This window comes from Panthera onca, chromosome B1, assembly GCF_046562875.1.
Source record: "Panthera onca isolate mPanOnc1 chromosome B1, mPanOnc1 haplotype 2, whole genome shotgun sequence".
NCBI classification, from domain to species: Eukaryota; Metazoa; Chordata; class Mammalia; order Carnivora; family Felidae; genus Panthera; species Panthera onca.
The window spans coordinates 4,420,973-4,564,158 of NC_138342.1; the positions used below are offsets into that span (position 1 = coordinate 4,420,973).

The 143,186-nt window shown below is 51.0% G+C and overlaps 1 protein-coding gene and 1 long non-coding RNA gene across 21 annotated transcripts; one reads left to right on the forward strand and one right to left on the reverse strand.

The window, feature by feature from the left end:
• Nucleotides 1-8,231: 8,231 nt before the first annotated feature.
• KIAA0232 (KIAA0232 ortholog) lies at nucleotides 8,232-94,615 on the reverse strand. 19 transcript variants are annotated; one of them, XM_078446295.2, is made up of 13 exons: nucleotides 60,376-60,466; nucleotides 59,847-59,957; nucleotides 50,154-50,254; nucleotides 47,410-47,527; nucleotides 42,123-42,260; nucleotides 30,540-30,606; nucleotides 29,286-29,367; nucleotides 29,062-29,166; nucleotides 23,965-27,265; nucleotides 22,214-22,285; nucleotides 17,647-17,755; nucleotides 12,707-12,804; nucleotides 8,232-10,739 (listed from the first exon to the last, which is right to left on the reverse strand). In XM_078446295.2, exons 4-13 carry the CDS (start codon nucleotides 47,410-47,412, stop codon nucleotides 10,560-10,562), a joined length of 4,155 nt encoding a protein of 1,384 aa, XP_078302421.2. In that variant the 5' UTR covers nucleotides 47,413-47,527; nucleotides 50,154-50,254; nucleotides 59,847-59,957; nucleotides 60,376-60,466; the 3' UTR covers nucleotides 8,232-10,559. The 19 variants fall into 19 exon arrangements, 18 of the variants coding, with proteins under 18 accessions (XP_078302421.2, XP_081651614.1, XP_078302420.2 ...); XM_081795488.1 differs by having other exon boundaries at nucleotides 47,456-47,527; nucleotides 59,821-59,957; XM_078446294.2 differs by having other exon boundaries at nucleotides 59,821-59,957.
• Nucleotides 94,616-94,769: 154 nt separating this feature from the next.
• LOC145715435 (uncharacterized) lies at nucleotides 94,770-100,697 on the forward strand. Of its 2 annotated transcripts, none has more exons than XR_014137568.1 (3): nucleotides 94,770-95,649; nucleotides 96,663-97,001; nucleotides 98,791-100,697. It is a non-coding gene; the product is annotated as an uncharacterized LOC145715435 (long non-coding RNA). The 2 variants fall into 2 exon arrangements; XR_014137567.1 differs by having other exon boundaries at nucleotides 94,776-95,649; nucleotides 96,856-97,001.
• Nucleotides 100,698-143,186: the final 42,489 nt, after the last annotated feature.

Consider the following 143,186-nt stretch of genomic DNA (forward strand, 5'->3'; position numbering starts at 1 on the left):
GGTCTGCAGGCTCCAGGCTCCAAGCTGTGTCAGCCCAGAGCCCCACGCGGGGCTCGAACCCACCAACTGGGACATGCGAAGTCGGACGCTTAACCGCCTGAGCCAGCCAGGTGGCCCGGCAACGGTCCCTTCTGACCCCACCTGGACTCGTCAGAATTAGGCTCCACTGCTGAGCGAAAACCTCACTTTCCCCACTTCTGACTTACTTGTTTTCATCTTCAGAACCAGCGTAATTATGGGAGGTGTCAAATCTCTACCAAGGAGAGATCACGGTGCAGTGAAGCCCCAGGCCCGCAGCTCAACCCTGACCCTCCCCGCACACGGGGGTCTATTTTCCCCGCACTTTGAAGTGCATCTCAGGTCACAGCCTGGTCTATGCACATCCCCGGCAGCAGTCTTTTTCTTGTCCTTCTTCTGTGTTTCGATTCCTGTTTCGGAGAATGGTGGAGGCTGGTGAAGAAATACGGACCGTGTCAGGCCACGCCGGTCTCCTCCGTGTCGCCCAGTGTCGGTGGATGTGCTGCTCAAGTGGGCACAAAACTGTCAGCACACCTGATAAAATTAACAAGAATTCCTCAATATATCCCAGCGTCCCAATTATCTTTAAAAATGTCTTTTTATAGCAGCCAAATCAAGTTTCAAAGGCAACAAACTGCACTTGGTACATAGACCTCCTGCATCTCTTTTAATCTAAATAGTTCCCCCTTTGATGGGGCGCCTGGGGGGCTCAGCCGGTTAAGCGTCCGACTTCGGCTCAGCTCATGATTTCACCGTCTGTGAGTTTGAGCCCCGAGTCGGGCTCTGTGCTGACAGCTGGGAGCCTGGAGCCTGCTTCGGATTGTGTCTCCCTCTCTCTCTGCCCCTCCCCTGCTCATGTGTCTTTCTCTCTCAAAAAATAAATAAACATTAAAAAATTAAAAAAAAAAATAGTTCCCCCTTTGAAACAAAAGCAAAAATGAACTATTGGGACCTCATCAAGATAAAAAGCTTCTGCAGAGAGAAAGAAACAAGCAACAACACTAAAAGGCAGCTGATGGAAGGGAAGAAGATATTTGCAAATGACATATTGGATAAAGGGTTAACCGACTATAAAGAACTTATCCAAACTCAACACCCCCCAAAAATAATAATCCAGTGAAGAGATGGGCAAAAGACATGAATAGACACTTCTCCAAAGAAGACATCCAGATGGCCAACAGACACATGAAAAGATGCTCCACGTCGCTCATCATCAGGGAAATAGAAATCAAAACCACCGTGAGATGCCGCCTCGCACCTGTCAGAATGGCTAACATGAACAACTCAGGCAACAACAGACGTTGGCGAGGAAGCGGAGAGAGGGGAACCCTCTTGCGCCATCGGTGGGAGTGCAAACTGGTCCAGCCACTCTGGAGAACAGGGTGGAGGTCCCTCAGCAAGTTGAAAATAGAGCTACCCTAAGACCAGCAAGTGCACCACCAGTCGTATCAAGAATGAAATGTCGCCATTTGCAACGACATGGATGGTTCTAGAGTGTATTCCACTAAGCAAAATAAGTCAGAGAAAGACAAATACCATATGATTACTTTCCTACATGGAATTTAAGAAAGAAAACAGAGGAACATAGGGGACGGGTGGGAACAGAAGAGAGGGAAACTATAGGAGTCTCTCTTTTTTCAGGAGAATCTATTCATTTTTTTTTTAAAGTTTATTTTTATTTATTTTGAGAGAGAGAGAGAAAGCAAGCAAGGGAGGGGCAGAGAGAGAGAGAATCCCAAGCAGGCTCTGTGCTGTCAGTGCAGAGTTGGACGTGGGGTTTGAACTCATGAACCGTGAGATCATGACCTGAGCCGAAATCAAGAGTCGGATGCTTACCCGACAGACACACCCAGATGCCCCCAAATCATAAGGGACTCTTAATGATAGAGAAAAAACCGAGGGTTGATGGAGGGAGGTGGGGGGGGGGTGGGCTGGATGGGTGATGGGCATTAAGGAGGGCACTTGTGATGAATCACTAGATTCTATTCCTGAAACCAATCATTGCACTCTATGTTAACTAACTAGAATTTAAACAAAAATTTGAAAAGAAAGACAATAGTTCCTCCTTTGTTTCTCCTGTGCCATATATTTGTTGGTGACACGGGATCACGTATCTTGTGGAATTTTCCACATTGTGGATTTTGCCTAGTGGTGGCATTTAGCAAGCTCCTCTCCCCCCACCGTTTCCTACAAACTTAGACTTTCATCTCGAGCAGTGGTTCTCAGCCGAGGGCGATTTCGCCCCCAGAGGACATTTGGCCAAGTCCTCTGAAACGGGTCCCTTGGGAAGCTCTGATCTGGGGACAGAAGCAGGGACCCGTCTTGGGGTCACTCCGAGAGCCCAAATGTGTACTTCCTATATGTCCCATGAGGAGCCAGCGGCTCGCCTCACTTTGAGTGATGTCACCTTGGACTAGCGGGTCCCCATGCTGTCAGTGTCACCACCTGATGGGTTAGCATCATCTCGGTCTAACCACGAGGGCTGCAGAATATGGGGAGACCTGTTATTTTTAGCGTAATGCAGTTATGACTTTAATGCTCCCTCACACACAGTTTTCAAAGGGCTTTTCCATCCAGGACCAAATAGCCAAACTCACCGCTATGCTGGAGGCGGGCTGGATGATCTCCGAGTGATTTTCTCCAGACGAGGAGTCCGGTCAGAACAGGGACACGGCCTGTGTAAGACCCCGTAGGTCAGCAATAGCACCAGGCTAAGCCCAGACAGGTTCACCTGCCCAGAGCTCCATTCACAGGAGTCTCCTGAGCTCGCCCGACTGTAGGAAAGGGAGGAAATGCCACCGCGAGCCTCTTTTAAAAGCTGCAAAAGTTCTAGAAGATTCTCTCGTGTCAGCTGATTCTAAAATCTCTATCCATAGGTGGGGGGATGGGCTAAACGGGTGATGGGCATTAAGGAGGGAGGGCACCTGTGATGAGTGCTGGGTTTTATATGTAAGTGATGAATCACTCAACTTTACACCCGAAACCACTGTTACACTGTATGTTAAACTAGCTTGGATTTAAATAAAATTTAAAAATTATGTAAAAATAAAAATGCTCTTAAAAAATAAAAGAATCCCTATCCAACCTCGGAGACCACTGTTCCGCCCAGAACGAAATGGTGCCTTGTTCACACCCCTTCATGCTCCCTGTGACCTCTAGGATGAACCCTTCCCAAGAGGCATTCAAGGCCCCTCACAGACTGACCCCTCCCACCTCCCCACCTCCGTCTCTTCCCGAATCACCGTCCCCACCCCCGCCATCCCCACCTGGACGCTGCCGGTCGGACTCCCATCCACTCACAGAGATGCTGGTGTGGTTTGACCAGTTGACTCTGGCGGCCACTAGAGGGGAAATCGCACCTTCCCAGCTCCTATACGTGCTTTCCTCTAAACCTGGCATAGGTCTCCCCTTTCTGGTTTTACATAGGAGGAAACTGAGGCTGGAGAGTGTGAACGGCTTGCCAAGGGCCACATGGCTCGAGTTAGGACTAATGGCTGGAGGCGGTTGGCCCTGGGAAGGGAGGGTGGAGGCTCCTCGCTGCACACTCCATCCGGTTTCCTGGGCCCAGGGAGGCGAGGCTGTGCCCGAGCAGCGGTTTCCCCTGCTTTCCACGATCGGTGGCCAAAGCCGGAAAGCCAGACGCTGCCAAGAAGGAAACCACTCTGTCAGCTGCCCATCTGGACAGTGATGGCCGGAGACAGGGCCTCTCCAGATGAAACGGGTAACTCACTCTGGAGGAAGGGCCACGCTCCCTCCGACTGTGTAGAATCAGCGGTCGTGCCTCCCTCCTCCCCGTGCCCTGCCCAGAGATGCCACATGACCTTGGCGAGGCCGCCCGGCCGGTCAGGGCGGAGCTGGGCCTCACCACCAGCCTCACCGCGGGACTTCCCGTGGCTCCAGACGGGCTGCCAGGCAGGGAAATTCATGGGTAAGATAAGGAAGAGCCTTCTGATGTAGAGGGCTCCGGGACTTGGAGGGGTCCTCACCCCTGCCCTCAAACCCCTTTAGGAATGGTCGTGGCCCGGGTGGGCTGGAGAGACCCTCTGAAGGTTACGTAGGAGAGATGGAGAGGACGCTGTAGGACCTGCATCGCCAAAGAACTAGGGCTGCAGGAGGTTTACGGACTTAGAAAAATAAAACGTATTACCGGCACCAGCTTTAGGGCCTGGCGCACAGTAGGATCCTCATACAGATCTGTTGAACAAATGAATGTTTCCAAACCCTATTTGAGACCAAGGCCAGAGATCTCTGTTTCCTCCCAATTAGCAGCTTAATGCCAACATGAAGACACCCGGGCCCCCAAAAGACCCCAACTCGCGGTCCCCAAGGCTCACCAGCCTTGTCCGGGTAACAATGTCACCCGTGATGGCACTAAGCTTGGGAGAAGCGTATGTGAGTGGGGGTGACCCAGGTTCAGCGTGAGGAAGTCACCCAGAGATCAGCGTCTCTCCACTTCCTCCCCCCTCCCCCCTGCTCAGGAAGGGGCGGTGCAGGTGGGGGGTGGGCGTCTGGGCACACTGGAGGGGGGTGGTGGGGAGGAGCCCAGGACCACCAGACCGGCATCCTGTCGAGGCCCTTATGCGGTGAAGGGCAGGGGGGGCGCCGGGAGGGGGCTGCCAGGTGCCTGCAGGCTCCCCAGGGTGGGGCATCGAGGCCTTGCAGGTGGGGGGGTGGGGGGGGGGGTAGCGACCAGATCAGGAGCGCAGGGCAGCGAGGAGCCAAGGGCCAGGTCTGCCACTGACAGTTGGGGGTCCCGCACGTCTCTGAGCATTTCCCAAGTCCGTGATCACTGGGCCGGAGCGAGGCCTGAGAGCGGAGGCGCGTCAGGTGGCCTAGCAGGGAGCCAGGGCACCGGGCCGCCCTTCATCGCTGGCTGGCAGCGTGGGTTCGCAGGAGGATGCGGTGGACACGGTTGACATTTGTGACCAGCAGGAGTTGGGGCCCCTGGCCTGTGAGAGGAGCCGGAGTCAAGCCCGGAAGGGGGTCAGGACTTGGCGAGGCCCTCGATGACCCCCGGGGAGCCGTGGGGTGGAGCCTGGGGTTTAGGGCACCGGGGCCAGGCCTCCTTCAATGCCCTTTCCTCTTCAGCAAAGGGAGAAGGCAGCAAAGGAAGAAGCCGTCCCCTGGCTGGGCCAGCGGCCTCAGGCTCCCCCACCAGGCCAGGCCCGGCCCGCGGTGGGTCAGGTTCCCACGGGGGGGTCTCCCCTCCGCCTGGGGGTCTGAGGAGGGGCTGGGGCAGTGGAGGAGGGGCGGCCACAGGGGCGGGAAGGCGGGCCCCGGGCCCCAGACCCTGCGGCAGACTGCAAGCTCGGCACGGCACGGGCCTGGATGGCTGGGAAGGGCCCGGACGCCGGGGACGTGCTCTGGCTGAGGCAGGGGTCGGGTCAGAGCAGGAGCCCGGGGGTCGGCGGGGGAAGTGGGGCTGACTGGCCCACGACACAGGGGTGTGTGCGGAGCCGGACAGAAGCCTGCGGAGATGGATCTCCCCGGACCGTGCCACGAAGTGGCCCCGCGTCTCAGCTGCAGCCGCCCACGTGCCTGCCCCTTCACCCCAGACTCTGCTCTGACGGGCCCCCCGGCCCGGACACCACCCGGAGCAGGGGGGACAGTGGGACCTCACCCCTGAGGCCGGGGCTTTGCTCCCCCCGCCGTCGATGCAGCAGGGGAAGGAAGGGGCCGCCTGGGGACGGGAGCTCCTTCCGAGAGGTACCGACGGGGTGCGACAGCCTCCCGGGCGGCCGCCCCAGAACCGCGCCTCGCGGACTGTGTCCTCGCTGCCCGGCTGTGCCAGTTCCTCTTTACAACCGACTCCACGGGACGCGCGGTTATGGTCGCCACTTACACGCAGTTCGAATCTTGGCTCCACCTTTCAGCGGGTGCCAGACCTTAGCGAGTGCCTCGGTTTTGCCGCCTGTAACACGGGGCAAACGCACCCACCTCGCGGGGTTAACAGGGCAGGACACCTGGAAGAAGGCCACAGGCAGGCGGACGCCGTCCCGGTGTGAGGCGGTGGCATCCTCGCCAGTCACCGCTCGCTCAGTCGGGTGGGGCGACCGCTCCTGACCGCGTCTCTCCCACACCAGTGACGCGAGGCGGGTGGCGGGAAGCTGGGGGCGGCTGTGACGCGGCAGCTCCCTCCCCGGCCCCTGTGCCCGCAACAGAGCCCGCCCGTGATGCCATCCACCCGCCGGCTGGGCCCTTCTTTCCGTTCCTGGACTGCTGTGCAGACACAGGCCACCGGGCGCTGCACGGCCACTTACCCACGTGCCCAGACTCTGCCGGGGGTGGCGTCTGCGGTGACAGGAGCAGCAGCATCAATCACAAGAGCAGCGGCTGAACGCTTGGCGGACTTTGAGGGAGGGCTTTACGCCCTTGGCATGAGCAGCACTTGGCTGTGATGTCACAATCCCGGGGACAGAGCCCAAGCTCCGGGTGGTCGTGCGAGGAGCAGAGGCCCAGCCCTGCACCCCCACCCCACGCTGGCAGGTGCGGGCACCCGGGAAGCGAGTAAGCGGGCCACGGGGCGCAGCTTCCGGGGACGATCCGCGCACCTGCACAGGGGACCTCCCTGCTGCGCTAACATCCTCCAGTCCTGCCTCGGGCACTTCCGGGGAGCTCGCTGTCCGCGCCACCTCCCCGCCCGAGTGGGCACTGCCGCTCTACCGGTGAGGGCTCAGGTCACACCCCTGCAGTCATGATTAAGGTAGACAGATCCTGAGGGCGCCTGGGGGGGGGGGCTCAGTCGGTTAAGCGCCTGACTCCTCGTTTCGGCTCAGGTCGCGATCTCACGGTTTGGGAGTTCGAGTCCCGCGTCGGGCTTCACGCTGACGGTGCGGAGCCTGCTTGGGATTCTCTCTCTCCCTCTCTGCCCCTCCCCCTGCTCACTTTCTCTCTCAAAATAAATTTTGAAAACTTAAAAATAAATAAATAAAGAGGTGGATCCTGGAGGTCTCCTGAATCCCAGCGACCGGTCAGTCAGAAGCTAACACTGACTGTTAGGCAGGAGACCCCGTTGTAAGCATTTGACTTGCATCAGTTTACCCAATGTCACACAGCCAGCAGTTGGACCTAGGTTTCCACATTAAGAGGGCCCTTATCCAGGGGTCACTTCAGATATGGGGCGCAGGGTGGTGGGGGGGGGGGCCACGGGATAGGGGCTTTGTAACAAAAGGAGTTGGGGCAGCCGTCCAACTAGCTGGTAAAAAATGAGGCTGAATCCTTAAGCCTCGCTCCTGGTATAAAATACACACGCTTCAAGGATCAACTCTCCAGGGGCGCCTGGCTGGGCCAGTCGGTAGAGCACACGACTCTTGATCTCCGTCCAGGTCGTGAGTTCAAGCTCCACCACGGGGCGTGAAGCTTACTTAAGGGAAAAAAAAAAAAAAAAATTGATTCTACATAAATTGATTCTACACAGAAGCGTATTTTTATACTCTTTTAAAGGTGAGGAAAGCATTTAAAAAACATGCCTACACATCTCAGAAACCATAAAAAGAATGGATGAAACAAAATTTAAATGATTCTCCTCCGCCCCAGATTAAAGACAATGCACATAAAAGGAACGTTCTTAAATGCTGAGCGATGAGGAAAGTGTTGTATCTACAGGCTGGAATAACGCAGCTGTGAAAAGTTAACCAGGTCTACAATTCCTGCCACGAGAAGACATCGGAGTAAACGCCTATTTCCCACGTCACGGGGCAGTGTGCTTCCACCTTGTGCTGTAAGCTTCTCTCTGTATGTTCAAATATACGTTCAGCCGTCGAGAAAAGTGTTTTGCAGAAATGTTAGCAGCGACCATCTCACGGCGACGGAAGTAGAGTTTTCCCTTATACTTTTAAAAATACACTGATTTCTTTTTCTACGATAAACATCGACGTTTATATGTACTCCCCGCCCCGCCCCCTCCCCCCGGAACAAAAAGACGAAGTTTTGTCTACAGCTACAGACAGAAATCCGTGTTCTGTGCTAGATTCAGGGAGTAGTTGGGGGGGACGGGGGTGGGGTGGGGGGGGGAGGGATGGACCCATTTCTCAGCAGACCACCCCCCGCCCTCCGCAGCAAAGCAGCAGGCCAACACTCTGAGCGAGGCCCGTAAGAGCTGAGTCAGCTTCCTCTGCACGAGGTGAACGGGCCACTTGCCACCTGCCACCTCCCGCCGCACGGAGCTGAGACAGGCCGCGGCCGTTCGCTGTGATAAATGAAGACAGCCAAGCGTGTTTCAAATTTTTTATTCGGTGTTAACTCCACAAGAAAACAAAAAATCAGTTACTCTGGTGTACGTGAAATCAGAACAATACAACCACGGGAAACAATCTCGGCCCAGGAATGGAAAACGGGTACTTCAGTGCTACGGGTACGCAACGCGCTTCATACCACAGTGCGTTTCAGCGTTGTGCCAACTTTTTAAAAAATGCTTTTTCTTTGTGATCATCCATTCACAAAACTAAAAACCACACTTTCAACTCTGCTGCTGAAAGCCTCCAGGCTTCAGCCACTTAGCTATGAAAACAAATAAATACATAATCTGTTAATCCCCCTGCCCACTTATAATCCAACCCCATCCCCCCCCCCCGCCCCCCCCACGTGGAAGATGCAGGGTCTTCCTACCGGTGCGAAGGGAAGTCGGCACCTTTGCCACCTGGAGCCCTGTCTGGATAAAAAGCAGCTGTCCGAAATCAACTGAGCTAAAGGTTGTGTCTGAAATATATTTATTTGGTCTCTGCTACATTAAGCAACGATTTCTAGAATGATCGTCACCGTAGTGATTTTAGGAATTTACAACTTCCAATTCTTTTTTGCCTTTGCTGTTAAATTGTATTTCAGTGCAGATGCTAATCACTTTTTAGGAAGCTCCGGAAGAAAGAAAAATACATAAAACCTTATAAAGTCTGTAAATAAATAACAGCAACGTAAACCTTACACACGCGCGCGCACACGCACACACACGCACACACACCCACTTTAAAGTGTCAAAAGATGTGCTGTATAAAAACAAACCCTGCCGTGTGGCGAGATCCGAGCCAACCGTCCATCAGGTCTCTCACAGCGACGACACACACAACCGGGACGACCCCACAGCCTCGGGGTCGCTCGCCCGTGTCATCGACGACGAGAAGGGCAACACCACCCAGTGCTCGAAGCACATCAGGGATTCCTCGGCCACTTCGCCCCCAGCCGGTCACCGCACGCGCGTGCTGCCTGCCAAGGGCAGTGGTGACGCGGTCTCGTCTGTGTCACGCTTTTCTGCCATTCCTGACGATACAGACGTGCTAAACTGATGCTACAAATTAGGTTGTTTTGTTTTGTCTTTTTCGTAAGGAGTTAGTTTAAAAGGAAACGCAATCTGGTTTTACAAACACCGCTCCTCCCAGCTTCACCTGCTGCCCGGCGGCGTGAAAGCGCGAGGAAGTGGCCATCATGAGTGGACGGGACTGGTGTGAGACGGACTGACCCCTGGGTCCCCACGAGAGCGGAAAGCGAGTCCCATGAAGCAATCGCACAGGTATGGGAGAAACTGTTACTCCCCCCCGCCCCCAACCCACCACACAGAACTTGCCCAGAACATTCTCTCAAACACAAAATGAGATCTAAGCTCTACTAAAATCACAGCCACAACAGGAGCTAGCTGCAGCAGCCGAGGTTTCTTCGGGGTGACGAGGTGGCCTTTACTGCACGTCAAACGTTTATCATTTAGAGTTCTGGAGGCTTCGAGTCAACGGAGGTCACCAGCAAATCATAATTTGCAACTAAGATCCAAACCACAAACAACCCGGGAGGGGTGTTTTGGCGTAAACGTAACTGCAACGTAAGAACGGGCTGGGGGTACGCTCTTTACCCCGCTGGGCCTCGTACGCTACCCGACACCCCGAAGCCTTGGCTCCTTCAGCTAGCAAGAAATCACACACCATAGTATCTTCCATGATACTCGAGGGGGAAAATCCTAAGATAGAAAACACAGTATCGTGTAAGTCTCTAAAAGCACACCCTTGCGGTTCCTACTTCAAATGTACATGAGATCTGACTGAATGAAGACCGTGGATGAGTCACTCATGCTTCCCTCCTGCCTTCAGGAAGGCACCGATCCATTGCAGGGGAAGGTGTCTATGTCCCAGTTCTTAGAGAACAAAGCCTAAAGGTCCCAAAGCTCAAGTCTCTGGAGAGCGGAAGTGGTTGTGGACACCGCGGTGCTAAGGTAACAGTGACCGGGCTGCAGCCAGCAGGACAGTAGCTGCAGTCAAGGTGCGGAACGCAGGGCTACTCCTAGACAAGCACATGCACACCCATTCTGGATTTGACAACACAATCTAGTCTATTTCAAATAGCCAAGAATTTAACAGCTTGGAGGAAAAAAAAAAAAAAAATGTTCAACAGGATAGCTGTCCTCAACTCTAAAATAAGCAAGAAGAGAAAGATAATTACTGATCTGAATCAGTTAATTGAAGAAGAACCCTAAGTTGTTGTTTTAGATTAACAGGCCTCACAAAAGGGTAATTTGCCATCACAGATCGTTTTCAAAAATTAATTTGCACTACGCTGCAGGTTTAGAGATGAGTTCGAGAAAAGAGCTCCTCTTCGCCAGGGTCCGCCCACTCGCCCCCACCGTCCGAGCCGGAGCCTTCCGAGCCGGAGCTGGCGCTGGAGGAGATCTTTCTGTGGAAGCCGTTGGGTTTTGCTCTGGCATTTCTCTCTCCTGCACACCTTGCTTCATAAACAGAAGACACCTGCGATGAAAGGAACAGTTTCAACAGATCAAAAGCCAGGTTTTTTTCACAAGGGCTACGCGAAATACTCTTGACACAGAGATCAAGTAACAAGTCCATGGTTTTCTCGGGAGAGTTACACACACCATGAAGTTTTGCTGCTTCAAAGCAAAACCACCTCTCCTTCCTGATCCGTAAGGCGTCCAGAACCCTAACTCGGTATGTTCGGTCCCCGGGACAAAACGTTCTGTATGTCAGGGCTGCCCGGAAACAGCAGTCTAAGTGCCGACCACGGGTGGGGACGAGGCTGGGCGCGGGGACCCCCGCCCTGCCGTGTCTCCCTGCCACATGGGGAGAGCCCCCAGCAAGCAGACCAACCAACGCAACCACACGCTGCGGTGCAAACCAGGCGACGTGGCCAAAGGGGAAGGGGAGAAAGGACACACACACACACACGCTCCAGACAGGTGGGCAGGGAAAGAGCTCTTCCAAAGAGTCCTCACCTGAAGGTGGAAAAGTGAGCCCCGTAGGAGTAAGAGCCAGAGGTTGTCCGGGAGCCTGGCCTCAGACCTGCAGTCCTACAAACCCCGTCGTGTGGGACTGTCCCCCACCCCCCCCCCCACACCAGGTGGTCAGCACCTCTGTCCCCCAGGACACTAAATGCAAATGGCAGCCCTTCCCTAGTCACAGGAACGACCAGTGCCCACCCCCAACTCAGGCAGAGTGATAGCAACAGCACCCTCCCTCCACAGCAACTAGCGATGGTCCCCGACCCCCGAGGCGACTACCAAGGCCTCCTTCCCTCCCCCCACAGTAGCCAGCAACGTGCCACCCCCACCGGCCACTTCAAGCGACCAGCAGCACCGCCTGGGTCACCTTAATTAGCAACGTCCCCACCCCCATAGCAACCAGTTCGCCCCATCACGGCAACCAGCGGCACCCCCTCCCCCGGGCCACGGGAACTAGCAGCCCCCCGGTCATACTTATGACACCCCCATTTCCAGTTGGGCAGCGCCACCCCTGGTTGGGCCCCTGAGGCGGAAGCAGAAAGACAGCTGCGCGGAAGGAGGGAGAAGGGAGGGTGCGAGGCCAGAGGCACGCGAGGGCAGAGCGCAGTGACAAGAGGTCACCGTGGTTAGGAGCGTGAGTCGCAGAGTCCCAGCAGAGGCTACGGCTCAGGCCTGCACTTGCGGCCAGACACGCGGTCCCCAGTCTGTGCGGAACAGCACAGTGGCGGCACCGGTCGGGCATCGTGAGGGCCAGCGAGGGGACACCCGACCCGGACGGGGCACGGGAGACGAGGCAGAAAGAGGTGCAACAGCTGACGGGTGGGGCGGGACGGCGTGTGCAGGTGACAGAGGCCGGACAGCGGCGGCTGAGCTTGGGTGCGGCAGGGCGCCATTCGCTGAGGTGGGACAGACTGGTGGGGGGAGGCCCACAGGCCTGTGGGTGATTTGGGGGAAAGTCCTCGCAGGACCTGAGCTGACACAGAGAAGACAGACACGTTTCCTTCGGTTCATCGGCCTGCCTGCCGGGAGCTCGTAGAAACCCGACGCGGCCCGGTGCCGGGGCCTGAGACCAGAGCGCCACACCGGGCGTGTGGAGGGGACAGGAAGGCGGAGTCCGGCCACGGAGCCCAGCTCGAGGGCTCTGCAGTGGGGCCACCCAAGGGCTCGTTGGGGAGCGACAGGTCCAACTGGTGGGCAGAAATGCCCGGGGCGGCGCTGGGAAGGACAGGCCGGGGGAGCGAGGGAGAGGCTGTGGGAAGCCTTGGAGGTAAGCAGACGAGGAGGGAGGCGATGCAGACGTGGGCTGAGGGCCACGGGGAGGAAGAAGGTCACACCCACAGAGCTGGGTGACCCGGGACAGTGGGCAGGCGGGCGGGAGCTCCCAGGGCTCTCAGGCTGTAGCCTGAGTGGCAGAGAGGGGGGTGGGGTGGGGGGTGTGTGTGGCCGTTAGTAAGTTAGTAAGGAGGACAGTCCACTTACCCTATTAAAATCTAATGGACGCTCTTCGTTACTGGGCATGTCTTTACCATCTGGACACTCTTCTATACCATTCTCTCCCTTGGCATTTGTATAACATTCTTAATCATTTTGAATGGAGAAGGGAAAAGAGGGAGAGGGGGGGAAATTTCATTAAGACATGGTTATGAAACATACATTCCTGTGTCATTTTTTGCTGACAAGTCAGATCAGTTAGGCCTACCAGCCCTTCGGCGAGTTGGAGTCGTCACTAAAAGCAGACACGGTCACCACTGGCCAGCCAGGTGTGCACGAGCAAACCGCCACGCCCGTTTAGAAATTCTGATGAACTGTTTACCGAGTTTTTGAAAAACAGGCTGGCATAACACACACGCCTGTCATCCCACCGTGAGACACCCGTCCAGCAAATACTCGCACCCGTAATGTGACAGGCCCTGGGAACACAGGACGAAGACCAACAAGGCCAAGCTCTCCAGAGCGTATGGAGCGGGAAGGGACACCGACGATATACCGTGCGTGGTCACATGACAAGCAGACAGACAGGAGGAAGTGACGAGAGAGAGCGGCAGCCTCGTTTGCTCCCCCCGAGTCCACACCACGCTGAAGGACACCGTTACGGTATCTGGACAACAGGGAAGGGCAAGGCGGCTAGTGGTTTGGGTAGGTACGCGGCCCCCAGAAGGGGATGGATCTGGAGGCTACGATTAGAAGGAATCAGCAATCGTCCAGCGCAAAGCTTCTCAACGCTGGAGCTTTAAGCAGAGTCTGCCCAGGCCCCACGTGAAACCCCGACTGAGCCGCGCGCTGGGCCAGGGTCCAGGCAGCAGCTGTGACAAACCCCCCCGGGTGGTTCTGACGCCCTCCTGTCTTCGTCTAGACCAGCCCCCGCACCCCTGCACAGACACAGTGCCGGCCTGACACAGACCCTGGCTCTGAATCCCTGTGTCCAAGTCCCCTAATGCCCCCAACCGAGCATCCGTCTCCCGCCGCCTGCGGTCCAGCTACGGGGCGTTCAAAGGGATGGCGCGCTCCCCATGCGTGAGACCAGGGACGACAGGGTCGGCGCCCCAGGACCACTGTGCCCAAGGGACGGCCTTTCACCGAGGCCGCACCAGCCTCACCACGCTCCCCATGACCTCTAGCTCTCTCCGCTGTCTCAGGACCTCGAAATTACCAGCTCGGGCTCTGGGACTAGACGGACGTCACAGCGGATCTCCCGTTCTGCCACACACCTGTGACGGAACACGGCAGATCACTGTCCCTCTTTTGAGCCCCAGCTCCCGCATCTCTGACACGGGGTCCCCCCTCGCCCTCACGCGGTGCTGTGCAAGGTAAAGAGACGACGCGTGTGCAGCCCCAAATGTGGCCCCGGCACTCAGCGACCCCTTCTACCGCTGCTATGAACCCAGACCCCGGCTTACTCATCCCTTCTGGGCAGTCACCTGACCAAGTTCTCGAGGTCCCCACGCCCCACCCAGTTCGTTACCACGTGAACCAGGTGAGCGAGCGTATGAGGGAAGGTGACTAGTTCCTGGACTAGGAGACGCGCCCAGACAGCTGCACCCAACCCCACCGCGATCCTTCCCGTCCTGCTTTAGGAATTCTGTACGTCCAAAAGGAGTCTGTGCTGAGTGCGGACGACGTTCCTCACGATCCTCATGTGGACGGTCCCCACGTTCTAGGCCAGGACCACGCACCAGTCCCAGGCCATGCGCGCCGCTCCTCTTAAGTATCCCCTCAGGGAGGCACGATCTGCAGCCTCCTTGTACAAACGATGGAGACACAGAAGGCCCGGTCACGGCCCAAAGGTCTGGCAATGGAAGCACTGGAGTCCAGCCCCGTTTTGTCCCCACGGGGTCCCCGCACGGCCTTCTCTGTTAAGACTAAATAATACCCACACTTACAATGAGCCTTCCAAACATCTCAACTCCAGTGTGGGAGAGCTCTAGAGACCCCCATCCGGGAAGACCTGTCAGGGCAGAGTGTGCAGGGCCCCGGTGCTCCGGCTCCTTGCTTCTGGCCGACCCCGTCCCCCACCGCACCCTCACACGGTTCCCCCTTGGCCGGGCCCCCCAGGCTATGCCGAATGCATCCAGCTCCCGCACCAGCCAGGGCTTCTCACGGGGCACCTCTCCCCGCAGGTAGCCCCAACCGTCACACGGCTCGTGTCCCTGCCCTCTCCGGTCTCTGCACAGACATCCCCGCAATCAGGAGAGCAGGAAGGAGGGCCGTCTGCCTCTGCGTTCCCAGTGCCCGGCACGAGGGCACGTAAGACATGCTTGCCGCGTGGCCGCGCGTGCGAATGCACGGCAAGGCCGGCAGGAGGCAGGGTGCGGGGCGTGGGCCTCCAGGCCAGACGGGCGCCCCCGCCACAGGGCACATGGTGCTGCCCTACTGTCAAAGGGCACGGCCCCCGCTGCTTCCCAGCGAGGCCGAAAGCTTCCAGGTCAGCCCCTTAGAGCAGCACACGCTCGTTATCAATCATCAGCCACGCTGGAAGCTTCAGGGGCAGAGGGGAAGGCGGAGGCTGCCTGGTTTTCTGGCTGACCCGCTCCTGAGACCGCACGCCCCCGCCCCCACCCCCACAGGCCGACAGAAGGCGGCTGTGGCGCCACCATCAGCACAAGGCAACTGTGCAGGGATTTAATGCAGTTGTGAGTGGAAGGTCGTTCAAAAGCCTGGTGAACGTTCCTCATCCACTGAGAATTTCTGTATTTGCCACCTCACAATTAAAAAAGCGTCACGCACTGACCATCGCTTACGGCACCTACCTGGGACTGTACTGGTCACCAAGGACCCACAGCTGAGAGTCGGGACGGACTCCTTACTAACACACGAAACTAGACTAAGGCTGTGCAGACGGCCCTTGACACACTAACAAAAGCACGAACTCAGTGTCTGAAAATCACGCTAACTCCCACAGGGATTGGTCTTCCTAGACCCCTGGCCCTGCCTGCTGCCACATCCCTCTCTCCCTCTGGCACTTTCTGGGTGGTCCTCTCGCTGCCCTACTCTGGGCACTCAGCCTCCCTTACCTGTATTCCTGTTAACTCGTCTCTGACTTAACACTCACCCGGTGCAGCACGATGGACATACGCCAAGGCCAGATTTGTGCTCCCATCACCCCGGTGCCCCCCTGGGCACCGAGTACAGACAGCTACTACAGAGAACGAAGCCTCTGGACCACAGGAAGACAGCCTGGACGCAAGCCTGAGCTCGATGGCTAATATGCATGATTCGGACAAAGTACCAAACCTGAATCTTAGAGCTTCCTCATCTGAAAACTTCGGCTGACATCTCACAAGGCTATTGTGGGGCCTATGTACAGAAAAGATCAAGAGCACCTGGTAAATAATAAAAGGGGACCCAGATGTTAGCTGATGCTAAGGCAACAGGCCTTTAATAAATGCGGTTAGGTAAACAAGGCTGCTGAAGCTGAAGCCCTCGCCCGACACTTTGGGACCCAGCGAGCCTCTGGCAAGGAGGGAGGCGAGCTTCGGGGGAGGCGATCTGGGGCTCACAGAATAGAGAGAAGCAACCACCCCGCCTCCCGCCTCCCGCCTCCCGCCTCCCGCCCGGGCGGAGAGGCCGAGCTGCAAAGGGAGGCCAGCGCAGGCGTTCCGAGCGCCGGAGTGCGCGAGGCCTGGTGGCCAGTGAGGGGTGTCGCTGGCTCCGCGTTCGTTACAAAACAACCGGAGACGTGACAGACCCGCGGACGTATAAATGCTAACAGACGGTGCGCGTGCTCCTTCCAGCTCTAACAGGGGAGACCAGACGCTGCAGCCGACAGGGGCCCCCGACACAGGGGCCCGGAGTCTGCCTCGCCCACCCCCTGGAGCGAGCCCCTGGCCTTCACAGTCCTCACCTCGCCCCGGACTTCAGGTCAGGGCTTTCTACAGCTTCCGGGCATGCTCACCCGAGAGGCCCACAGACCAAATGTGCTGCTGCCCCACGTCCCCCACCGCCAGCCCCCTCCGGCCCCACCCTGCTACTCAGCCCTCACAGACTCACTTCAGCGAGCCCCGGCCTCCTCTCCGAAACCTCTCCTCGCCGCTCCCGCATCTACTCCCCCAGCAGCGCCCGAGGCCAGGCACGGACCCCGTCACTCGCAGACCCCTGCAGGAGCCTAGAGCCCCAGTCGGTACCTTCGGCTTTTCAACTGCTCCTCAATTCCCTCTCCGCTCTGATAGAATTGTTGTAAAACACACACCTGGGGGCACCTGGGGGACTCACTCGGTTAAGTGGCAGACTCTCGGTTTCGGCTCAGCCCATGATCTCACGGTTTTGTGAGTTCAAGCCGTGCATCGGGCTCCGTGCTGACGGTGCGGAGCCTGCTTGGGTCTCTCTTTCTCTGCGTCCCTCCCCCACTCCCTCAAAATTAATAAATCAAAAAAAAATTTTTTTAAATAATAAAACACACCTCTGCCGAGATACCCTCCAATTCGCAATCTTTTAAACAACCTTCCCTTCCTGCAGGTTAAACCTGACCTAATTCGGCAGAGCTCCCAAACCTCCCGATGGGCTCCTTCCCTGTCTGCCTCTCCAGCCTCAGCTTACAACCCAGCTGGGTCCCTGTTCCCTCCACCTGCCAGAGATCCTCTTGCCCCAGTACAGGCTGTTCTCTTTCACGGGCTCTGCCCTTGCCCGGCTTCCCCATCTGGGCGTCTTCCTGAAGATCCCCCCCATAGCTGATGATTTCTGCCCCACGATTCACTGGGATCCTGCCCAGATGCGGTCAAAGGTCGGTCCTGCTTTTAGGTATCCGAAGGCCTTTCCCCACATCAAGCTAAGGGCAGGATGTAGTTCTCATCTCTGTGTCTCCAGTGTCTCACAAACGCTGGCTACACGAAAGCCTCTTGGTAAATGTTTTCTGGACTGATACTCATAGTGGAAGAATTGCTCGTAACGAATTAGAAATCTGAACGAAAGAATCAATGACCTACCTTCACACTCTGACGCAGGAAAAAGAGGAGAGTACAAGGCTTTTTCCCACCAAGTCTGTTTTTCTTGACTTCTATTCACTCCTTGAACATCAGTGTTCAATACAGGAAACTGTTGAGGTTAAACGAACACAGAAAAAAGTTTACAAGCTTTCAGGATAAAAGAGAAAATTCAAGCATTATTAACTATGAACTATAAATCCAGGGTTTTTAAATGATGACTATTTTTTTTTTGAAGTAGCCTTCATGCGTCTGACTTCAGCTCAGGTCATGATCTCTCGCTCCATGAGTTCGAGCCCCGCGTCGGGCTCTGTGCTCACAGCTCAGAGCCTGGAGCCTGTTTCAGATTCTGTGTCTCCCTCTCTCTGACCCTCCCCCGTTCATGCTCTGTCTCTGTCTCTCTCTCTCTCTCAAAAATAAATAAATGTTAAAAAAAAAAAAAAATTTAAAGTAGGCTTCATGCCCAGCACAGAGCACAATGTGGAGCCTGAACTCACGACCCTGAGATCGAGACCTGAGCTGAGATCAAGAGTTGGACGCTTATACGACTTGAGCCACCCAGACACCCCAAACTGACAATTATTTGTTTTTGTGTTTTTAATACTATTCTAGACAAGGTGAATTTATTTACTTTAAAGATTCTATTTTTAAGTAATCTCTACACCCATTGTGGGTCTTGAACCCAAGCGCCCCAACAAGGTGAATTTGAAAAGCCAAAGTGTCCGTAGCACATAAAAGAAGTTTTTCTTAAGAAGCATTTATATTGGAAGTGGAATGAAAATCTTTTTAGAGACACAACAAAAACTCTTACGAGGCAGAATATTCCCCATAAACATCCCCAGGTAAGGCAAATTTCTCTATTTTGGAAATGCAGAGAAGTAACAGGGCGGTCCCAAGTCTCCACTGGTGTGCAGTGCTCTGGAGAAAAGGGAGGACCCTCCTCTTCACGTGCACAGGCAGGAGGGAGTCGAAGACGATGCGGGACAGAAAGAAATGGTACAGGCAGAGTTACCAACCTAAACGTCTTTGTAACTCAAGCATCTGCTTTGCTGAGACCAGAGGACGGTGAAACTAAATCCAAATAAAGGACTGTGAATACTGCACGCGTCTTTAGTGTTTTAGAGAACGTTTTGTTATTATGTGTTCAAGGTTGAAACCTGAGCTATTTTAGCAACCAGTGACCATCAATCCTGACAGGATTCTGTTACTCTCTTACACATAAGTTGTTTTATGGGTCTAAGACTTTTTGATTCAATAATGGATTTTTTATTATTTAACTAACAGGAAACACCGCCAAGTCTCATTTTTCGCTTAACCTCGCGGAAACACTCTTAAATGAGAAACTGAAGAACCCAGCGAGGCCAGCGAACCTTCACTAAGTTCTCCCCCAGCTTACTCCAACGCTAGCGGTCAGTACGACTACTTACTAGGCAGAACTCACAGGGGCAGCCTCACGCACATGAAGCCAGCAACAGCCAAGGTCTACAGCGTTCAAGGTAATTAACTGTGTCCAGCACATTAATTCACAGAACCCTAAGATCTTTCTGGAAGGGCCTTGCCTTCGCTCCAAGGCACACCTACTCTATGCCAGATGGCAGCTCACTGCTACCTGGGAGCGACACAGTCGCCCTCACCCCCAGAGCACCACTGAAAGCAGACAGATTTGGAGGCAACAAGTTCCTACCTGCAAAAGAAAACGTCCCAGGCAGCTGTGGAGGGATCGGTGTTGATTCGCACAAGGGCAGCTGTATGGCTCACCGTGAAACCCTGTCTCGAGACCGCGGGGGTGGGGGCCAGGTTAAGAAAGGGAGAAGGAACTCATCGCGGACGGTGGGAGGCGGCTGGAGAGCAAGCCGGAGGGGCCGGCATGAATGGAGAGGAGGCTGGACTAGACTGGAGCAGGACAGGCAGTGAGCTTCTTACGGGCAGGGCCCGTGTCTCATGGATCTGTGCACCTCCGGGCACAAGGCCCACTCAAAGCGGACACTCGATGCCTGCTGGCCTGAAGAAAAGGCGCCACCTGCATGCAGGTCCCTGATCATCTGGTGTGCCATCCTCTGCCTCCCCACCCCGCCCCCCTCTCAGGCTGAAACCACTGTTAAAGTCACCCCAGTTTCTGCTATGCTTTTAGGGTGTTTTCTGCCTCCTCCCCTGAATGTCGATCGAAGGCACAGACTTCTTTGTGCTGTTCCATATGCTACAGCGAACACACATCTGATGAACCTGCGCTATCTTACGACCTCTTTGCACTCCGCTGTCTACAGCTTCTGGGTTGGTCAGCAAAGACGACCATGCTTTGCATAAATAACGTCCACCGTATGCACGGACTCAACTTCTGGTTGGCGGAGAACGGACGAAGGGAAAGTAAGCGAGAACACAGCTGGGCCGGGCCGGGCACCTGTGCCTTAGCTCCGCTCTGCCTCTCCCCCAGACGGCTTCTCATCTGCAAGCCTGTCTTCAAATCACACCTTGGCCGAGAGCCGGCCCCGAGCACCTACTTCTTGGCAAGTCCTCCGGGCACCCCGACGTGCCCTCTCCCTGGCGCAGGCACACCAGTGAACACTATAATCAGTCACATGCTGTCGGTGAATGTCACCGGCAAGGGCAGGGCTCCGTGCGTGTCCCCAGCACCCAGCCCGGCGCCTGGACAGAGTGGGCTCCCGAGAAATATTCAATGAATGAGTGAAACAGTGCAAAAACAGAGAAGACATGTATTTGGGCCAGAAAGCCTGACCAGAAACGTTTCTGGCACCAGATGGGACACTCAAATTCCACTCTTTAGGAGCCGGAAGCTGGGTAGAGGCCCCACCCAGAACTCTCACTGAGCTCCTGGGTCTGGGAGAACAAAGGTGACTGGTGGTCCTGAGGCTACTCCGGGAGGGGTACTGAAAAGTGCCCCCCAGCCACAGTCAGCCCTCAGGTATCCGGGTCACGAGAGGAAAGGAAAGCGAATATAAACGGAGGGACGCAGAGTGTGCACAGAGGACGGGTTCTCCTTTACTGACAGCAAGTGGCAGGCAGCAGGAACCACTCAGGCCCTGTCCCGGACACTGGGGTCAGGGGCACAGGTGGGCCGGGTGCCATGCCCCAAGGGCCAAGGACGCCCCCCCCCCCCCCGTTCATCAGAGCCTCTGACCGCCAGGCGTCCTCTCCTGGCCGGACCACAAACTCCTGGAGACGGCTCGACCCTCTGCTGTTTCTCCGCGCTGCAAAGAGCACGGCACCAAGTTGGCGACCGAGTAAACAACAAGGAGAACATTCGCGCCACAAACTTAGGCACAAACGGACACCCAAGGCACGCTCCGCTGCTCCTCACCTCCGTTCTGTACTTGAGAAGCCACGAACTCACTGCTGGCAGGTGCTCTACGCACGCGAGAAACTCCAAGCCCTTTCGCCTTTGCTCGCGCTGTCCGTTCTGCCCCGAGCGCCCTGCTCCTTTCCCTTCTGCCCGGGGACCCTCGCTGCCGGGAGGGCTCTGCTCTGGGCTCCCACGGCATCCTGTGCTCACCTCCGCCACACCACCCACCGTGTGACCTACGATTACTTTCGCCCAAATGCCCTAAAAGATAAGGAACCGGCTACGCAAATCACAGCACATCTGTCCACACACTGGAACCGAAAAGGAAAGGCGATTATAGTAAAATGCCATTTCTGTGAAAAGAAAAAAAGAAAGAAAAAATCTGTGCGAATGTGTCTTTGCTTCTACGTGCCTAAATATCCTGGAAGAACGTACCAGAACACATGCTCATGGCTGCTGGGGAGGGACCTGTTCACTGTGTGTATCCACCCTCCTGTACCTTCGGAGTTTGAGCCCTATGACTAAAGTGCCTATTTCAATTAAAATAATCTGCTTACAAACTGGTCTTCGTAACAAGACTGAATTCTTCAAGGGCAAGGATGATGTCCTGTTCATCCAGGACATCTACCTCAGCGATAAGCAGGTAACAGGTATTCAAAACATGTTTGCTGAAATTGACTGAACTTTTGAAAAGAATCCACGCTCCTGGGCACCAATGCTATCAGAATTTCTACATTTTAAGTTTTTTGTTTTATTTTGTCATTTCCAAGGAAACTCTGCACCCAACCCAAGGGGCTTGAACTCACCATCACCACCCTGAGATCAAAAGTCGATACTTTGCCACTGAACAAGCCAGGTACCCCTAGAATTCCTACACGTTAGTCCACCCGCTCTGAAAAGGTGGCCTTTGGACAGTGACCTTTACAACGGGGCTCCCAGACTGCCCCCTCTCGGGAAAGGGGGGAAGACGACCCTCGTAGGGACTCCCCTAGACTGACCAGGCAGTGTGACGGTGGAAAGGTATACACTCTGCTCCAAGCCTGGCCCCGTGCTGTCCTGTCAGACCCTCTCCCAACCTCCCCATACCTCAGATCAATCTATGACGGGAGCTCTGACCCCGCTCTACACCCCAGCACCTCCGCCCAGAGGCCGGGCCGAGAGCCGCGGCTACAGGGAGACCAGCAGGCAACCCCGCAAGGCCCTCTGAGGACTTGACTAGAGGCCTTCCAAGACAACCCAGAATGCGGATAACACGTAAATCCATCAACATACTAGAAAGCGAAGGAATATGGCAGTGGTATGATGTAGAATCTCGCTTCTTCCCTCTTTTTCTTTCTTCCCAATCTGGAACCAGGTGAAATACAAAGTACATAAAGGAAAATTCGAGGATAAAAAGCGGGGCAATAAACAGACAGATAAAGGCTGACAACGTTATTGGTTTTCTTTCTTAGCAGCTCGGATTTCAACGTTTCAATGGGATTCAGTTCACACCTACAGGTCTCTGGGCAAGCTAACCAGAGCAGTGACTCTCTGTGGGGCTTCCTCCCATCACGAGCACCCGCGTCCCACCTAGGCACTGACCCCGCAAGGGAGGAAGGCAGAATCTATATCCGTAAGGAGCTCATAACCTAACAAGAAAAAGTACATACATGACTCACGGAAAATGGGAAATGTGGGGCGCCTGGGTGGCTCAGTCGGTTAACTGTCCAACTCGGGGTCAGGTCACGATCTCGTGGCTCGGGAGTCGAGCCCCGCGCTGGGCTCCGTGTTGACGGCCCAGAGCCTGGAGCCTGCTTCCGATTCTGTGTCTTCTCTTGCTCTGCCCCTCCCCTGCTCACACTCTCTCTGTCTCTCTCTCAAAAATAAGCAAGCATTAAAAAAAAAGAAAAGAAAAAAAAAAAAAAAAAAGGAAAATGCAGTAGAAAAAGAGGCACAGGGTGCATGAGAAGTAAGAGAAGGGAGAAATTACTTCCGATGCTGGTGGGGGTGGAGAAGGAGAGAGGGAAGGAATCAGGGAGCGGGTCAAAAGGCGGTGGGGTCTGGAGAGCCTCTTGGTACAGGGGGTACAGGTAGGATTTCGACATAGGAGAGGTGGGTGGAGCGGGCACGGGGACAGATGGCAGGTAGGACATCTAGTGGCTCTCTGGCCACTCGCGGCACGACTTGTAAACACCTCCAACTATCTTTTTAATAAGCTGCTCCTGGAAAAAGGCCAGGCACGGCCAAATAACGGTTGGGAAACAGGCAGATCACTGTGCTTTTTGTGAAACAGGTTATTACCTCAAGTGTGATTTCTAGCGCACTCAATTTAACCTCGAACCACTTCTCAGGAACAAAGGGGATCGTGACTCCCATTCACAAAACGACTACTACTAATGAACCTCGTCTGACAGACTCAACACGCAATCCACACAGCTCGAGGAGTATGTACTTGGTACAAAGCAAGGAACGTCATCGTAGTTCTGCAGAAGCCCTTCTGCCACATCTGGACCGTGGGCTAGTTTTCACGCGTATACCACAATCCACGCGAGAGCACTCGACATAGATGTGGTTTATTTTACATGTGAAACTAAGTTTCAAACTGATCGGCCTCTCGGAGGCCCCTCGGGTGGGCTCGCTCGCTCGCTACTTAAAGAAACCGTCCGCTTCGGCTTCCAAAGAGCAAAGAGCCTTCTGCAGAGTTCGGAGCCACTCCCGATCCGTCGCCTTCCCAGTCTGGAACGCTTGAGGATGAGGTTCTGCCTGACGCACGGTACGTGCACATCAAGACAACACTCGAGAAGCTCCTATCCTGTGATTTAAAAATGTCTTTCCTCTGCAGAAGACGTCTCCTGTCTGGCTCAAATTTATAAACATCAAATCCACTTTAAGTCCTTATGTAAAGTCATGAGAACATAAGTTTTAAGACATTTAAGCCGATTTCCCAATAACTGAACCCTATCCTTCACTGCCCGATACGGCTGTCCTCACATTCAAGTCCGAGCCACAGCTTTCATCACGTACCAACACACGCACACACCTACCTCTTCCAGCTGTCCCGAAGAAACTGGATTATCTTCATAAGCAGGAAACTGACAACCTGCTTTGCAACTGCAAAAATTATTAATTTCTTCCTCGCATTGTGCCATTATTTTACAATTTGCTTCTGAGCTTTCTAAAGCAATTTCCGGAGATTCATTCATGCTACACTCCAAACACTGATTCCGCTTCCCCGCTGGCAGAATCCCGGCTGATTCCTCCTGAGAATCCAGTGATGTCTGAGCGCTCTTTTCCATGCCAGACTTTTTTAACCTGGGAAGGAATTTTCCAGACTCGAGCTCTGATTTTCCATAGTAATGGCCTTCTTTCTCCGCATCTTCTTCCAGTGGCTGGAGATCTGCCTGTGGATCTTCAAACGCATCGGCTTGAGAAGGAATGGGCAGATTTGCTTCCTCTTTCTCAGATTCAAATTCCGACTCACTTCCTCCTCCCGGGGACAGCTCAGATGCAGAAATGGGGCGGAAGTGAGTCCTCGGAGAGATCCGAATAGCCCTGTACTGTGTTCTGTCGACGCCACATATCCTGGGGTGAAACACTTCGCCGTCCGAATCAGAGCACAGGATGGATTTCGGTTTAAAACTCGGGCTGAAAGAGGCAATCCCTTCGGGTTCGAATGAACACTCCACGTGAAGAACTTGTGAGAACGGATTGCTTAAGTCAAAGGAAGAGAAGGAATATTCAAGCCCGGGATCCTCAACCTGAAAGTTACCACAAGCTCCTAGTAAGTCTTCATGGAAGATAAAAGAAAATCCCTTATTTAATCCATTTTCCCCACTCCTCGGCGAATCGTTCTGCTCAAACGACACGAAGGGTTTCCACAACTGCCTGTGACCGGGAGCGAAACTGTTTCCCGGGGTCATGAAGACATCCGTACCTGCTATGGTCACCACGTCAGAAGCTGCACACTGCAGCAGGCTTCCCTTCGTGGGACCGGGCGGGACGACCGCCCACTCCCCGTCACTGCTGAAGGTCTTGAGTTCTCCGTAAACTCCTCCGAGAATGAAAGTGTTCTCTTTGTCCTGGGCCGCGTCCCAAGGTTTCGAGGGCGTAGTGTAGTCGCCACCGTCCACCTTCGACAGCTCCCCAGACACAAAAGCTCTCTTGTCCGGGCTCTCCTTCTGGCCCTCCCACAGACGGTACTCCGACCTCTGCACGGCCTTGCTGGGCTCCCGGAGGGTCTCGGCCTCGGCCTCGGCGTCCCGGCAGCAGCAGCAGTTGGTGACGTCGGTCGGGAACAACTCCTCGTCCGTTCGCTCTACGTCCGCCGCAGCGACAGAACCCCCGTCTGCCATCTTTGTCCAAATGTCTTTAATGACCCCTGAGCTGTAACCGCCTCCACGTGGACCGCTCTCGCCACACCCTCGCGCAGTTTCCAAGGTTTTGGGTTCCGTTTTTTGTTCTAGCTGAATACCGCAGACAGATTCTAGCTTCGATGTTTGTTTGAAGACTAAGGTGGGAATTTCTCCCAACGTTCTACTGTTTTGCTGGCAAGTTTCGTCTTGCAAGAAATCTAGAAGTTCTTCATCTACATAATTTGACGAGACTCTAGGAACCACATAATTCATATCTTCTGCGTTAAACTGCGTGGACTCTTCAAACTGAATATTTAACGTCTCGTTGTCTGAACGCGTCTCTTCCGAATGGGACCATGGGCTACAAGTTCTTGTTGAGAGATTAGAACAGTGTTCGTTTTCTTCAAAGGCACTATTTTTGGTCCATATTAGCAATCTAGACTGTGTTTTCCCAAGCATATTAGCACTAGAATCTGTATTTTCATTCCCCAAGTTGAGTGTTTCAAAAGAAAACGGTAAAACAGAATTACTGCATTGCACTTCAAACACTGAAAAACAAGAGTTTATACCAGATCCTTCATTAATATCTGAAAAGAGCTCCTGATTGCCAGCAAGCAAATGTGGATTGAGCGCCGTGCTGTCCAAGATCGGGGAGAGTCTGATTGGAGAATCCCCCCCAAAACTCTCCCCGTCGGCATCGCCCGAGCTGGATGAACAGCACTCCCAGAACTGAGCCAGATTGCCGAGGTCTTGCAGGAATAAGCCCTCGGCGCCCACGGAGCTGGTAGAATCTGTCCATATTGCACGTTCCCCTTGCAACTCCATTCCATCTAACACTATGCAACATTCTGCCTCAAAATCGGTTTTCTCTTTGCTTTTTTGTCGAATCATATTCAAAATCCGACTTTCTCCTTGCGTGGTTTCTGAGGCACCAGGATCCAACATGGATTGATCAATGTCCACTTCATAGAAGTGTGTTAATTCTGACAGATGAATACCATCCAGATATTTGTTGTCCTCCGGGAGAGGACAGAACGAGGTCCCAGTGAGGTCAACATCCTCATTGATGACCGCAGGCATTTCTACAAAATGACCATCGATGAAAGTACCTGCTGCGAGGTATGTTTTATGCATATTATTGTTGCTGATACAAAGACCGCGCACGGACTCTGACAACTCGTCCGCCGCCTCCGACGGCAGGTCGCTCGCATCCGGTCTGTTTCGGTAGGTGGTCTCTAGCTTGCTTTTCCTGCTCAGAGGAACGAAATACTCGGCAATCGGCTCCGTGTACCACAGCGGCTCCTCCTTGTACTCCCTGTCGTTTCTGCTCTCCAGGGACAGGTCTCTTCCTTCGGCGCTCCCGGGGTCTCTCCTCCCCGGGTCCTTCAGGGGCCTCTTCCCGCGCCGGCACAGCGGCTTGACGGAGCCGCCGCCGCCGCCGCCGCTGCCGCTGCTGCTGCTGCCGGCGGCGTGGACGGCCCGCTCGGCCTTGTCGCCGGGCTTCAGCGACAGCCTGCCCGGCCCGTTCCGCCCTTTCTTGTTCCGAACTTCTCGCGTCTTGTGTCGGACTTTCACGCACTTCACGGAGGCTTTTAGTTCTCCCCGAGGACCGCTCGAACTTGAGCCCGCTTCACTCGAGCCGGAGGACCACGAGCGAGGGCGAATCCGTCCCTCAGGTTTGTGTCGGACCTGCTTTTTGTACAGGGCGGGCTTCTCTTCCGTGGCGCCGTGCCCGAACCTGTCCTCCTTCTCGCTTCTGCTCTTGCTCTGGGCTCTCTCGTGTGCAGTGGTGCCCGCCTCGCGGCTTCTCTCCTTGCTCGCTTCACCTTCGCTGTTGCAGTCTTTGGGGGAGGACGTGTCTGTGCTGGCGGGGGGCGCCGTGGACGACGACGAAGAGCTGGAGTAAGAACAGACTTTAGACCTGTTCCACACGGTCATGATCTCCTGCAGGCAGACCGGCTTCTCGGACAGCGGTGGGAACGCTTCGTAGTACCTGAAACACAGAGGGAAGGCTTCAAGGCGGGCACTCAGACACAGCAGGCGACATCGCCTCCCGTTTTAACAGCCACCACTGACGTCACCCACGAACCATGAACTTTAAAGCCAAAAACGAGCGACACAGCGAAACACGCCTTACGTTTAGTCCCGGGTCTTGAGCAACTTTATGTTCAGCACAGACACGAGCCCTCGAAGGATATTTAGAATATTGGGAAGAGGACGGTTTTCGTCCTTAAGGTCTTAACTGAGAAGTCACAAAGGACAAATACAATGCAGTGGCAAGCAAGTCATCTCTTGGTAAGAAAGAGCTGCATCTGAGTCTCCGCCCACGTGACTTACTATGCTGGTGACTTGAAGCTCATTATCTGCGGTCCGTCCCGTCCGCATTGTCAGCCGTACAAGGGCGGCCACGGGACTTCTCTCCCGAGGCCCTTTGGAGCACGGGGAGGGGAGGAATTTGAAAGCTGGAGCGCACGAGCTCTGAAGCCACGCTCCCCGACTGGGAACCTTGACGCTGCCCTGACTAGCTGTGTGACCTCAGGCATGTGACGGAACGTCTCCGCGGCCTAGGAAACACACGTAATACTTTTACCTGCCTCACAGAGCTGTGAGGAGCAAAGGAATTAATGTACGAGAGGAGCGGGAATATTATGGGACTGTTGTCACCGTTACATTTTCTCAGGAGCCATGCCCGGCATTAAGTCAGACACGGCACGGATGAGGAAGGGTACTCGGGTGTTTGGGAAAGAGGATGCTGGTGCGGCCCAGAACCATTAGGAAAAGTGGGCCACAGCAGAGCCCTGACGTTCCAGAAACGTCGCAGTCTGGGGAGTACCACTTGTGAGGCACAGGAACCTGTGTGCACACGAAACCCGAGGAGGCCAGCGACTACTGGAAATGCAGGGTAGGAAGAGCCACGGAGCCTGCTTCTACAGGGCCTGAAAACAAGGAAGATGACTTTCCAATCTGCCAAGAAGCCGGTAGTCCCGGCAAATCTCAGAGCAAGACGGACTGCCAAAGCAAGAATCTAGAGTCGGGTTGCCTACCAAGGGCACCGTACTCTGGAGGCAACAGTCAAGGTCACTTGTGAGGTGACAAAAGGCCATGTTTTCGAAGGGCCTATGTTTGATTCTCCTTTCCAGTCTCTACCAGAGCTGTCTAATGGGAATACATCGTGAACCTCACAGAGAATTTTTAACCTCCTCGGAGTCACATTAAAAGTGCAAGAAAACACAGGTGAAAGGGAATCCAATGATGTAGTTTAACCAAATATATCCACAACATCATCCTTGCAACATATAATTGGTATTTTAAAATATTAATGTAATATTTTACATTCCTTTTTATACCAAATTTTGAAATCTCGTGAGAGTTCTACATTTACAGCACATCTCAATTTGAAGTGGCCACATTTCAAGTGCTAAACAGCCACACGTGACTTACGGCGGCCACACTGGACAGCAAGCACCTGTCCACATCAACCAATAAAAGCTATTTTCACCTGAAGTTCTAGAAGTTCGTAAGATTCAAATAAACTGTACAATAAGCAAGTTCTGCTTATAAAGCAGCTGACTTTACCAGCCATCTACAAACAAAGGACTCAGAGCACCTTCAGGAAACAAGCTTGACAAGGTCAATGACTTGCCCACACTTCTTTGTACGCAGCAGTGGAACCCCGCTTTCCCTGCGTGCGGAACAAGGGCGAGCCCACTTTCTCACAGCCGTCTCCGGGGACTGGTGTGACAGCACACTGGGTGGACAGTCAGTAACAACCGTGTTTCTTTCGCTCACCCAGTTCCCAAATCCTGATTCAGTACGTACGACAAGGACAGGACCGTCTCATTCACCTCTGACTCCTCAGTGTCACGCACACAAGAAGTGCTCAACACATGTTTCCTGGATTATAAAATGGGAGACTGAATACAAGGCAACGAACAAAACCGGTAAAGCACACAGCAGTTATTAGTCGGATTTTTAACCATGCACATTTTGTTAATGAATACAATCTTACATACATTTCCACTTGATCCTTTGCTGTAGGGGATAATTCTGCCTCTGGAGAGGGAGACCCCTCTAACTTTTTGTGAATCTTCTCTTCTGTTATGAAACAAAAATTCAGAAAGATTGGTCTTGTATCTAGTTAACAAATGATTTTTTTTTTTTTTTTTTTAAGTTTCTCAAGGAACTTTAGTCGGAAATCATATAGGCTTAGTGGCTTGAAAAGAACTCTATACGCCATTTGTCTTCTTATGCAATAAAGATCTACTTCTTCACAGCACCAGAGGGAATTCTCTAGCTTCACCATACTGATGGGGGGCTGAGGGGTGAGAGCTGTTCGCCTCATCACTGACAGAGGGCTCTAGAGGCACCTGACTGACAGACTGACATCCCCTATTAATTACAGCAGAAGGAGAGAGACCATGTTTAATTCCAGAAATTATTTTCTCGCTCAATTCCCCACTCATGGACTTTGTACTGACTCCTCTCAACCGATACGAATCTGTTAAGAAAATCCATTACGATCAGCTCTCTTACAACATCTCTGAGCAAGGGCTGTGTTTCAATAAAACTGAAGCAAAGGGCTATACTCTCAGCTTAGCTCATGGTACCTACTGCCTTAGGTTAAAAACAAATAAACTGTGCCCTTGGAAGGAAGGCTCAAGGGTCACTGGGCGGCAAAATGGCCATGAAGAGGGCAAGAAAAACAAAGACCCTTAACTTTAACACATAGCTTTCACTCCAAGGGCTTGCAGAAAAGTTGGCCCGAGAAGCCGTGAGGATTCACGAGTCGAAAAGACTTTAACGAGCTTCAAAGACTGCCCTTCCAAAAAACCTCCAAGAGTCAAGGCAGAAATTCCCGTCAAATCTGAAATAATCAGTGTCAACACCCTCGGAGGCCTTGATGTCAACGGGCAGATATTCACGGGGGACAAGGATGGGAAGGAGGAAATATCGCTCCCGATCCCGAGCCCTGGGTTTTGATGTGAACATGACACCAAACATCCCCCCCATCGTGAGGGTGCCCGTGGATTAAGTGACTCCTCTGAGAGCAGGGACCTATCGACCAGGGACCGCTAAGGGTGACCCAGAAGCCACTAAGAGCCGAAGACACAGCATGACGCTGCCATGGAGACGCGATGAACACAAAGACTTTCCTCTTCTTGTCTGTCTCTGGCCGATCCTAGGGTGTCCCCAACCATCTCCCTTGGCGCCCGCGGCCCTGGTGCGAACGGCCTACTGTGTGCAGGTCCTCCAGGGGCTACGCTCACCTTGCTTACTCTGCAGGTCTTTCAGTCTGGAGCAGAGCTCCTCCACCAGAGTCTCGATACCAGAGCTCTGCGTGAGAACAAAACACACATTAGTTTACTGCCAGGTATATAAAAAATCAGGTATCTGTACACCCTTGCTTTAACATAAAGGTCTTACAAATCTTCCACGTTCCAAATGAAATGCGTTATCAATACGTAAACAACACAAGAGTTGAAAAGCTACAGGTTTGCTGATCCAATTTAGTACACATATTTTACTAGTAAAGTATACTCAACGGCACCTGCTGATAAAATGTGAAAGTATGAATGTACCGCCCAGAATGGCTGGTCTTCCCAGGGCTATGGCATGTCACCCACGGTGCAGCCTACGGACCTAAACACTCATCCTACGGCCAACGGTCACCATCAAAAACAATATTCGATATCTGCGTGAGGAAATCTTGTACCGGACTCAGTACAAAGAGAAGGGGAAAAGTCACAAACATCGCGTGCAGCTCCTCTGGGAGCTCACGGTCTAGAGAAAACAAGGCAATTGTGTTCTTTTCTCCAGTGAACACTGACGACTGAAACAAGAAAGCACTCAGAGCCACGGCCCTGAGCGAGTGTGAGAGCTTTGTCTTCTCTTAAAGGTCACGAGTAGGGCACAGAAGAGCCTGAAACTGGGAGGGTGACAAGAAGAGCCAAAGCTCCCGGAGGGACAGATGCTGGAAACACGCACAAACAAATAATCGTTTGCTACAAAGACTTTGAAACTTGAAAGTTTTTCTGTTTCTCACAGGAAGAAAGAAAAGTCCTTCACAGAGTACGAAAAGGGAAGACGAATTTCCAAGGACCTTTACTCAGTGGTCGGAGGTCCTATTTAAACCGGAACGGAGTCTCTCTCCGGTGGGCGCGATCCGGACAGGTGCACAGGACTCCGCTCCACCCGCCGCCCTCATGGGGCCTTGAGGGGCTAAAAATAGAACTGTTCCCCATTCACTGAACTCAAAATGACTCAGCACAAGTATTACAGACATCCTAAACAAGAAACCACACAGTTCCAGTCTGAACAGCAGGAAACGGCGCAGTGAAAATGGTTAATTGTAGACGCTGCCAGTTACACTCTACCCCTGACATATCACCACTTTTAGTAGGGACGCAGGACAGAGGGCGACAGGCAATGGGCCACAGAAGGGCTGTCCCTCCCTTAAAAACACCCCTAAGACCCGTGGCAAATGTTAGTCACAAACACTGCTCTGACCACATAATTCCATCAGGAAGACTCTGCTTACCATAACGTTCAAGGTGTGATGAATATGGCTGTTTTAGTCCATTTCCTCCAGACCACGAACCTAACACCGGTGTCAGCTGACCCGCTGCTCGCTGCACGCTGTTCTCTACAGCGAGCTATGTCACTGTGTTTCTAAACCTAGCGCCAGTCTCCAGTGCCGAGGGCCGAGCCTCTCGGGATCACCATTCAACTTCGCTCAGGTCCCTGCGACGGCCGGCCATTTAATATTCTACACGGAACGATCATCCTCACTAGTGACTACACGGTATTTCTTTTTTATGCTTTGTTTTGGAAATTACCTCCACACATCTGTGAAGTTTACTCGCTCTGGACAGCAAGGCAGCTTGAAGTATACGCATCTGCTCTCCTAGCCACGTGGCAACGAAACGGGGAGCTTACTCCCGAACGCGGCTACGAGCACGCTCCACCCCCCAGGCTCTGTCCTCTTTCCCCGACTACTGCGGCATCCCACTTAGGTGAAAAATAATCATCAGATCGCTGGGCTAGGCCTGAAAACTGAGGAACAGAAAGGGCCACCAAAAGCAGCCTCGTCCCCGGTCGTCTCCCGGCAGGTACTGTTCAGCGTTCACCTGGAGCCGGTGGCGAGAAATTCTGCGTACTTTCCCGACGATGATATGAGCTGTCAGATGTTTTACCAGTACACCACGTCCACGAGGGCACTCAAGGGTACTTGAGAGCCTGTGGTGTCCGAAGAAATAAAGTAAACGAGACCGGTCTTAGTGACGGCTGTAAGGGAGAACACGCTGTAGGTGCCCAAGGTGCCACCGTTCCCACCGAGCTCACACACTGCTGTTCCTAACTGCACTGCCTACAGGGATGGCCCAGGATCCCAGGAGCGTGTTTGAAAAGGCCCCCCCGCACAGTGAGGGCAGCTAAAATTCAAGTACCGGAACTCCAAATCTGGAAACTGGTGATGCCCACGTGGGGACTGGCAAGTTTCTGAATGCACGACCATTCACTGCTTTATCACTGGCTCAGCCAACGGTCACGAGCAGGGTCGGTCGTGAGCACACCTGGGCTGGGCGTGACCCACGGACAGGCAGGACCCTGTCCTCTGAGGGTGTACACTGTAGTAACGCCTACTTCTAAGAAACGGGCTCCCACGTCCCACCGGCCTGGGTCTGAATTCGCACCCCGCCACACGCGCACCGGGCAGCAGGGCCCATGTGCTGCTTTACCTGTGACCCTGAGACCACACTTTCCCCCTCAAGAGGCTCGAGGCCCAACGAGGATGACATACACCTGAGGCCCCATCGGAATGCCCGTCACATCAGTCATCTAAACGTCAATGCCACTTCTAGATTTTGTTGATGTTTTTCATTATCCAGAATCTCCCTATTGGATTCCCAATTTCTAAAATGCCTTTAAATTCTGCTCTGGGGGCACCTGGGTGGCTCAGTAGGTTAACTGTCCGACTTCGGCTCAGATCGTGATCTCACGATGCATGAGTCTGAGCCCCGCATCGGACTCTGTGCTGACAGTTCGCAGCCTAGAGCCTGCTTCCGATTCTGCGTCTCCCTCTCTCTCTCTGTCCCTCCCCTGCTTGTGCTCTCTCAAAAATAAACAAACATTAATAAATAAATAAATTTTGCTCTGATTGGAGTTTGAGGTTGGAGGAGTAAGAAAGATAATTAACCTGACCCAGAGAACCCCAAGTCCTCTGGATTCTGCCCGGGCAGGGGGCCCCCACATGGCCATGCCCTCTCACAGAAGCTCGGGGTAAAGCTAAAGGCCCGGGCTTTCCATGGAGACCCAGCCTCGGTCAGACTCCGCAGCTACTGTCCCGCTGCTTCCGGCAAATTCTCTCGTTGGTTCCCATCTTCAGGACGTCTCCGCCCTCTCCACGCCAGCCATCCTCCTCATCACCAACATAAAGGAAACACAGTCAATCGCACACACTCCCCCACCCCGTTCTCTCTCCTCTCCACGTCCAGAGGTTTCTGTCGCCATTCTAACCAACTCAAAGGTTCACCTTTTATGGACAGATGGTTTGAACTGGGAATTTCCTAACTGCTGGACAGACACTCCCACCCCAGGCCTGCGGTCACTAACCAATATGACACTCGGGGACCTCGAGCTGCCCGGTCCGCTCACGGTGATGTGAGAGTCAAAACAGGTCTGGGTTTGAACACCATCCCAGGGCTCGCCCCGGGACGCTCCCTAAATCGTTCACCCACCACAGACTCGCTTTCCACACCCGGAAAATGGTGTGGAAAATTCCGCGGGGGATTTCCTCCGCTCCACCTTCCAACCCTTGTGCTATCACATTCAGAACGTGAGGAGGTCATCCAGTCCCCTGAACGTCTCTTCCTCATCCTCAAGGCTGCGGCAGCTGGACGGCGATTCGGACAATGCGCCGGCTTTCATTCACTCCTGCGTCTCCATTAAGGTATCTCACACCCTCCCTCCCGGGAGCCCGGTGTCCCCGCCTGCCTCCATCCCCACCAGGATGGAAAAGTGTAGCACTCTGTGCCCCCAGGAACCGTGTCTGCAGGCACGCAGCCCCAGCGCCGGCCCCACCCACGGTGGGGCGCCAGCCGGGGCCCCCCCACCCCTACCCTCTTGGAATGCTAACTCCTGGCCCCCTGCACGTACAGACCTACGCTGGCCGTGCGGCCGTCACAGCCAGCCTCCCCGCCGAGAGGCCAGACAAGCGAGGAGAGCAGCCTGGATCTTCCGCTCCCAGGGCCACTGGACTGCAGCAGCGTGAGACCCCACACGAGACCAGCCACGGAAGAACCTCCCAGCTGAGCCCTGGCGCACCCACACGACTGGGAGGAAGCCAGACGGCTAGTGTAAGTCACCCAGCTGTGGGGTATTTTGTCAGGCGGAAGCAACCCAGGTACAGACGGCCGACGCTCCTCCGCTCAGACCCACCCTGCATGGGCACGGAGCTCTTTTACAATTTTTCAGATCTCGGGTTTTAATTTCTAAAGCAGAGTTGGAAGATTCGTGGGAGGAAACCCAACTAGATACCGAGGCAGGATTACTGGTGACGATTCACTGTGAAGGACCACTTTCATTTTAAAAACCTTTTTAAAATTTAGAACTAAGTTCACGTTAAGCCAGTAAACAAAAGAGCACCAGGGGAGACCAGGGAGAACGCACACCAGCGTTCACGAGCTCACGCCTTTGGCAGCCAGGGAAGTTAGAGGAACAGGTGAGGCGGTCGGGCACAGCACAACAGGAAGTGGTGGGTGAGGCGTGGGCTGTGCGGAACAAACATCCCTGGCCTACGGCCGAAGATTTGAAAAACATTAAAAACCCAAACAAATGAAAAGCTGTTTCTGCCACGGCACCTGCATGAGGGCCGTGATTCCCGCCCTCGAGCACAGGAAGAGCTACAAAAATCTACCCGCTGGCTGCCTCCAGCTCTCACGTCCCATCTGCTCTCTAGAATACGATGTGAGAGAAGAGAGACAGCCACTGGATAAATATCGTCACATACCCGTCACGTGCCAGGGAGGACAAGATCTACATCTTCTTAGAACGACGGGCAAAAGACAGTTCTTTGTCAGAAAGTAGAGAATGTCAGCCTCTGTTGAGAGTAACGATCAAACAGATTAATCGAGCCTTAGAAAGAAGTTCACTGTGCTCTGTATCATCTTTAGCGGGGCAACGGGACGCCAGGAGTGCGTGATCCGGGTGCGTCAGGCGCGCCGTCCCGTGTCAACGCCAGACAAGTCATTGGACTTCTCTGGGCCCCCATCTCACTGTCTACGAAGCAAGAACGCTTCAGCTGGAGCAAAGCTCTTCAGCCCTCCTGTTCCATCGCCACACCTCGTTTGCTTAGGCAGACCCTGTGCGTAGCAAAATGTTCTGTTGCTTACTTTCCTTTGGAAACGGCAGTTTCTTTTCCCTTCAGACACCCACGCTCCTCCGGTAGCAACTAGACTTGCTGAAGGAAATTCAGGCACAGAGGCTTGTTGGGCTCTGGGTCAAATGTCCAGATACGCCATTCCTCACACCTCACGGTTCAATTAACAAGAGTAGCCCAGTTCCTCAACACAGAATTTAACAGTTATTTTTAATCCAGAAAGCACGATCTCTTAAAGAAGCCAAGAGTGGGCACATAAGGAAAGAATGCACGTAACAACAGGTTAGTGTATCTTTCTGGTTAGTCCCGTAGCTTTCACCAAATAAAAGCCCGTGATGGTAAAACAGTTAAAACACCCTGACTCTAATCCAGCAATCTGACATCCACATATCAACTCCAGAAAAGCCCTGTGTGCGCATGAGGGCACACGTACGCAGAGTGCTCCCCGGACAAGCCTTGCGTGTGCACAAGGACACGTGTACAGAGTGCTCCCCGGACGGCCTCTAGAAAAGCCCTGCGTGTGCAGGAGGACATGTGTACAGAGTGCTCCCTACTGTACTCTTTATTAACAGTCAAAAATGGGACAGAATCGAAAGGTCCGTTGCCAGAAGAATAAACAGCTATATGGTCTTACAATGGGCAACTGTTTAGCAGTGAAAAGGAGTTAATCGCATTATCAAACACAGATAAAACTTCAAAAATGTTGACTAAAAGAAGTTGCAAAATATGTGGAGTGGTTCCGCTCTCATAAAGTTAACATGTGAAAGTCTCCCACTGGTGTGCTCCCGAAGCAGTGTTTAGTGAAAGTATACAGATATGCACGGGAAGGACAAGTCCACGTTCAGGACAGCGGGAGCACCTGAGAGAGACGGACTAACGCGCCATCGGGAAAGAGCGCAGCGGGGGGAGGGGGGGCTTTGCTTGTAAGAACTTACTTCTGAAGCCAGGCACACGGCTATTCAACGCTCCGTATTCTCTGTACCTTCCCCCGTCTGCCTCCGCACCCTCGCGCACTCGGTCCTTTTTACGTCCCACGCCACAGCACCTCACATGCCTCTGTTTTGCCCTCTCACTCCCCTCAGCCACAGATTTTATAGCAGCTGTTCCCCCTTTCTTGCCTTTCTCTTCCCCTTACTTCTTGACATTTAAAAGTCAGGAATTTCCTGCAGAAACCATAATTTCCCACCTTTCCTAAAGCGAGCTCAGAAGTTCTGGCCCCATCAGGACCACATCTGCCATGGCCGCAACCAGCTAGTGCGGGGCTGGGCCGGTGCCCCACAGGCCTCACCGCACCTTACTGTCTTCCTTATGCAACTTCCCACCTGGCCCCAGAGACAGGAGCACGCCAGGTCTGGGCGAGATACACACACAAGCCAACAGTCTATTGTCCGGCCTCCTCCAGAACCACCCGGCCGCCTTCCGGAGTCTCCACTTGGCCCTCTCCCTGGGAGCTCACATTCAAAGCTCTATTCACACCCTCACCCACCCACCCACCCACGGATTAGTGTTTCTTCCCTGATTTCCTTTCCTCAGACATGAAAATTCCATTCTTGCAGCTGCTCAGACCAGAAACCTTGGCTATCCCTCACTGGGTTCCTCCCTCTTCTCCACTCCAAATGGGGCCGTCAGCTCTACCTTCAAAATATATCTAGAATCCAACTAGCGCTCACGGTCCTCTACCTTCCAGACCACCGCTTTCTCAGTCTTCCCCTGCCCCCCCGCACCACCCCCAGCCCAGCGGCCCATGGGGCCCTATCAGTGTCAAAGTCGGGTTACACTAGCTTCTGCTCCAGACCCTCCAGCCCTCTGCCACCTCCCCGAGGAAGAGCCAAAACCCTCCCAACGGCCTCCAGGTGCCCCTGAATGCCCCTCCCTCCACCTAGAGTGAGGAGATAAGGCCAAGGCTTCTTCGGCAGGGCTGGCTGTGACCACACAGCCACCTTGAGCCTTCTCAGCTTTAGCCACGGGCTTCTCAGGGGTCTGGCCTATAGGGGGAGCACAGCCTCACCTCTTGCATGGCTCAGAATCTCATACGTTTTAAGTGCTCCAAAAATGTTAGTTACCATTGTTCTGATCCTTGTTTTATTATCCAGAACGAGTTAAGTTCAGAAGTCAGTGTGCAAATATGTCGTCAAAATTAACTTTAACAGTAAACTGCCAGGAAACATGTAACATGGTTTTTGTATCTTGCATATCCAACCCGGCACAGCCTACGAACAACACATATGCAAATACTACGATGGAGTATTGCTCTTACTGGAGGATTTCGGTCAGTATGAGAACATGAGCAACTGAAGAAGGGCCCCGCTGTAGCCGGGGCATCAATCCTCTGCGAGGCTCTTCGATGGGGTGGGTGGGGCAGGGCGACACCTAAAACCTAAAGCTATGCTGCCTCTGAGCCTCGCTTGCGGCCCCCCCACGGCCGGGCGCAGAGCTCCTCATCTTCCAAGGACGCCCCCAGATGGACGGCGAACTACCACCTTTAGTGCAGTTTTCAGAAGCTCCATTAAAACAAGCAGAAATAGAACTACTTATTATGAAAACAAAACTAAAACAATATAAAAAGCCTTAACTCTGGGGACAGAGAAGGCAGAGCCAACGAAACTTGAGGACTGTAAATAACGATAGCTGACAAACCTCAATGCTCTTTTATGTTTTTTAAAACGGGGCAAGGGATCTGGATATATTCAACCTCAGGCACATGCCACGTCCACTGACAACAGAGACAGAGAGCTCAGGAAAGCGTCACTTAATAAAAGCACATTTGGGGGACGTGTGAGCTGCACCAGCCCCATTACGGGCCCTGTTACAACTGCAGCCACAGCAGGTGCAAAACATGCTACAGAAAATGAACAGCCAAGGGCTGGGGGAAGGTGGGGGGGGGGGGGGGGCGGGGATTCAGTCGGGTGAGCGTCCGACTCTAGGTTTCGGCTCAGCTCATGTCACGGTTTGTGGGTTCAAGCCCCGCGTCGGGCTCCATGCCGACAGCACAGAGCCTGCTTGGGATCCTCTCTTTCTCCCCTTCTGTCTGCCCCTCCCTGCTCACACACACTCTCTCAAAAATAGGCATTCAAAAAAAAAAAAAGAAAATGGATGGCCAGAGAACTGTGTGTTATTTGCACGTGCAAGCAAAGGGAACTGGCAGAGGCAGTTTCAGCAGAACCTAACAAACAGCAAGGCCCGTGAGGGTCATGATCTCCTGGAGGAATAAACACTCACCAACCGCCCAAATTCTTTGCTGAATTTTAACAACGTGTACAGTTAAGTTTGACCTAACTGTGTTTCGTGCTGTTTCGGCGATGCCTCTGTGACAAAACCTTGAGGTAAGCAGGTCAAAGCTGTGATGTGGGGCACAACTTGTCGCAGGGACAAAGCGGAAGGAGACACAGAGTCCCATCACGAGCATGGAGAAGCACAGTCCGGGAAGTCAGCCTCTCCACGGCAACCATGACGCACTGGAGTCTGACGCTACGGCTGCTTTCACAGCAACGACTAACGCCGTACCTGTAATCGTCACACAGGCACGCGTGGAAGTCACGAGAAAAGAACTCCTCTCCCAGGTGACGCTTAACCTCACCTCTACCGGCCTACCCAACAGAACGACAGCAGCACTCAGGTTACCCTCGCGGTTACAGCACAAGCATTTTCGTCAGACTGTGAACAGTCTAGCGGCTTTTGATTCCTATCAGCTGGCAGTGGCTGGGTGGGAAAGCGCGGAACCACGTGCGTCACCTTCCTCGGTACTAGGAAACGAACATCACACCCGTAGGCCAACACTCACTGCGGCCCAAACAGAGAACAAAACGTTTGCGTTCTAATTTCCTAGGAAGGACCTCTTTGTGCCTTTAGTTTCACTGCAGCCAGCAGGCAGAGTCTAGAAAGAAAAGCCTGGGGACATATAGCCTATAGTTTATGAACATGCACAGTGCTTCCCTTCTGTTGTTGCAGGCCACAAAGAAAGAGGATTTTTTTCCCCCCAGGTTCCTTCCACTGACTCCCCAAAAGCCAGGAGAGCCCGCCTGAGGACGCTGTGCTGATGCACACACATCACAGCGGGCGGTCCGAAAAAGGCAGGCGGGGCTTGAGAACTTCCTTCTTCTGCTTCCTTCGTTCCCTAAGCCCGTACCCAGCTCCTGGCACATGCCTGGCGGGTTCATTTCCTCAGCTGATTTTCAGTTGATAGGATTAAAAACAATCATTAGGAAAAAGTAATGCAACAATTATTTTACAAAATAAGAAGAAACTGGACAAGTATACTTCACTGGGTTTGTAAACAAAACTCCCAGCTTTGGCTTCCCAGCAAAGAAAAGCATTTCTGCAAAGCAACAATGTCAAGAACCGCCCTCCTCTGTCTGCGCCGCACCGAGTCTGTCCACCTCGCACCAAGGGGCCGCCAGCACTTGCCACGCCCGGCCAGCATCAACCGGCCGAGAGCTCAGCAGGCCGGGGAGCAGGGGCCCACACTCCTCATTCTTCGACCGTTCGCTCCGGGCACCCTTGTTTTCCACTCAGCTTCCCTCCGCCATGAGTCAAGGCAAGAGTCATTTCACGGCAACTCTGGTCCAAAGCAGAAATAAGATCCCTTCCCAGACTGAAACCCTCAACTCGCATTCTCCTCCCAACCATGACTCAGCAGCTTCTTTGGAATTTGCTCAAAGAATTTACCTGAACTAACCTCTCCTTTAAAAAGGCACCTGCATTTTAAACTCCAAATTACTTTCCCTTCTGGGTCGGGTAGAAAATGGCTTTTGAGCAAGCATCCGACCACCCCCTTTTCTCTGTGTGAGCACTGCCCCTGCTCAAGGACGGGACCCCCCAGGCAACTCTGCCCCCTCCTTGCCACGCATCCAAACCGGCGGACTCCCGGCCACTTGTATTTCTCCCTAGGCGACAGGTGCTGGGTCCCAGCTTCCACCAGCCTTCAGACGAGAGGGAATGACCCAGAAGCAGAGAGAGAAGCGAAGGAGAGATTGTGGCTCATTAGAAAAAATGACTCTGGCTGTCCATCATTTTACTGGCCGTTCAGGCCGCTTCTCCGGCCCTGCGTCTCCAGCACTCAGCGTCGCAAGTCCCCTGTGTGCTGCAGGTGTATTCCCACCCCTTAGACCAGGCTCATTACGTCCCACTTGCCATAACGAAGCGGTACCTGATCAAGACGACCCATGAGCGGTCACTTCCAAAGTCCTATCCCACAGTCTACGAGGCAGCAGTTTCGAGAGATCAGAGGTTAACAAATCAAAGGGGTGGGGAAGGGAGAGGAGAACAGAGGGAGAGGACAAGGGCAGGACGACAAGGAACACTCCTTAAACACCTGAGCATTCAACTCCGTTCAAGAGAAATTCGGTACCGCCAGTGATCGTACTCGCTCAGTTAGGTACCAGGACATGAACACACGGGCAGGTCACAGCCTCAGTCCCGGAGGAGCACAGTGAGCGCGGTGACGAAGGGGAGCCAGAATGAACACCCGCAGTGGAGGACGTGAGGCAGCACGAGGCAGCGGGAGCCCACGCCAGGGGCCTGGGCTCTCACAGACGATTCTGAGCAGGAGAACACACTGCCGGGAAGCACTGAACAAACCTCAAGAGGCATGCGTGGTGGGCGGCAGCCAGAAAGAACACACCTCTGTAGATGATCAGATGTAGCAAACCTGGTTACGCCAACGTCAGCCTTTAGAGGACTCAGCTCAGGAGGAAGTTTCGGTAACTCGTATGAATCCTCCCAATTCAACTCTGCTTTACAAAGGTACCTTTTGAACCGCACCGTCGCAAACAGTGGTGAAAGCTAAATAATTTCCCAAGTGGTTATGATCTCAGAGAGTACGTCTTATCCTGAGTAATAAGAACTGCATAGTATTAATCTAAATGGGTGATTTTACTCTAAAACTATTTTGTTCTGTCAGCATGAAGGACAGGAGGAATATTTTACGTGAAGTATATTAGAAGATGGATAAAAATAATCTTAGAGGGGGCACCTGGCTGGCTCAGTCAGAAGAACATGGGACCCTTGATCTTGGGAGTCAGGAGTCTGAACGTAGAGATAACTCCCCAAAAAAACAAAACAAGACAAAACAAAACAAAACAAAAAAAAAACAAAACACCAACTAAGTAAATAGCCAGTAATAAAGAGTATATTATATTGCTGTTGGAATATTGCTTGAGGAAATATAACTTAGCCACCAAAAAGAATGAAGATAATGTAAGAAGACAGAACATGTTAAATCGGAAAACAAGGACATAAAATTTTGTGTATACTCTAATAGCACTTGTTAAAGAATGTACTTTATAAAACTCAACTTATGAAGAAAAATGCCAAAAAGGAAAAAAGGGCCGTGTTCACATCACAGTGGTAAGACAACGAATAGTTTATTTTTCTAAGTTGTTTTGGTCAAGATGCTGCATTTGTGTACCTTTAGCCCCACCCCCCGCCCCGCCTCTTTCTTCTTCTCGTAAGTATTAGAAACAAAATGCAAACCTACTTCATCAGAAGCAGAACGAAGACACTGGACAGCAGCCTGTTTTTTCATTTCTTCTAGAGTTAGATCTGAGCACTTTTTCTTACTCTTCCCCCATTTCTTATAAGCTCCTTTTTCCCAGCCCAGGAAGATGTCATTCTCCTAAAATGAGATTAGACAGAGTTCAATGAACAAGATGAAATAACAAGTTTCATACTCTGTTATTTCCCACACGCTCACACATACATTCCCTACCAGGTATGTTCATCACAGAATGGCACACGCTAATAAGAGACCACAGAACACTGTCAATCAGAGCACTTTACGAGAATCCATTCATTTGGCATCTATTATTGAGATTATCATTACATTATTTATGATCTTGATGAACCTGACCCACTGACATTCAAAGTAAATGCTAATGAACTCAGACATTTTTAAGTAAATGCAAGTATTGTATATCTAAGTTTCAGTATAAATTCCAAATCATATTCACAATTAAATGTCTTCTCTTCTGTGCTTCCCACTCTTTTGATAGTGTTCATATAACTACCAGATTTTAACAGTTAACAGTTAAACGGTTCAGTCCCTATTTCTTCACCTTATCGTCTAAAAAGCAACACACAGAAAATATTTTATGCTGGCATTTTAATTTTATGTTTCCCCTTGGTTACATATGCCCGTTATAAAAATCTGAAGAAAAACTGAAGAGCAGGAAGGAGGCAAAATTATCCGTGAGCCTACCATTCAGTGAAAACTAGAATAATCTGGACTGCTTCATTTGGTCTTTTCTGTATGCTTTAAAAAGCAGAGATTTGAACTCACGCTATTTGTAGAATATTGCAATTGTACTTAACTTACTGATCTGTAAACATTACCCCCATGTTACCACAAATTCTTTGGCTATATAATATTCCAAGATGTAAGTTTATAGCTCTTTCCCTCAACTGGGACTTTAAGTAGTATCTTTAATTGCTTTGCTACTTTGTTTTGCCTTTTAAAAAGGTTTCCATTTAACAAATTATGATTAAAACCAGTGGACAATAAGGGAAAAAAGATCAGAATGACAGACAAAGGCAACATTTTAAAAATTACTTAGAGGACATGGCCTACAGTGGGTCGTCAGGAAACAGATATGAATATATGAATAAGATGAAAAAAGAAGGAAAAGCATAATAATAATGAACTCAAAAGATTTTAAAAGATGTAGGGCGCCCAGGTGGCTCAGTCGGTTAAGCGCCAACTTCAGCTCAGGTCATGATCTCACGGTTGATGAGTTTGAGCCCAGCATTGGGCTCTGTGCTGACAGCTCAGAGCCTGGAGCCTGCTTCGGATTCTGTGTCTTTCTCTCTTTCTCTCTCTCTCTCTCTCTCTCTCTCTCTCTCTCTCTCTGTGTGTGTGTGTGTGTGTGTGGGTGTGTGCCTCCCCTGCTCACACTCTGTCTCTCTCAAAAATAAAAACATTTTAAAAAATTAAAAAATAAATAAATAAAAGATCAAATCACACGCCATCTAACCCAATTTTTACTTTGATCCAATGCACAGAAATCACTTTTATGCCACCAGATAAGAGCGGGAGAACAATCCCTCCATCTACGCCCATCATAATTAGCACCCTTCTACTTAATTTCTTGGGCATGTCTGCAGATCTCATGAACCTGCAAACCAGATTTTTCTGGCTGAGTGGTGTCAATTCCAATTTTCCAAAGGAAAATGTGTTTGATGGCCAAGTAAGTACTATCAGTAGATTTCCATTATCTAATGTGTTTGGCTGGACTACACCTGAAACCGGACATTCCTCATCAGTGGTATCTTCCAGAGACAGGGCTTGTCCTCTGACAGGGAGAGTGGACAGAACCATAACAATGCAGACTTGAAGCTTCCAAAGGCAGAGAGAAATGTCATTTGCTCTACTGTTCATAGTATTTAGAGCAAAGAAGGCAGAAACGTTATTTAATTATGGAAAAAGGGACTCCTTGTTGTTTGAGCTGCTGGGATTGGCTCTTTCTCCTTCTTGAGCAATACGAACATCTCTCTACCCAGCAGAGGTAACACCTTCAAAGATCCCAATCAAGTTTTATTAGGCAGACAGAAGGCACTTTCAAACTTCACATGGACAGGTGCTCTTTCTGAAGGGCAGTCTGACAACACGTGTCCAACTTTTCAAACATGGGCATGCACTTTCAATCTAATAATTCTACCTCTGAGAATTTATCCTAACCAAATAACCGCCCTCGTGTGCACGGATTTAGCTACTGCAATGCTGATCAGACAGCGGTCAATCAAGGCAAACCAGCAGAAACAACTGAAATGCCAAATAAGGAGGACTTGGTTAAATAAGTTACGATTCATCCAGGTGATGAGATATTATAGCCATTACGGAAATTATGAAGCATATTTATTGACACACAAAGCCATTCACAGTGTACGTAAGAGAAACAGTTTATACAAAAGGACGATCTCATTTTTTTATTAACGCACTTGCACATATGCACACACTGATGTGCATTAAAATGTCTCAGAAATGATGGGGCGCCTGGGTGGCTCAGTCGGTTAAGCAGCCGACTTCAGCTCAGGTCACGATCTCGTGGTCTGTGAGTTCGAGCCCCGCGTCGGGCTCTGTGCTGACAGCTCAGAGCCTGGAGCCTGTTTCAGATTCTGTGTCTCCCTCTCTCTGACCCTCCCCTGTTCATGCTCTGTCTCTCCCTGTCTCAAAAATAAATCAAACGTTAAAAAATTAAAAAAAAAAAAAAAAAAGTCTCAGAAATGAACTAAGAGGTCACTAAGGAGCTTATCTCTTGGTGAGTAGGAGGAGGACACTAATTTTATTTTCTGATTTTTCTTGTAATTAGGCCATACTTCCTTAATAGTCAAAGCTATATTGGGGGAGGGGGGGGGGGGCGCGCCGCGCCTGGGTGGCTCAGTTGGTTAAGCGTCTGACTTTGGCTCAGGTCGTGATCTCACAGTTTGTGGTTTGAGCCACATGTCAGTCCCTGTGCTGACAGCTCAGAGCCTGGAGCCTGCTCCAGATTCTGTGTCTCCCTCTCTCTGCCCCTCCCCCTGCCTCTCTCTCTCAAAAACAAATAAACATTAAAAAAAATTTTTTTGGGGGTGCCTGGGTGGCTCAGTCGGTTGAGTGTCCGACTTCATCTGGGGTCATGATCTCGTGGTTCGTGAGTTCGGGCCCCCCGTCGGGCTCTGTGCTGACAGCTGGGAGCCTGGAGCCTGGAGCCTGGAGCCTGCTTCGGATTCTGTGTCTCCCTCTGTCTCTGTCCCTCCCCTGCTCATGCTGTATCTCCTTCTCTCTCAAAAATAAATAAACATTAAAAAATTTTTTTAAAATTTTTTTCTTAAAGCTGCATATTTTTTTTCATAGAAAACGTATTAGGTCAAGAATACGGAGAAATGAGAAGAGCTCCTGTAGCTCTTCACTTACAACGGGAATCTGGCATTAGCTTCATGTTTCCCGTTTGGCATCCCGAGGTTTATACACGAATGTGGATTCACCCCTTCATCCAGTAACGACTGAAGTGTCTTCTTTAGGCACTAGGGATTATAAGAATGAACGCAGCAGAGTCCCTGCTTGCCAGACGTGCACAGTCTGGTGCGAAATACAGACACAGAAGCAAATGACTGGGGTATGGCTGTTGCGATTAGAAATGGTTCAAGAAGCACTTAGGAAGCTCACTTTGCTGCTAAGCAGAGGCTTCCTACGGAAGGAAAGGTGGCTGAAGTGGAGCCTTGCAAGAGCGAAGACAAGTTTGGACTAGAGAAGGGGAGATGCCAGGCAGAAGAAACAAGGTGCTAGAGCAAGGGACCAAGGAACAGCAAACGTTTTCTGTAGAGAGCCAGACAATATTTTCAACTTGGCAGGCCGAGAGGATCACCAAGGATATAATTATAGGTACTTTTACAAAAAGCAGAGAAAGTCTCACAATGTTTTTATTGATGGAATTCAAACTCTAATTCAGTACGATTTTCTGTTCTCAGCCCTACTAATGAGAAGGACAAAACTCTTGGGGAGGAGAGGAGATAAAACATTTGCTTCTCTGGGGAACATAGTTAATGTTCTCTACCATCAAAATCAAATACAAATGTTCATCTGTTAATGCTAATTTTTTACAATAACAGTTGTATTCACATACCACAAAATTTACTCTTCTAAAGTGTGCAATTCAGTGGTTTTCAATATAATTCAGTGGTGATTAGGCAACCATCACCACTATCTTTTTGGGGGTTTTGGTTTTTTTAAGCAGGATCCACACCCAACATGGAGCCCAACGCGGGGCCTGAACTCACGACCCTGAGATCAAGACCTGATCTGAAATCAAGAGTCAGGCGCTTACCCGACAGAGCCACCCAAGCACCCTTCCCCTATCTCATTTTAAAACCTACTCATCTGGGAACGCAAGCTGGTGCAGCCACTCTGGAAAACAGTATGGAGGTTCCTCAAAAAAAAACTAAAAATAGAACTACCCGACGACCCAGCAATTGCACCACTAGGCATTTATCCACGGGATACAGGTGTGCTGTTTCAAAGGGACACATGCACCCCAATGTTTATAGCAGCACTATCGACAGGAGCCTAACTACGGAAAGAGCCCAAATGTCCGTCAATGGATGAATGGATAAAGAAGATGTGGTATGTATATACATACACACACACACACACACACACACACACACACACACACACACACACCAGAGTGTTACTCGGCAATCAAAAAGAATGAAATCTTGCCATTTGCAACTACGTGCATGGAACTGGAGGTATTATGCTAAGTGAAGTTAGAGAAAGACAAAAATCATATGACTTCACTCATAAGGACTTTAAGAGACAAAACAGATGAACATAAGGGAAGGGAAACAAAAATAACATAAAAACAGGGAGGGGGACAAAGCGTAAGAGACTCCTAAATATGGAGAACTGAGGATTGCTGGAGGGGGTGTGGGAGAGGGGATGGGCTAAATGGGGAAGGGACACTAAGGAATCTACTCCTGAAATCATTGTTGCACTAGATGCTAACTAGTTTGGATGTAAATAAAAAAATAAGACACTAAATAAAAAAACCAAAAAAACCCTACTCACCGCCTCCAATGAAACCCTGTGCTATTAGCAGGCTAACTGCTGACCCACTGTCTCTGCAGGTTGGCCTATTCTGGACCTTTCCTACAAACGGGAAGGATACGATGTATCTCCTTCTGAGTCTGGCTGCTTTCAGTACAATGTTCTGAAGGCTCATCCACGCTGCGACACGTGTCAGCACCCCACCCCTTTTAGGGCTGAATATTGTTCCACTGCAATCACATACCATATTCTGTCCACTAATTTGTTGACGGGCACTTGGACTGCTTTACCTTTTGGCTACTATGAGCACTCACACACAAGCTTTTGATGGGCGTATGTCTTCTCTTCTTCCGATTACAGACCTAGGAGTGGAGTTGCTGGGTCACAGGCATCTCTGTGTTCCACCTTCCGAAGAACCGACAATTTTCAAAGCAGGTTTATATCCCCACGACACCGGCAGCGTTTCAGGGCCCCACTTCCTCCACATCCCCACCAACGCTCGTCACCGTCTGGGGTTTTCTTTTAGTTACCCCAATGGGTGTGAAGTGATGTCTCACCACGGTTTGCATTTCCCTAATGACTAGGGAGCATCTTTCATGTGCTTACTGGCCACTTGTGCATATTCTCTGGACAAATGTCTGTTCAAATACTGGCCCATTTTATAAGTATCTCTTCTGAACACACATCCCATCGGATACAGGATTTGCAAACATTTTCTCCAATTCCAGGTTTGTTTTTTGTTTCACTTTCTTGATGATGTCCCTTGAGGCACAAAAGTCTTTCACTGTGAGACAGTCTAATCTATTGAGGTCTCCTTTGGCTGCTTGTTTTGGTGTCAGATCTTAGAAATCACTGCCTACTCCAAGTCATGGAGCCTTACTCCTACGTTTTCTTCCAAGAGCTTTACAGTTTTAGCTCCTTTCACTTAGGTCTAGAAACCGGCTGGAGTTCATACTTGCGTGTGCGTGAAGCAGGAGTCCGACCTCCTTCTCCCACACATGGCTGCTCTGTTGTCTCGGCACCTCTCGCTGAAAAGACTATCCTTCCCGCACAGCACGGTGCCGTTCAAACACACGGAACACAGCGAATCCTGTTTCGTTTCATACAGCTGCACGCGTGCTGCCTTGTAGGAAGTTCTGGGGTCAGAAGTGCGAGTCCTCCAACTCTGTTCTCCTCTTCCAAGATTTTTTGGGCTATTCTGAGCCCACATGTCTATATGGACTTTAGGATCAGCTTGCCAATTTCTGCAGCACAGGCAGCTGGGACTGGGACAGGGCTGCCCTGAGGGTGCACATCAGCGCGCGGGGCTTCGCGGTCTTACGAACGTGGGCTCTGCTGGTCATGAACACGGGAGGTCTCGCCACTTACAAGGGTCTCCTTTCATTTCTCTCAATGACGTTTCCGGCTGACAAGACTTACTCCTAAGCACTTTGCCCTTTCTGATGCTACTGTAGATGGAATTTTCTTCACTCCATTCCCTAGGATTGCCTATACACAAGATCGTTTCAAGCATGAAACATACGGGTTTCGTTCTTCCTCTCCAATCTGGATGTCTTTTCTTTTCTTACCTAACTGCCCTGTTAATTGCTGATCTAGAGGAAGACTTAACGTACTTCATCTTTGAAAAGGTCTTTTCACACAGATACTGCCAAATGCTGGCATTAACCCACAGGCGTGCGTTTAACACGTTAACTGTCCAGAAAGCATTTATAAAAGTGTTAGATTCTCCTCTTGTGTGCCTCTCAGCACATGATTACAGTGCAGATGAGTCTCGTCTACGTGAAAGGCAGGCAGAAGCCTCGCGACTGAACAGTCACACAGACGTTTCCTTTGCCCGGCGTCAAGCGGGAAACCGCGGCTGGATCTGCAGTGTGACCTCGGACAACACTCTGCGGCAAAGCCGGCCGGAATGGGGAGTCTGCGGGCTTTTACTTCCGACAGAATGAAAACGCACAAAGCAGCTTGCCATTATTTGTGACCCGAACAGTGTTGTTATTAGTTAGCTGTTAGAATGGCCTCACTGCATTATAAATTGTGCAGATAAACGCTGTTTCGCCTTATAATTTTAGGTTGACTTCATTAAGAAACATCAAGTCTGTAGCAAAAGGTACACAGCAGCAGAGTGGGTACACTTTTCTTTTTTTCTTATTTTTTAACGTTTATTTTTAAGAGACAGTGTTGAGTGGGGGAGGGGCAGAGAGAGAGGGAGACACAGAATCCGAAGCAGGCTCCAGGCTCCCAGCTGTCAGCACGGAGCCCGACGCGGGGCTCGAACCCACGAACCGTGAGATCGTGACCCGAGCCCAAGTCGGACACTCAAACGACTGAGCCACCCAGGTGCCCCATAGGTACAGTTTTCTGCATTCTGTTTTTTCCACTTATATTTGAGAGCTCCCTTACTCCATTTTTTCCCTGGCTTCATGTACTGAGTGAATGTATTGTTCAAACAATAGCACTGAATAATCAGCTTTTAAAAGAACACAGTATAAAAAAACAGGTCAAGACATTTCTATCTTGTTTACGGTTGTGTTTTTAGTCTCCTATGCTACACTCATTACAAGTCCACTTAGAGGCAAACGTACAGTACTGGACATGTGCCAAATATTTACTCAATAAACTCAGTAAAATCAAGCACGATTTTTCAAAGGCATAGTCTTAAAGACAGCACACAATCACCGAGTACCAGAAGAAGAGATGGCTGAAGAACTTTCTCAGCATGAAAACCTATTACCGAGTACTTTTCCAGACACTACTGTGAGGTGACATAAGGCCAGAGTTTTGATTGACTTCCTCTTGCTGCCTTCTGTCAAAAAGGAAACTGGGAGCGGGAGGAAGGAAAGGAACACACGCCACCCTGAAGTACAGCTGGGATAGTGACGTCTGCCGGGAGCTGCCAGCATCCACCCCTGCCACCCACACCTTCCGGCCGGCAGCGCCCTGAAAAACCCAAAGCACCAAGTGTTTGAATGAGACTGGTGCCACCCCCACCTTCAGGCCCCAATTGGCTTCATACAAATCAGCGTCGTTTCATCCCTTCGGTCACAGAGATTGGCTCAGACACAGGCATGGGACCAATCAGAAATGGGCACCTGAAAGTGAGCAGAAAACAAAGTGGGGGCGGGGGGGGGAATGCATCCTCCGGATGCCAGAACCACGCTCCCTGCGACTGGCCCCCCACCTCCCTGGAAGCTGGCTGCAAAACCCAGCCGACAGAGGGGGGCAGAAGACAGGCAGGGCGGGAGTCCCGGGGACACTGTCAAAGCTCTGAATCGAACAGGCTGGGGCCTCCCCTATTAGTTACGGGAGACCTTTTTCCCCCGGAAGCCAGTTTAGGTTAAAATTTTGGTTGCCTGCCAAGGAAAGATATAGCTAGAATGGGAGGAAGGGCCTTAGTAACGAATCCACTTCTCACTGCTCAAAAGAACGGCGACTTGCCTCTAAAAACCAGCATCGTTTCAGGTTAACGACATCTGTTTTTCTACCTGGGTCCTCCACCAACAGTGACCACTCCTCGCTGGCCTCCCTGCCCTCAGGTGCCCACGCAGCTTACCCAGCAGCTCACAGGCCACCCTGCGATGCTGGCTGTCGAGAGCCAAGGGTCTTTCTGTCTTGGGGACTGACGCGCAGCCCCCAACGCGGCACATCAGGTTCGTCAGGGTCCGTCTGCTCACCCTGCCCGTCTCATCGCCCGCTCGCACCCCTGCCCTGCTCTTCTCTGGCCTCGTGACATCAGGCCCTTCCTGTTTCTGTGACCTCGCGTGCACTCTCCCTTCCTTCTCCCTCCACCTGCCCAAACGGTCTCTCCTCCGCCATTCCCCCTGCCCCCACCCCCGCACGCGGTGTCCCAAGCTCTGCACAGCCAGAGTGTCTCACAGATCCCGCACCTGCCTGGACCATCCCTAGTCAGCTCTGTATGCCTGGTGCCTGCCACAGCGTCTGGCATGTCACGGGCATCCACAAAAAGCAGAAATGCACGTGGTAAAAATGCAATTACTTATATTCAAAACCATTTCTCTATTCCATGAAAAGATTTTACCCCCCAAAAATACATTTTATTATGATATCTTAGGAAGTCTGTAGACATGAATTTGTGTATCCATCATCGGTGCTAGCTCCCACTCTGACTTTATTTTCGTGTTCCCTATGTGTAAGGTGTATTTAATCAATGTGTATGGAGTAAATGTACGTTGCAATACAGCCTATGCGGTGAGACACCTGAGGAAGCCGGGGCGGGTCAGCTGCAGCAGTACTGTTAAGGAGGACAGCACTCTCACAGGGCACACTGGGATGCGAGCTCTCCCCCGGGCAGAGAAATGCTAACCTACTGCTGGCAGGCTGCGAGAGCACGTCACTAGTGGCCCCAAGAATAAAGAAGTCATCAGCCCTACTCAGTAGTCAGTACTGGGATTATTCTTTCTTAACCTCTGGAAAACAGAGATAATGCAATAATACAGCTACGTTTCTAGAATGACGGGCTCTGAGCTAGAAAATACACCTCAGTTAGGAGATTTAAAAGGAGCTGCAACAAAGCTACAGTAACCAAAGCAGCGTGGTGCTGGCATAAAGACAAAGACGAGACCAAAGGAACAGAACAGAGAAACCGGAAATAGACACTCGCAAAAATGAGCAAGTGATTTTCAACAAGGGTCCCATGACTATTCGATGGGGAAAGGACGATCTTTTCAACAAATGGTGCTGGGAAAACTGGGCTCCCACTTACAAAAGAAGGGCAGTGGACCCCTACCTCACACCATACACAAAAGTTAACTAGAAATGGATCAAAGGCCTAAACATAAGAGTTAAATCTGTAAAACTCTTAGAAGAAACATACGGAAAGCTTCACAACATTAGTTTTGGCAGTGATCTCTCGGACAGGACACCAAAGGCACAGGTAACAAAAGAAAAAATAAATAGGACTTCATAAAAATTTTTAAATCAAAAGACACTGTCACAGAGTGAAAAGGCAACCCATGGGATGGGAGAAAAGATTTGCAAACTGTGTACCCGATGGGGGTTAACACTAAGACATATGGAGAACTCCTAACATTCAACAACAGCAAGAAACAACCCGATTCAAAAACGGGCAAAGGACTTGGACAGACAGTTCTCCACAGCAGATACCCAGATGGCCAATAAGCACATGAAAGGATGTGCAACATCACTAAACATTAGGGAAAACGGGAATCAAAACCCCAATGAGATACCACCTCACACCCATCAGGATGGCTACTATAAAAATAAGCGATAAAAATAAATAACAAAAGTGTTAGTGATTTTGCGGAGAAACTGGACCCCGGGCAGTGTTGGAGGAATGTAAAATGGTACAGCTGCTGGGAGTTCCTCAAAACATTTGAAACAGAATTAACAGAATTACCGTATTTACCCAGCAATTCCACTTCTTGGTTATACACCTCCCCCCCAAAATTGAGAGCAGTGTCTCAAAGAGAGACTGTTTCTTGTTCACAGCAGTGGTATTCACAATAGCTAAAACATGGAAGAAACTCAAGTGTCCGCTGAGGGATGGAAAAGCAAAATGTGGCATTTTCATACAATGGAATATTACTCAGCCTTAAAAAAGGAGGAAATTCTGGGGCACCTGGGTGGCTCAGTCATTTGAGTGTCTGACTTCGGCTCGGGTCATGATCTCATGGTTCATGGGTTCCAGCCCCGCGTCAGGCTCTGGGCTGACAGCTCAGAGCCTGGAGCCTGCTTCAGATTCTGTGTCTCCCTCTCTCTGCCCCTCCCCTGTTCACGCTCCCTTTCTCAAAAATAAATAAGCATTAAAAAAATTTTTTTAAAAGGAGGAAATTCTGACACACCCTATACCAGGAATGAGGGCTTTCAGTACCTAAACAGACAGACAAAACTGTGGTTTACCCAGATGATGGAATACCATTCAACATTAAAAAGAAATGAGCTATCAGACTACAAAAGGACCTAGGGGAGCTCAAATGCTCATCACTAAGTGAAAGAAGCCAATCTGAAAAGTCCACACGTTGTGCGATTCCAACCAGATGACACTGTGGAAAAGGCAAAACTATGGAGGCCACGAGGAGACCCATGGATGTCGGGGCCTGGGAGAGAGGGGGATGAGCAGGTGGAGCACAGAGGACGTCTGGGGTAGTGAAAGTCCCCTGTAGGACACTGTGGTGACGGATACAGGTCAGTCCCCATGCACCTGTCCAAACCCAGGCAGTGTCCAACACAGAGAGCGAATCCTAACACAAGCTATGGAATTCGGGTGATTACACAATGCAGGCTCAGTACCGAACGTACCTCTCGGGTGGGAGAGGGGGACGGTGGAGTAGCTCTGCACGTGAGATGGGCATGTACAGGAAACGTCTGTGCCTTCCTCTCAATTTTACTGTGAACCTACAACTGCTCTAAAGAAGTCTTTAAAAAAAAAAAAAGTGGGGCACCTGGTGGCTCAGTCAGTGAAGCGTCTGACTCTTGATGTCGGCTCAGGTCACGATCTCACAATTCGTGAGATCCAGCCCCACACTGGGCTCTGTGCTGACAGCGTGGAGCCTGCTTGGGATTCTCTCTCTGCTCCTCCCCCACTCATACTCTCCCCCCCCCCGCCAAATAAATAAACATTAATAAAAAAGGGACTGGCAGCAGACCAGTTACTATTTAATAATAGTCTATATTACAGACTACTTAATAAGGTCTCCTGCCCAGACTAACCAGAAAAGCCAGGTAAAGTATGCAACCAAGCCAGCATACAAACCTGTGCTGAAGCATATGGACCTGTTGAAGCATCCAGGCCTTGAGAAGACCGGGGGGCGGGGGGAGACAGCTGTGCCAGGCAAGGGCAGCCTACGGCAAGCACGGGAGCACTGGCATCTGAGCCTGCTTTCTCCTTCAGGAAATGGGCCCCTTCTAGGCCCAGGGCAAGACGTGGAGGAAGATGGCGGCCCTGCGAGAGACAGAGAGACCAGGAGAGCCAGGGGTGGCCTCTCAGGGCAGGACAGAGAGGCAAAGTGCCAGGAGGAAGGGGTGGGAAACAGGCCACACTACTGGGTTCTCCTCTGGACACGCGATGCAGGTTGAGGCTGGGCAGGGCACACGGGGACTTGTGTTGATGGTAATGTTCTATTTATCTACCTGAGTGTCATTACATAGATATGATCTTCATGAAAATTCGCCCATCACTACCCTGGTCGGGATGTACTTTATGCCCCAAGGAAAAAAAAAAAAAAAAAGCTTAAGGAAAAACCCTCTTGTATTTTTGTGCAGAATCGATGGATGCCCCCCATCTGGAGCCTAAAAAGACCTAACATTGTAAGAACACCTAAAGCAATCACACAGACTGAGGGATGAGCACGAAAGGACAATCTTGGAGGAGGTGGACAAAGATAAAACTCCTCAAAGAAAGAAACAAAGAGAACAAATCCCGAAGAGTGGGTAACACAGCAAGCAGTTTGTTTCAAACACAAATCTCAGAGTGTAGTACAGCCAGGGACACTTGCCCAAACTTGAGCAGCATTTTAGAAGAACGTGCTACTGGGCGCCTGGGGGGCTCGGTCGGGCAAACATCCGACTCTTGATTTCAGCTCACGTCATGATCTCACGGTCCGTGAGATCGGGCCCCACATCAGGTTCTGCGCTGCTGGAGTGAGGCCCACTTGGGATCCTCTCTCCCTCCCTCTCTCCTCCTCCCCTGCTTGTCGCTCTCTCATTCTCTCGCTCTCAAAATAAATAAATCAACTTAAAAAAAAAATAGATGAAAGTGTACTTTGCATGCAGGTACTCTGAGAGGGCTTCTTTTTGGTGGCTCGGCTGCCTAATCACTCCAGACTTCCTCCGGGGCACCTCCTCTCCAATTCTTAGTCCCTACGCTTCCAGGTGCTTGTAGCCCAGCCAGCAAAGTCCCCTCATCCTAGGAGCTGGGGTCAGGATGGGGCCGTGATCAAGTTGGCCTACCAGGACGAAACCCTGCTCTTCCTGCTGGACTCTTACAAATGAGGGTGGGAGGGGCGCCCGGGGGGCTCGGTCAGTTGAGCGTCCGACTTCGGCTCAGGTCGTGATCTCACTCTGTGGGTTCGAGCCCCGTGTCAGGCTCTGTGCTGATGGCTCAGGGCCTGGAGCCTGCTTCAGATTCTGTGTCTCCCTCTCTCTGACCTTCCCCAACTTGCGCTCTGTCTCTGTCTCTCAGAAATAAATGTAAACAAAAATTTTTAAATGAAGGTGGATCTGGGCTTGCAGCGGGGAGGGGACGGTGAAGCTTGAGAAGGAAAGCAATAGAGAAGGCAAGCTTCATGGTGGGGGCTGATTCCACGGAAGGCCCTGTATCCAGCTGCCACTGAGGCCAGCCCCAGCCTCTGGACATTAACAAGGGATCCCAAGTTGACTAGCTGTGTGACCCTGGGCAAGTAACTTAGCCACTGTCTCTAAGCACCTCCACCCCTGGGGCCGGGAGCCCTGGGCCTGAGTGCTCTGACGCGTGGCCGTACGCAGGGTATGTGTGCTCATTGTGAGCACTGCTTCCTTTGAAGCCAGACCGAGCTGGGCTTTCTGTCATCATCACGGGCTGCTGATAGAGCCTTCACAACACTGAGAACATTAAAATATAAAGACCAGAAAAAACGCTGTAATAAATTCTCGGATGATGGTTTTCATTTAATGATGAGGGAAGATTAAGAATGTGGGGTTCTACGAATGACATAGCGAAAAGCTGTCCTATCTTCCTCAGACGACTCTTCCTACTCGTGACAGATTACAGGGAACCTGGTGTTGACCATCAGCCCAGCACAAGCCCAGGCAGGAAAAGTAAAGTCCCACCTTTAAATTATGGCTTCACTACAGCTTCCCTTTGAGCCAATCGTAAGACTGTAAAATATTTTTTAATAATTTAACTCCAGTCTATTTTAAGAGTTAGAGACGTGATGCCCCAAGCTTCCCCGCAGCACACGCTGCCATGGCACTCGCTTTCACCCTAGGGGGACTCCACTCAAACTTCAACTGTGAACTAACAATGGCCTTCCCCCCACTTCTACAAACCACAAGTGCATTAAAAGACAATAAATCCACTCCACATAGTTTCTAAAGCCTGCCTTTGCAACAGAGTGTTCTTACATTGTTCATTCAATAACTATTTGTTATGTATGAAAACAAAAACAGCAAAACTCTCTAATATAAAAGTAGGCACACGTTGGATCTGACAGACAGGAGTTTAAATCCCAACTCACTGCTGTGTGGCCTCAGGCAGATCCCCTAACCTCTCTGAATGTGCACTGCTACACCAGTGGAGACAGAGAAAATACTACTTCCCTCCACGATGTGGTACGGAGGCCAAATAAGGCAGGCCTACATGAGAAATGTCCGGCACCGCCCTTGGCACGCTGTGGTGTTCTCTACGTGACCGGGCTACTGATTTGAGAAGGTAAAGGCATTACGGGAGAATGGCCGCTACAAAATGCAGCGGGATAACGGAGTTAGAAAAATCACCACTTTGCAACCATCAAAGTTAACAGGTGATTCAGGTGGAATCCTCTACGGGTGAGAAAACTGCCAGTCTCTCCAAACGGGTCGCCTGATGATTACACAGAAAAGAGCGTCCAGCTTCCCACGGGAGAAACCTGGCAGACGTCCCCAGACCAGAGCCAGCACTGCCACGATGCAACAGACGGACGTCGTGTGCATCTGCCATGACGCATGACGAAGAAGGCAACTTGGTGGCTTACGGGAGGTCACTGCCATAAACACGTAAGCGATCTCTACACAGAAGCAAGCATCAGGCAAACCCAGAGTTAAAGGATATTCTGCTAAGCAACTCTCCCGTTAGCTTCAAAAATGTGGATGTGGGGAGACACAAAGGAAAGCTATGAACTACTCCTGATTAGAGGAGTAAAGAGGTGCCACCGGGAACGTAGGCGCAGTCGCAACCTGGATCCTGGGTGGGGGCAAGTTACGATGAAGGGCATCACTGGACAGCTGATACGAGGGGAAAACCGGCAGGATATCATGATGTGCCCATGTTACCCTCCCTGAGTCTTCTAACTGTATCCACGTGGCGAGGAGAAAGCCCCATCTCAAGAAACACACGCTGATTTATTTAGGGTAAGAGAGTACCAAAAGGAGGGGAGAGAAATAAAGCAAAAGCAGGAAAATATGATCAACGGGTGACTAAGAATACACGAGAGTTCCCCGTCATGTTCTCATTATTCCCATGTTCGAAATTATTTCACAAGAAAGCAAACATTTTTCAAAAATGAGTATCAGATTTCTGCCCTCCAGGACCTTCTAATCTACCGGGAAAGAGAATACATTCTAATAACCAGAACGAAGAGATCGCCAGTGAAAACATCACGTTTGGAAGCAGACGGCGCGGTCTCATCAGGAGCGAGAAGGACCCGCGGGCGGTGGCGGCTGGGCCCGAGCCCGGGTCAGGACAGTGGTGTACATTTCCATCTGGAGACAACACCGGTGAGCTCCGGATGGCGAGAGCGGGCATCTTCCAGAGTTTGGCGGCCACGACCAAAAGAAGAAAGACACGAAGAGCAAAGAGAAAGAAGAACGTGTAGAAACGAGGTGACTGTGGCGCCCCCAGGGCACCCGCGGGTCGGGAGGTGCTGCTCGCTGGGGCCGCTGCATTAGGATCTGCTCAAATCACAGGCTGGCGCTGAACTGCTCGTCCTTCCGGCTCAATCAAGACCTCGGTCTGATCAGCCTCACTTCCCACCCAATCATCCTGTGCAGCTGAGGCCAAAGTCACGTGCAAAACCTTCCTGAGAACTCAAGAGCTCTTCGTGGGTGTGTTTTAACCAAGATTAGGAAAACTGAGGGATTAGACATGGCAGATAAGGCTAGAAGCTGCAGCAACGGCCTTAAAACTGGCTGGCCGTCTTCGAGTCAAGGTTAGACGTATTCACGAACTGAGGGTAAGATGGGAGGAAACAAACACCCAAAGGTGGAGTCGTTTGGCCCCCCAAATGAGGAGCTGGGCCACCACACGTCTGACCCAGACATCAGGGACTACACCTGGCCAGGGAGCAGGGCTGCGAGCTGGCATCTGAATCACAGAAGGTGGGCAAGGCCCCCCCTCCCCCCACTCCCCTACCAGGGAGACTGCCCTCGGCTCCGCACTTGGACTCCCTTTCGGGGGTACCGTGAGCGCGACCTCCCCTTGAGTCATGAAAAGTAACATCAGGTCTACCCGATCTCCTAGGTCACCTATTAAAAACAAGTATCATTTGCAACTTGACCTTCCCCATCAGCATGGCACTTGGCACTGGGCCGAGGGGAGGGGTATTTTAAAAGCCCCGATTTCCCTTGGATTCTCCTTGTAACTGCACACAGGTTCTGTTTTCACCAGCCCTCATCCTCCCGCTCCCTACAGATGAAGCAGAACTCTGGAAGGTGGATCCAACAGTTGGGCACAGATAGGTGCCCTGCCCCGGCCCCCCAAGCCCTACTAAGAAAGGAACCAGAGGAATCACAAACACATCTCCTCAGAGAGGTGTTCAACTATAAGCTTAATCCCTGTGCTACAGCACGCTGGACATAAATACTTCGTGCTAATAAACTTACTAACATTGACAAAATATTCTAGGCGGATACTGTTAGCACACAACCCTAAGAGTACATGATTTTTGAGTTAAGAGAAATATCGTCCTCATTTCCGGAAACAAAAATTCTTCCAGGGGCACCTGGGTGGCTCAGTCGGTTAAGCTGCTGACTCGATTTCACCTCACGACCTCACAGTTTGTGAGTTCGAGCCCCATGCTGGGCTCTGCACTAACAGTGTGGAGCCTACTTGGGATTCTCTCTCTCCCTTTCTCTCTGTTCCTCCCCCACTTGTGTTCTCTCTCTCTCAAAATAAACAAACTTAAAAAATAATAATAATAATTCTTCCATGTTTGTAGATTTAACATTTTATTTGCCTCTAAAAATATTTTAATTTTTTTTTAATGTTTTATTTATTTTTGAGCCAGAGAGAGACAGAGCATGAGCAGGGGAGGGGCAGAGAGAGAGGGAGACACAGAATCTGAAGCAGGCTCCAGGCTCCGAGCTCTCAGCACAGAGCCTGACGCAGGGCTCGAACTCACAGACTGTGAGATCATGACCTGAGCCAAAGTCGGACACTTAACCGACTGAGCCACCTAGGCGCGCCTCTAAAAATATATTCTTTACATTTACTGGAAAGAGGATGGAAAATAGAGCCCTAGTAAGGAAATTATACAAAATACTGACTCCCAAAATGACACATTTTCTGATTATTAGGTTCTAAGTCAAACCCCTGAAAACGCCAACCTCATTGCCACCAGCCAGGGCAGCAAGCAACCTGGCAGCAGGGAAAACAGCTGTGTCCAGCTGGAAGAAAACACGTCTGTAACAAGTGATGAGGAACCAATGGTAAAACACGCTGGCAAAATTCTGTACTTATAGACAGGACCTGGAGGCTTCTCCGTGGTCTGGAAGGCAAAGCCAGCTTCTTCCGTCAATGAAACTTTACCCCTGCTTTCAGTGTTAGTGACGGTGGGTTTTAAAAACCAGCAACAGAAACTGCCCACCAAACACTCCGGGTCACGCGAACGTGGTACGTGGAGGTCACCCAGAGCCCGTGTGGTCCCCGGTGACGACCGTGTGGCCCTCTCGGTAGGCCTCACTCTCAGTACCTCCTCTGGGAGGGGGACCCTGAAGTCAGACTTACTCTTTGGAGAACCCGGATCTGCTTACTTTTCACTTTCAACTCAGCACTGAAGTCAAATGAACTGCGTGAGGGCCGACTTCCCGAGGGGATCTACAACGACGTACCGCAAAGTCACGTGCTTCATGTCACACGCTTTGCTGAACAAGCAGTTTAACATGAAAATGAAACGTTAAGCTTCAGAACGTTAAGTGTAACAGACACAACGATGAAAAGGTCTCGTCCCGACGTGTGACGTTCCTGATGGCGGACACCAGCACCCGGCGCAGTGAGGCTCACAGGCAGGGGGCCGTCGAGCCCTCACCGGGCCCTGACGAGAGCCGGGGGGGCCTGAGCCAGAGTGTGATCGACGGGGAGAAAGGCCAAGTGCGGAGAAAAGCGCTGTGCTAAACAGTGTGCTGTGACCCAGCGCGTCGATGCCCCCTGGCAGGTTCAAGGTCTGCGGACCGCGGCAGTCCACCAGCCTGCTCCAGAGCGTAAAAGCGCTCCCTGAAGAGAAAACACAAACCTGCAGACACAACCACGCATGTTCACAAAACACGTAAGACACGGAAGTACCTGTTCCTGTAGGTCGTAGTCATAGCTGTCGTGCAGCAGGAGGCTGAGGACATACCGGGTATAAATCATGGCGTCGATGCCACATTTCTCCAGCTCCTGTCCCAGCCAGGTCTGCACTGGGCCCAGAGCATGGAGCAGAGACATCTCAGACACAGGTACGGGGCCTGGAGAAGAGGCTGAGGAGCTCTCAGATGGTAAACCGTCCACGACAACTGTGCACACTGGGCGCATGAATTTAGGTTGCTGACATCCTTAAAATGCGAGGCATTTTCTGCAGGTGACGTTCTGTTGGTATCTGGAGGGGATTTTCACTCCAGTAAAAAGGAGAGACGCCGGACATCTAGGATAAGCATCTATTTTCGCGGGCTGTCAGCCATCTAGACCAGAATTTCCCTCTTCAGACACGACCAATGAATCAGCATCCTGGGAGCAACACACACACAGACGTGGTTTACTTTACTTTCACATTGAGGCCAGATGGAAGTCTCCGGCAGAACCTACGAAACGAGAGAGAAAAGAAAGGCACGTGTTATATACAGATACAAACTAAGTTACTGACCTTTTGGAGCAAAAAATCCAAAAAAACTGTTTATTGAAATTTGGTGTCTTAGAACACTGATTTCTCTTTGACATCTGAAGCCAAGTGACATTTCAAACCCTTAGAAGCTTAATATCATTCAAAAGAAAGGAAAACTCAGAACTTTATACTGTTGTGCTTACGCTCAATCCCAACGACATGTATCCTGCTATCTGAAGAGACCGGGCTAGTAAAACTTTGCTCATCTGTAACGCTGGAAGGCTGTGTGTGGTAACAAATCACTAGTTCATTTTTAAGCGTACAGAAACAAGCAACTGAATTGTCATTTCGTTCAGACGCTGGTCAAAAATGAGTCCTTTTCATTGAAGGTTTCACAAAGACAATCAATCGCTTCGTATGGCTAAAAGCTTTGCACAGCTGCTCACCACTTACTTATTTCGCAGAAGTTAAGGTAAACCGTGGATCCGGCTCAGAGCCGCGCCAGGCTGTAGCGTTGTATTTGGTGTCGCTACCACACCTTGGCTGATGGTTTGCTTACTTGTGCGACAGATGCCATGCTCTTAACAGTCTTTTCCCCTAAGTTAACCTACTGTGCATATGTCAAACTATTCGAACAGTGGCCTTATCAAATCATAACATTCCTATGTTAGAGTTCTGATGAACTTATTTCGCCAGAAAATAAAAACCAACACAACGGCAGGTAAATCTCCTTGGCTCAGCGTTTGCGTGAATTTTAGCAGACAATATGAGGGTTACCAAAAGTGACTTCTAAAAATTATGTTTGAGGTTAGTAAAAGCATCAAGTCAAAAAGACTTCCCCAAAGATTTAAGTCCCTGTTTCTTGCATTTCATGAAAAACTACACAGTGAGTTTTACAATCACTAAATATAAAGAGGGGCGCCTGAGTGGCTCAGTCGGTTAAGCGTCCAACTTCAGCTCAGGTCGTGATCTCACAGTTCATGGGTTCGAGCCCCGTGTCAGGCTCTGTGCTGACAGTTCAGAGGCTGGAGCCTGCTTTGGATTCCGTGTCTCCCTCTCTCTCTGCCACTCCCTCCCTGCCTTCTCTCTTTCAAAAATAAATAAAACATTTAAAAAAATTTAAAATATAAAGAAAAATGTTTAAATCTACCACAGGACTAAGTTATTAATTTGTCATCAACGTATATTCTGCTTTCTAAAATTTTCTTTACAAAACTGTCTTTTCTGATTTATGGAAACTAGATAAACTAAAGCAAACTTTTTCTATAATTTTTACCTGCTGAAATTTTCCAGCTGACTCTCAAAACATTTTTCATAAGTTCTTTGATATGTCTGGCACTCAGGATGCCAGACAGATCAGCAATTAAGCACGACAGGGAATTCTGGGGACATCACTTGAAGCAAGGTGACAAGCCGGTACTCATTCAATGAAGATCAACCAAGACAGAGGGAGGACTTTTAGCAACAGCGGAAGGAAGCAGATGAAAGAATGGAAGGCAGCTTGGGCTCACAGGACACGGCACCAGAGACTGCTAGAGGGAGACCCTCGAGAGTCCAGCACCCGGGCGTGCATGGGAGGAGCTGCCCAAGCACAGGAAGGGATCATCCCAAACAGGACCTGACGCTCAGCAAGGGGAGGGACGGTGCCTGCTTCCCACCAGCCAGACGGGAAAACCTCCTAATTCAGGGACACTGGCCACTCAGAAAGCTCCTGACTTAGAGAGGGGGAAGGAACTGACTCTAGACAGAATGGCACCTGCCTAACACATCCTAAAAGCAAGAACTCAAAGGACCATACCATTGCCAACTAATTTCGCTTCAGCCCCAGAACAAATGTTAAGAAATTTATAGGAACACAAAAATATGCAGCACCTAAGAAAGTAAAATTTACGGGCGCCTGGGTGGCTCAGTCAGTTAAGCGTCTGTCTGCCTTCGGCTCAGGTCACGATCCCAGGCTTCATGGGTTCAAGCCCCGTATCGGGCTCCGCGCTAACAGCACAGAGTCTGCTTCCAATACTCTGTTTCCCTCCCTCCCTCCCTCTCTCTGCCCCTCCCCTGCTCTCTCTCTCTCAAAAATAATATAAACATTTTTAAAAAGTTAAAAAAAAAAGTAGTATTTACCACGGCTGGCATCTAATAAAATATCAGCAGACATGCAAAGAAACAGACACAGAGGAAGTAGACATGAAGAGATAGATTAATTGAAACCGACTCAGAATTGACACAAAAGTTAGAATCAGCAGAAAAGGCCCTTGAAGCAGTTATGAAAAACGCCATATGGGGATGAGTAGAGAACAGAAGATATCAAGTCAAACATCTACAGATGAAAATGACAGTATCTGAGGTGAAAAGTACACAGGATGGGGTTAATAACAGATTAGCCATTTCAGAAGGAAAAATAACAGAGGGTTTTTTTTTTAATGTTTATTTATTTATTGGGGGGGGGGGCCAGAGGGAAAGAGAGAGAGAATCCCAAGCGGCCTCTGCACTATCAGTGGGGCTCGATCCCATGAACCATGAGACCTGAGCCAAAAATCAAGAGTCGGATGCTCAACCAGCTGAACCACCCAGGCGCCCCAATTACAGAGTCTTCAACTACAAAAGAAACCATACGAAATGAAACAGAGAGAAAGGAACAAATTAACACAGCCTCAGCGAGCTCCGTGACAATTTTAAGAAATCTAACATACGTGTAATTGGAGAAGAAACAGAAGGCAACAAAGATATCCGAAGAAATAATGGCCAACGTTCTTCCAAAACGGATGACAGCTAAACACAGAGATCCAAGTTCAATGAACTCTCAGCACAAGAAACATGAAGAAAATGGCACCGAGGCACGTGGCAACAAACCCCTTCAAACAAGTGACAGAGGAAGAATGCTTCACACCAGACAGAGAAGAGACATGAGGTGTAACAGAGCAAAGAGAATGAGGACACCAGGTTTCTTGTTGGAAACAGGCAAATGAGAAGACAAGGGGGCAAAAAAGACTTGAAAAGACTGAAAGGAAAAGCCAGCAACTTAGAATTCTGTACTCCTCAAAAAATCTTCCAAAACAAAGGGGAAACAAAGACTTCTCCAGACATGCAAAAGCAGCAGAGACATCAGAAATGATAAAGACAGTCCTTGGGGCAGAAGGAAAATGACACTAAAACAAAACGTGGATCCACTCAAAGGAACAAAGGGCACCAGAAACATTCTTATTACTTCAGCATCTTTAAAAGATAATTCAATGATTGAAACAAAAGTAGTAACTATCTGTTGCGAGGTTTACAACATATGTATAAGCAAAACCCAGGGCCACACAGCAGGAAGAGGAGCGGAGAAAATGTGATACGATTACCCACGCTCCTGTCACACTCCGTGAAATGGTAGAATGCCACTTGGGAGAGACTGGGATAAGATAGGAGCTCATAATAATCCATGTAAACAGTCTAACCAACCAATTAAAAGGCAGAGGTGGCTGTGTGGGTGGCTCAGTCAGCTGAGTGTCTGAGTCTTGATTTCGGCTCAGCTCAGGATCTCACGGTTCCTAAGGTGGAGCCCCCGTGATGGGCTCTGTGCTAACAGCGCACAGCTTGCTTGGGATTCTCTCTCCCTCTCTCCCTGAATCTCCCCTGCGATCACATGTGCCCTCTCTCAAAATAAACAAACATTTAATAATAATAATAACAACAACAACAATAGGCAGAGATGGTCAGATTGGACTCTAAAACTGCAAGACCCAAATATATGCTGCTTACACAAATATCCACATTAAAAATAAAGACACAAATAGGTTAAAAGGATGGAAGAAGATACATCATGCCAACACCAGCATAAAGCAAGGTTGAGGGTCTACAATAATGGGACAGATTTCAGAGCAAAGAGTATTAACAGAGAAAAAGGTCATTTCACAATGATAAAGGGGTCAATTTATCAAAAGGATATACCAGTCCTATTTATTATATATCTAGTAGTAGAGTTTCCAAAATGCGTGAATAGGAGCATGTGGGTGGCTTGGTCGGTTAAGTGTCCGACTTCCAGCTCAGATCATGAGCCCAAGTTGGTGGGTTTGAGCTCCACATCGGGCTCTGTGCTGACAGCTGGGAGCCTGGAGCCTGCTTCGGATCCTGTGTCTCCCTCTCTCTCTGCCCCTCTCCCACTTGCACTCTGTCTCTGTCTCTCAAAAAGTGAATAAACATTAAAAAAAAAAATTTCAAAATGTGTGAATAAAAACTCACAGAATTTCAAGGAAAAATAAACAAATCCACAATTATACTTAATTTCAAAACCTTTCTCTCAATCATTGAAAGGAGTAAATAGAAAATCAGTAAGGATATAAAAGACTCGGCAGTATTATCATCGAATTCGATATGAGACTATATTCTGGGCCATAGAGAAGGTTGCAACAAACTTTAAAAGGACTAAGAAATCACAGAAAACGTATTCTCTGACCACATGGAACCAAATTATAAATAACAGAAACGTATTACATAACTCTACATACCAGAGCAAAGAAGAAATTAAAGGAGAAACTAGAAAGTATTCTGAACCAAAGGAAAATGAAAACCCAAGATGTGCTATTTCTAGGATGCCGCTAGAGCAGTTTAGGGGGAAACTAATAACACCAAGAGCATGTAGTAGGAAAGCTCTCAAATCAAGGACCCCAGTTTTCACCTTAAGAAAATGGAAAAGAATGGGGCGCCTGGGTGGCTCAGTCAGTTTAGTGTGCAACTTCAGCTCAGGTCATGATCTCACAGTTCATGAGTTCAAGCCCCGTGTCGGGCTCGGTGCTGACAGCTCAGAGCCTGGAACCTGCTTCAGATTCTCTGAAGCAGAGCCTTCTCTCTGCCACTCCCCCCCCCCCCCCCCCCGCGAGTATGTGTGGGCATGTGCGCACACGCGTGCTCTCTCTCTCTCTCAAAAATAAATAAAAACATTAAAAAAAAACTAGAAAAGGAAAGCAAATGAAACCAAACTGAGCAGAAAAAGGCAATATTAGAGCAGAAACCAGTGAAACAGAAAACGAAACACCATGAAACCAAATGCTGATTCTTTTAGACAAAGTCCTTTACAAGCCTCCAGCCAGACTGTTGAATAGAAAAGACATCAATTACCACCATCAGGAAGGAGAGAGGTGAGATCACTACAGGTTCCATAGATTAAAAAGGATAACAAGGGGATGTCAGAAAAACTTTACACCAATAAATTATACAAAGATGAATTGACCAAGTTCCTTGAAAACACAAATCACCAAAGTTCACTCAAAAAGAAAGAATAAGTAGCCCCATATCTAGAAAAGTGACAGAATTTGTAGTTTAAAACATTCCCACAAAAGACTCTCCCAGCCCAGAAGACTTCAAAGCTGAATCTCGCCAGATATTTAAGGAAAACGTGATGCCGTGTCTATCCACACTCTTCCAGAAAATTAAGGAGAACACTTCCCAAATCACATGATGAGGCCAGCATTATCCTGACCCCAAACCCAACACATTATAGGAAAGGAAAACCACGGACTAATACGCCGCATGAACACAGATGCAAAAATGCTGAACAAAACGCAGGAAACCAAATCCTAGAATGTATGTCAGACCCAGGGAGTAGGGATGTGCAAAGAAGGCCGTTCATGACATCGACACACTTGTCTTCGCAACAGAACCTTTAAAATACTAGTTTCACACAAAACAACTTAGTGTAAGGCTTTTTTTCATGATTTAAATGCACTAAGGCCTTAAATAGTCATGCCATGACAGACTTTGTTCACTGTGAAGACAGAGAGAAATGCTGTTTTAGTTGTTGTTATGTACCCTTAAAAATTTTTTTTAATATTTTTCAGAGAGAGACAGAGCGTGACCCCGGGAGGGGCAGAGAGAGAGACAGACAGACACAGACACACACAGACACACACACACACACACACAGAATCTGAAGCAGGCCCCAGGCTCTGAGCTGTCAGCACAGAGCCCGAAGCCAGGTTCGAACTCACAAACCGTGAGCACGACCTGAGCAGAAGTCGGACATTTAACCCACTGAGCCACCCAGGCACCCCTATTATGCGCACTTTAAAAGAACATGGTTTCAAACCAACCATAGAGGTTTGTTGTCATTAAGAGATTTCACCCTTCCTTAGCCAAGTTCAAGGATTCAAGAAGTGGGTGAGAAAAAAAATAAGTATACACATGCAAAATGAAGCAAAGCACGCTGACCTCCCAAGATCTCACCAAACTGGTTAAAACCTTCCCTTGCATTCTCACCTCTAACAGAACTCTTCCTCGAACTTGTTCAATAGCTGATTCTATATGGCTTTTATTTATTTTTAACATTTATTGATTTTGCGAGAGAGCGAGCGAGCACGAGTGGGGGAGGGGGGAGAGAGGGAGAGAGAGAATCCCAAAAGCCTCCGCACTGTCAGCACAGAGTCCAACACCAACACTGGGCTTGATCCCAAGAATCGTGAGATCGTGACCCGGGCTGAAATCAAGCAAGCGTTGGATGCTTAACCGACAGAGCCACCCAGGCACCCCATATAATTTTTAAATAATGGGCCAGATCCCTAGACTCACTAGCGGTGATGATCTTTTTTTTACTCCTGATGGTTCCGACCGCAGAGAACCACAGAGAAAGAGCCCAGGCTCGTAAGTGTGGTGTCCCCAGACGCCCTGGCAGTTGTTGTGTGCAACACCTCTGAGTGAATCCTGGTAGTGAGGGATCGGAGACGGAAACGGTACACGATGGCTCTTCCTGCACCGTAATAGCAGGTCTGAATGTCCTTGGAGCCAAAGAGTGTCCGTGCTCCTTCTTGTGAGCCTCAAACTGCCAGGTACAGAAGATTGGGCCAGAACTAAGCTTCCTCTCCCTAAGCAGCAAGCCTTCAGTAGAGGGGTGAAGGCTGGACCAAAAGAGAGTCTATTTCCAGTTCTGAACGGAAAGGAGACTCCTAGGTACGCTGGCTCATGATTTTTGTTAAATTAAAACTCATTTTGGGTAGGATCTATCGCATGGTCAAAACGATGGGAGGGGCCTGACAAGCGGAGGCAAAACCCGTGAACGTCCACCTGGCAAGTTCAAGAACACAGCTGGCAAACACCCCAATTTCAAACTGTCTATTCGACTTTATACTCCTTCCAAATGTGAAATTTAGCCAGTATGAAGTTAAATTCCATTCAATATAACCAAAATCTCCAAAAGAGTTTTGAAGAAAAAGTATCACTGTTTATACTCAAAAGGTTTTTGTTTTGCTTCATTTTTCAACATTTGATTCTCCAGAGGTTCACAGAGAAGAAAAGACCCTTGGACCATCTCGAGTGTCTGTCTCCCAAGCAAGACTGACCCAAGTCATCCTAAAGACTGGGCTGCATTTGGTGGTAATTTATAAGGTCTCACAATAATATACTTATTTTAGAATATCTTTTTTCTTTTTTACATCAAATTTTAAATGGTTTCCACCAAGGACTCAAAACATACATATAGCTACAATTAAATGAAGTTTCTACCACTTATGGCTTTAAATTTTTTTTTTAATTTTTATTTTTTAGAAAGAGAGTACGAGTGGTGGGGGAGAGGGGCAGGAGGAGAGGGGAAGGGAGGGAGAGACAGAGAGAGAATGAATCCCCAAGCAGGCACAGCTGGGATCATGACCTGAACCAGAACAGAGAGTAGGACACTTGACCAGCAGCCCCCGGGCGCCCCTCTTGTTCCGTTCTTGAAGGCAGCACGGAAAGGTGGGGAGCGCACAGCCCAGCAGCCACCACTCGGAGCTTTCTGTAGTCACCCTCACCTCCGCTACTTACTAGCCGGTTTTGTGCCTGTCACTTCCTGGGGTCTGTTTCCTCACCTGTAAAACCGTAATACACACCTGCCCTCCCAGCAGCTCAGTCCCTCACGACGCTGCTCAGTGAGCAAACGAGACCGACATCTGTGTATTTGGTGGCCTTTGCATGTCCTACGGTGTCATACAAACGGCAGGTATTGTTACCAACCACCCCCTCGAGTTGTTACATTCACACCTACAGGCGCCTTCACTAATCGGATTCCATGAAGAATAGTATTTGTGGAAAATTTATTTCACTTTTAAGACAAAAAATACTCGATTTCCTTACTATCCTTAAAGCAATAAAGCATGAGGGGCGCCTGGGTGGCTCAGTCCGTTAAACGTCCGACTTAGGCTCAGGTCATGATCTCGCGGTCCGTGAGTCCAAGGCCTGCGTCGGGCTCTGTGCCGAGAGCTCAGAGCCTGGAGCCTGTTTCAGATTCTGTGTCTCCCTCTCTGTCTGCTCCTTCCCCACTCGCACTCTCTCTCACTCTCTCTCAAAAATAAATAAACATTTTTTAAAAATTTAAAAAACAATAAACTATGAAATCTCCGTCACTTACAAGAAACTAGCTTCTAGTCACTTCGAAGCCTTCCCTCTCGTTAACCAGTAGCTTAGTTCTCTGCTACAAATTCAAAGAACTCAGAGTGGCAGAGTGCAGAGGATGACCCCAGAAATACAACGGCTCCTTTGCGGTCCAGCTTTCTACGTGTTTTGAGGCACACACCGCAGAGCAGTCTCTGCAGAGAAGGCCCACCAGCCCCCAAAAGGACCGACCCACAGGAGCTCTGCTGCCCAATGTAAAATTTCTAGCCCTTTTAGAGTCTGAGGTGTTAAAAATGGCCCTGGTGGTGAATGAAAATCTTCCCCCAAAGACTGGGGCAACTCTGTGCAGGCTTGGGGATCGATCAAAGCCTCCGGGCCTAACATTACTGGGGGCCCAGAAGGCAACGTGCTGGACTTGGGGGCGGGGAACCTCTTTCAAGTCCCGTTCACTCTGGTGACACCTCCAGGAGTCGCTATGCCACCATGGGTCTTCAGGGCCCTGGGGCCTGTGATGTTTATGATTAGATCTGGGACCAGAGTAACAAACTGAATTTTAAAAATAAAAGCATTTAATTCTTTAACTATCTAAGTCTATAGGTTTTCAGTCATACAATTAGTCCCAAATGATCTGTCCACTAAGAAAAAAGGAAAATGGACCTACTACTTAAGTGATTACATAAATACTCCTTCAATAATTAAGACATGGGAAGGCCACAAATTTCAAATGAGTAATTCAATAACGAGGGTTTTTTTGTGGTGGGACGAAGGGTCATTTTGAAGATTTTTTGCCAAAATCTCTCCCCTTACGTAACAATGCTCCATGAAATACAATGCTGTCTTTCTGTACTCTTTTTATGATACCACACACATTCCTAGAAGTAATTCAAATTACAGCCCCATTAGTGTGCCCCGCGAGTCCTCCGGGGCACAGGAGCAGTGTTTCCTACAAGCTCTAAGAAACAGACAGTCTATGGTTTAGTTTCTGTAGAGCTCAAACAGAGCAGACAAGTGACCAGTTGAATTTAATTATTAAACTGTTTCTGGGGCAACTGGGTGGCTCAGTTGGTTAAGCATCCAACTTCCGCTCAGGTCACGCTCTCAGTTGGTTAGTTCGAGCCCCACATGGGGTTCTGTGCGGACAGCTCGGAGCCTGGAGCCTGCTTCAGATTCTGTGTCTCCCTCCCTCTGCCCCTCCCCTGCTTACGCTCTGGCTCTGTCTCTCTCTCTCTCTCTCAAAAATAAATAATAAACATTAAAAAACATCTTTTTAATAAAGTAAATAAAAAATAAAGTGTTTCCCTTCTTTTTTTGTAATAAAGTGCATATAGTTTTAGATTTGCCGAAAACACATAAAAATTATTTCAAAAGCACCATCTCTGGGGCGTCTGGGTGGCTCAGTGGGTTTAGCGTCCGACTTCAGCTTAGGTCATGACCTCAAGGTTTGTAGGTTCCAGCCCGACATCGGGCTCTGTGGTGGTGACAGCTCAGAGTCTGGAGCCTGCTTCAGATTCTGTGTCTCCCTCTCTCTCTCTCTCTCTCTCTCTGCCCCTCTCCCACTCACACTCATGCTTGCTCGCTCTCAAAACTAAATAAATATTTTTTTAAAAAAATGTTTAAAGCATCATCTCTGATATGGTACATACCTACCACGTGTGGAATGTTCTCGATTCGCTTGCATTCCAGCACAACTGATCATAAAGAGCACCAGCCAACAGTTCTGACTCATGCTTCCGGGGCAGTGGGAAGTGCAGATCTTTTGGAGGGAAATCTGTTCAACCAAAAGACTCACTCTTTTTACTCTCCAAAACTTCTGCTTTTCTGCTCAAGTGGATCACACTTTCGAAAGCTACTTTCGTTACAAAAGTTTGTTAAAGTTCTTATGAAACATGAAAAGAGAGGGACACCCACACACAATTTCTCCATCAAAATATAACTCACTGTTAGTATTTTCATGTGGTTATCATCAGTGTTTTCTCCCTCTGTAAAGAACTTAAAATGTTTTATGATTTTAACATGTTAAATAATAATATAGGCTTCTTCTGTATTCTGCATTTTTCACCCAACATTACATCTTCTCGGTGCTGTTCTAGGGTCCAATATGGCAGCCACCAGTCAAATGTGGCTATTTATATTTTAATTTAAATTCAGCCACGCCAGGGGCACCTGGGTGGCTCAGTGGGTTAAGGGTCCACCTCTTGATTTCGGCTCAGGTCATGATCTCATGGTCAGGGGACAGCACGCTGTGTCAGGCTCCACGCTGAGTGTGGAGCCTGCTTAAGATTTGCTCTCTCCCTCTCCCCCTCCCCTACCTGTACATGCACGTGCATGCTCTCTCAAGAAAAAAAAAAAAAATCAGCCACACTAGCCACATTTCAAGAGCTCAAAAGCCACAGGTAGCTAGTAGCTAGTGGCTACTGTGCATACATAGGACATTTCTATCACTGCGGAAGTTCTACTGAACAACACTGGCTTGATTCTCTCCAGCAAATGAATTATGTTGGACTAAACACAAAGTCATTGGCTCTTTTCAACAGAATCCACGTACTCTCCCTATGTACCTGCGGACTGGACAAGACGGTCCTCCTCATACCCAGAAGACAGAATGCTAAGCACAGCCATTCCGAGACAGCACAATGTGCCAGAGGGACCGTTGAAGGAAAACGGAAAACTTCTGCCTTTGTGTTTGATAGGTCTCAAGTTTTACCAGGTCAAATGTCATTGCAAGTAGAAGGTCATCATGGAAAGTTGGAGGACAACGTCAAACTGTATAAAGAACAGCAAGAACCATGAAGCTCTCAAAGCAGAAAGAAAGCTGAGAACAACCAAGAAGGAGGCCAAGGTTCGAAATTCGGGAAGAAAGGTTATTGAGTCAAAATAGGATGGATTACGCTGCAGAAACAAACAACCCCCAAATCACAGTAGCCTAACACAAGCTTTAGGTCCTGCTCCTGCCCCATGGCCATCCAGACTGGCCGGGACGCTCGGCATGATCACGGCACAACTACTCTGGGGGACCTGAGATGACGGTACGGCCAACCCTGAACCCTGCTAGTCCCGGAGCCAGGGAAAAAGAACACCTGTGCCAAAGGATGTCCCGACACTTTGGAAACTCCCTCCTGCAAGTGAGCCCTCCACCGCATCAGTCAGAGCAAGTCTCATGACCTCGCCCACGCAAGGTGGGTGGGGGGCGGGAGCACGCCCAGGGAGGAGGGGGAACAGCAGTCGTGGGTGTCAACAGCCCTAAAGGCTGCTTCCAGGGGCAAAATGTGGGCCTCTTGATAGGCAACAGCTCTGAAGTCTGTTGAAACCAGCCTTCTGGTAAGGTGAGGTGGCCTCCTGGAGGCAGATGAACTAAAACACTGCAAAAGAAAAACCAACCCCCACAAAAGGGACTAACATGCTCAGGGAGGTTTCAGAAGACAAGTCCGCTGCTGAAACACCAACGCCTACATGGCAATGGAGCCAATTCCTGCCCCCTCCCCTCTCAGAAGCTGTCCCTGATTACTTAAGGCCACACTGCCCTCTTCCCGGTGCCACTCGGGGCACTCACTGTCCTCCCCGCTCTCTGGCTTTCAAAGATGAGCAGCCGTGCTCTTCTCCAACTGCTTCCAGCATGTGATTCCTTCACGAGCTGAAGGTTCTTCAAGACCAAACCTGCGACACGGTCCACATGCTAATTGGCAGAATGCTTAGGCCTCGGCAGGTGGGCAAAACTGCACCAAACCGAACAACTGCCCAATCCAAACGGGTGAAGGAACTCTGAAAGGCAGCCTTGGGAAATCAAACAACATTCGTACCACTAGCCTGTGGGGGGACACACGGAGCTCCGGTCAAGTTCTCGGCCCCCAGGCGGAAGCGCCTCTAACCCAGGAGCCCCACGGAGCACTCTCCCACGACCCACACTCGTCCTGGAGGCTTCTTGTGTGTGTGGCGCTGTGCGTGCTGTCCGTGATACAAAATCAACGCCCTCCCGGTTTCCTCCCTCCGTACTTACCACCCTAAGTCGGTTGGCTCTGCTCTTCATCCTTGGGTTATCAGCCTGTACTGCTTCCCAGGGAAACACCCTGCCTCCCGCTCTCCCTCCGATCCAGTTCGGTACTTTACAATTTATGCCTTCACGCTAACTACGTAGTTTTAACTAGTCTTCCTCACTACGCACTTCACAGCAAATCTGACAAAGCGCTCAGTATTCAAGGGTCTAAATTACCCAAAACTGTCTTTTCCTAATTCTTAATTCCTAATTCCTCAAACTGGGCGTCAAATACAATTTTCACACACACACACAAGCCTTTACGGGGAAGGGGAAAGGACGTAAAAAACATAAATAGAAGAAAACAGAACAAAGAAAGCAGATGTTTAAACTACCAAGACTCGGACTTTCAGATTCCGTTCTACTACTTTTCACCACGATCCTGAACACACGCCTGGCAGATCCGAGCGCACACGCACGTGTAACGAGGCAGCCATATGCATACACATAATCCTTGCCTGTTACTTTCTGGTCTCGGTGCATCGATTTGGAACACAAGATATTGCTCATTTTCTTTAGCAGGTAGATGCCTCCAGAGCGAATCTACGGCCAGAGAAGGAAACGCATCGAAAATCTACAGTCTCAACTGGAACTCTGACAAGTGAAGAAACGACAGGCTGGAAGTTGATCACACAAAACCGTTTAGCTTCTGTACCCAAAAACTATCGTCGATACCATGAGACCTGAGCCTCTTCCCCATCTACAAATGTGTCAAGTCCCAAGAAATAAACTAGCTTTCTTTTTAAGATAACATAATCCCTAAAACTAGCATGGGACATGAGTGCTTTCTACGCAAAGAAGAACTGCATAAAGATTAAATTCCATTTTTACCAGCCAGGTTATCAGAAATGAACTCATTAATGTATATTCTCTCCACTGACAATTAAAATGAATTCTTTTCATGAATACAGGATTGTTCTTATAGACAAGACTTATTTGACAGAAACAGGAACTAGCAAATATCTTACTAAATTGCAGACAAGGAACAGACCTGGTTGATCTCTGATGTAGGAAACAAAGGCAAAAGGAAAAAAAATAAATTTCCTTACAGCTTTACAGCCCATTGACAAAGAGTGGCCTTCCTTGAGGAGCTCAAATACCTCAATGGTGACAACACTTTGCCAAGGGCAAAAGGCAATCTTAGCTTAACATTCTCCCAACCTCCAGGATCCTGTAAGTCTACTTTAATATATAAAAGTTCCTCTGGAAACTTCCTTTATCTCCACCGCCCCCCCCCCTCAAAAAAAATGTTAGCAATCATCCTCCAAGCCTATGGCCCACTGATACACATCTGAAGGGTCTCATGACTAAGGTTTTTCTGGAAAGTAATAAATATTTCTTAACAGCAGCTAGCCCCCTCAAGGTCCTGGAGACCTTGCTTCCAAATTCCTTAGAGACTTACGTTGTTCCCCCTACCTCTAACCCCTACCCCACCCCCACCCCCGCCCAACTTAAAAGTATATCATCAGTCATCCATCACAACCCCAGTGCAGCTCTTTCTGCCCATGGGTCCTGTCCCCGTACTTTAATAAAACCACCCATTTGCAAGGAAGACATCTCAAGAATTCTTTCTTGACCGTCGGCTCTGAACCCCAACATTTCCACATCAATCTCCCTGTTGAAAAGATAAGAAAAGGATAGGGTGGCTCAGTCGGTTAAGCGTTCAACTTCGGCTCTGGTCATGATCTCATGTGGGTTCGAGCCCCGCGTCGGGCTCTGTGCTGACAGCTCAGAGCCTGGAGTCTGCTTCGCCTTCTGTGTCTCCCTCTCTCTCTGCTCTTCCCACACTTGTTCTCTCTCTTTCAAAAATAAACATTATGGGGCGCCTGGGTGGCTCAGTCGGTTAAGCTCCGACTTCGGCTCAGGTCATGATCTCGCGGTCCATGGGTTCGAGCCCCGCGTCGGGCTCTGTGCTGACAAGCTCAGAGCCTGGAGCCTGTTTCAGATTCTGTGTCTCCCTCCTTCTGTGACCCTCCCCTGTTCATGCTCTCTCTCTCTCTCTCTGTCTCAAAAATAAATAAACGTTAAAAAAAATAAAATTAAAATTAAAATAATAAAATTTTTTTAAAAATAAAAAAGGAGACAAACTAGATAATGAGAATAAACAGGTGGAAGCACTCGTTCTACAGAGAATCAGAAGTACCAGACAGACTTCCACTAAAGCAAAAACAAATGGGAACGAGAGCACGTGTGTAATGAGACTAAATTAAAGAGAAGAGTTTTCAGTGCAACCTGGATAAATTCTCCCCTGCTGGTGTGCCATTGTCAAATGCTGACAGAACTCAAAGTCCAGATCAGCCTCTGAGTTCTGAGTTTTAACTGGCCTAACCAGAGGGAGATAAACTGCTTATGCAAAGTAACATTGTTTTCTTTCTAACTTTTACTCCGGGGCAGTTATCTGATGATTCATACTCAAATGCTAACATTTCTGGCTTGAAAAGCTGGCCTGATCTTCCCCGATTGAAATCTCTTTGCAGGTTATCACATTACAATAACCAGTGAGGGGTTTATAATTCATCTGGATCTATTAGACATCAGAATTCGTTAGCAGCGCTACAAAATGGCAGTTTTTATGCCTTCAAAAAAGTCCATGTTGAAGACTTACAGAAATGCCATTTTTCCCTAGAAGGGGACAACTTCACATCGGGCAGCTGACAGAATGAAAAGCCAAGCAGAAAGCCACGTGGGTCAGGGGAGGCGGTAAACGTGTGAGCAGACACCTGAAAGGCAGTCCTCCTGCGAAGGACAGAGCAGCTACCGGACAAAATCCAAAGATCAAAATAAAGCTCATTATTAGGAAATCCTAAAAGCTTTCAGAAAAATTGTTGGAAAGTAATGAAACTAATTTTTAGAAATGCAAAACCTCCCATAAGGAGAAACTAAACTGACCTCCCTCTAGGAAATCAAAAATTTCAAAAACACTAAGCAGGTTTATTTAGAAACAAACAAACAAACAAATGTGAACAAGCAGAGTTTTAGAATTTTTAAAATGCAAAAGGCTCTAACATGATGAAAACCACTCAGTCAAGGATAAAACATTTTACCAAATAAAATATTACACATCATGGCGTATTAAAGTGTATGTCAAAGTGATACCTTCGCTTGTCAAATGTCTGTGCATAAAAATGCTACAGCTTTCAACTACTGGCCTCAAAATTACAAAGTGATCTGTCTTCTGAGTTTCGATAGGTGGGGGGAAAATGGCCTGAAATTCTGCAGCTGACTGGTAAGACAGTGGGTCAATTTTTTTTAATTACTATAGAAAGCTGTAAGTAATACATATTACAGTTCTCCAAAATGAAATTAGGTAATGAGCGATACTGTGGTAAGAGTTTGGTATTTGTCAGTAAGAGATACCCAATTCAGTATAAAAATTTTGTGTGGATTATCTGATTCATATCCTACTAGTTAGAAATTCTGAAGGATCAGAATAAAATTCTCCATTTGATTTTGCAAAAAGATGCACATCTGAGAACTCAGAATAGGTTCGAAGCACATGTATTTTTCACCCATTGAATTACATGCTTCAAAGATTACATCAAGTCTGTAGCTGTGACTCGTAGGATAACTTACAGCCCCTTGGAAGCTATTGAAATGAACAGTATCATCATTTAAAGTATAACCCGCTACTGTTTCCCCAAAGTGTGTATTCTGGGTGACATAAAATTTTATTATTTTTGCTGTGGAAATTCTTCCTTTTGCAGAAACTAGGGAAGCTCCAGGGCTGAAACAAAAGTAGGCTTGTTTATTTTAGGACATCTTAGAACTTTTAATATGGTAATGTGCATCTGGAACCTCCAGAAAGGAGACACAGTAGATAGCATTTTCCATACTTATTTAATTATAGACCTCTTTTGTGTTCCTCAGAACACACTTTGGGAAATATGACCTTCTAAGCAGAAAGAATTAACATATTCCCTAACGGCCAAGTCATAAGTTAGACACAGATCATCTTAGGGGCCTTGTATCCTAAATTTCCTAGAGTCAACAAGTTAAACTGAAGATACCATTTAGGAATAAGATCATTAAGTATTTCTTTCTCCTTTACTTTCCTTTAAATAATCTGCAAAAATTATAGTTCTACGTAGTAAATCAATCAGTACTCCTTTTTACATGGTATCCGAAGCTTACAGATTTCCCCCCTTTCCCCTGGGCACGCCTCGATCCTCATCTGGGATTACGTATACGGAGGGAGGGTGGATGCCTGCATCAACGCATACCGATTATCCGCCAACGCCTATTACAGGCACAGCAGCAAAGCCGGCACCCGAGTGTCAAGGAGGTGTTGACAGCCACTGAAATGATCCTGGGTTTATTTCCATTGACAAAACCACCAAGCTGCTCTTTAGTGGATCAGATAGGCATCTGACAACAGGACGCTAATGGCAGAGCCACCACCAGGAATGAACTCAACTGGCCAGCGGCTCTCCTACACGGGAAGGCAGAGCGTGGTGCTCAGAGGGCATCCTCCAGGGCCCCCCCGGTGGAGGGTCAAGACAATGGAGAGGCACCCGTACTTAAACATCTGCTGGGGTCAAGCACAGCTGCTAACCAATTTAGAAACGCTACCAATCTGGGGGCACCTGCGTGGCTCAGTCGGTCAAGGGCGTGACTCTTGATTTCGGCTCAGGTCCCGATCTCATGGTTCTTGAGATGGAGCCCCGCATCGGGCTCTGCGTTGAGAGCGTGGAGCCTGCTTGGGATTCTTTCTCTCCCTCTCTCTGCCCCTGCTCCTCCCCTTCCCCTGCTCACGTTCTCACTCTTTCTCTCTCTCAAAATAAATAAATTAACTTAAAAAAAGTAAAGAAAAGCTACTGACTTTAAGTGTACTTTGAGGCATCCCTGAATCTGGGAAACATGCTGAGAAGCCCCACTACGCTTAGAGGCCAAGTACAGTGGCATTAATAGGACTGTTGATCTATAGAATTCTCCCTACATCAATGACATCTGTCAAGACCCAAAATATAAATAATTTAAAGACCGGGCAATATTAACAATGCAATGTTCTCGAAAATATACTTAATATACCCAGCGACCTGCACAGGTCCCAACCTGCCTGTGGTCTCAGGTTGCTATCTGCCTCAAGCAGCAAAGTAGAGAGGACAGCACCTATGACCACAAAGTCCAGACTTGAGGGTTACCTCCAGGACTCATCACTGTTCACCCAGCCCGGGCTTCAGGGCAGTCACAGAAGTGGATTCCTTAACAATAAACTAATAATAATACAGTTTCAAAAAATAAAATAAAATACCCAGCAAAGTAGGACACAAAGGTGACAGAGTTTGGATTGGAATTTACACCAATTAAAACCCTTCTCAAAAAACAGACTGAAATGATGATCTGTAGAGCTCTATATGGGTGAAAACTCTTTAAAATTTCACTGACATACTCAAGTCATTAATATTATTACAAAGGGAAATGTAAATACAAAAAGTAGCAGAAATACACCCTCACATATACCCCAGGAACATACGCTCACAGCTGAGAAAAGCATATACACAAAACCAGCCAAGTATCCAAACACTGAACACAAAAGTCAACTTTCAAATGACTCCCGTTAAACATGAAGTTGGTTAGGGGGGAGCTGGCTCATTCAGTTGAGCGTCCGACTTCGGCTCAGGTCATGATCTCGCGGTTTCTGAGTCAAGCCCCACAGCACAGAGCCCGCTTTGGATCCTCTGTCCCCCTCTCTCTCTGCCCCTCCCCTGCTTGCAATCTCTCAAAAGAATAAATAAACATTTAAAAATAAATATGAAGTTGGTGGTAATGCTTTTCTTACAGATTCTGGCCAAGTTCTCGCTCGTGAAGTATTTCATTTGGGGGTTAGCAGTAAGTATTCCAGTCAAGTGAATACGAAATTAGACAACTCTGGAAAAAAGGGATTGTAATCTCTAGAAATGTGTAATAAATTAGAGCAATCTTCTCCAGACGCCTCTTCCAGGTGTTATCTAACCAAGGAACCGGAGCTGCTGGAGTGATTTTGGCCCGGAGGTGTGTCGGAGATCCTGGAACATTCAAGTTTCAGCCCCTCACGGACAAGGTCAAAGGTCTGTGTAATTTATGCAGAAGTCACTACCGACAAATCAATCCTCCTGCCCTGACCTCTCCGCCTCAGATTCCAACCCTCCACAGGACGTGTGTTTGAACGTGAGCTGGCTGGCCTCGTCCTGCAGGAGAACTGCACACGTATGCACTCACGTTCAACTGCATCTTTTCTTCGATGTTGCCATTCCTTCCTGAAATAATCTCACACCAATTAATTTCAATCTTCCGTGCTCTCTCTCCATCACCAACCTTCTACACCTCCTCGCTCCGTACTTGAGTCACCACTGTGTAACCTATCATGCTACAGCAAAACCCCCTTTGTGCCCTTATGTCTTTGGGGGAGACACAGACGAAGCATTCGGGCTGGATTCAGCTTCCACAACAGAGTCGACACCACCCGGGCCTCCCACAAGGCTAACTAGCGCCCCAACGTGAAGGTGCTGGGAAAGAGGCAGGGGGCCTAAAACTCAAAGGAAGGGCTGACTAAAACAGAAGGACCCACCCCCCACCCAAGGGTGTGAGATCTTTACTACGAGAACAATGGAGAACAGGACTTAAGAGGGGAGAGAGTCACTGTGGTGGCGGACTTTATAGGTCAGATCTTACTCAGACCCGCTGAATCAGAATTTGCATTTTACCCAGTTCCCCAGGGGACAAATGCACGTTTTTTCTTAAGTAACCTCTAGGCCCAATGTAGGGCTTGGACTCGTGACGTGACCCGGAGATCAAGAGCTGCCTGCTCTAGAGACTGAGCCAGTCAGCCGCCCGCAATTGTCCTTCAGTTTGAGAACACCTGCCCTTAGACACCTTTCCCTACCTCAAGGTCAGAAAGACGCCCGTCTGTATTTTCTTCTAAAAGCACTCCAGTTTTTCTTCTCATGTTGTGGCAACCTGAATCATGCTCCCAACTAGCCCTTCCCTTCCACGTCCCGTTACACAGCAAGGCCCTGCCGTCGCCGTGGGAAGGACTGGCAGTGCCTCCCCGGACGTGGGCCGAGTACGCGCCCTGCGCTGCTCCCCGTGACCCCGGTGTGACACACACCACGTCCAGGCGGCTTCAAACGTGATGGTGTGATTAGGCTCGGCCTCTTCCGGTGTCACAGGAAGAACGTGTCCCAAACGCGACAGCCTCAGCCCGGGTCTCAGGATGAGAAGACCGTGGCGGCCGACTCGCAGCCGCCAACGTGTGACGTGAGCCAGGGAGGACCGTCTGGTGCTTCGGCCACTGAGAACTCGGGGGTTCTGTCACCACAGGACAGCCTCGTAAAACCTACCGAAACGTTCACGTCCTTGCTCCATCTCCCAGTTACCCACTCCTAGGACCAGGGAGGCAGGCACCCGGCTGCACGTTTTTCTGTACGGAGAGGGCCAGCGTCTCTGCAGGATCAGCCCTCCACCCCGTGGGTGCCGGCACGTCCTTCCCGCAGCAGAGTCCCCCAGAACCGCACGTCTGCCTGGGGCCCTCTGCTGCACACACTCCTCCCCAGGCGACACCACCCGCTCTTAACTGCCAGACTCTCGCGTGAGGTACCGGGAGTCTTCCTCACGAGGGTCCTCCCTATGCATGGCCCTTGGCTCGGTCTTACAATTTTAGGATCGGCCACCACCTTCGGTGAGAAACCCTGCCGGGGTTTTCACTGGAAACGCACTGAACATACAGATCAACTTGAAAACAGACCCGCGGCGTTTACACTACTGAGGTTCCTTCCTAGTTACGAACGAGGACCATCTCTCCATTTCTTGGGGTGTCCTCCCAGATCTCTCAAGTGAGTTTTCATGTTCCACACACAGATTTATTCCTAGAGCCTAGGCCACAGGCTCTGCTAGGTTCTCTGTACGAAGGAGAAGTTCTGTGTTTCTAGCGGTGCAGTCCTTAGGCAGGTCGATGCCGCTCTCTGGTTGTGGGGCCGCCCTCACCTCGGCGGGGCAGGGAAGGGGAGTGTCCTCTGTCCGGAACCTGATGATACAGGAAGTGTTTCCACACTTCCTCATTAAAACCAATGTTCTCTGTAGGTTTTCTGCAGACACCCTTTGCTGGTTAAGAACGTTTCCTCCCACCGGCAGTCTGCGAGGATGGCTCTCGCTCCGTCACCTAGGTCTGGAATCAGTGAAGAAAGGGACTTCCTTCCTTACGACATACACGCGGTTTTCTCCCGGCACAGCAGAAGCAGCTCGCTTACGGGCTCTTTACCACCCAAGCGTTCGACATGCTCGTTCTTTGCATCCCAACGACCCATGAGGTGGACACCGTCATTATTCCCTTCGAACAGACGACGAAACGGGAACCTAGAACAGAAACTTAGTTTCTCCAAACATCAAGAAAGAGGAAGAGTCGGGATCCGGAAGCAAGCGAAGCTAACTCCAGAGCCAGGCTCCTGGTCACGACATACCCTCTGGCGACAACTCACAACCACCCAAAGGGCGCTTCTGGCCCCAACGGGGAGGCCCGCAGCAGCAACGGTCTGCGTCCAACTCTGGCTTTCCAGCAGTTACACTCTGCTCTGACCAGTGCAGTTGGACCACAGATGCCTTCAGAAGTCCTGCAAATCATCAAAGCAGGACAAATCCAAAGAGGGGAAAAAGGAAGATAGGATTAAGTGAATCAAGAATTTTAAATTCACATGAAACAGGTTCCAAAATTTTGAGAATGAGCTACCGTTCTAAGTACCTTTACGCCACTGGTAATTTTTCGAAAATATGTATAGCTAAAGAAAACCCAGAAGTCTCAACCACACCAAGAAAATCGCAGGTTAGCATAGACACCACGTGAAATCACATTAAGTTTAAGGAAATCGGTATGTTTCATCGGGGGTGGGGGAAGCTTACTGCACACACTAACTGCTTATGCACCTGCCACACACACGTCACACGTGCAGTGGGCGGGAGCAGGGATGGTGGCTGAGGGGAGTCACAGAGAATGGGGAACGGGCTTACCCTACATTTCTTCAGAAAGACAACCGATAAGTAACATCAAATCAATCAAGTTTTCTAGGAAAACGACCGTCCAGCTGTGGCAGACACGGACGCCCCACCCAGACACCCCCAGCGAAGGATGAGCTGCAGGCCACGGGGAGTGCCGTGTGCGGGCGCCTCTTGACGGACCCCCTCAGCCACAGGGCGCTGCCCCTTGCCCGAGACTGGTCTACATCCGACAACTGAGGAGACTGTGCAGGTCTGGTCATTTGGTTCGTTCTGGGGCAACTCTCAAGGGCTATTCTAGCTGCCAGCCTCCCCACGGGGTTGGCCAAGGCTGGGCCGGGCCTACAAGGCAGCCCAGTGTCTCCTTCCTTTCTACAGGCACGGACCCCGCGGGTTCTTCTCAATCAACATCGCACCCTGAACCGCCAACAGCTGCTTTGCAGAGAACCCACTTCCCAAAGAACCGACTTCACCATCAGATTCAAGCGACCCTTAACTGTATTCGAGTATCAGAAACCACCACCATCTGGTGTGTATGCGAGACACGGTGGGCGTGACCAGGCATGGGGGGGGGGGCAGGGGTGGCGCGTTCTCTAGTAACTTTAAAGCTAAGAGAATGTGATTTCAGCACGTGCACAAAATAATCATCCTCAACGTCCCACATTTGCTGTGCAGATCAACCGGAATCCACATTTCTATGTTCCGTGTTTAGGAACATGGATACGCTCCCCCAAGTCCGAGGTGCCACAGTCCCTTCAACTAGTAACTCGTTTCCACTCTCCTACGACCACCGTTCAATCTACCTCTGTTCGGCCCCTAACCCGGTAACCGTGTCCTTACAGGATGAGGGAAACGTGGACAGAGACCCACGGAGAAGGCCACAGGCACAGAGAGGCAGAAACCGCAGCGAGGTGCAGACAAGCCAAGGAAGCAGAAGCTAAGAGAGAGGCACAGAACAGGTCCTTCCTCAGAACCTCCAGAAGGAAGCAACCCTCCCGACACCATCTTTTCAGGCTGGCAGCTTCTACAGCTCAGCAGGCAGAGAGGAAGAATCACTCTGTGGCTGCAAGTGCCCAGTAGCCCCGGGAAGTCCTGCGGCACCTCCTACCTTCCGCGGGACTGGAAGGGCATTTCTGCTGCTGCAAATTCCACCTCCTGAAAAGCACACGGCATGTGACGGTGAGGAGAAAGGACCCGGCAGGCGTCAGTCAGGAGCACGCCGACTTTGCGCTCAGAGACATCCTCTAATCTGGTGCCGTTCAAACATTTCTCAAAGAAGCAAAACCCAACACTGCGCCTGAAAGCGGTTCCAGGGGGCACAGGCTCAGGAGCAGGGGAGCTGCCCCAACTGCGTCTCCCCACCCCGCCTCCAGAATGCTCTTACTCATTTGTTCATTCAAAAACCATGTGAACTCCTGCTCTGTGCCAGACATGCTTTCACAGCAGGAAAAAACACCACGCGAAACCAAACCTGTGCACTTTCCAGAGGAAGACGCCTAAACGTATTCAGGGTCCCACGGCGGGTCCACAGCAGAGCCGCACTGCACGTGCAGCGGGGAAGCTGGTGCTGCTTCCATCCCACCGTTGGCTCCTCCCCCGTCCTGCAGGCTTGCTGTCATACAACTTTGAAGGATCAAAGCAAAGCCTTCCTACTTTGCGTTCAGTGTATCCTTCTTAACCAAAGCTTTTGGTTTGGCCACTGCTGTTCACCATTCCCAAAGACCTAGAGACGTTTTGAGAAGCTGACAGACCTGAACCCTGGGCCGGAAGGAAAGCGAGACCAGCGCTCACCCCACTTTAGCCAATGGCAGACTGCAGGGTGCTACCCGATCCTTCCCCGGGTCCTCTGCTGCCTGCCCCGGCAAGGCCCGAGAGAGTCCACTCGGGGCAGTTTCAGTCTCCGGGCCACCGCTAGGGGAAAAACGCAGGTTAGAAACGCTGCTCTGAAATGTGCACTTATGTTTTTGGAAATGGGAGAACGAACTGCAGGGGGAAAAGTGTAACGCGTAAGGGAAGAAATCTTTGCCTGATATCAGGTTAGAAACGCTGCTCTGAAATGTGCACTTATGTTTTTGGAAATGGGAGAACGAACTGCAGGGGGAAAAGTGTAACGCGTAAGGGAAGAAATCTTTGCCTGATATCAGGCAATCCAGGCACACAAACACAGCCAACGACGCAGTAAGCAGCAGCCGTGAGCCGCGCCGGCCAGGTCCTCAGACCGACCTGGATCTTCTCAGCATGAATTTTCACTTGCCACTCATGTCCATTTGCCTACTCGTACTGTCAGGACAGAGCAGGGCTGCATGTGTGGTGACCATGGGGGTGCCCCGCTCAGATGGCCCTGCAGGAGAACCCGCTGCCGGGGGCCGAGCTGACCCACAGCCTCCTGCTGCTGCTGCCGCACATTCAGAGGCACCCAGCGACAACGGGCCCACGCCCAGCACTGCTGACCAGGAAGGGGTACTAGACCCAGGCCACCCAGCCTGCGGCAGCCCCCCCAGTAGCCTGACCGAGGCTCTCTCAGAACCGCCCTGGCCTGAGGCGGCCCCCACCCAGTCCCTCCTCCCCTTGCTGCCTTGCACAGGGTCTCACCTGCACAGAGGTCAGAAGGCTGTCCCTCCGCACCCCTGCTGCGTCTCTGCCCTAACGGAGGCGCAGACCCTGATTGCAATTCTCTGCCTCCCCCACTCGCGCTCACACGCATGTGCACGCTCTCCCCAACAGTAAAAAATAAACATTAAAAAAAAAAAAGAATTTTGGGCCCTGGTTCCACCATATATTATTTGTAACCTTAGAGAAGCCCTCCCGGCCACAGCTGCACCGTGTGCAAAACGGACAGGATACCACCCGTCCAGGGTCAGAGGACGACACAGGAGTCCGTTCCCTGCGGCCCCTCACACCAGGCATGCGGCACAGGAGCTGCTGAGCAGGCGAGGGCTCACCCACCTCCCCACCCACTCTCCCTAACCATTCCTAAGACTCCTTTCCCTTCCAAGAAATCTGACTACTTTGTAACTAAATAAAGCTCCCAAATAAGCCTATATACCAACTAGTGATCCCTTGTTCAACTGAGCCTAACTGATGATGAAACTTTATTTTCATTCCTGACTTGCCTGTGGTGGGCTTATGGTTTATTTTACTAGATTTTAGAAAATGAAATATCATCAGAGATAGAGATCTTAACACTCTTGAAACTTAAGCTGTTTCCCTAAAGCTTTAAGCATGCTTTTTAGAAAAAAACAACCCAATGCAAAAATCTAAAACTGGAGTTCAGTACCACCTTCCTACTGCTGGTTTTGCAGCTCCTTTAAAGTTTAAGTTTGTAGCACTCTAGGTTATGAGGTTTATTTATTTTTTTATTTTATTTTTGAAAGAGAGCTCAAGTGGGAGAGGGGTGGGGGGGGAGACAGAATCCGAAGCAGGTTCCAGGCTCCAAGCTGTCAACACAGCACCGACCTGGGACGCAAACTCACAAACTGTGAGATCATGACCTCAGCTGAAGTAGGAACCATAACTGACTGAGCCACCCAGGCGTTCCTCTTTCAAAAATTTTTTTAATGCTTATTTAATTTTTTTTTAATCTTTATTTATTTTTGATAAAGAGACCAAGTGCGAGCGGGGGGGAGGAACAGAGAGACAGGGAGACACAGAATCCGAAACAGGCTCCAGGCTCCAAGCTATCAGCGCAGAGCCTGACGCGGGGCTCGAACTCACTAACTGTGAGATCATGACCTGAGCTGAAGACGACTACTTAGCCGACTGAGCCACCCAGGCGCCCAGTTTGTTTACTTTTGAGAGAGAGAGCGAGAACGTGCACAAGTGGGGGAGGGACAGAGAGAGAGAGGGAGACACAGAATCCGAAGCAGGCTCCAGGCTCTGAGCTGTCAGCACAGAGCCCAATGCAGGGCTTGGACCCACAAACCGTAAGATCAAACTGTGAGATCAAGACCTGAGCCGAAGTCAGACACTTAACCAACTAAGCCACCCAGGCTCCCCCAGATTATGAGGTTTTTTCAAGAAAATACACACTGACTTTGCACACTTATTAGCAGTTTTAAAAAAACTCAAGAATGACGTACATGCACTTACATATGCAGTCCAAAAAGTCTCCAAGCAGATAAACTAAATTGTTGACGGTGGTTACTCACAGGGAGCAGGATTAGGTGGTGTAAGGATGAGGGATACTTCCCTTTAAACGCTTCTTTTAAAAAGTCTTTACAGGGGGCACCTGGGTGGCTTGGCCAGTTAAGCACCCAACTCTTGATTTCAGCCCAAGTCATGATCTCACAGTTCGGCAGTGTGAGCCCCGCATCTACTTCAGATTCATTCATTCTCTTTCTTTCTCTCTCTCAATAAATTAACTTAAAAAAAAATCTTAAAAAGAAAGTCTTTACTGGACAGGCTACATAACTGGTAGGGTCCAGTGCAAAGTGAAAACGTAGGCCCTTTGATCAAAATTATTAAGAGTATCAAGACTGTGCCAGCAGAGCACTAAACCAACTGAGGACTGTCTGTACAGGTTGCTGACTCATGAAGCTGACCCTGAAGCTTTATAATTTTCTTTTTTAATTTACAGTCAAGTTAGGCAGCATATAGTGCAATAATGATATCAGGGGTAGAATCCAGGGATTCATCCCCTATGTATAACACCCAGTGCTCATCCCAACAAGTGTCTTCCTAAATGCCCCTTACCCGTTCGGCCCATCCCCCCACCCGCAACCCCTCCAGCAACGCTGTTTGTTCTCTGTATTAAGAGTCTCTTATGTTTTGTCCCCCTCCCTGTTTTTATATTACTTTTGCTTCCCTTCCCTTATGTTCATCTGTTTTGTATCTTAAATTCCTCAGATGAGTGAAGTCGTACATATTTACCTTTCTCTGACTAATTTCTGTGTAATTTTTAACCAAATACTCAATGTGCGATACAAAGAATTTGTCTTCCTTAGTAGCACAAAATTAGATCACAGGGCTACCCATGATATAAGAAGAAAATATCCAGGCTGATGTCTGAAGTTATTAAAATATACCCACCAAAAAAATTTTAACATGATCAATGATAATTCAGAGAAGTTAGAAACTTTCTGGTCTTTTTTTTTTTTTTTTAGGCTGCGTTACAGTAAGAAGGTTATTCACAAAAGTTCACCAAGACACATGTTAGGAATGTTCACAGCAGCGCTGTATGGAAGCCCATCCCATCAAAGAGTTAAATTCTGGCACATTCATACAATGGACTATTAGGCACATTAAAAAAAAAAAAAACAAACCACAAAACACAGTGAAGTAGGTCTGTACACAGAGATCTGTATGTGCTGGCATGGAAAGCGCTCCAAGATGCACTCCAAGATACAAAGTTCAGAGTTTGCTTAAACACAGAACACTCTACAGGGACTCCGTTTTTTAGAAGTACTAGAATGCAAAAAAAAAAAAGAAAAAAGAAAAAAAAAGCATATTTTTTTCCTGTGACATTCAAGAAACTTAATCAGTGGTTCTTTAAGTACAGGATGAATACAGGAGGGGAAGGAGAGCCAAAGAGGAGACTTATTTGTCATCTTATAACTTGATGCTTTTTTAGATTTCTTAATGTACTTTTTTTAAGTTTTATTTATTTCTGAGACAGACTGAGAACACAAGCGATGGAAGGAGAGAGAGAAAGAGAGACAGACACAGAAGCAGGCTCCAGGCTCTGAGCTGTCAGCACAGACCCCGCGTCCGTTCAAATTCATGAACCAAGAGATCATGACCTGAGCTGAAGTCAGAGGCTTAACAGACTGAGCTACCCAGGCGCCCCACTTAACATGTACTTGGAAAAATCTAAACAAGTTTTACAACAGTTACTAATATTTGGAACAATGTTTTAATGAATCATACAAAATATACCTTAATTGTATTAAATAAAGCTTTTAAGTTTACAAAAACAAGAAAACTTCTTTGATGGTACTAGCAAAAAAAAAAAAAAAAAAAAAAATTAACAAAAATACCACCAGTACTCAATTATCTATGGTGGTACCAAAGAAAGCAGTGGCAAATAACAGCAACCAAAAAAAAAGAATTTAAAAAGCGTCTCTTCCATTTCAAACCTTCTCTCGATTACAATCTTCAGAGAAGATGCTAAGAAGCAAAATGTTAATCAGACACGAGAGAAAGCTTGTAACTGAATAAAGAAAACCAAATAAAGGGCTTGAATAAATCCCCAAACTGGGCAAACGATTTTGAAATAGTTCCGTACTGGCTATTAAGATCCCAAAGGTACTCCGGAAAATGTAATTGAGCTAGAAACCAACTCCTGCCTGAAAGGGAAAATAAGCCCCGCCCCCCGCACTTGCCACCTCCCGCAGTACTGAGCTAACAGCCACAGGGCCAAAAGGACCCGCGAAAACGCGAAAACGCGCTGCCACATTTCTTTGTGCTTCCTTATCTCCGCAATTCTTTTCTCCAGAGGTGGTGCACTCATGTCAGCATGTACTGAGCGACCAGTCCCCTGTGCCAGGCACCAGGAAGACTACAGGCGGTGTCAGTCACGAGAGGAGCGCAAGCGCGCGCGCGCGCGCGCGCACACACACACACACGCACAGCGCCTGTATTCACAGCACTCCCATTTCTTTACCACTCTAGCTAGAAACACGCACACACAAAGCAGCATGTTCTCAAGCATACTGTAATTAATGAACTATTGCCTTTATTTCTAATACAGGTACTAGTTCATCCGCTGGGATAGCCCTGCCATCCCCTCAATTCTTTGGGGCAGGTTTTAAGAAAGGTTTATTAGGAATATATAGATTTTCAATGATTTCTTTTAAAAAAACTTCATAATCATAAACACAGTCAACGTAAATTAAATAGCAATACATACTCCTAAGTTGCTGGAAACAGGAAATTCCATATTACATGAGGACCAACAGATATTACTTTTTAAAGTTTCTAGATACATCTTTCCATCAATAATACACATATATTTAAAAGCAGTGACTGGGGCGCCTGGGTGGCTCAGTCAGTTGAGCACCCAACTTCAGCTCAGGTCACGATCTCACAGTTTGTGAGTTCGAGCCCCACATCACTCTCTCTGCTGCCAGCATGAAGCCCGCTTTGGATCCTCTGTCCCCCCCCCCCCCCCCCTCTGCATCTGCCCTGCTCACTCTCTCTCTCAAAAGTAAACACTAAAAAATAGAATAAAAACAATAACTATATACTTAATTAATTAAAAGTTTCAAAATTATAGCTGGTTTTCCTCACCTAGTTTCTCCCCCTCCAGCCAGGGGTTAGGACTGCTGACCAAAGGAAGAGACAGAGAGTTATGGGAAAGCCTAGTGACTGAGAAAGCTTTGGAGATAGTGTCAAATTCAGACTTTCAACAGTCACTCTAAACGTTAAATAGAGACATTCTGTCACTTAATAATTACAAGATATAAGATTAGGGGCACCTGGGTGGCTCAGTCAGTTAAGTGTTCAACTCTTGGTTTTAGCTCAGGTCACGATCTCACAGCTTTGTGGGTTCAAGTCCTGCATCAGACTCTGTGCTGCCAGAGCACAGAGGATTCTCTCTCTCCCTCCCTCCCTCTCTCAATGCCCCTCCCCCACTCATGCTATCTCTGTCTCTCGAAATAAACCTTAAACTTAGAAAGACAAAAAAACCAAGATAGAAGATTAAAATGAAAACATGTGCTTTACTGAAAAATAACATGTAGTGTGAAATTTAACAATTCCCATTTTCCACTGACTTTCTTAAGCCACATGCAAAAAAAACCCAGCTCACACAGTTAGGTTTGCTGCTCTCCAGAGTAATTTAGGACAACTGTCATGAATCTGCTTGTGCAAAAGTCCTCTCCAAACAAGTACTCACTTTTCTGCTTACTTCCAAACTATCGAAAGAACAGGCTTGCAGTTGGAAAAGCCAAATGATTTCTGTCTTTACACACACCAGAATGTGGGTGCCCCAGAAACAAATCTGCAAACACTGTTACAGTAAACCAGCATATACCATTTACCAACTTACCCAACCACTAGTGTTGTCTACACCTGCTCAAAATAATGGCTAAAAGCTGCTACTAACTGAGCACTTACTATGTGCTGGTCCTGTTCTGTGTCACGTGTACTCACCAAGCTCTGGCAGAAAGCCTTCCAGCCCTACTCCCCTCTGCTGAAATCAGGGACTGCAGAGTGAGTGACCTAACTCAGTCAACCACTTAATGGGCAAGTACAACGTAAAAGATTACACCGCACGCTAGAAGGAGTAGGGGATGGAGAAGATTTCCCTCTCTTCCCTGGAGAAGTTTATAATCCAGCAAAGACCTCCATGTAAAGAATAAACTAGAATGTCATAAGGAAAAATAACTGAGTGGCAGCATCAGTCAAGCACTGTGGGGGAGAATGACGGGAGTTCATTCTGAAAGTCAGCGGAAGCTTCTTTCACAGAGGAGCAGCATTTAAGCCAAGCCTTCAGTACTAAGGCTTTTGTCAGGAAGAAAAAGGCGCAAGGAACTGGACACACACTTCCATTAGTGGCGGAGGGTCTAGGGCTAAGATACAAGATGGCGAGAGTTGTGCAGTCAAGACAGAGCTTACAAGTGAATTGAGGCCAGGTGGCATGGGTCTCGGTGATTTCTTTCTCACTAATTCCCAACCGGTGGCAGTGTCTCCAAGGTGAAGATCTCTGTAGGGGAAGCCTACCGTCAGAACAGAATGAGGCCACAAGCCTCAGGTGTGCCAGGATGGGGGGGGACACGGGGACGCTGAGAACCCCCGCGGTGCATACTTGGCAGGTGGGGGGCACGGCAGGGTTTGATTCCCACTCTGAGCAACTCTGCAACAGAGCGCAGGAGGACCAGAGAGGAGAACAGGAGGCCAGTCGGCAGGCCTACAGCAGCCACCTACACAAGGACAGCAAGGACAGGCCACAGGAACCGCCGAGGAGGAGACGTGGGGAAAGGTCTGCTGAAACCCTGGTCAAGCAGCAGAAGGCTCAGTTTCCAGCCCCGGTAACGAGGAGGGCAAATGCGCTGTGCAGACACCTTGTCACCTTCGGTGGGAGCAAGGACGCGCAGAGCACGAAGTACAGCCACTTTAAGTGACACTGCAGAGCAAAAAATAGCACGGACACGACTGTTCTCATTTCACAGAACAAAGACACTGAAGTCCAAGAGAGATTTCACCGACTTGCCCACGGTGACACGGGGACAGAGAGGAGCCAAGACACCAACCTGAATCTTGCAAATCCAAGTGCCCCCCAAAAAAGCCAGCTACCTTTTCTAACGTAGAACAAATCTCCAAAACAGAAACAAAAGCTTTAAAGAAAAAGCGTGTAATCTGCTGCGAGTGCGGTTTTATTCCAGACAGAAGAAATATTGTAAAACTTGTGTTCTGGTTGCCTCTACCCAAGAGACGGGGTGCACGGACTTGAGAGCAGGGCAGGCTCATGGACCCTGAAAGTTCGGACACAGAGGAGAAAGGCGGCTGTTTGTACTTTGTATAAAAACACCACCTGGTAACTGAAAAGAAAGATTTCAAGTATTAACTATCTTCAAGGTAGTACAACTACATTTTGAATGTCATGGTTGGTACTCTTATGTCTGCTTATTAAAATACTTTGTAACAATGATATAGGAGGAGGATGACAGGCTGGGACTTCATTTAGCAAACATTTGGCCACTTTAAGGTTTAAGCCCCTCAGCAAGGGCGGGGGGCGGGGGGAGGTATAAAATAATGGCATGGTCACCACAACCAGGGCTTAACGTATACAGTACGATGTGACATAGGTAATAATGAAAGTAAAAATAGAGGATTATGACGGCAGCAACGAAAAACTCACGTCGACAGGACTTCCAAAGGGTCCCAGAGGACATAAAATCGGGCATGGACCTTTAAAAACCAGAGGGGGCAGGAATGAGACAGAGCATCCCAATTAGAGAAAAAGGATATAAGCAAATAAGGGAGGGAGCAGCTTGGCACATTCAGAGAACCAAGCATAGTCCCATTCAGTGGAACACTGTGGCGAGAAGACATGTAAAGTTCAGGGATAACGAGGGCCAGTCCCAGGGGCCTTGAACGTGATGCTGGTGCGTCCCGAGTCTAGGCTCCAACAACAAGCAGTCTCCACTTTCTGAGCCAGAGACTGGCAGTATCAGATCTGTGTTTAGGACAGAGGACTGCAGGCAACGTGTGCACAGGAAGGGGTGGGGCGGAGCCTAAAGAGAAAGCATCGGCCCAGAGAGGAATCTGCAGTTTCACGCACTAAGCGGTAATCTAATTAATGTTTTAAAAGGAGAGGACTGTTGACACAATTACTTCGCATCTCCCCTCCCCTGATGATCCGAAGCACCCTGAGACAGGTATCGCCATTCCTTCCATTTTACAGACCGGAAAACCAGCTAAGAGGCGATCAACTGCCCCAAGTCAAATGCTGCTAAAACAGGAAGAAAACCCAGGCACACTATGCAAAACGAAAAGAATCCTTCCTACTGCTTTCGAAAAGTGCTACTGTAAAAGCAGAGTGATCTACAATACCATTAGAGAAACGCCAAAAACCCATGTAATTTTCTTAAGGGTTTGCAACTTGTGTAACAAATAAGCTAATTACCCTTAAAATAATTACAGACTTGCTTCATGTTCATGCCATGTTAAAGACCTGTGCTTTTCTTTAAAAAACAAAACCCTTTAATTCCACTCCCTATGGAATTAAATACTTAAAAGTAGGATGCCCCTCTCCATTCGATGTTCCAGTGGCCAAACCCGTAAACAGGCTAACGAAACAACTAATGCATGTGCCCAAACTGAAGCAGGAAAATACTTTTTGAAAAATTAAAAATGCATCATTTAGTAAGTACAGCGATTGATTCTAGTATACAGTAAGTAATGACTGCAAGGATCTTACCTAAAGGTATGCCAAGGCACAATTCCGGAAAATGGTTTGTCACCCAAAAAAAAAAAAAAAAACCACACAGACCCACACACAAGGCCTAAAACGATCCTGAGACCCATTTAAGAATGGATCAATCCAAAAGAACCGAGGACAGAATATTTGACCTTCAGGACGCACAGTGGTAGATTCCCCCCACCCCCTCCTGTAAGTTCGCAGTCTAGGAAGCGGTCAAGGTGTCCTGGCACGGGTCTCGCGCTGCACAGGAGAAATCTAGCTTGGGGATTTGGCTGTACGATTTCATCCGCAGCAACATCACCTATTATCAAACCGGCATGCCCCCCCCCCGCACCCCCTCATCAGTCTTCTCCTACCGTTTTGTTGTTGTTGTCTTCTAACAAGCTAAAGCCCAAAGATGTAAAACGCATTCTCAGAAACTTGGGACAATGAATGCGAGTGTCCAACCCAGGTAGGTCATCATTAGCAGCAACCACAATCAAACCATTCCAAGGAACCGCACGTCTCTTCCCCGCCTAGTCGGCTGTACCTTTCACCAGGCTAAGTCTCCGCACCCTGCCCACACAGGCCCCGAACCGGAGGGCGGCGAAAGAGAAATCCAAACTGGCTCCTGCCACGAATCGGGGACCTGCTCCAGGACCTCGGCAGGCCGTGTCACCTGCGCGCCGCCCGCGGCACGCAGAGACCTCGGGCGGCAGGCGACATTCCACACGCGGCACCCCCGTGTCCCCAGCCGGCAGGCGCGGGGAGCTGGGCAAGGCCGCCGCGGCCGCCCGAGCCCGCGACTCCCGGGGACCCGCCGCTGCCTCCCGCGGCCGTCACCTCCGCCGGACCCCGCGCCCCGCCCGCCCCGCGCCACAGGCCCGCGCGCCCGTCAGTCAGCGCCCGCCCCGCCCCCGCGCGGCCCCTCCCCCGCCGGCGGTCTCCCCGCCCGGGCCCCCCAAAGGACAATGCTGGAGGGGAGGGGAGGGGAGGGGCGCGGGGACGCGCGGGCCGAGGGCGGCGCGGCGAGCGCCCACCCGCCGGCCGCAGGGGAGCCCCGCCGCCGCCGCCCGCCCGCCCGCCCGCCCTCGGGCCCCGCGCCCCGCCTCGCCGCCCCGCAGAGAGCCGCTCCCAGCGCGGCCGCACCGGCCCATTGTGCGGACTCATCGTCCGGCCCGGCGAGCGGCCGCGCGGGCCGGGGCGGGGGGGAGGGGGGGGGGTCTCCGGGGCCCGGCCGGGCTTCTCGCGGAGCCCGCGGCCCGGCGGGGCAGCCCGGCCCCCCTCAGGCCGGCCCCGGCGCCGCCGCCGCGGCCCCCGCGCCCGCCCCGGCCCCCCGCCCGCCCGCAGTACCTGCCGAGCGGCCGGGCGGCGCGGCGGCCGGCGGGGGCGCCTCCTCTCGCGGCGAGGGCTCCGAGCGGCTGCCGAGCGCCGGCGGCCCTGGCCTGCGCCTTACGTAAAGCGGCGGCGGCTCCGGCGCCACTCGGCGGAGGGCGGGAGGCGGCGCGCCGCGGCCGCTCCGCTCCGTTACCCGGCAACTGGCCTCAGCGCCCCGCCAGCCGGGCGCGCTCCATATCCTTCCGCCCAGCCGCCGGATTACATCAGCGCCGGCCCGCCCCGCCCGGCCCCGCCCCTCCCGCCGGCCGGCCCTGTGGGCGGGCCGCCGGCCCGGGCCCCGGCCGAGCCCCGCGACTGGGCGTGGGCGCCGGGCGCCGCGGGAGGGCGGAGGGCTGCGGGCGGGAGCCCACCCCGCGCGCGGGCCGTCGGAGGGGGAGACGCCCCCCCCCCCTCACCCCTGCGGAGGGGCGCGTGGGGCGGCTCTGGGCGGGAGCCCCTGAACTCCGCCGCGGCCGCCCCACCCCGGACCCCAGACCCGGCTGGGGCCGTGCGGCTGGCGGTGCGCCGCCCCACCCGCGGCCCGGGCAGCCCCCGCCTTTCCGGGTGCAAACTCCACCTGTCTGCGCCCCCTCCTAACCGCGTCCTGGGATGGCTGGAGTGGGCGGTTTGAAATAAAGACTTCAATTTTTTTTTTTTTTTTTTTTTTTAAAGAAACCCAGAAGACAAGCTAAAGAAATGTGACACGGCTCTTTTTATTAAGTAGGCAAAAATAAATTCTGGAACATTCGAAAGTAGGAACCAAAAATGAGCACTAACCTTTTAATCAAAGTCTCTTCACACCCACCCACCTGACTTAAATGTGATTCCCAGTCCTGTCCTTAAAAAGCGAATACTCAAGTATGATAGGAGGGTGGAGCCCGGGAGATCACCAATTTACCAAGAGGAAACCCGTCCGGAGGAGGGAGTGACCTGCCTGGGGTCATTGTTCATTGATTGATTTATTGAGCACCTACCGGGCCGCCAGGCGCCGAGCTCTTCTGTTCAGAACTTGCAAGGCAACCAGCTCACAGGCTCATGGCAGAAGCGGAAGCAGAACCTGGGAAGGGGCCAGCTGGGCAGTGCGCCGGCTGCTGGAGGGATGGCTATGGAGAACTCTCATTTACATACTACCTACAAAGTGGTTTTCTGCAAACATTTCTTTCACTCTTCGGAAGAATCCTGGATGTTGTCATCCCCATACCACAGGTGAGGAAGCTGAGGCTCAGAGAAAGTGATTTTTCTTAAGCCTTGATGCTAGTGGGTTGGGGAGAGGGGGAGGGGGACGCTTCTGACCTCCGCGTACCACGCTGCCTCTCAGAGGAGGCAGGATTGGAATCCGGACTCCGGGCTCTGAGCGCTGGGGTCTTCCCTTGCACGGCTCCTTTGCGTCAGCTTGCTCACAATTTTGTTTTGCGAGGTTCAGAGGTTCATCGCGGTTGAGTGTGCCTCAATCACAAATCACAGTGCATTCATTCAATCAGCATCTTCTGAGCACCTGTGCTGGGTTTGGCTCCAGGCCAGGCTGGGGTGGCCCGGCCTTCTTGGAGCTCAGCCTAAAAAAGGGAGGGAGAAGCAGGAAGGGTGTGGAAAAGCCAGGGTGGTCTGGAGCAAGGGAGAGCCAAGTAAAGGAGCCGAGCTGCCAGGTACCCCCAAACCTGGGATTTCCCAGACCAGAGAGAGCTCCCTCCAAATGGGAGGGATTTGCAGAGTGATCAACTTTGAATTTTTGCCACATTGGTAACGTTGCTGTCGTCTACACTCATTTTGGGAAAGAATTTATGAACGGCAAAAAATAAAAATAGTAACAATGTATCTCGGGTATTCTCAGAAGAAAGGAAACTCGGTTGGCAATGTTATAGCTATACACACAAACACACGCAGAGTTTACTGACCTTATTTTTCTCATTTTGCCACAGACCAGGTTTTCTAAACCATAAAGTAGTGAAATCAGAAGGCTTCTTAGAGGGCAGAAGTATTTAAACTGAGCAGGAATTAACTAGGATTAGTAGGATTTAGAGATGGTAGGGGAAGATTCTAGATTAGAGAATGAAAGTGTCTCCGTTACTTTGTTTCCTTGACAAAATAGCTCCCTGTGCCTCAGATGGTTTTGCTTTGAGAAAAGTCCTAGAAGGTTGGGCTGACTCCAACCTCAGGGACTTTGCACTTCCTGAATCATCTCTCCCCCATATCTTTGCATAGCTGGCTCCTTCTTGTTTCAGGGCTCAGCTACAATGTCCTCTGTTCAGAGACACCTTCCCCGATCCCCAGCGTAGAGTGATCTGCTTTCCCGGTCGTGATGCAACCGCCCTGTTTTTGTTTTTTCTTCATAGTTCTTATTAGTGTATGAAATCATCTTGATTGTATGTTTGTTTAGTCGTTAAACTCAGCCTTCCCCCCACCCCCAACCCCAAGACCTGCATCCCAGGAGAGACGTCATCTTGTCCGCAGCGTTCACCGACCCATCGTGAGACCTGCCGGTTTGTGGGCAAATGACCGAATGGCCATCTGTACCGTAGTCCAAGAGGACATACGGAGAGAAGACAACCCTGCTCACTCAGGTGAGCAATTGGGAACAGCGTTTCCAACAGGAACCCTGCACTCTCTACTATGCCACCCTGCCTGAGACCTTTCTTAAGGCTTCTGAGAAATGATCAGCTGAGTTCAAACCAGAATAACAGTAGTTTCTTGGCTCTTGAGGGCTGTGGTCCGCAGGGAAGGAAAAGAGGCCGGAGGACTCTGGTGTTAAGGCACAATTAGTATGGATGTGCAGGAGCCCCACCTCGGGATTTTCTCAGCATAAGTCGGCAGTCATTCATTTCTCGTCTCCAGCCCCAGGACCCCGGGCTGCCGCTCTTTGACCCCTCCATGAGGGGGTGGCAGTGAGAGCGGGAACAGGACCATTCCTAGTGCCCTCTGACCTGGATGTCCTGGATGCCAGCAAGGATTCAGGCCCATGCCAGCTGGGGCAGTGGTTTTGTGACCACACCCCTGAGTCCGGAATGCTTTGTGATGCCGCACAGCACGTGCGTGCCCACTGGCAGAAAGCAGGAGCTGGGCCTCCTTGGCTCTCTGACCTGGGGTATGTATGTAATCTCCCTTTCTGGGGCTCAGTTTCCCCTTCTGCACAACAGTGGATTTAGGCAGGAAGATTTCAAAAGTATCCGCCCGTTTTGGTTTTTTTCCTCTGAAGGTTGGAAACAAAATTTCAATGAAGCTGACTTTGGTAAAAGGGAGAGGCCATGTGGGGAGTGGGGGGTGGGTGCGGGAGGTATGCAGGAAATCTCTGGGGGCACCTGGGTGGCTCAGTCTGTCGGTCGTCTGACTTTGGTCGGCTAAGGTCATGATCTCGCAGTCCATGGGTTGGAGCCTTGCATCGGGCTTACTGCTCTCAGTGCAGACCCCATTTTGGATCTTATGTCCCCCTCTCTCTCCCCCACTCATTCATTCTCTTTCTCTCTCTCTCAAAAATAAATGAAAATAAATAAATAAATAATCAATAAGTACGTACAAATTTCAGGTGTCCCCCACACTGACAATATCTGCTCCGTTATTGAGCCCAGCTGCACGCCAGGTGCTGTACTCACATTGTCCCAACCCCTGACAGTGGTCAGCTGGGGGAGGATTCCCATTTGCAGTTGGAGATGTGGAGGACCCCCAAACAGGTTAGTGGCTTGCCCCCGGGGGCCACACTGCTACTAGGTGGCAGGTTAGGGGGCTTGCCCCTGGGCCACGTGGCTACTAAGTGGCAGGTTAGGGGGCTTGCCCCTGGGCCACGTGGCTACTAAGTGGCAGGTTAGGGGGCTTGCTCCTGGACCACGTGGCTACTAAGTGGCAGGTTGGGGGGCTTGCCCCTGGGCCACGTGGCTACTAAGTGGCAGGTTGGGGGGCTTGCCCCTGGGCCACGTGGCTACTAAGTGGCAGGTTGGGGGGCTTGCCCCTGGGCCACGTGGCTACTAAGTGGCAGGTTAGGGGGCTTGCCCCTGGGCCACACGGCTACTAAGTGGCAGGTTAGGGGGCTTGCCCCTGGGCCACGTGGCTACTAAGTGGCAGGTTAGGGGGCTTGCCCCTGGGCCACACGGCTACTAAGTGGCAAGCACCAGCATTTGATTGTAGCCCTGCTCTTGCTACTATGCCGCACGTTTCCATTAAAGTCCATCCTGAGTCAGCTTTGAGTGACTCAACGAATGATGCCCAGATGAGAACCCCAAGCTGAGAAGCTCCCCCTTGCCTCCCCACGGGCCCAACACCCTCATTTAGGATTCTGACTGGTCTTCTCCACTCAGATGCTGTCAGTCAAGGCAGTGAATGAACCCCTCCTTCTTGACTTTTTCCATTCGTCTCCCCAAGCCTACAGCCCCTCCTGACACCTCTCCTCTCAGCGGCCCTGCATCCCCTTCAGGAGTGGTAAATGCTACTCCAGCATCTGAAGAGTTGAGGTCAAGCCTCTGACACAGCCTCACACTATGACCTTGAGGAGCCCGCTGACCTCCATAGGGCTTCCATTTCCCCGTACCCGAAACGATGGAGAGACAATGGCCTTGTCCTGCTCATCTGTCAGTTATATTAAGGGCTGAACAAAGTCAGACATATGATGTTCTCTGTAGACTCTATACACACGTAAATGTCAAGTCTCGTTACCCTTTTTTCAAACTCATTCCAAGGACCGATGGCTTTATCCTCACTCCTGCCCCCTCCCCCCCCCAGTTTGGAGAAAACGCGACAGAGTCACCAGCGACCATCTAATCTAGAGGTTGGGTGGCATGCTGGCCAAGCACACAGGCTGGACGGATGGGTTGAACCTGGGCTTTACCACTTACTAGCTTGCCAACACAGATAAGCTATTTTGCCTCTCAGTTTCCTCATCTGTAAAATGGGCATAATATAGTAGGATCTACCTCAGAGAGCTGTGTGTAAGCGAATCCACTGAGGGGGTCAGAACAGTGCTGGGCACACAGCAAATATGCAACAAATGCCAGCCCTTTGCACTTGAACTCTTCTCTGATTCCCTCTTCCTCTACCCCCTCCCCCCCACCCGCTGTCACTCTGCATGCTCCTGGGTGCCTTCCTCCACCCTGCAGCCTGAACTCACATGGAGACGGACCCTGACCCTTTTCCGAGGTCCCAGACCTGCCTCCCACACTTGTCCACCCTGCCGGTGAGGCCTGCACCCCAGCATGTCCACAGCTGACCTTGTGCCCTGATCTGTGCCTTCCACACACAGTCCGTGCCCCCGCGCCCTTCTCCATTTATGGCATTGCCCTCTGCCCCTTGTGCTGAGCTAGAGCCCTCGTGCACTGCTCTGCTGAGTCTGCTTCAGAAATGAACGTGCGGTCGGGCTGGCTATGAGTCTGGCACCACCACTTGACAGCTATGCAACCTTGAACAAGTTACTTCCTCTCTCTGAGCTGGTCTCCATGTCTTGAAAACAGAAACAACCAGAGATCCCTCGGGTAGCAAACACTCATCTCTTGATTCAGCCGCCCAGGATACGAAGCCCATTCTGATCTTTAGGGAACCCCCCCCACCTACCAGTCCAAGTAAGAAGTGAGGCCAAAGTCTCTCTACAGGAGCCCAAAGGCTAGACATTGACCACACCTCCCTCCCAATCTCCCGGCCTCAGCCCCGATGGCTTGCCATCAGTGACAACACAGAGCAATTCAGGAGGCTTCCTCTGCCCAGGTTTGCTTTTCCATCCCCAAGAGGACCCTGCGTCTGGGCGATTGGCACGTAAAGGGCTTGGAAGTGATTTTTAATCAACATTTTAAGCTATGAGCATAGCCTACCGGTGGCTTGTCAGCAGCCTGGCCTTTTGTAGGAGAGGGTGTCCCACCCAGCTGATATTTAAAGGCCTGGAGCAGGTGATCTGGAAGGTCGTTCCTCCCTTTTCTCCATCAAAGGAGGCTCCCCGGCTGTCATACCAAGAGGAGAAGGCATGGGAAGGAATGCCGTGCAGAGAAGCATGGGAAACCTGGGGGTGGACCAGATCCTCTCCATTTACCCCCGTGTCTTAGCCTGGACAAGTTCCTTGCACCTTTCTTCCCAGAGCACAGCGTGAAGCAGATCCCAGCCAGCCAAGGACAACAGGAAATGGACCTTTTCGTCCAACCACTGAGGGCACAGGGCTCTTACACAGTCACTGATGTGTTCTAGCACACTTCACAAGCACTCATGGGCTTGCTCTGTGCTGCATGTCGGGTACCGGGGTGAATCAGACACCGACATCTTATAAGGCCCTGGTCCTACTGGATTAGGCCCCCCCCCCCCCCCCCCCCCCCCCCCCCCCGTTCTAGGATGACCTCATCCCAGCTAATTACATCTGCAAAGACTCTATTTACAAACAAGTTCACCAAGGGGCTGGGGGTTAGGAGTTCAACATGTTTTTGCTGGGGGGGGGGGGGGGGCGGATGGGACACTGTATAACCCACAACACCTACTCTGTCCTTGGCCTTGCATCTTATACACTATCTCACTTAACCTTTATCTCTTCTTGGGAGGGACTATTATTGTTATCGTCTTACTTTCTGGGAAACAGCCTCAGAGAATTTATTTTTAATTTTATTTTTATTTATTTAAAAAAAATTTTTAAATCCGAATTAGCATATAGTGCAACAGTGATTTCAGGAGTAGATTCCTTAGTGCCCCTTCCCCATTTAGCCCATCCCCTCTCCCACAACCCCTCCAGCAACCCTCTGTTTGTTCTCCATATTTATGAATCTCTTTTGTTTTGTCCCCCTCCCTGTTTTTATATTATTTTTGCTTCCCTTCCCTTATGTTCATCTGTTTTGTCTCTTAAAGTCCTCATGAGTGATGTCATATGATTTTTGTCTTTCTCTGACTAATTTCACTAGCATAATGCCCTCCAGTTCCATCCATGTAGTTGCAAATGGCAAGATTTCATTCTTTTTGATCACCGAGTAATACTCCATTGTATATATGTACCATGTTTTCTTTATCCATTCATCCATTGACAGACATTTGGGCTCTTCCCATACTTTGGCTATTGTTGATAGTGCTGCTATAAACACGGGGGTGCATGTGTCCCTTCGAAACAGCACACCTGTATCCCGTGGATAAATGCCTAGTAGGGCAATTGCTGGGTCGTAGGGTAGTTCTATTTTTACTTTTTTGAGGAACCTCCATACTGTTTTCCAGAGGAGCTGCACCAGCTTGCATTCCCACAGCCTCGGAGAACTGAAGTGATTCTCCCAAGTCCACAGCTGAGCTGGCTGTGCCAAGCCCAAGGACCCAAGCCTTCCAGGTCTCTCCCCTCCCTTCCTTCCTTCCATCCATCCATTCAGCAAACACTTGCTGAGCTCAATCTGACCTGTGCTGTGCTGGACTCTTGGGAGGCAAGGGTAAATAAAGTCAGCCTGGCTCCACGGAGCCTACAATCTAAGGAGGGGGAAACTATAAAACGTTTACATGTGTCATTACTAACTGTGATAAATGTTGCAAGAGGCAGCAAATGGGAGGAATGGACTCAGCTGTAGCTACTTTAGCTTAGTCAGCGAAGGGCTTCTCCCAGGAAGTGCTTTTCAGATTGAGTCTTAGAGAACGGGAAGAACTGGGTTCTTCGTGGTCAGGAGGGGAGGGGAGGGGGTGTGTTCCGGGCAGAGGAATAACACATACAAAGGTCTGGAGGCAGGAAAGGTCCTAGTGCATTCAGAAACCGAAAGCAGCGTCGGCACGGCTAGAGGATTGCAGAGGACTTTGGAGAGGTGGGGTGTGTGTGTGTGTGTCTGGATCAAAGCCAGAGCTTGTAAGCTATGGCAGGGAAGACTAAGTCTTGGCTTTGGGGGTATTCGGAGCCTCAGGACTCGTGAGTGCCAGGTCAAATCCGAAGCCGGAAAATGTCCCCCGTTCCCGAGGTAGCCTGCCTGGGAAGCAGAGCAGTGACTCGGGAGGAGTTGGGGTTCTGAGCGTGGCTCGCTGGGTGACCCCGGGCGAGTTGTGACCCTTCTTGGGGCTCCTGCCTCCTCCCTTGCAAAGCTATCGGTGCTGTGTGCACCCTCAGAACCTCTGACGAGGGAAAGGGGGCAAGCCCTTTGGTGACCCGCTGCCCTTGACTTCTGACTACATCTCAGGCTCACGTGAAGTTGCAAGTTCACAGAGAGTCAGGAGCCACACTCGGGCTGAAGCTGTCTGACTTTGGGTGGCCGCTGAGGCTGTTTCCTCACCTGCGAAAGAGTATTAATAATGCACACCTTGCACACGGCATGAGCCTTTGGAACTCTTGCTTCACCTGCATTTGCCTTCCAGGAAGGCCCTACGTATTCGTACCGTTAGCGGCAAATGCTCTTAGGGAGCACCTCGTACGCGCAGGTGCTGCGCTAAGAATTTTCACCTGTGTTGTATGTCCGCGTCACCCACCCCACAGGTGAGGACGCTGAGGCTCAGAGAGGAAGTGACTCGTCCAAGGTCGTCTCTCCTCGTCTAGTGCCCTTTCCACTTCAAGCAGCCAGAGGTGCCCCAAGATGGGACAGCCCTTCTGAGGAATGGCGAGCACCTCGCAGGTGGAGTATTCGTACACAGCCTGATCCTTTGGCTGAGATCCTGGAGGAGATACTGAAGCACCTGCTGTGGTCTGGACAGGATGATATCCAAGGATCCTTCCAACCCTGCAAGTCTGAACAGGATCGAAGGGTGGCGAAAGAGTGCATTTACTGGGGGCGCCTGGGGGGCTCAGTGGGTTAAGCGTCCTGCTCTTGACTTCGGCTCAGGTCACGATCTCACAGTTCGTGGGTTCGAGGCCCGCGTCAGGCTCTGCGCTGACAGCAGATTCCCTCTGTCTCTCTCAACCTCTGTCTCTGCCCCTCCCCCACTTGCGTGCGTGGAGGAGGCAGGGAGGGTGGTGATAACAGTTGGAGACCCCAGGGGCCTGGAAATTCCTGATAGCACATAGGTCATCGTTGAGTCTCCTGGCTGTCCTTGCTCTCCCCCCAAGGACACTGTGCAGACCCAGTAAAAAAGGGTAGCATGTGGATGCCTTTACTAGGTCAGGCTGGTGACAATGCATACGAAGTGCTTCACCACCTCAGGCCAACCCAGGTCGTGTTTATCTATCTGAACTCCGAGCCCAGAGGACCAACTCCTCCACTGGTCAGATGCCCGGCCTTGGGCAAAGTCTGTTCCCTGCTCTGAGCCTTAACTTTCTTACCCATGAAGTACTTATGAAGACAAGAGTGTCCAACACCTAAGTTGTTGTGGGTCTAGAGGGAGACCGATGATCTCTGTAACAGGCTTGCTCCCTGGCCCAAAATCTGGACCACAGGAGTTAATGTTGATGATGACGATCAGGAAGGCTGGTATCATTGCCCCGGGGCTGGCAGAGGCTTTGTTTGGTTATCACAGACTTTGCCTGGAGAGAGAATTGGTGGCATCTAGGGGTAATGCATTCGGAAAGGAGCTGAGAGATCTTTCCAGACCTGGCTGAGCCGGAGGCGCCATCATGGGAGCCGACACCAGCCACGAACAGGACCAGATGGTTAGACGCACAGAGCCCAAGAGCCAGGACATTTACCTGAGACTGCTGGTCAAGCTGTACAGGCTTCTGGCCAGACGAACCGGCTCCATGTTTAGCCACGTTGTGTCGAAGAGGGTGTTCGTGAGTCCCGCCAGCGGTGGCCTCTGTCCCTTTCCCAGATGATCAGGAGGATGAAGCTTCCTGGCCGAGGAGAAAACAGCTATGGTTGTAGGGACTGTAACCGACGAGGTGAGTGCCCAAAAGGTACCCGAACTGAAGGTGCGGGCAGTCGTCCCCAAGCCGCATCCTCAAAGCCGGGGGCAAGGTTCTGGCCTTTGACCAGTTGCCCCTGGACAACCCCCCACCAAAGGGCTGTGGCACCATCTTGCTCTCTGGTCCGTGCAAGGGCTGAGAAGTACACAGGCATTTTGTCGGGGACCTCAGAGAAGTCCACACCAAATCCCACAGGAGATCAAAGGGCTGGAAGTTTGAGCTCACCAGAGGCCACCCAGCCAGCTACAGAAACTAGCCCCAGATCCTGGCTTGTTATTAAAAGGATTTTAGATGCAGGGGCACCTGGGTGGCTCAGTCATTAGGCATCCGACTTTGGCTCGGGTTATGATCTCACGGTTCGTGGGTTCGAGCCCTGCATCAGGCTCTGTGCCGACAGCTCGGAGCCTGGAGCCTGCTTCTGATTCTGTGTCCCCATCTCCTGCTCACACTTTGTCTCTCTCACTCTCTCAAAAATAAATAAACGTTTAAAGATTAAAAAAAAAAAGTATTTTGGATGCAAATTAGAAAGAAAAAAAAAGAAGAAGGAGCTGAGATGTTTAAAGAGGAAGGGAGGACGGCATTTGCTGGGCGTGTGCTTTGAGACTTCCCCTTCTGGTTTCCCACCAAACCTTCAGTAAAGCATATGAGCCTGACAGTGCTTTCGGAATCAGGTTTGATCTTGGGGGGCATGTAAAGTGGGCTTCCACCCTCCACCTTTTCAGTCTGTTCTCATCTCAGCAGCCAGCATGGTCTGATTATGGACCACATCAGATCATGTCATTCTCCTACCCTAAACCCTCTAGTAAAGGGCAGTCCTTTTGCCACAAAGGCCCTCCCATCAGGCTCCTTCTGACCCGCTCTCATAAACCCCAGTGCCACCTGCAGCAGCCACATTGGTTTATGCCCTTCCCCAAGTCTGCCCAGTCGGCCTCAGGGCCTTTGCACTTGATTTGCCTCCATCTGTAATGCTCTTCCCCTGCAAACCTGTGTGGGTTACTTCCACGCTGAGTTCAAGGTGGGTCAGAAGTTATGAGTATTAGTTTCCTGGGGGAAACTGTTCCTGGGGCTGCTGTAACAAAGTAGCACCAACTGGGTGGCTTAGAACAAAAGAAACTTATTCTCTTAGGATTCCAGAGGTCTGAAATCAAGGCAGCAGCAGAACCACATTGCCTCCAAAGACTCTAAGGGAGAATCCTTGGTCTCTTCCAGCTTCTGATGGTTCCAGACATTCCTTGGCTTGTGGCCACATCAGTCCAATCTCTGCCTCCATGGCCACTGGGGCCTTCACATCGCCTTCTCCGTGTGTCTGTCTTCTCCTTATAAGGACACTGGTCATCAGATTTAGGGCCTCCCTGGACAAATCTAGAATGAGCTCATCTCCAGCTCTGTCACTTAATGACATCTGCAAAGACCTCTTTTCCAAATATAGCCACATTCAGAGGTTCTGTGGACATACCTCTTGTGTCCACCATTCAATCCACTAGATTATGTCCCTAATCATCGTCCACGGTCATAAAATCTCACAGCCTTTCCCCTTCGCCCTGTGTTACCTGGGTTTTTCTTCCTAGCACTAGGCATCGCATGCTTCTCTGCATATTTATTTGTCTCTGGCCCTCTGCCTGCTCTAACTATGAACTCCAGGCAGGGCTCTACCTGCCGTGTGCACTGCTGTGTTCCCAGCCCCTAAAACAGGGCCTCACACACCGCAGGCACTCAAATAAGGATTCGCTGAATGAATAAATAAAGATCAGAGGGTGCCAACGATTTACAGCTCTGTTTGGGTCATTCCTAAGAATTGTTACTAATAGCTCATGATGCTGTAGTGTTTACAGGGAAAATGAATATAATTGATACTCATTAACATGGATATTATATTTACGTTTATATGCCATAATTATGTCCTCGTCTGATGACAATGCTTAAGTGTGCTTGGAAGAAGCTGGCATCTTCCAGAAAGAAGTGACTCTAGCTGAGGACGTACATCAGGTGCGCTCACGGCTCAGAGGCGGGGGTTTTGCTTCTCAGAGGCAACGTGGAAGAGTTGGACAGGGTGGGTTTCTCTGCCTGGCAGTTGCATAGACTTGGGCAAAGCTCCTTTCCTGCTGAGGCCCTTCGAGCTCATCCCGGGGGACATCGGGGGCACAGGAATGCCACCTGTCTTGCCTCTCCTGACCAGAGGCACTTTTTCCACCGCTTCCCCGGAGCTTGGGACTTCCGCAGCTGAGCTGCATCCCCCCAGAGGTAAAACGGAGAGGATCTGGGGCCACCCCTAACCCTGAGCTGGAATTCTACTCACCCTCAGCCATCATTTCCAGGAGCAGAAAGAAGGTCCCTCAAAGCATGACATCCAGGATGGAGTGTTTCCGATGGGTGGAGATTTTAGAGGCTGGGGCTGGTAGGCTCCATGCAGGGATGCTGGGGTCCCAGAAGGCGATTCTCTAGTAAGAGGGGTGGGCAGCCAGTGTAGGTGAAGGGGCTTGGCCAGGAGCCGAATGGAGCAAATTCACCCTTGCCTGCCCCCATTCTCCTGGCACGCTGTGGTCCAGCCATACAGGGAGGCACAAGAAAGAAACCCACACCACTGAGCCTCTGCTCTGTCCCTACATCATCTCATTTCACACTCAAAAGTGCTCCCATTTGTTGTGCAAATGGGGAAACTGAGGTTCACCTTAACCAGGGTCACCTAGCATACAGACCTCGGTCCAGGTTTTGTTTTTCATGTAGTTCCGCGTTGGGCCCTCAGGCCTTCCCCCATGCTGTTCCCCAAGCCCGGGGCGCTTCTCAGCTTGGACAAACGTACTCATCCTCCCGAGTCCAGCTCGTGTGTCCTTTTGTCCAGGCAAAGGTGCTCTTCTGTCCCCGTCCCCTGCCCTGCAGCCGCCCTGTCGTCCCCATGAGACTGGGCCTGCGTGCTCCCTATCTCCAGCACCTCCCTGCCAGCTGGCAGTCTGTGCTCAGTAAGGGCTTGTGGAACCAGGCTCGGGGCCGGCCCAAATGCCACCACCTCCAGGATGCCTTTCTGGGGCCCAACCAGACCTTCCCTCTCCACCAAGAGCTCTGCTGGCCTTGCTCCTGAAAAGCCCTACCCCATTACTGGTCTCCCTGTCTTGGCAGGATCTATTCCTGTTTATTTACTTGTCTACTGCCTGTCAGCCCCCGGCTCAGGACCTGGCCCAGAACAGAGCTTGGTGCATCGTAGGTGTTCGAGGAAGCAGACCGTTCCCAGCACCAGAGGATCCTGGGGTGAGGGAGGGCTCTCAGGCCCATTGGAGCTGTGAGAACACGCCTGGGCCAGGAGCCAAATGGATCCCACCCACCCCTAGACCGTCGAGCTGGAAGGCCCCTGACGCCCTACCAACCTAACCCTCACGTAGGAGTGGAGACACGCAACACAGAGAAGGTGTGTTGTGTGCCCAAGCTCACACAGCAGAAGTCACCCGACACCCCCATTCTCCTGACTTCATGGCCACTGATCCCTCCTCTCTCCCAAGTTGCATTTTGTGTCTTCCCTTAGTAAAGTATTCAGCTCTTCCTGGAAGCCACCCTCTCCCCCTGAATTTTACCCATTCAACAGGCACATGTTCTGGAAGTTTCTGGTGGGGAGCCACGGGCAGGGGAGCCACTCAGACCCGAGTCTGAATCCTTCCTCTCCTGCTTCCCAGCAGAGGGACCCGGCAAGTTGGGTCGTTTTTGTTTTTTTTTTTAATTGTTTTAATTGTAGTAAAATACACATAACACAAAATATGCTATCTTAACCATTTCTGAGTACACAGTTCAGTGGTACTAAGTACATCCATAATGTTGTGCAGACTTCCCACCATCCACCTCTATGACGTTCACCTTGCCAAACTGAAACTGAACACGGGGAGCCTCCTGTACCCCCCCCTCCCCGCCGCCCCCCCCCTGCGCTCACCAGCCGCCATTTTGCTTTCTGTGTCCATGAGTTTGACTCCTCTCGGGACCCCGTGTAAGTGGAGTCGCAGCGTTTGTCTTTTTGCGACTGGTTTATTTCACCGAGCTTAACGTCCTCAAGGTTCATCCATGGTGCAGCAGCTGTCAGAATGCCCTTCTTTTCTGGGGCCGAATAACGTCCCACCGCACGGACGCACCACACTTCGTTCACCCCTCGATGGACACCTGGCTCGCTTCCTTCCCCCTTTTGGCCACTGTGAATGCTGCTGTGGTTCATTTCTTTCTAGGCCCTTATCTTTCACCTGAAAATGGTGTCCTTGTCCTCATATGCTTACATGAATTCGTTCGCCTGCTATTTGCCTAACGAGCCACGGAGGCCTTGTTTTTCTTCTTATTATTTAAGAGAGAGAGAATGCGCGTGCAGAGGGAGAGAAAGAGAAAAAAAATCTTAAGCAGGCTCCATGCTGGGCCCAGAGCCCCGAGCCCAATGCAGGGATCCGTCCCACGACCCTGGGATCATGACCTGAGCCAAAATCAAGAGTCATTCGCTCGGGGCTCCTGGGTGGCTCAGTTGGTTGAGCGTCCAACTTCGGCTCAGGTCACCATCTCACAGTGTTGAGTTCGAGCCCCACATCAGGCTCTGTGCTGACAGCTCGGAGCCTGGAGCCTGCTTCAGATTCTGTGTCTCCCTCTCTCTCTGCCCCTCCCCCGCTCATGCTCGCTCGCTCTCTCTCTCTCTCTCTCTCTCTCTCTCTCTCTCTGTGTCAAAAATAAATAAACATTAAAAAAAAAAAAGAGTCATTCGCTCAACCAACCGAGCCGCCCAGGCGCCCCATCACGGAGGCCTTCTTAAGCGGAGAAAAATGCTAGCGTTTGCTGGCTGCTTTGTGTGTATTTACGAATCAAATCCTCACGGGCCTATGAGGCACTTGCCATTACTCTCTCATTTTACCCGAGCAAAAGAAATAGAGACCTTGCCCAAGGGAGAGCAACAGCCAGAAAGCAGCAGAGTGGTGACAGGGACCCTGGCCTCAGCCACACCTTCTGCCCCGTGACTGGGTTTATCCCATCCGCCTGCCGAGTGAGGTGTGTTCTCGGATCCACGGGGGGCCCTTCCTCATAACATGCCACCGCCGTGCCCCTGGCTTGTGTGAAGCTTGCCCGGTGGCAGTCTCAACTCCAGCTGCCCTGGGGAGGAAGATGGAGAAAGACGCTAGAAAGTTCTGCTGTGCGTCTAGTTGGCGGAAAGATGCGCAGTCTTTTGAAGAACAAAAACCCATCTTTGGAAAAACAGAACAGCCAGACTCATACAGGAATTATGTGGAAATTCCTGTTTCCTACATCTTTCTTGAAAAAAACAATGTCTAGAAAACCCCACTTTCTTCCTAGTTGGCACCATCCGAGGGAATGTGGAACAGTATTCACAGGGAGGCATTAATTTACCGCCCAAACCGTCGGAACCCATCCCCTAAGTCGTTTGCAAGGTCAGTTGGAGGGGAGGCTGGAGGCGATGCCCCAGAAACGTTGCCTGAAGGGGCAAATTGCCATAATACGACCACACCCTCTGTCGATCTGCCGCCCTTCCCGACTGTGGCTTGATTTATAGCATCGCGTTGGAATTTCTGTCTCGAGACCATCTGGCCTAATTACCCCTGTGGCTGGCACAGGCCCCTGAAACTGTGGCTGGTTTTGAGGCGAAGGTCCTGGTGGGTCCTCAGAACAGCCCCTCCTGGGTAACCCCAAAACCTCAGCAGCCTTCCAGGCGTCGTCAGCATTGGCCCCACCTTGTCCCTTGCACTGGGATTGGACAAATCAGCTGGATCTTTGCATCCAGGAAACAAACAAACAAAGCTCTTTTGCCCCTAAGCAGTTGGCAGCTCGGGGACTCAGCACAGCATTTATTTCTTGTTAGTCTTTTCTCTAAAGGAGAAGGTAACAAGGGCTAGAACTACCTGGTCCCTGACAACAGCTCTTGTTTCCTGAGAGTCTGCTGTGTGCCAGGTATTTGCACCCGTCCACTCTCGGACCTGCCCCGTGGTCCCTCCAGGCCCCCACTCCCCTTGCCAGGTGAGGCTCTGAAAGGACCAGCAAGTCTCCCAAGGCCACCAAGCACGGAGAAAGGATTCGAAGGATTCGAACCACGCCCCTTCTCCACCCTGCGTGTGGCTTCAAGTCCCTTCCTGGCTTTTTGCCTCAATTGCCCTCAATTGCCCTGAGGTTGCAGGGAGTGAGGCTTTGGTCAGGGGCAGGGACTTGGAGGAGGTGATTCAGGGTAAAAGGTCAGCAAAACCTAACATCTGTGGCTCCTGAACTGCCAAGAGCCTCAGAGAAGGGGGGAGAAGGCCGACCAGGAGCTGGGGTATGCAGAGCAGAGTGAGGGACCAGCACGAAGGTCTGGGCTTCTCAGTGTGGCCATAACCAAGCTTTATGGCAAAGATTCAGTGCAAATGGTTTATCAGCAGAATCATGGTACCCAAAGATGTCCAGCTCCGGATCCCCAGAACCTGTACATCTGCTACCCTACACTGGCAAGAGGAACTTCACAGGGGTGATGAAGGTTCCGGACCTTGCGATGGGGAGACTATCCAGGCCAATAACCTGATCACACTGAGTCCTTAAAAGTGGAAGAGGGAGACAGAAGAGTGGGTCCGGGAGACACAGTGTGAGAAGGACTTCACCTGTGGCTGTGAAACTGGAGGAGGGGCTACGAGCCAAGGAACCCCAGAAGGCTCTAGAAGCTTCCAAGGCTGTGAGCTCCTGTCAGCAGGGCAGCCGTGCCCGACTGGGCTCTGCCTCCTCTAGGAGAGGTCAGTCTCCCCACCACAGGGGCCCCGGTTCCTGGTGGTAATGGATGGAGACCAGCAGAGGCATGAAGAGAGAGCCCTCGGGAAGAGCTGCAGGTGCTAGAAACTACTGGAAGTTGGTCAAGAGGCCTCCATGGCATCTACGCAGGAGCACACAGGGACGAGATGGCGGGGCCCCCCCCCCCTTGGTGTGACTGTCTCGTGGAGATCGGGAATCCAGCCTTTCAAACGTGTTATCCCCTGCTGCGCAACGTCTCTTGGCTCCCCATTGCCCCACAGTCCCGTCCAGCCTCTCCTGCTTCCCCAGCCCAACCCCACATCCTGCCCCACAGGCACCCCACCCTCCAGTGCACCCGGCCACTCACACTCCTCAGGGGGTCATATTTGTCACACCTCTCTGCCTTTGCAAATGCTGTTCCCACTGCCTGGAACGGACCCCGCACCTCTTCTTAACAGCTGTGTTCTCCCATGTGACCTATTTCTGGGAACCCTTCCCTGCTCCCCTCCCCCAACCCCGGGCTGAGTGAGGGGCCTCTCCTGCACAGTCCCCTGCACGCCAGCCCCTCTCGGGCCCCCACCCCACGGTGCTGCACGGGACACGTCCCACCCCCAAGGCTGTGAGCTGCTGCGGGCGGGGCAGCTGTGTCTGACTCGGCTCTGCCTCTGGGCACCCAGCCCAGGGCCTGGCACGCTCGGGCTCAGGGGAAGACTGCTCTACAGAACCCGAGTCATGGGAAAGGCACGTGTTGCTGCCCACAGCCCAGCCCCTGGCCTCTCCGCCTGGCTATTTTTATTTCTTCCCCCCGCAGAGCTGGGGCCTGTAGGGCAGGTTCTCAAACCGAGCCAGTGGGACCAGCCAGGCAGAGTGAAGGCACTTGTCCCTGCCGCCCCAGCCAGAGGCCAGCAGGAACGGCCGTGGGGGCTCCTCCCCTGGAGCACGAGGCCATGACCTCAGCCAGAGAGCTGCACCTCAGAAACACTCCGGTGCCTGCAGGTGCCAGCTCACCCCCCGGCAGAGTCTCCTAAGACAGAGCCGTGTGGCCTTGAGTGGGTCGTGCGCGTCACCTGTCTGCCGAGTGGGTGGGGTCCAGCCCCCCCCCCCCTGCAGATTATTCTGAGGATCACGTGATAAAGCGATAAGTCCAATAAGAATGTCTTTTTAAATAGGTAAAACAGTCACGTGATTCAGGATCCAAGCGAAGAAGAGGGGGGTTTACAGAACCACGGCGAGCTATCACCTCACGCCTGTCAGAATGCCTGAAATCAAAAAGACAAGCTACGACAGGTGTCGGCGAGGCTGGGGAGCACGGGGAACCCTCTTGCACTGTCGGTGGGGATGCAAACCGGTGCAGCCGCTCTGGGGAAGAGTGTGGAGGTTCCTCGAAAGGTTAAAAATAGAACTACCCTGTGATCCAGTAATCGCATTACTGGGTATTTACCCAAAGAATGCAAAAACACTAATTCGAAGGATACATACACCTCGATGCGTATAGCAGCATTATTCACAATAGCCAAACTTTGGAAGCCGCTCGTTGTTCATCGAGAGATGAATGGGTAAACATGTGGTGTATGTACCCAATGGAATATTAGTCGGCCATAAAAAAGAATGGAATCTTGCCATTTGCAACAACATGGATGGACCTAGAGAGTATAACGCTAAGCAAAATAAGCCCATCCGAGAAAGAGAAACGCTAGATACTTCATTCATATGTAGACTTTAAGAAACAAAACAGGGGCGTCTGGGTGGCTCAGTTGGTTGAGCTTCCCACTTCGGCTCAGGTCATGATCTCATGGTTCGTGGGTTCAAACCCCACGTCGGGCTCTGCGCTGACGGCTCGGAGCCTGGAGCCTGCTTCGGATTCTGTGTCTCCCTCTCTCTCTGCCCCTCCCCCGTTCATGCCCTATCTCCCCCTGTCTCAAAAATAAATAAACATTAAAACAATTAAAAAAGAGAAAAGAGAGAACAAAATGAACAAAGGCGGGGGTGGGGGAGGGGAGAAACAAACCAAAACAGCCAGACTCTTAACCATAGAGAACAAACTGATGGTCACGAGAAGGGACTTGGGGGCGGGAGGGGGGCAATGGGTAAGATAGGTGATTAAGGAGGGCACTTGTCGTGATGAGCCCTGGGTGGTGTAGGGAAGGTTTTGAATCACTGGATTGTACACCTGAAACCAATACGACACTGTGTTAACTCTGCCAGAATTAAAATAAAATAAATACATAAATATAAATATAAATATAAATATAAATATAAATATAAATATAAATATATAAATACAAATACAAATACAAATATAAATATATAATTTTTAAAAGAATGTAATTTGGGATTGTCACGGCAAAAAAAAAAAAAAAAAAGAGAGAGAAGAAACGAGTATTTTACTCAGTGCCAGTCCAGCTCTCGTCCTCAGGACCCAGCTGGCCAGCTTCCCTGAAGTCCGTCCCTGTGGCTGTTTTTTCTCTTGCTCCCTTTTCCCCTCCCTCCTTCCCTCTCTCCTTCAGAGGCTGTTTATAAGAATATGTATGTTTGTATTTATATTTATACACACACACATCACCATTGTGAAGAACCTATTTTGTGCTACATGCTTTGATACAATGTCGGTGCTCATAAATGGGAGCTTTTTTTTTTTTTTTTAACATTTATTTATTTTTGAGAGAGAGAGAGAGACAGAGAGAGTGCGAGCTGGGGAGGGACAGAGAGAGAGGGAGTCACAGAATCCGAAGCAGGCTCCAGGCTCTGAGCTGTCAGCACAGAGCCTGACGCGCGGCTGGAACCCACGAACCGTGAGATCATGACCTGAGCTGAAGTCGGACGCTCAGCCGAATGAGCCCCCCGGGTGCCCCGATGAATGGTAGGTTTTATGCTTCACTGTCTGTCATCATCAGCTTCAAAATTAGCAGCTGTCAGTTACTGTTTCCTGAATGAGTAGCTACCAGGCACTGTGCTAGGTTCCCCGCAAATATATGTCCATTTTATGGATGAGGAAACTGAGGATCCGGGAGGCTGGGTATCTTGGCCAAGGTCACATAGATGGCTGGTGGCAGGGCCAGGAGCCAAGCCCCGGTTTTGAATCCCAAAGCCTGTGCTCAGAGCCACTCAGCGTCACTCCCGTGGCTGCCGTGACGCCTGACCCCGAGGAAATCGCAGCTTTTTCTGCACGTGCTCCGGGCAAGCGTCTCCGGTTCCAGGTACGACAGGCGCACAGAGGCTGTCCCACATATCCGCCAGGGCCTTACCTGCCTCTTGGCGTCACCAGTGTCAGGCTGGAGGACCCGTGCCAGGCAGCCCACCCCCGTGTGGTGCCCTAACGTCCAGAGAGTGCAGGGACTCATGCTAAGTCACAGGACAAGGGAGTGACAGGCCCAGAACCAGAACGTAAGCCAGCCCTGCCCACGCCTGTCATATGGGAAAGGGAAATGTTTAATCTGTGCCGGTCTGGAAAGGGTGCTGAGCTGCCCCTTATCAGAGCGCCCCGAAACGTCGCTGAGATTCCGACTGCCGGGTCTGGAACACTCTCGTTCAACCCTGAGCTCCTCCGGAGCTTAGTTATCTCTGTGGTCCCACCCTGCGCCACCCCCCCCCCCCCACCACCCCCCAGGGCTGCTGGGACAGGGCCTGGAATGAGGCTAGATGGATGCGTGCCAAAGCCTACTCCTCTGACCTTAGGCATGGCTGATTAGAATCTAGACTCATAAAAAAGAACTCTCGGGATGCTAAAGTTCTGTAGTGTGTTGCCCTCCCACGCCTGGGGCTTGGGATCAGAGGGCTTCCTTGAATTCACGTTGTTCCACTTCCCGTTTCGTGACATTGAGCACGTCGCTTAACCCCTCTGAGCTCAGTTTCCTCATCTGTATGACGGAAGTAATAAAACCTACCGTACAGGTCGTGGGGAGGACAGAGTCAGGTGGTTCAGGTGGAAGGATCTGGCAGGTAAGGCCAAAAACGTCAGCGCCACAACAGCCCTTACACGAATGGGGCCCCGTTGATGTGCCGATGCAGTGCTGGGCCCTTGAGGTCCTTTCTGCGGAGGATGGGGTCATCCGTACAGTTTGCTCTGAGTGTTCACATCTCTTACATCCCTCAGGATGGAATCCGCCTGCTAGTTCCTTCATTGCCTGCTGTCCCTGCGCCCGAATGCCAGGGCCAGGATGGCGGGGACTGCTCTGTTCGGCTCGCCACTCCATCCCCAGCGACAGGAACCACCCCGCTTGCTTGCGGGAGCTGTCTGTTAAAGCTCCTTTGAATGGCCACTCACTTCAGCAACTGATGAGGGGGCACCGTCTTCCATTTTGCAGATGGGGAAACCAAGGCGCAGAGAGGTAGGAGTGGCTTACTCTTTACGGCATGACCATAGCCTCCTACCGCAGGAGTGGAGGGGCTCAGACTGCAGGCCCAGGAGCCAGCCTGGGTTCGAGGCCTGGCTCAGTCGCTCACTGGCTGTGTGATCTAAGGCAAGCCACTTGAGTTCTCTGGTCCTCAGGGTTCTGCTGGAAAATGGAAGTGAGGATAGTGGCTGACCCGTGGGGTTGTTGCGAGAAGACGTCGATATATAACACTCCAGAGAAGCAGGTCCGGAGAGATGACTCGACCACAGCCACCCTGCTCAACTCCAGGCTCTGTCTGCCACCCGCACAGGTCCCACCAGCCGGAGTGAGAGACCAACCACACCGGGGGAGTGAGCCAGGCTGAGCAGTGGGGTCCCCAAGTAGTTGGGGTGCCCCATCCTGGGCAGGGCCTGGCTGGGGAATCTGCTGCCAACGCCACATTCGGCCCCTGGAAATGGACACACCCTCCTTGTTGGCCCGCTCTGGCCTGGGCTGGGAAGGGAGCAGACGGGAGTCACAGGCCTGGCGGGGAGCCCGGGGGTGTGGGACAAGCATGGGGAGTGTGCCCAGAGGGCGAGGCATCCCAGTGCTGGAAGCCTTCCTCTGCCTCAGCCACGCTCAGGCATGGACCCCGCTCTAGTAGAGGCCCAAGCTCCAAAGGGTCCCCTTACCCGACTCTGGAAGGCTGACTTCCTTGACCAGACTCACAAGGACCCGATGGCAGTTCTGGATGACAGAGTATCTATAAGCAATGAATGAAACACAGGTCTGTACGGCAGAGAATGATCATGCCCAGCATCGCTCTCCCCCAGAACAGAATCAAATTCTGGTGAAGAATTCGGAAGCCCCCTCGGGAAGCGAGATCAGTTTTGGGAAGACCGCTGGGGATAAGTTTCTGCAAAGAGTTTGTGTGATATGCTTCACAGAGCAAGGGTTTCAGTGCCAGATGGACCTGCCTCTGACAGTTACCATTTGTGTGACCTTGGACGAATAATGACCTCAGCCTCGGTCTCCGCATCTATCAAATGGGTGTGACAATTCTTCCTCTTAGCCCTGCTAAGCGAGAAGGAGCACACGAAGTCCTTCCTTCCAGAAAATCCTGTTCCCAGCAAGAAAGGACAGCACATCAGGGACTCTTCGGGTGTCTCCAGGTAGGGTGGGAACATACCTGCCTTGCCGTGGGTGCCCATTGGTCCCCCCACCCCCCCTTGTCACCATTACTCATCATGAGTAGAGCAATTTACTGGGCAGCCAAAGCATCATCAGAACATTTCGTGACCAGTAGGGCTTTTGTATTGAGCTGACTTTGATTCGGTGCCTAGTGGCACGGGGCTCTGGGTGACCCTCTCCGCGGCTTCCGGGTCCAGGGTTTACGCACAGCTGATGTCTAAGGGGGAGCAGTCTGATGTGCTGCTTTCCACCGTGGGGGTTGGTACGAAACAGGTGGCCTGAGTGTCGGAGCTAAATTTGAGTCCTGACTCCACTGTGTGATTTTGGGCAAGCCACTTAATCTCCCGGAGCCTGTTTCCTCTTTTGGAAAGCGGCCTAACGTGGCCCTGGAAAAGGTTAGTCAGTGTGTGCCTTGGGCTCAACAGAGGACAACATCTTCCCAGCTGCGAGGAGGGGGCGCCCTTTCTCACCCAACTCTGGGGACAGAGCTGAAGACTTTGGGAGGGGACCGCAGATGGCCGGCGGAGCACCCAGGAGGATGGGAGGTGCCCGCTGAGGGTGCCTCGGACGTGAACCTGGGGGAAGCGACACCCCAGAGAGGGTCTGGCAGAGGGAGGGGCTCACTGTGCCTCTCAGAGGGCAGGGGTCACGAGGACAGAGAGACGAGCTCAGGGCGACAGAAAGGGGAGCTAGGAGTGTCTGATGGGCCCAGGGTCCCCTCAGAGAGCGACCATGATAGTCCTGAACGTTGGACTCTGCCCATCTGCTCCTTGTCAGCTCTGCCTGTGTCCCTTAAGGATAAGGAGGGCGGTGCCCTTGGTTCCGGGGGAAGGAGTGGGCAGTGGCTGGCTGAGGAGGAAAGGAAGGCGGCCCGGCCCTGAGTCAGAGGGAGGAAGCCCAGCTGGGCCACGAGGAGTGCCCCGGGGCCTAACAGTCCAGTTTCCGGTGAGTCCCCAACGGCCTCCCGTGGGCCTCCCACTTGGGTGCCCTGAAGCTGAGCCCAACTCGAGGCAGGGGCTCCCAGCGGGGGCCTGGCGTTCAGACACCAGGATCCGGGTTCCACGGCTGCCCAGGCAGGAGAACGGGCGCACCCTTGTGTGTCAGGAAGCTCCCTGGACGTGGGGTCCTGGACACTCCCTCTGAGGACGCTGGACACGCCCTGGGGAAACGTTATCACATCAGGGCCCTCAAAGAGCCCGGAAAAGAATCCTCCCCGAAGAGGCGCGTGCTGGTTCGATTCCGTGTCTCGGAGGGAGGCCGGGCGGCCCTCTACAGCGACCCAGCCCAACACTCGGGCTCTGTGCTGACAGCTCGGACCCTGGAGCCTGCTTCTGATCCTGTGTCTCCCTCTCTCTCTGCCCCTCCCCTGCTCATGCTCTGTCTGTCTCTCTCTCTCTCTCTGTCTCAAAAATAAACATAAAAAAAAAAAAAAAAAAGAATCTAACAAAGGGGGCCGCCTGGGGGGCACAGTCCATTAAGCTTCTGACTCTTGGTCTCAGCTCAGGTCTTGATCTCAGGGTCCTGAGTTCGGGCTCCACACCAGGCAGGTGAAGGCTACTTAAAACAAACAAACAAACAAGAAAACGCAAGAATATATTAAAGAACCAACTTGGGGGGGCGGGGATTGGAGGAACCAAGGAAGGCTTCCCTGGGGGGATGGCTCCTGAGGGAGGTCCAAAGACTAATCAGGCAGGATTAAGCCAATGGGGAGTGAAGGGAAAAGAGCTAGACAGAGGGAACAGCATGTGGGGAGGTTGCGAGGACAGAAGGAGCCCTGTTGCTTGGCCACTGTCTCACTCGTCTGGGTTTCCCTGCAGACCAGGATTTGCTCACCATCTCTGTGCGTGCAATGACAGCATAGCCACCCTATGAGCCGTGCTGCGTGATCTCAGACTTGTTGCTACGCCTTGGTTTCCTCGTCTGAACACTGGGGAGAGTGGTAGGAGCTGAGGGAGGAAGCGTAGGCCCTGGGGGTCTTGCGGAGTCTTCTCAAAGCTCGGCGAGAAGTCACAGGGCAGAGACGTGCTCTGATTAATATTTTAAAGGTGTCACCCACGCTGCCTTGAGGGGAGTGGGAGGAAGGAGAGCCGCTAGGTTAGGCGGAAAGAGTTGGATGGGGCTTGGACGGCTGAAGGCGTTCCTGCTTGGGGCAGGTGGAAGATGAAGCCACCAGTCTACCAGGAAGCCTTGGGGGCACTGGGTTGGGGTCAGGAACAACGAAGAGATCTCTTTGGTCTGTCCTCCTGAGTCCTGGCTTCTCACCTGAAGGTCACCTCACGGCCTAAAATAACTGCCTGAGCTGCCGCCATTGTGTCTTCGTCCCAGGTGGAAAGCAAGAGGGAAAGGAAGAGGAGAGAGGGGGAAAAAAAAAAAGCTTCATCAGCTCTGTCATTGGAAGGGAAGAAGAGAGGACTAGACCGGGGGGGGGGGGGGGGGCGCGCGGGGACAACCATCTCTGCTACAGTCCTCCTCCCCTGCTCTCTCACTCCTGGCTTGACGTCTCCCCTGCCCCTCTGTGGGGGACACGGTGAAGCTCACACTTCTTTCTAGGACCCGCGAGCCCACCACGACATGCTTCTGCTGCCCCGTCCAACCTGTCCCCGGGCCTCTCCCTCCTGTGCGCCCACGTTCCAAGAATCCCAGACCTGCTTCCTGTTCAGAGGTGAAAGGCACGTCATGGTCACTCCGTGTGTCCTTGGCGCCCTGGCTGGGGCCTGGCCTCAGGCCAAGGCCAAGGTATATGGGAAGGAAGAGGTGCCTTGCTACAGCTGAGCATGGTCCCAGGATTATTAGTGACCCTGGAGAAGTGGGGCTGTGCCTTGTCGTGCCCTGGCTGTCCCCATCTCTGTGAGGTCCTCCCCTGCAGCGGAAGCAGTGAGAAGACAGAGGTGGGGTGTGATGCTGAGCCCCGACCCCTCCACAGTGGGTTTCGTGTCCCCGTGGGACCAGGACGGAGGCAGGCAGTTCTCCACTGCAGTGTGCTCTTTAGAAAGCAAACAAAAAGGACTGTTTTCAAGATTGACAGGGCCAAGGAGGCAACAGGATAGGGAGGCTGGTCTCGGGCCGAGATCCTTCTAGAGCCCACAGGGGCCTCTCCAAACCACGTCAGTCCCCCCCACCTCGTCCGGGAGAAGGTGCAGTCCGGGGAGGGACAGGGGGAGGATCAAATGACACTGGGGACCAGAAGCTGTGCGTGTATACGTGGGGGCTCACAGAGCCCACTGGGGTCAGGTGATTGCTCGGTTTTACAGGAGGAGAAACTGAGGTTTCGGAAAGATTAAGCAAGCTGGTTGGGGTCCCTGGGCTGGCCCCTTTACTTACTTTTTCCGATACTTCATCTCACATTGTTTTGTCTGCTGGAGACCAGCTCCAGCAACCAGGGGTTCCCGAAGGAAGAACGGCGCCGGTGAAAATAAAATAAAACTAAAATAAAAAACTGAAAGAAAAAACTAAAACTAAGATAAAAATGGACACAGACAACACCAGTTGAACTGGCCGATTTACTGCAGTAAATGTGGTGTGGTCCATGCCAGTGATTTCCTTGTAACATATGTCATCTAAGTTTTCCTAACATTACCCGATTCTAAAATTGTCCCTTTGTATAATCACCCAATAAGGAATAACATGAGTGTGTTGTCATAACGTTCCCTCCTGCCCTTTGCTTATTGATTAATTTCTTTTATTGTTTTTGTTATGTGTCTATGTTTATCTATAATGTATAAAGTATTTGCTTTGCTGTTTTCACGAAAGGCCATTTATCTCTCAACACCTCAAGTGGAACAGTTACAGGGACATGACCTGTTCGTTGTTTCCCTGAACCCTTCGTGGTTTTGAAGAACAAAAGTGTTCGCCTGGGTCCGAGGTGCCAGGAGGGGGGCCAGGAGGGCCTTAGAAACCCACGCCTTATACACTCTCAGAGAGACAATGCACCTAGGAACCAATGAACCATTCTGTAGCTTAAGCGACTAGGTTCAGTCATCATTTGGAATGCCTCCGGGGGGCCAGGTGGGCCTAGGGGTTGAAGTCACCTGTGCCCAGAGATACACTCCTTAGTTGCCGGAGTGGGGCTTTCAAAGCCATATGTCTCTCCTTTACAGGCCCTCTTTGCTGGCAAATGTATGAGGCTATCCTTCCTGTAAATAGGAGTCTCCATAGGGGATGGCAAGGGCTAAACGTAAGGCCGCACAATTCCTCGCGGAACCTTATTTTCTTCCCTAATGGTTCTTTTCCCAGGGGGCCTGCCGAGGGCAATTCCCCGACAGACAATACCCCAGGTAGTTTTAAGGCCAAATTACCTAAAGGCAGGAGTACGAGAAGCTTCCCTGTCGTTTGGGCCGCCTTGCAGTCACCACTCTGTCCACAGCCCGGGCCCTGCCACTCAGGCTGGGATAGCTCGGCTTCCAGCATTTGTCACTGCTTTTTCCTCCCTTCCTTCCCTCCTCCTTCCCCTCTCTCCTTCCTTCTTTCCTTCCTTCCCTCCTTCCCTCCCTCTCTCTCTTTAAAATTTTTTTTTATTTTTATAAATGTTTATTTCTTGGTTGTGAGGGAGAGAGAATGAGCAAGAGAGGGGCAGAGAAAGAGAGGAGAGAGAAAGAGAGAGAGAATCCCAAGCAGGCTCTGCACTAACAGCACAGAGCGCAACGCAGGGTTCAGTCTCACCAACCATGAGATCATGGCCTGAGCTGGAATCAAGAGTCAGATGCCCAACCACTGGGCCACCCAGGCGACCCCCTTCTCTCTTTTAAAAATAATTTCGTGGAGTGAAATTCACAGATCTGAGTGTTTGGGGAGTTTGACCAAATGCACACACTCATCACCACTGCTCCAATCAGGACACAGACCATTTCGGGCTCCCGAACGTCCCCCACATTCCTTTCCAACAGACTCCCCTCTTCCCTGGGAAAGCCATCCCTGTTCTGATTCCTGTTCCTATGGATTCGTGTTCACCTGTTTTCAAGCTCCGTGTACCTGCATTCAGGTGAGCTCTGGTCTTTCTTCTTGCTTGAATTTCCAGATGCCAAGAGCAATAGAGGTGCACGTGAGAAAGGGCTGTGGTCGGGGTCTATCATTAAGGCAACAGTTTCTGCTCAGCACGTCCTTGGAGCCCGGCTCCCACAGGCCGGGCGTACGTGTCCCAGAAAGTCCTCTCCCCCCACCAGCCTGCTCCCTCCCTGCCTCTGTGCAGCACACTGACCCATTTTCTCTCTGGAAGCCTTCCCTGACCTGCCTGCTGCTGGAGGCACCTCTTACCCAGCACTTCATAGCCCCGGCACCATCATGATGAAATCGCTGTCGTATTATTTGTCGTCAACGCCTGTGTCCCCCATACAGGCGAACCCCCCGGGGCCCGTCCAGGTGTGCTGTGACCCCATGACATCCCCAAGTGTGGCTTGCCCAGGACTCATACGTGATCAGTAAAGGTTTGGTGAACAGTCGCTTATAGGAGAATGAGTGTCTGTGTGTGTGCATGCGTGGTGCGTGTGGGAGAGAGGAAAGAGTGTGGGCCAAGGAGCACCTCGGGACAGGGGCAGACTTACCTGGGGGCGGGGGGGGGGGGCAGGGCCTCCTGCACACCCGCGGGGTGCATTTCTACAACAGGAAAATGGGTTGGTTGCCCAAACATGAGCCTCAGTCCACCCTTAGCCTCCAGAGGTGGGAGGAAAGGACTGCATGGTGTGCATTCAGGGCTTTACAGGGACACTGAGTGACTGCCCGGAGGGGGGACAGAACTGCCTTTGTCCTCGGCCAGCCAGGGGATGCCTGCCCTTGGAGGCTGGTGACACAGTGTTCCCTTGGATGCAGGAGGCCAGGACTGCAGGCTACAGTGCCCCCTGGGTGGGGCGGGTGTGACAACGAGGGACTGGGGCCTGGAAGGGGAAGGGGCGGGAAGGCCAGACCCTAGCCCAGGTAGATGACTTCACCATCGCTCGGGGCCCAGTGTCCATGAGGTCAGGCATCGTGAAGTCTGGGGGGAGGCACAAGATGGGGGCTGTGGTGATGGGGGAGGGGGCTGATGCCAGAGATGATCAGGAAGTGAACATGGGGGTCCTGGCCATGCATCGGTGTCAGATTTCCGGTGGAAGGTGCTGCTGTCACCGAGACAGGAGTCCAGAAGGGGGGCAGATTGGGACCCCCGGGCGGTTGTACCTGCCATGTCGGAGTTGTCCAGGGACATCCAAGGAGAAATCACCAGGAAGGTCTGGCAGGTGGTGGAAAGGTCCGGCCGGAGGGGGTGACCTGAGGGGCCTTCACCCATCCTGATCGTCCACGTTGAGGACGTTTTGGGGTAGAGCCTGATTCCCTAGGGCAAGGGGCCCAGAGGTTTCTCCAATCCTGAGAGTGCCCCCAACGCAGCGGCCTTCACCGGGCTGTGTGCTCCACGGGTCGGCAAGGACTTTCCGCGTGGCATGTGGGTGCGGAGGGTTTAAGGACCTCACTTACCAGGTGATCCCCTAGTGAGAGGTCAGAGCAGTGCTCCTTCCTCAGGTCTGCCCTGTGAGAGAGAGGCCCAGAGAGAAAGGCTCAGCCATCCCGGATCACAATCCAAACCCCAGTGTGAGCAGAGCCGCCTCAAGCCAGGCCCAGAGACAGGCCTTCACCTTCTTTGTCCCTATGTCCAGCAAGGGCAGGACTGGTGATGGGAATGCGTCTGTGGCTCACGTCGGCTGTTCTGGACTCACATATATAATAGCATGGGGAGAAAGGGAACTCTCCAGTTTGTTTGTTTGTCCTCTCGGTTGGTTTTTTAAGGAACGTGACTCTGTCACTGCGAGTTCAGGGCAATTGTCTCGTAGGAGCTGAGCACAAAGCTTATCATGTAAAGACTGGAGGCGCTTGTCTTGTCAGCATGACTTATTCATCCACCTAATTATCTCTCGTTGATCTAGAATCTGGAAGGGAGGTGATGGCCTTGACAGACAAGTATTGCCACCTTTGTCGGAATTGAAAGATGAAGCCAGACTTCCTGTCAGAGAAAGCATTTTCTGATCGGCTTACTGGACTGACCGCGATGGCTGCCTTTGCCAACCGCTAAGGTGGTGGCTGTGTTTCACAGATTGAATGAAATCTGTAAATCTAAAGCTCCGACGTGTAAAAACAATTGTTTAATGTTGATTTTTGAGAGAGACAGAGCGTGAGTGGGGGAGGGGCAGAGAGGGAGGGAGACACAGAATCGGAAGCGGGCTCCGGGCTTTGAGCCGACAGCACAGAGCCCAACGCGGGGCTGGAACCCATGAACCGTGAGATCGTGACCTGAGCCGAAGTTGGATGCTTAACCGACTGAGCCACCCAGGCGCCCCTATGGCTCCAACATTTTGATGAAAATAGACATAAGGCATATGACAAGGGCACGTAATAATTTGGGCAGAGGGGAGTATATTGAAATTAACAACATTTTCATTTCCCCAATTCTTTCTGTGTACCTCTAGCTAAACAAGGGGTCTTTGAAAGAGTAACAGGTATAATCAGCAGCTCCCAGATAACTTTGGGTCAACTCTTTTTGGCACCCTACCCCAGGGACTGAGACCGCAGGAGGTCAACAGCCAACGGCTGGGTGACAGATCCCCGCGCAAGCCAGGTGATTTCAGCAAAATCAAAGAAGAATCAACAAATTGACAAGATCATAACCAAGTTCCCAATGATGGATCCGGAAAAATAATTCAGATGATGGCTCATCATTATTTGATTTTTTTGCCACATATTTTTGAAGGCGTTCAAAGAATTAAGTGATATTTCTATGACAAAAAGGGGGATTTCCTTCCCCCTCCATGTATTTATATGGAAAAATTACTCCTATGCTTACATTATAAATACAAAAAAAGAGGAATAAAACCTAGCTTGAACCATGTCTCATTCTATGAATGGTATTCTTCTGTGGATTCCATGAACTAATTCAGAAAATAAGGCCTATACATATCCTTAACAAATTTCTAGTAATATTGTACCTTTATGTTTGATAATTACTTATTAAAATGTATAACCTAAGACATTTTTACTAAGTATTTTGGTAATGATAACTCAACCCCAAAATAAGATTTTTAAGCCCAGAGGGACTTGGAGTCAAAGAAAATTAGTTTCAATTTATTCAAGGAAAATAATGATTAGATAACAGTAAGACACTTTCCAGCATAAAAATAAATTAGGATAAAAGTCCAGGGGAAACGGAACGGAAATGTGAAGTCACAGAAACCAAGAAACAGCACAAAATGTTTAATTGTCAAGGGCTTGTCACGCATTTTTAAGTGCGTGACGGTGGCATCAAATTGCTACGGGATTTAGATTCCATTGATCACATCTAAAAGAGCAGTGTAACAAGTTTGTTTTAAAATGTCAACATTTAGGGGCCCCTGGGTGGCTCAATCGGTTAAGCGTCCGACTTCGGCTCAGGTCATGATCTCGCGGTTCCTTAGTTCGAGCCCCGCATCGGACTCTGGGCTGACAGCTCGGAGCCTGGAGCCTGTTTCAGATTCTGTGTCTCCCTCTCTCTCTGCCCCTCCCCAGTTCTCTCTCTCTCTCTCTCTCTCTCTCTCTCTCACACACAAATAAATAAATGTTAAAAAATATATACATATCAACATTTACAATACATCAGGAAATTACATTGTTTGCAACTGTGTAAATTTAGTATGAAAAACTGAGAGAGTCCAGCTGAAAATATATGCCAGAGTGCATCAGGGGGTTCACACCCCTGATTTTTTTTAGGGCCGGTGTGAGCAAAAAAGTTTGGAGATCACAACTCAGAGGATTAGCCTTCAAAAGCAGACCAGAGCAGGCTCAGCTCATTTCCCTGAAGTCCCTTCATTCAGAACTGAGGTTTGTGTCTATTTGTTTTAAGGCACAGAGATGACAGTCGGGTTGAGAGACTGTCAGACGAGAACCCATCTGCTGAGTGCAGTTGGAGGGCAGGGTCTGCCTGCTCCAGGCAAGCCCGGCACTCTGGCGGTGCCCGCGGACCACGGACTGGTGACTGGCCTTCAGGCAGCCGGCAGCCGGGTGGAGCCAGCTCGTGCGGCAATGGGGTAAGACGCTGCTTTTCCAAAGCGCAGGTGGGCACCTGTCGGGAAAGTCACCGGTAAAAAGGACGCACACGCCCCAAAACTCCATCTGTGCAAGAGCACCGGCAGCCGTAGATGGTCATTACTCCTGAGAGCTGGCTCACTCTGCACCAGACACTGGCCTGAGTGCCTCCTGTGTCCCATCCTCGAATGGCCTCATGAGCAAGGAGCGATGGGACCAGGCAGCCTGACTCCAAGCCACATCGGGCACGAGGCACAGGTGTGAGCACAGACACGTTCTCGACTCGGAAGTTTCGCGTTTGATTTGACACTTCGTTCCACTTACAACTCTCTGATCCTGGGTAAGACTTTCAACCTCTCTGACCCTCAGTTTTTCTATCTGCAAAATGGTTCGTAAGAGCTACTATACCGGATCCTCAGGCCCCAGATCTTTCCAGGCAGTGCTGACCGCTCTATGCCTGGAAAGGACTCTGCTGTCATCGGAAAAGTTTATACCTAAATTTAGAAGACTGAAATCTTTTTTTAAAAAGTTTTTTTTTTTTTTCAGTTTATTTATCTATTTTGAGAGAGACAGAGACAGCACGAGCAGGGGACGGGCAGAGAGAGAGGGAGAGAGAGAGAACCCCAAGCAGGGTCTGTGCTGCCGGGCCAGAGCCAGACGCGGGTCTTGAACCCACAAAACCACAAGATCATGATCTGAGCCAAAACCAGGACGCTCAACCGACTGAGCCACCCAGGCGCCCCTGGGCACTCCCAGTTTCAAGGGAGAGGCAGCCAAGGAAACAGACAGTAATAGGCAGTGCTGGGGCAACAGGAGGACTTCCTGGAGGGGGTGAGGTCTGGGCAACATTTTCCTCCTCTGTTCACTGAGAGGGTCATAATAACCCACAGTTTTTATTTCAGAATCTAATTTTATTTTGAACTACATTGTTATAAAAGTAACACATGCTAAGGGGGCCCCTGGGTGGCTCAGTCAGTTAAGTGTCCGATTCCTCCCGATTCTTCTTTTTTTTATTTTTTAATTTTTCTTAATGTTTTATTTTATTTTTGAGAGAGAGAGACAGCATGTGTGAGCGGGGGGGGGGGGGGGTGGGGTGCGGTGCAGAGAGCGAGGGGGACACAGAACCTGAAGCAGCTCCAGGCTCTGAGCTGTCAGCACAGAGCCCAACGCGGGGCTCGAACCCACGGACCGCAAGACCGTGACCTGAGCCCAAATCAGAGGCGTAACCCACTGAGACACCCAGGTGCCCCAAGTATCCGACTCTTGATTTCAATTCAGGTCACGATCTCACAGTTCACAGGTTTGAAACCCGCGTCAGCCTCCATGCTGAGGGTGCAGAGCCTGCTTGGGATTCTCTTTCCTCCTCTCTCTCTTCCCCTGCCCTGCTCTCTCTCTCTCTCTCTCTCTCTCAAAATAAATAAATAAACTTTAAAAAAAAAAAAAGGTAACACATGCTCCTGGTGAAAATTTTCAAGAGAACAGAAAACTATTAAATGAAAAGTGTCCCTTGCTTATCCCCAGAAGGAACTAACTACTGTCCCCGGGCGTCTCGCGTAGCCTTCCAGACTCGTTCTATGTGAATGGGAGCCATGTGGGCAAAGCATAAAAGCCCAAATTAATAGTAACAACGGCTTCCCACTTGGTGAGTGTTTACCAGGTGCTGGGCTCTTCTCACTTCCCAATAACATCTCTTGGACATATTTCTATGTCACAATCAGCTCTCCAAGGTACAGCGCAAGAAGCCTGGAGGAGAGTAGAGACCACGCAAGTCAACATTCCCCCCGTCTTCGTTAGCATACACCTGGCTCCCGCTGGAACTTCCTTACGGTTGAGTTACTATCTCCTTGGTTTTCCGATAGGGAGATCGAAGCTCAGAGAATCAAAGTGTGTGCTAAGGCCACGTGGTGGCCAGGAGCCGGTCGATGCCATGATTCACCACGTGGAGCTCTGGGGCCTGCGGGAGGCCAACCGTCCTCAAGTCCTGGCTTCTGGAAGGATAAATATCACCCTGGCAAGCTGGAGGCCGGTGTCGAAAGCCCAGGCTTAACCTGAAAGCTCAGGCCAAAGGTCAGCACCGCCCTCTGCCCTGCAGGCCTCCGGGACCCATGGCACTGACCAGTGTCTCTGCATCCTGGCCGGTGGCCAGCGCTCCTGCCCACGCAGGTGCTCACACAGGGCGAGGTCTCTCGTCCCACGTGTCACGCCGCACTTGTGACCCCCGTGATTCCGCTGCTGGAGGTCGGGGTCGTGGTGATGGGTGCAAACCTTGATGAGCAAAGCATCCTGCAGTGTGGTCTTCAGGGGACCCAGAAGGACAAGCGTTTCGGCCACTTTGATGTTCAGTTGCTCGCTGTGTGATCCTGAACCCGGCCTTTCTTTCTTCCCTTTGTTTTTTTAATTGACGTAAAACTCATGATCAAAAAATTCACTATTTTAGCGGTGCCTGGGTGGCTCAGTGGGTTAAGCGGCCGACTTCGGCTCAGGTCATGATCTCATGGTTCACGAGTTTGAGCCCCACATGGGGCTCTGGGCTGACAGCTCGGAGCCTAGAACCTGCTTCAGATTCTGTGTGTCTCTCTCCGCCCCTCCCCCACTCGCACGTGCACGCTCGCGTGCTCTCTCTCTCTCTCTCAAAAAAAAAAAAAAAAATGAATAGGGGCGCCTGGGTGGCTCAGTGGGTTAAGCGGCCGACTTCGGCTCAGGTCATGATCTCATGGTTCACGAGTTTGAGCCCCACATGGGGCTCTGGGCTGACAGCTCAGAGCCTAGAACCTGCTTCGGATTCTGCCGACTTCGGCTCATCTCACAATCTCACCGTCCATGAGTTCGAGCCCCACGTCGGGCTCTGTGCTGACAGCTCAGAGCCTGGAGCCTGTTTCAGATTCTGTGTCTCCCTCTCGCTGCCCCTCCCCTGTTCATGCTCTGTCTCTCTCTGTCTCAAAAATAAATAAACGTTACCAAAAAAATTTTTTTAAATGAATAAACATTAAAAAAAAATTGAAGTGTCCAACTCCCCGGCAGCTGGTACATTTCCCGTTTTGTTTAGCCACCACCTACATGTAGCTGGAAAGCGTTTCCATCACCCCCGAAGGAGGCCTCACGCCCAGTAAGCAGTTGCTTACTGACCCCCCCCCGCCCCCTGCCCTCCCCCAGCCCCTGGGGACCACCCACCCATGGCGATCTGTCTCTGGGGATCTGCCTGTCCAGGGCATTTCCTATAAAGGAAATTATATGAAGCGTGGCCTTGGGATCGGCTTTCTCCACGTGGCATAGTGAGTTCTGCATCTGTCCACGCTGCGGCACGGGCCGGCGCTCCATTCCTGGTCAAGGCCGAGTAATCTTCCACCACCTGACGCCTGAGTTGTGCTCATCTATTGTTCTAGCTACAGGTGTTTGCACTGTTCCACCTCTGGGCTCCTGGGCACGGTGTCGTCATGACGCTTGACCCACATAGCTTCCTTTGTCACATCTGCAAAATGGGGACACGGAAAGTACCTGCCTGGCGGGCTTGCCGGGAGGATGCGTGGCTTATAGATGGGAGGCCCTACCTGGTGCATGGCCAGGGCTCCGTTGTTGATTCTGTTGGGTACTTGCTCCCCATCTGACATTTATTGAGCACTTACTGTGTACCATTTTAAGCACCTTACCTATGTAAGCACCTTACCCATTCGTGTCGATGCTTTTCATTCATGTATTAATTCCGCCAGCAACTCTGTGGGGTAAGGCCCACTGATCAGTTCTCCTGTATTTATTTATTTTTAAGTTTTTTAAACATTTATTTATTTTTGAGACAGAGAGAGAGAGAGACAGAATGCAAGCAGGGGAGGGGCAGAGAGGGAGACACAGAATCCGAAGCAGGCTCCAGGCTCTGAGCTGTCAGCACGGAGCCCAACGCAGGGCTTGAACCCCCAAACTGTGACATCATGATCTGAGCCAACGTCAGCCGCTTAACGGACTGAGCCCCCCAGCTGACCCTGATCGGTTCTACCTTATAGAAAGCCGAGGCCCTGAGAGGTCAGCTCAGGGGTTGCCTGTGGAGGCAGGACTTGAACTAGCCAACCTGACCCCGAAGCCCACGTTCTTAATGCCTCTGCTGGTCTACACTTGTGGGGTCGTTTACACTACCATCCACCGGGGTTTCTGGGGTCATCACCTCTGGATCGGGGACTGTGGGAGATTTTCACCTTCTTTTTCCCCTGGACTGTCTCTGTTCCACGTGTCTGTAATTGTTTGTTTTCACAGGGAGCAGAGGATAATTTTGTAATCAGAAGGCAACAGTAAATATGATTTTAGATCATGACATATTTGTTAAGTGAAAACAGCCACACATAGATTTTCAGGTATGGCCTGATTCCAAAGGTGCACAGTAAACACCCAGGGGGCTGTTCCCCAACGTATTAACAAGGTTTGTCTCTGGGGAGCCAGATGGGGTGATTCTGTGATGCTTGGTATACGTTTGTTGTCTTTCTGGCTTTTCCAAGTGTATTTTGACAACAAAGATCACTGTTATATTTGGAGAGAGATTCTAGAAACAAAAGACCGGAGATCCCAGCTAGGACCGGTGGTTGTTTCTCCTCGGGCTGGCTGAGCAGGTGAATCTGAGCCACTGACCGGCCAAGGAGGCTCACGAGGAAGCTGCCAGACTGGAGGTTCCTGCACCGAGGGACATGCCCAGGGACGTTTGTCATTCCATCTCCATCCGAGGACACAGAGACACAGAGGACACTCCTACCTCAGGGTCCCCAGTGCCTAGACCGGGAGCCGCCTCAGCCTCGGACTGTCCCTGTTCTGCCCGTCCATCCCAGCCACCTGGCCTTTGCTCTGGCACTGCCTTTCACCAGAATTCCTGTCACCCCCGGGGGCGCTCTTCCCAGATCCTCGTGCTCCCTCCGGTAGGATCAGCAGGGCCCGGTGGAGCACTGGAAGGCACCCATGATTAGAAGAAAGTGTCTGTCCCGGCTTGTTTCTCCCCACCTCTCCCCCTGCAGGTGCACACGTCCATAGCTCCTTCTCCCTCTGCTTGACATACACTGGGCTCTGGGGCCCCCGTCCCGTCACTGGCCATGGTTTAAAGTGATCCCCATGCCAAAAAAAGGGGTAGCTGAGCCTCCCTGGACAGGGCGGTGCTCTAGCCAGGACGGCCAGGGAGATGGCTAAACCCATAATGATGACACGGCAGGGACAGAAGGGTTGGAACAACTCCATCTGGGGGAGTCCAGAAGCTTCCTGGAGGCAGTGCCATTGCACAGGGCTGTGACAGATGGGTGGGAGTTTGATGAGATGAGCTGGGAGGAGAAAGACTTGTCAGCCAAGGGAGGGCGGGGAGGGCAGAGGACGCTGCCTCTGACCCCAAGGCCACCTCTGCCTTGGCAGGTTACCCGGGGCCGGCCCAGCCCAGACCCGACAGCCCCTGCCAGGAAAACAGGTCAGAGGAGGACGCACCCTGGCGGCATTGCGTGTGAGCAGGGCTGGGACACTCCTGCCGGGACACCCAGGACACCCTCCCCGGTGGGCTGCAGGTCAGTCACAACCCGGCTGGCAGGACGGGAGGGCTGCCCCCCCAGCCCAGACTGTCCCCACCCAGCTGTCCTGACACAGCATCCCCCCGCCCCAGCCTCTTGTGGGCTGGAAGTGCCCCTTACTTAGCAGGAGGAGGGACCTGGCCAAGGCGTGCAACCACTCCGAGCCTCAGTTTCCCCATCAGTAAATGAGGATAAGAGTTCTTCCCTCGTGGCTCTCCAGCACATCCAGTGAGACAATGTCGGGGAATGGGCACCTAAATGTTGGAAGCTCATTGGCATCGGATTGCTGTTACCGTGGCTACTCTTACTGTGTTGACTATTATTATGGGAAAATGCCCAATCCGGTGGGAGAAGCAAGACAGATCTGGATTTGAATACCAGCTCTGCTCCGGGTAACCGTGAGTCTGGGCGGATGGCTTCTTTGAACCTCAGTTTCCCATCTGTAAACCCTTGGCTCTGCATTGGGTGTGGCCAGGCTCCCGGAAAGGCCAAGGTCGGTCCCAAAGGGCAGGGCTCAGCTGGGGCAGCTCCAAAGAAGCAGCGTCCTCTTGGACCAACGCCAGGCCACTGCCCAGCCCTCCTGGCGAGCCCCAGCCTCCCCTCCCGGCCCCGCGCCCCGCCAGCCTGCAGTGCTAGCTCTCAATGCCTCAGCCGTGCACAAGCCCTTGCTATTTATGAGGTGTTTTGCGGCCACCCCCAAATACAGATAGTACTGCTCAGCTGCGGCTGTGGGCAGGCCCTGGGCTGGGCACCGGGCCCACGGGAGCAGCAGGCCAGTGGAGACAGCCAGACAAGCAGTGTCTCCACCAAAGTATAGGCTCAAGGGCTGGGGGCTTGCGGGGGGGGGGGTGGGCAGGCAAGGCTTTGGGGAGGCGGCCTTTGGCTGGGCCTTAGAGGGGCCCACGGCCTGGACGTCTGCCCCTTGAACCACTTCTCAAGTCCAGGCTGGTTGCCGGCTCTGGTGCCTGACGCGTGCCCGGGGTTCGATGGGGGCCTGGTGAGTACCCATGGAGTGAGCGAGCGAGCGAGCGAGCGAGCAAGTGAATGAAGCATGGAATACTGTATTACCTTTATATCAGACTCAGAATTCTCTCAGGGAGAGAGCTCAACTCTGCGAAATTACTTAGTTGAGCATCCTAGGTGGTAATGGAAGCATCAGGGAACATCTGGGGACCGAACGGCGGCCCCTCCCAGAACTTCTTCTTACCCAGGAGGTGGGTAGGGCTCTCCCCAGCCTAGACCACCTGAAGGCAGACTGTCTGCTCTGACTGCCAGAACCCTTGCTGTGCTGGGTGGCCTCAGGCCATCCACTGACCTCTCTGGACCTCGGTCTTCACGCCTGTGAAATGGGACCGTGACCGCAATGCACACAGGGCTATGCCAGGGTGGGAATTAGTAGGCAGCAAAGCCCGCTGGCTGTGGGGAGCTCCGTGGAGATCCAGGGCGGGCAGCTCTCTTCATTCATGCTCCTGGGCATCCCAGTGCCAGCCGTGCGGGCTGCCCGCACCCTCTTTAATGATTAGGTCTGTCCCCACACCCTGGTGTGGTTCCATCTGCCTGAATGCATTCATTTAGACCCCATAAAACAGGGTGACAATGAGCCACCTCAGAGATGAGGAGAGAAGCCTTTTCAGGGGCGTCCCGACGCAAACAGGCACCCAGGGCTCCTAGGGAGGGGAGCAGCTAAAAGGTCTGGGAGGGTCCGGCCAGCCCTCCTTAGGGCGGGGGCGGTGGTGGGTGCAGGGGTGGGGAGGAGGGAGACAGATGGAGACAGAGATGGAGAGGCAGAGGGAAAAGGACAGGGAGGAGGGGCTTGACAGGACCAGAGACAGGGTCAGAGTCAGGGTCAGAGACACAGAGAGAGACAGGGAGTCAGGAGGGTGGGAAAGGGAGGGGCGGTGAGGGCAGGTGGGCAGGGAGGGGAAATGTCGTGAGGGGGCAGCCTGGGCAGAGCAGCTGAACGGCACAGAAGCCAGGGGGGGTGCTGGAGGGTGTGTGGGGCCCACTTGAAAGGCGCATTCAGCCCCCCAACGGTTCCCTCCTCCCCGTTCCTAGCGGTGGCCAATCCACGAAGGCTGAATTCCCGGGCAAACACAAAACTTCATGCACACAAGCACGCACCACACTCACACACACTCACCATCACTGACCGACGCCCACAACTGCACAGGTGCCCATGCCCTGTGTGTAGATGGTCCGCACAACCCAGGGGCTCCCCGTCCGCAGCACGCAGGCTCATACCCGGGACCTGATTTCCCCAGTCCTGGGCCCACAGATTCCCCTAAACTAACTGGTGGGGTCCTGGAACCTCCCGGAGCTTCAGTAGAGGCCCCACAGCCCTGCTTCGGAGCTGACCCCGCCCACTCTGCCTTCGTTCCACAACCTAGAAAACAGCTGGGGCCCCTCCCCATGGAGACGCCCCGACAAGGGGTTTCCAGGTCGGGGGCCCCACTGCCCCTGCTCTCCTGCTGCTTCTCATCGGTCCTGGTGTGGTACTCAGCTTCCGATTCTCAATGCACACCCCGACTCCCTTCCTCGCCAGCACTGTGAACGGAGCGGAGCTTAGGGAATGGGGCGGGGTGGGGGACACAGAAGGGAGCTTCACGGGACAGCGGCACAGTCATCTACAAAGGGACAGAGTCCATCATCCACGCAGAAGACGTCCAGATGTGGGCGGCCGTCCGCGACCCCACCCCAGAAGCCCTGGACCGACAAGGGCTCATCGCGTTCTGCCTTGAGCCCACCTCTGGGAAAATGGATTTGCAACAGTTGTGAACTCCCCGGGAGCAGAACCAGCTCATGGTGCGGGGTCAGCCCGTGCCAAGATGGTCACAGAAGAGCTTCAGGTTGTCATTTTTATGCATTCACAAACTTTTTTCCTACCTTTCCTTTTTAAATTGCATTTTCTAGCGAGTGGCCATTTATCGAACATAAAACCTGCCATTTAAAAATGATAATCCAGCGGTTTTTGATATATTCGCAATGGTATGCAGCCATCACCACTATCCATTCCCAGAACATTTTCATCAGCCTCGAAAAATACCTTGTACCCACTGGCAGTCATGCCCATCCCCCTCCTCCCAGCCCCTGACCACCCCCAGGGACCACAAATACACTTTGTTTCTATTGATTTGCCTCTTTTCGACCTTTTATATAAAGGGATCCTAGAAGGGGCAGCTGGGTGGCTGAGTCAGTTAAGCGTCTGACTCTTGATCTCAGCCCAGGTCACGATCTCAAGGTTCACGGGACCGAGCCCCACCTTGGGGTCTATGCCGACAGCACGAAGGCTGCTTGGGATTCTCTCCCTGCCCCTCCCCTGTGCATGCTCTCTCTCTCTCTCTCTCTCTCTCTCTCTCTGTCTCAAAAATAAATAAATAAACATTACAAAAAAGAGTTTCTGGACACCTGGGTGGCTCAGTCGGTTGAGCGTCTGACTTCGGCTCAGGTCATGATCTCACGCTTCGTGAGTTCGAGCCCCGTATCAGGCTCACGGCTGTCAGCCTGTCAGCGCGGAGCTCACTTCAGATCCTCCGTCCCCCTCTTTCCATCCCTCCCCTGCTCGCACTCTCCCCAAAATAAATAAATATCTTAAAAAATTGTTTTAATAAAAAATAAAAAAAGAATTTCTTTAAAAAAAAAAAGGTATCACGGAACACGTGGCCTCTGTGTCTGGCTTCTTGCACGGAGCATCACGGGTTCGTGACTGAATAATGCTCCATCGTGTGGGTGGACCACGCTCTGGTCACCCAGTCATTTGATGGTGACTACTGGGGCTGTTTCACACAAACTTTGAAGATATTGTCATTTACAAAATAATTTTGGAAACACCAGTAGGCTGTGGACTGCTATCCGTTCTTGTTATTTTGCCTATTCTGAGATTAATTTCCTCCTATGTTTAAATGTTTTTTTTTATGAAAACCATAGTGATTGTAGATGAAAGTTTTAACCAAATGCCTTTGGTGGGAGGGAAAGGGAGTCAGCCTCCCTAAATCCACTCGTCCCTAAGCCTTTCTGCTCTGGCAACCACAGGGCTGACGAGCTGGGGCTGTGACATGTAATGATGGCTGAAGGCAGGCGCCTTTGTGTTTCATTAGGGTTTTCGTGGGGCTGGTGTTTCAGGAATCTGCAGCTCAGTGGAGAAGAAGGCATCCCAGCCCTTGGGGAAAGAAGCCTCCTTCCCGCACACCTTCCCCACCCTGGGGGCGGCTCTGCGCAGGGCAGAGGCTGGGAGGAGGATCCGGTGGTTACCTCCATGGAATCGGCATGGGGGGGGGGGGGAGGTCGGGCTCTCTGGTCTCACCCGTGTGCCCTGGTCCCCGCTGCCAACTGCGTGCTGTTGTTGCAGGTGCATTGAGGTGGGGGGGTGGAAAGGTGATAAAGTGGCTCCATTATGCATTCAAAGTCACGTGCACATACCGTTTATTATCACAGTAATACAATAAAGCAAATCAGGGCTTTGGGTGCCCGGGTGGCTCAGTCAAGTTCAGCAAGCTCAGGTTCAACTTGATTTCATGGTTTGTGAGTTTGAGCCCGGTGTAGGGCTCTGTGCTGTCAGTGTGGAGCCTGCTTGGGATTTTCTTTCTCCCTCTCTCTCTGTCCCTCCCCCGTATACTCTCTCTCTCTCTCTCTCAAAATAAATAAATAAACTTAAGAAAGAAGCAAAGCAAATTCTTAAAGTCAGGGAAAGAAAGAAAGAAAAATCCTCTCATCCCAACACACTTATTTGCATTTTAATGAACTTTCAATTTGCCTAAGCATTAAAAAAAAGATTAAAAAGCACTTTTTTTTTTCCTGATTATAGTAGACAGCCTCATTGTAACCAAAATATCAACAAAAAGAGAGAAGGGGAGAAAGAAGTAAAATGACTCATTTTACCACAACTTAAAGACAGTCACAATGATCATGTCGGCACGCTTCCTTCCAAACTGTTTTTGAGCTACTGTATTTTCCGCAAAAATGCATCGTGCATGACATCGCACTGATTTTCATACAGTTTCGTGTCTCTTACGCCTAAAATCAGGGACCGAATTTTTTTCAAGCTGTTACAAAATTTGAAAATGTTGTAATGCTGCACATCTTAATAGGGTTGCGACACATCAGACGGGGCCACCTGGGTGGCTCAGTCCTTTGAGCGTCCGACTCTTGATTTCGGCTCAGGTCACGATCTCGTGGTTTGTGAGATCAAGCCCCTCTCTGGGCTCTGAGCTGACAGCAAGGAGCTTGCTTGGGGTCCTCTCTCTCCCTCTCTCTGCCCCTCTCCTGCTCATGCACTCTCTCTCTCTCTCAAAATAAATAAAGTAAACCTTAAACTCATTGTGTGGCTCCTACTGCACTCTAGTCTTTTCATTTATAATCTCTTTCACGTCCTTTGTGCCGTGGTGCAGTTCAGTACAGCCCTTGTTGCTAACTGTCATATGCAAAATGTCCCATCACCGAGTAATCCTACTCCACTCACCAGGGCCCCCCTCCCCCGCCCCGATGGGCAGCTCTGTGCTGTTACAAATGATGCTTCGAGAAACGCCCTTTTGTAGGTCAAATGTTTCCTCTGGGGAGGTTCCTACAAATGGGCTTCCCGGGTAACAGAGCATGGGCAGTGTTAAGGTTCTGTTGAAGCACAATATTGTAGAACTTGCCTTCATTGACTCTGTAGGTCTGAAAATAACGAGACACCAACATCCTTTGGACACAAAGTTGGAATATCAAATCCAGCTCTGTTAGGACGTAAGTAAGCAATTCACTAAATAGAACAGCGGCAACAGAGGAACCCTAGGGGGCTTCATTTCTGCAAGAGACCGTCTTAGAATCCCAGGCATCCCCACCAAACTTTCTGGGAGCAGAGAAAAGCTCACGCTGGGATGGCGGAGGGGAATGTACACCCCAGTGGGGAGGAAGTTGAAGATGTCGCCTCCCAGGCACTTACCCACCTGCACAGGCAGATGTGTAGTTCTCCGCAGCTGGACCCCCAGGGAAGCTGGCTCATCCACGTCCCCAGGGGAGACAGAAAATGTGGGCTGCTGTCGATGTTCAGTTTGCATACTCTCCCTGCATTTCAATAATCTTTCTCAGACGGTGGTTTTAATTGCTTTATTTTATTTTATTTTATTTTATTTTATTTTATTTTTTTATTTTGTTAAACAAACTTCATGTGCAGAGCCCAACGGGGGGCTTGAACTCACAACCCTGAGATTAAGACCTGAGCTGGGATCAAGAGTCAGATGCTTAACCGACTTAGCCACCCAGGCACCCCTCAAAAGGTGGTTTTGAAAATTTACTTCTGTGTTTTTCTGTTGTTTCATGTGTGTGTGTGTGTGTGTGTGTGTGTGTGTGTGAAAATGTGCTACTATGGTAATTAGGGACTACATGTCGCTTAAAAATACTTTTTATGGTGCTAAAATATATGCATGTGTTATGTGACATAAAATTGACCACTTGAACCATTTTTAAGCACACAAGCCAGTGGCGTTAAGTACATTTATGATGCTGTATAACCCTCACCAATGCCTATTTCCGGAGCTTTTTTTCATCACCTTGAACAGAAACTCTGTGCTCACTGAGACAATAATGCCCCACTCCTTCTTCTCCACTGGTAACCTCTCTTCTGCTTCCATCTCTGCGAATTTGCCTGCCCTAGAGACCTCACGCAAGGCGAATCACACAGTATTTGTCCTTTGTCTGTCAGCACACACGTGGGTGCTTCCATGTTTTAGCCCTTGTGAATAGTGCTGGTATTATTAATAATGAATAATAATAGTGGATACTAATAATGGTATCTGTTTGAGTCATCTTTCGGTTTTGGGGAGGTATATACCTAGGAGGAATTGCTGACTCACCTGGTAATTCTATTTTAGCATTTTGAGGACCTGCCGGACTGTTTTTCACATAGCTGCAAGGCTAAATGTTGTGTAAAAACAAACAAACAAACAAAAAGCAAACAAAAACAGAAAACAACAACAACAAAACTTTTATCTTTAATATTGCTAAGCTGTCAATACTGCCCAAAGCGATGTATAGATTCAGTGCAATCCCTGTAAAGCTCCCACTGACACTTTTCTGTACAAAAGGAAAAATCTGGGGTGCTTGGATGGCTCAGTTGGTTAAGCATCCAACTCTTGATTTAGGCTCAGGTCATGATCTCACCATTCATGAGATGGAGCCCCAAGTTGGGCTCTGTGCTGACAGAGCAGAGCCTGCTCGCGATTCTCTCTCTGCCCATCCCCTCCTCAAAATAAACAAATAAACTTAAAAAAAAAAGTGTTTTTAGAAATAGAAAAATCCCGGGGCACCTAGGTGGCTCAGTTGGTTAAACATCTGACTTCAGCTCAGGTCATGATTTCACGGTTCATGGGTTCGAGCCCCGAGTCGGGCTCTGTGCTGACAGCTCGGAGCCCGGAGCCTGCTTCAGATTCTGTGTCTCCCTCTCTCTCTGCCCCTCCCACACTCGTGCTCTGTCTCTCTCTCAAAAAATAAAATAAACATTTTAAAAATTAAAAAAAAAAAGACATAGAAAAATCCATCCTAAAATTCACATAGACTCTCAAGAGACTCCAAGTGGAACAAAGTTGGACGTTTCACACATTCTAATTTCAAGACTTACTAGAAAGCCACAGTTACCAAAACAGTGTGATACTGGCATAAAGTTAACAAGCATATAGCCCAATGAAATAGAATAAAGATCCCAGAAATAAAACCTCACATATACGGGCAAGTGATTTTCAACAAGGGCTCATTTAATGAGGAAAGGACAGTCTTTTTAACAAAGGTGCTGGGAAGACTGGACATCCACATGCAAAAGAATGAAGCTGGACCCTTATCTGATGCCATATGCAAAAGTTAACTCAAAATGGATCTAAACACAAAAGCCAAAACCATTAAACAAACCATCAGAAGAAAACACTGGAGAGAAGCTTTGTGACGCCAGAATTGGCGATGCACTCTCAGATCTGACACCAAAAGCACAGACAACACAAAAAAAGATAAATTGGACTTCATTGGAACTAAAAACTTTTGTGCATCAAAGGACACTATCAACAGAGAGAAAGGCAACTTAAGGAATAGACAAAGATATTTGCAAGTCATACATCTAAAAAAGAGATTAGTATCAGGGCTCCTGGGTGGCCCAGTCGGTTGAGTGTCTGAATTCGGCTCAGGTCATGATCTCATGGTTCACAGGTTCGAGCCCTGTGTCGGGCTCTGTGCTGAAAGCTCAGTGCCTGGAGCCTGCTTTGGATTCTGTGTCTCCCTCTCCTCTGCCCCTTGCTCTCTCTCTCTCTCTCTCTCTCTCTCTCTCTCTCAAAAATAAATAAAACATTTTTAAAAAATAATAAAAATAAAAAGAGATTAGTATCCAGTATATATAAAGAACACCTACAACTCAACTACAACAAAAACAGACAACTTGATTAAAAATGAGCAAAGGAACTGTTTGGTGTTGGTTGGACTGGTCTTGGGTCCCATCGCATCTGGTTCTGAGCATCCTGGCTTTCCCAGTGATTAATGCTTCTCCAAGGAGGAGGCAGCTGGCAGGGAAGAGCACCTGCTTGGATTTCTCCAACAGGCTAAGAGTACCTGGCTTCTTGGGCAATGGGTTGGAAGCTTTGAAAGAAAAGTAAGAACCCAGAGAATGCAGAGTGGGCCTCTCCCATCTGCCTACCCATGGCTTGGCCCAGTCCCAGCTCCAGGCTCCCTGGGGGCTCCTAGCCACCTGCCCACCTCCAGCAGCAGGAACGGTTGAATCATCCTGGCAGGGGCTGTCAGCCCTGGAATCTGAGCAGGCCTCAGCAGAGCAGGGTGGCCACTTTGGCTGTCCCCAGCTCGGTTGGTACACCAACTCCCTGGGAAGTCACCTCTGGGAGGAGCCTCTAAGACTACTAGATGGGGGCCCTTGGTCCCCAGAGTCCGGGCAAGTGAGAAGCTGCTCATCAGGGATGGGAGATACATGGGGTCCTTTCTAAGGTTGCTCCCAGTCACCATTAGGTCAGGTTTAAAGCAGAGGGGGACTTGTTTCTTGAGTTTGATGTCAAGGGAATAACAGCGGTTCGGGTGGGTCAGGCCTAAGAGTGGCCCAGTGGAAGGTGCAGGAGGAAATGGAGTGATGGTAATGAAAATAGCAACACTGGGGCAGCTGGGTGGCTCAGTGGGTTACACATCCGACTCTCTTTTTTTGTTTGTTTTTATTTATTTACTTTGAGAGAGAACAAGCGGGGGAAGGGCAGAGAGAGAGGGAGAGAGAGAATCCAAAGCAGGCTCCGAGCTGCCAGAGCAGAACCCACAAAGTGTGAGATGGTGACCTGAACCTAGATCAAGAGTTAGATGGTTAACTGGCTGAGCCACCCGGGCACCACAAGCGTCTGACTCTTGACCGTGCCTCAGGTCATGATCTCACAGGTTGGTGAGTTCGAGCCCCGCACGGGGCTTTGGGCTGACAGTGCGGAGCCTGCCTGGGATTCTCTCTCTCTCCCTCTCTCGCTGCCCCTCTTCTGCTCATGCGCTCTCTCTCTCTCTCTCTCTCTCTCAAAATAAATAAATAAATAAACTTAAAAAAAAAAAAAAAAAGAAAGAAAGAAAATTCCCACACCGATGATGACTGGATCCTCATATCACCGTTACTTCTTGGTTCTCTCTACCGCTGTCCACAAGGCACCCCCTCTGCTGAGGCCTCCCTGACTACCCTGGAGCCGCACCCCTCCCCTGCTTCATTTTATCTGCATTCCTGCCAGCCCTCCGGTGCACTCCCTCCTCGCTGTGGGGTGTGGGGCATGGGCTGGGTCTGAGGACCCAGAGGGAGTCCCAGGGGACCAGCCACCAGGGGCCCTGGCTGCCTGCAGGATGAAATCAAACTGAGCTGGCAAGAGTGAAAACAGAGTTTATTGGAGGTAGAGAGAGACACAGACAGAGCGTCTGGGAGGCCCGGAAAGGAAGGGAGCAGGAGACTCATCTTTGTTCGGGGTCTGGGGGTTTTTCATGGAGGACGGTGGTCTGGCATGCGTGTCCCCTCAGGCATCCCGGGAGTGGTCAGAACAAAGATGAGGGCTCAGATGTTAGTCCTTGGAGCCAGGCGGCCTTGGCACGGAGATGTCTAGAGCCAAGTGGTCTGGAATGCGCACACGATGGCTTCATTGTCACCTGGTCCTTCCTTAGGTGTTGTCTATTCCAGAGAAGTCATTCCCTCCGTGTCCCTGGCGGGGAAGACATATGCTGTTTGCATTATGAGGTGCAAAGAGCGTTGGGGGTGCAGGTCCTTGCAAGAACAGAGGCAGGAGAAGGAGCGAAATGCAGATCTCCATGGAGTCCTTCAGTTTCCCATCTCCGGCGCTTTACTAGATGGATACGTTCCCTCGAGACCGCGCTCTGATCACTGCTCTTTCCTCTGCCAACAGCAACGCCCACCACGGAGCGGGGCTCAAAACATATGCACGTGAGGAATGAATGCATCCTGTGAAGAAAGTTTACTTCTCACCGTTGTTCAGAGAGGTGGCGTAACTTCTCCAGGAGCACACAGCCAGAAAGAGGCAGGCAGGGCTGTGATTTGCACCAGAAGTTGGGGCTTCTTGTTTCGTGAACCTCAGAGCCCATTGCCCAGGGTGCCCAGGGTGCCGAGGGTGGCTGGCGTTGATATGTGTTTCTCTCTGTGTGACATGACGGGACACCCCCACACGTGAGCTCCCAGGAGCAGGCCCTTGGGGTGGCAAGTTCTGTGCTCTCACCTGTCATTGTCATAGAGGGTGAGTGTCCCCTCCTCTCTCCTGCTGGGGGTTGACTCCTTTAAGTCCTGGCTTACAGGGCGCCTTCTCTAGGAAGCCTTCCGTGACCTTCCCCAAGTCAAGGGCTCTCCTTCCTTCTCTGGACAATCCCAGCCTCTTGTACAAACCCTACTACAGAGTCCGTGGTGGAGAGTCATGAGTACAGCAGACAGACTTGGGGGGCAGGCCTTCCCAGATGGGAATCCGGATGAGCCATCACGGACTGTGAGACCCTGGACGTATCACTTCACCTCTCTGAGCTCCCTGTCTCACCTGGATGGTGGATACACCAATACCCACCCTGCCTGGGCTGCCGTGACACGGCACCGTAGTCCCGGCGGCTTAAACAACAGACATTCACGGTCCCGCATTCCGGAGGCCGGAAGTCCTCGATCAAGGCACGGGCAGGAATGGTTCCTCCTGAGGCCTGTCTCCTTGGTGCCCAGATGGCCGTCTTCTTCCTGGGTCCTTCCATGGCTGTCCCTCTGTATGGGCTTGTGTCCTACTAATCTCTTCTCATAAAGACAGCAGTCGGATTAAATGAGGACACACCCATATGATCTCATTTTAATTTGATCGCCCGTGGAAAGACCCTATCTCAAAAATACAGTCACATCTGCGGTGCAGGGAGGGCGGTGGGTGGGCTAGGGCTTCAACATGTGGATTCTGCAGGCACGATTCAGCCCACAGCACTGCCCCCCATCTGACTCTGAAATTCCTGCTACAGTGCCTCTGACAAGGCTCGCCCAGCTGCGGCTTGCACACCTCCAGAGTCAGGGAGCTCTCTACTTCCCAAGGGGGATAAAGGGCGAACGGGATTCCTGGCAGTGGCTGGGATCCCTCAGAGCTGCCTCACGTAGAGGCTGAATCCCTGCGGCCCTCGAGAAATAGAGACGGCTATTTCATCATCTTGAGCGATTCCAAACAGGTTGGTTTCTCCCTAAACAGCAAGAGAGCTTGCTTGTTTTGGAAGGCAAATCCAAAGGCGGATTCCTGCTGATAGACTTATCTGTGTTTTGTTATCTGCCTTGAACAGAAGTGGCTCGGGAAGCCCCCGAGTGTGGATGCCTGGGTTGCACAGATAAATGTCACGTCTACACCCAACGGAAGCTATAAATAGGCCACCCTGGTGGGGGTGTGTGTGTGTGTGTGTTAGGAGTGGCCGCTGTGAAACTGAAAATTATTTTCTACCCACCCAAATGAGTTGGATTGTTCTTGCCGGATCCCATCCAGATGGTGAAAGGGGGCCACGAGGGACGTTCAGATAAAGTCTTACTCAATTCATTTTGGCTTTAAAAATCCATTCTCAGAGCTCAGCAAAAGAAGCAATTATTATTTTTGTACCCTGATTTCACCCTGTCATTCCCTTTTTTCTGAAAAATGTTCACATTGCAAACATTCTACACGTTTATTCTGGACAGGATGGAAAATATAGCACAAGGTGAAGAAGAAAACAGAAAGTACCTTTAATCCCATCATCTAAAAGTACTGTTGACGTTTGGATGCATTTCTC

Bases quoted from the DNA above. Each gene is read 5' to 3' on its own strand.
- KIAA0232 (XM_078446286.2), bottom strand. From the start codon at position 60,606: ATGCGCCCAGTGTGCACAGTTGTCGTGGACGGTTTACCATCTGAGAGC. The intron at 42,261-60,375 runs GTACTTCCGTGT...ATCTCATTTTAG, and splicing joins ACTACGACCTACAGGAACAG to GAGAATGACATCTTCCTGGG. The intron at 30,607-42,122 runs GTAGGTTTGCAT...GTTCTCACGCAG, and splicing joins TTCGTTCTGCTTCTGATGAA to AGCTCTGGTATCGAGACTCT.